At 40.5% G+C, this 114,877-nt stretch overlaps 6 protein-coding genes and 1 long non-coding RNA gene across 10 annotated transcripts; 2 read left to right on the top strand and 5 right to left on the bottom strand.

The window, feature by feature from the left end:
- Positions 1-7,496: 7,496 nt before the first annotated feature.
- Positions 7,497-14,363, top strand: LOC101166133 (eukaryotic translation initiation factor 3 subunit D). 2 transcript variants are annotated; one of them, XM_011477778.2, is made up of 17 exons: positions 7,497-7,632; positions 8,045-8,161; positions 8,753-8,878; positions 8,952-8,997; positions 9,275-9,411; positions 9,488-9,573; positions 9,645-9,717; positions 10,158-10,279; positions 10,352-10,484; positions 10,562-10,709; positions 11,236-11,366; positions 11,444-11,529; positions 11,609-11,738; positions 12,499-12,641; positions 12,857-13,049; positions 13,126-13,225; positions 14,094-14,363. In XM_011477778.2, the coding sequence occupies exons 1-17, from the start codon at positions 7,624-7,626 to the stop codon at positions 14,105-14,107; spliced, it is 1,794 nt and encodes a 597-aa protein (XP_011476080.2). In that variant the 5' UTR covers positions 7,497-7,623; the 3' UTR covers positions 14,108-14,363. The 2 variants fall into 2 exon arrangements, with proteins under 2 accessions (XP_011476080.2, XP_023813087.1); XM_023957319.1 differs by having other exon boundaries at positions 10,167-10,279.
- Positions 14,364-14,762: 399 nt separating this feature from the next.
- LOC101166384 (eukaryotic translation initiation factor 3 subunit D) lies at positions 14,763-23,521 on the top strand. 2 transcript variants are annotated; one of them, XM_004071157.3, is made up of 16 exons: positions 14,763-14,890; positions 15,959-16,084; positions 16,159-16,204; positions 16,651-16,787; positions 16,864-16,949; positions 17,021-17,093; positions 17,761-17,882; positions 17,955-18,087; positions 18,165-18,312; positions 19,876-20,006; positions 20,084-20,169; positions 20,235-20,364; positions 21,843-21,985; positions 22,155-22,347; positions 22,424-22,517; positions 23,417-23,521. In XM_004071157.3, the coding sequence occupies exons 2-16, from the start codon at positions 15,962-15,964 to the stop codon at positions 23,428-23,430; spliced, it is 1,659 nt and encodes a 552-aa protein (XP_004071205.1). In that variant the 5' UTR covers positions 14,763-14,890; positions 15,959-15,961; the 3' UTR covers positions 23,431-23,521. The 2 variants fall into 2 exon arrangements, with proteins under 2 accessions (XP_004071205.1, XP_011476082.1); XM_011477780.2 differs by having other exon boundaries at positions 17,770-17,882.
- A 26,778-nt stretch (positions 23,522-50,299) lies between these two features.
- Positions 50,300-72,002, bottom strand: LOC105354507. 2 transcript variants are annotated; one of them, XR_002290641.2, is made up of 9 exons: positions 71,865-72,000; positions 70,669-70,736; positions 69,686-69,700; positions 53,377-53,421; positions 52,809-52,855; positions 52,526-52,572; positions 52,374-52,432; positions 50,921-51,031; positions 50,300-50,756 (listed from the first exon to the last, which is right to left on the bottom strand). It is a non-coding gene; the product is annotated as an uncharacterized LOC105354507 (long non-coding RNA). The 2 variants fall into 2 exon arrangements; XR_002290639.2 differs by having other exon boundaries at positions 52,809-53,421; positions 71,865-72,002.
- Positions 72,003-72,260: 258 nt separating this feature from the next.
- LOC101161404 lies at positions 72,261-79,246 on the bottom strand. The gene is made up of 4 exons (XM_023957320.1): positions 79,175-79,246; positions 75,067-75,642; positions 74,867-74,983; positions 72,261-74,719 (listed from the first exon to the last, which is right to left on the bottom strand). The coding sequence occupies exons 1-4, from the start codon at positions 79,186-79,188 to the stop codon at positions 73,765-73,767; spliced, it is 1,662 nt and encodes a 553-aa protein (XP_023813088.1). The 5' UTR covers positions 79,189-79,246; the 3' UTR covers positions 72,261-73,764.
- Positions 79,247-83,131: 3,885 nt separating this feature from the next.
- LOC111947731 lies at positions 83,132-87,099 on the bottom strand. The gene is made up of 4 exons (XM_023957323.1): positions 86,980-87,099; positions 84,698-85,204; positions 84,499-84,615; positions 83,132-84,380 (listed from the first exon to the last, which is right to left on the bottom strand). Exons 1-4 carry the CDS (start codon positions 86,991-86,993, stop codon positions 83,354-83,356), a joined length of 1,665 nt encoding a protein of 554 aa, XP_023813091.1. The 5' UTR covers positions 86,994-87,099; the 3' UTR covers positions 83,132-83,353.
- A 1,565-nt stretch (positions 87,100-88,664) lies between these two features.
- LOC111947732 lies at positions 88,665-97,573 on the bottom strand. The gene is made up of 5 exons (XM_023957324.1): positions 97,205-97,573; positions 94,840-95,346; positions 94,649-94,765; positions 92,755-93,172; positions 88,665-90,284 (listed from the first exon to the last, which is right to left on the bottom strand). The coding sequence occupies exons 1-5, from the start codon at positions 97,216-97,218 to the stop codon at positions 89,715-89,717; spliced, it is 1,626 nt and encodes a 541-aa protein (XP_023813092.1). The 5' UTR covers positions 97,219-97,573; the 3' UTR covers positions 88,665-89,714.
- A 9,133-nt stretch (positions 97,574-106,706) lies between these two features.
- On the bottom strand, positions 106,707-110,976 carry LOC101161888. Its single transcript, XM_023957321.1, has 4 exons — positions 110,898-110,976; positions 109,301-109,876; positions 109,110-109,226; positions 106,707-108,981 (listed from the first exon to the last, which is right to left on the bottom strand). Exons 1-4 carry the CDS (start codon positions 110,909-110,911, stop codon positions 107,913-107,915), a joined length of 1,776 nt encoding a protein of 591 aa, XP_023813089.1. The 5' UTR covers positions 110,912-110,976; the 3' UTR covers positions 106,707-107,912.
- Between the last annotated feature and the right edge of the window lie 3,901 nt (positions 110,977-114,877).

Consider the following 114,877-nt stretch of genomic DNA (forward strand, 5'->3'; position numbering starts at 1 on the left):
AAATCCCTTAAAACGTCCACTTCTTTCACCATTGGCAGCAATTTTGAATGCTTTCCACTTTGGGATCACCTCTCCCACGTGGAAGCATGAACTCTGAGCAGTTCAGAAACTACTGTGTAGTTTTTCCAGACTCCAAGGACTGTGGCATCTTTGTTTTGACTCTGACACAAACCCACAGGCCCTACAGAAGGAAAATCTGCACAGTCAGTTCTTAACAACAGATAATTAGCAGCAGCTTCCCGTCATACATCCAGTAGAATATGGAAGGAGTTACTTGCCCGTATATTTTTCTCCTTTTAGTTTTTGCTAAAAAGTTTTTCTTTAAATGAACAAATGTATATTTTGTTGTATTTTTGTTGTGAAAATTAACAATTCACACTTTCACACAAAGAGGAAAAACTAGATTCTCATGTCTTAATGAACTTCCTGCCTTTAATGGACCTTTTTTCAGGTTAACACGACCTCTGAAGTGGATTTCATGAATGTTTATAACGTAAATACTGCATGGCTGAATGTACAAACTCCTGCCTTTATTTATTCAGGCATAATGTGACGGTCGTCTGCTCAGAGCTCTGTACAGATCCAGATGTTGGTTCTTTCACACACTTTTTGTAAATGATGTTTCTTTGGATTAAAGGTGTTTGTGAAACCTGTTCAGTTTTTGATCTGTAGTCATGTATTTAAACGATGGAATAAATAAATGTTTTTATTCAACTGCAAACACAGGGGAAGCAAACTTTCATTCTTGAACTGATCTTTACAACACTTCTTTTTCACGTGGATCATTTTTCTGCATCTTGATTCTGTTTCCTGAGCCCCTCTGCAGTCATCCTTTGATCTGGAATAAGAACGGGAATAAATTAGGAAAATAATTAAATTATTTGAAATATATGTATATAGTGTTTGTTATTTCTTCCTCTTATAAGTTGTGTTACCGGAACACTTCATGCATCTGCTCCCCGTCCGACCCGTCAAATTTCAGAACCCTTTGTGGCCCACAAGTCAAAAAGTTAATTATACTGTTTTTAGGCACTTTTTTTTTTAAAGTGTCCTTTTCTACGACATAGTTCCTGCAGAGTGGCAGGAATTCATTAGAAATTCTCCATTACTGAGAGTTTTCTGTTTACACGTTCTCCGACTAGCCCGTCACATATGCGATGCAACAAAAATGACAATATCGGAGTTATACAGCCGTACAGAAAATGACGACGTACGTGGATCTATACGTCTTTAAGTGGATGCATCAAAAGGGGGCGGAGCAGGGAGGATTTTCCGACTGTGTTTTTTCGTCTGCTCCTGATTCACACTGATTTGAATAAAGACATTTTCAGAAATTCAATGTTAAGCTTAATTTTCTTTCAGAAAATCATAAAATGCTCCAAGAACACGTTAAAAATACAATTTTCATCAGAGTGAGTCTGTACAGACGAACATCCAGGTGATTTACAAAAAAAACATCCATTCTGCAGGTTAGAAATTCAAATTCTGACACGTTTACTGTATAAAACTGAAGGAAAACATGTGAGTGAAACTCCAGATAGTCCCTCTTTAATTCGGTGTGATCTTCCTGCTGTGAAGACATTTCCTCTCATTGTTGTGAGTGAAAGCAGCCGCTCTTCTTCACGGTCTCCCGTGGTTTCCTCGGCACAGCAAACGCCCCAGACGCTGTATTTTTATCCATCTGTAAATAAACATGGCTCGTGTTTGGTGTGATTGCGTTGCGAGTCTCCAGCCCACTCCACCCCCGGCCCTGATCAACGGAGGAGCATGGGGGGGGGGTCATTAAAGGCCCATTAGGACGGGATTTGCCTTCCCTCCTGCTGTATTTTTGGCCCCTGGAGGCTGCGGCTGGTTGGATGGGGAGCAGAGGTTTGTTCAGCAGCTGTCTGACAGTGAAAACTGTTGCTGGGAGGCAAAAGGTGATGATGGTCAGATGGCAGCTTTGCTGTGACTCACCGACTGTGCCTGCAGGCGCTCACCCGCCCACAGGAAGGACCCAGACTCGGGCTGCCGCTAACAGCCTATTATTCACTGTTTGGCTGCAGAGAAACTCTGAAGAAGAGGTGCAAACATTGTTAGCAGGTCCTCACATGACCCTGATGAACAGTCAAATCAGCTGATCGCTGCACGCAGGAGGCTCTCGATGAGTGGAGGCTTTAAAAAACTGCGTGGGAGGATTTATGGCCTCTTGTTTGCTAAAAACTAATCTTCACTTCAGCTGAAGTGCAGCAGCAGATTCCCAGGGCGACCCAAACGCATCACGGGGAAAGAGGAGCCGCTTCTGTCCACAAACTCACTGTGCTTTCACTCTTCACTTGTTTTCCTTCAGTGGATGATATCGTTAAGATTATTTTCTGTTTTTCAGCAGCTTCCAGGGGTCTCAACCCTTCCAATGTCAAATGAATCTGTTTCCTTTAAATCATGTTTTTTCCCATATTCAGCAGTTTTACGCACATTAAAAAGAAAAATATAAATCCATGAAAAAGCAGGTTCTCTTTGAGAACTTAAATATTAAATCCTCTGAAAATATATAATGAAGACCACTCCGATGAAAATGTTGTTTTTAACATGTTCTTGTGGCATTTTTTCTGACGATGGAGGACGTACATTAAGAAAATTATGGATCATGGAGGATTTCTCTATTTAAATCTTTGTGGATCAGGGGCAGATGGGTAAATGCCGTTGGAAAAAGAACTTACTTATGCCATAGAAAATACGCTGGGTGGCATAATCATATTTTAAAAACCCTTGGAACGCTTTTACAATACATCAAAAGAGGATCGGACTGGGGCTTTAAACTGCGAAGACTTTAAACTTTTAAAAATATGTTTTGCTTTCTTTCTTTCAAATGGACCTTTTTAGGCCTTTTTTTCTGTAAATTTTTCTTGGGATGAAAAGCCCCAAACATTTAGTTTTAGTTTGTTTTTCTGCCTGCTTCTGCACTCTCTTCTTGGTTTTTTTGGCTTTTTGAATGTTTACCTGAAGAATTTGGCATGTCTGGGACACCGTAGTTTGGCTGTTTTTTCCAGCTAAAAGCTCAATCAGGCGGCCTGAAACCAAAATGAAACTCATGTTTTAGCTCCTCTTAATCCAGTCCCTCCCTTATGGCTCTGACTGTGTTTTCCAGTCAATATATATTTTCTAAATCTTTTATCTTTAAAAGCTGCTAAATCAGATCAACAGTTCTTGTTTAATCATGAATACTTGCTCTCGTTTCCCTGCATTTTCCCAAAGTGTTTCTTGCTTTTCTGCCCATTTGGCCTTTCCTGCAGCTTATTATTCATGGCCGTGTTTTCATGTAATATCTCATTATGGAAGTGTCTTCCGCCGCAGCCCTTTGATTAACCCTCCTAGAAGAAATGCTGACGCTCGCTGGGGTCCTTGAAGGGAGCGGCGGCGCCTGCTCAGTATTCCCCCCATGCAGCAGCAGCTGCCGCCGCCTGTGAGCAAAAGACTCAAGTGTCAGAGAGGCTCGTGATTGGCTGCTGCAGAAATGTGCTGCATGTTTGTGGCGCTCGTGATTAGCTGTGATTATGACAACAGAACCTGAACACTGCAGCTTTGCAGCCTCAGAAATGAAGCTCAGCTCATTTTGTGAGTCTGTTATCAAACTCTAATACCAATAATCACATGGTTGATGCTAAAACTGATTTTATGTTTTGCTCATAAAGTGCATTTAAGGTCATTTAAATGTTTTTGTTTTTAGTGCTTTTGATGCTGTGACCTTCATTCACCAAAGTCAATGAAGTAGAAAAAGCAGCACTTAAGGAATAAAAGAACATTTCACCTTCAGCACTATAAAAAAAATCTAATAGTCTGTCTTCTTTTAAAATGAAATCATGTGGAGACGGCTTTGATGAGCTAGTGGGTTTGAGAAAGTTTAAAATCCTCCTCTGGCAGGCTTTGAAGTGTCTTCACTCCAGACAGAAAAAAGAGACTTTGCTGCTCATCTGCATCCTGGCCCTGTCTGTTTTTAAGAACTGCAGTAAAGAACGGTGGAGGAGGCACTATGGTCAGGGCTGTCCTCCTGTAGATGCTCAGCACAATGGGAGGCTTTGGACGACACCATGTTCCAGCCCACAGGAGACATTTGGTTTCCTGACAGATGGAAGACGTTTCTACGTCTGAAATTTCAGAGTTTTTGTTCAGTTTTCCTTCACGAATGATGTTCATCTCTCTCTCCCATAAGATGAGCCGTTTTTCTTCCCATCAAAGAACACGTGCATCAAGCACAACATAATTCCAGCTTTCAGCCGCACTCACATCCACGTGAAGAGAGCGGATGACGAAGAAACCATCTGCTCTCCGAGCTGCTCCACAAATGATGACTGATGTAAGAGAGCAGCAGCCTGTCACTGATGCAACAGAAACATGCAAGGACCACAGTCAGCCTCTGTGCTTTCTGCAACCCTGAAAGCACAGCTGTTATAAGAGACAGACCTTCAGCATCCTTCTTTACCTGACTTTTACTCTGAAAGTACACATGCATCAATTCATCTGAGCTGATTTAGTCGGATTTCTGCAGCTTCTCTGAACACAAGGTGGAAAATGAAGGTGATGGAGCAGACTAAATACACTCAAGCACATAGGGGTAATGCTGCTCCAACAGACCAGAATGAGATAAATGAGTCTAAGGTTTGAAACTTTATGTAAATTCAGTGATGACACGATATTTCCAAAGCCTTTGACATTTCCTTTTAAATTAAAAACTGCACTCATCATGAAAGCTGATTCCTGCAGCTGCTGCAGAGATGTGAGCGCCTTAACAGGTGAGACAGCTGAGCACCTGCACACACGCTCAGACTGAATGACTGTCAGTGACTCAGGTGTGAGAACATCCTCGAGTGGTTTCCAGAGCTCCTCTCACGTCTGAATTCTGTTTCACTTGCTGGGAAAGAAACATCAGTGCAAGATCCTCCCAGGTTAGGTCACATTTTATAAAAATAAAAACATAAAACTACCAAAGTTCTGAAAAAAATGCAAGCCACTTTTCTTTGCAGTTGAATTTAATTGAGATGGGAGGTTTTTGTAGAAGATATTGCTCGGCTTCGCACTTAAGTTTTATACTAAAAAATGTTAAATGTAAAATTGCTCTATAGTAAAAAAAATAAAAATAAAACAAAAAATAATGATATTATGTAAAACAGTAACAGTATTTGTGTTTTGTTTACTTTAATGCACGGAAGTGTGAACATGGTTGCTTACTGCCCTCCAGTGGCCATTTATGAGAACTACACCATTACTTTATAAATGGATGCGATAGGAGGGCTGAAATATGTGGAAGCGATTATGTAGCATAAATAAAAAGCAAAGTCAAAATCAGAAATGCTTTTTCATTTTCAAAATGAAGCTGCATTTTTTGACTCAAAAATATAATGAAAAAGCAATCCACCAAAATGCTTTTTCATTTCCTTCCTCAACATCGCTTATTCTGTCACTTAATTAAAATGAAAATGAAAATGGTATTTGACATTTCATTTTCAAGACGTTCTCTGGTAAATGTGTAGCATAATTCATGTAGAAATGTCTAATTTGACATTCAAAATGGATTAATAGAAATGCTTTTTAATTTTCAAAATGAAGCTGCATTTTTTGACTCAAAATTAAAAAGAAAAAGCAATACTTCAAAATGCTTTATCATTTTATACTTCAACACAGCTTTTTCTGTCACTTAATTAAATTGATAAATAAAATAGTATTTGACATTTCATTTTCAAAAAGGTCCCTGGTAAATGTGTACCATAATTCATTTAGAAATGTCTAATTTGACAATTAAAATGGATTAACAGAAATGCTTTTTAATTTTCAAAATGTAGCTGAATCTTTTGACTCAAAATTAAAAAGAAAAAGCAATATTTCAAAATGCTTTTTCATTTTATACTTAAAACCGCTTATTCTGTGTCATTATTAAAACGAAAATGCAAAGAGGGGATTGCATTTGCATTTTAACATCCACCCCGCGCACCTTGTCGCAATATTCATTTCTTAAATGCTATAGCAGAGGGGAGGGGGGGCGATGACATCACTGCTCTCTCTGTGTGTCCGGCTGCTGACTGACGCACACACATGCACCAGGAGCAGACTGTGTTAGCGGCAGAGAAGACGGCTTTGTGATGGTTGTGAACTTCTGATGAGTTTCCACAGCTTCTCAGGACTAAGTAGCTGCATGTCCGCCTTCTGCGGTCCTCCTCCTGACGCACACCGGACAGGCTTTTGTTCTTCGGACCGCCAGCTGCCTTCGCACAGCGGAGCGCGAAGCTCCCGACGATCGCTGAAGGCGGAAATGCTGCTGCGATCTGAGAAACCATCATATGAATTTGTGTTTCCAGTGGTGACACACAGAGAAAGCAGTGACGTCATCGCCCCGCCTCCCCTCTGCTATTGCATTTAAGAAATGAATATTGTGACAAGGTGCGCGGGGTGGATGTTAAAATGCAAATGCAATCCCCTCTTTGCATTTTCGTTTTAATTATGACACAGAATAAGCGGTTTTAAGTATAAATTGAAAAAGCATTTTGAAGTATTGCTTTTTCTTTTTAATTTTGAGTCAAAAAATGCAGCTTCATTTTGAAAATTAAAAAGCATTTCTATTAATCCATTTTAATTGTCAAATTAGACATTTCTACATGAATTATGCTACACATTTACCAGAGAACGTCTTGAAAATAAAATGTCAAATACCATTTTCGTTTTAATTTTAATTAAGTGACAGAAAAAACTGTGTTGAGGAAGGAAATGAAAAAGCATTTTGGTGGATTGCTTTTTCATTATATTTTTGAGTCAAAAAATGCAGCTTCATTTTGAAAATGAAAAAGCATTTCTGGTTTTGACTTTGCTTTTTATTTATGCTACAGAATTGCTTCCATAGAAATACGGAGGATTGGGGACATAGAGATAAAAGAAAGAGTGATGAAATATTCTGATTGTAATGTCAGGAGTCTGAATTCTGAGGAAAAATATAGAATTCTGTGAAAAAGTCAGAATTTGTTATTGCCCGTTTTTCCTCTCCATGGCCCAATTCCCCTTCTACACTCAATAAAGTGAGTAGCATTTGGTTATTTATTTCTTTATTTGTACTTTACAATCTTTCACTATACAATTTGATATTTTTCCTAAGCAATCAATGTTTTTTTCTGCCTAAAAACAAAAGACCAGCTGTATTTGTGTGGACACCAGCAGGTAAGACAGCAGTTTGACCTTTTTCAGATGTGAAAACATCACTGCAACCAAAAAGGAGAGTTTTTTTCACCTTTTAAACTACACCTTTACCCCACAAAGTAAATGTGAAAAAATACAGAAAACATGCAAATGCATAAAAACAAGTTTTATTTCGCTTTTTTGTATTACAATAACTTTTGCAATACCAATTACTTAGATTTTACAAAATTTCTCTACCAGAACCGTGCTGTTTCTCTGCCTTCTAGTGGTGAAAAATAAGAACAGCAACTGAAGATCAATTGTGATAAATGCTGAAAATCGAACAATCGAACGAAATTAAAATTAAAATAAAAAACAATGTATCTAGTTTTACATGATCAGCTAAGAATACTGACAACACAGTAACAAAAATAGTCACACGTTTTTGCAAAAAGTTAGTGCTTCACTTGAATTTTACAACACATCATGCTTACAGTAAGTAAAAATGTAAAGTGTTTTTTTTAACTAGTAATCATTCCTTTTGTTTTGAACTACCTTAAATTTGACAATAAAATATATATAAGCATTAAAAAGTGTAACTTTTTTCTCTGTAAAAATGGATTTTTAAACTACATGTGACAGTCAACCATACAATCCAACAAATATTAACTTTAATGTTCACAATTTTATTTTATTTGTTTGTTTATTTCTATTTTAGTCTTTTATTTTTGATGTAACAGTAAAGACAGCTACTTCCGGTTGTCTTTAAAAATTAAACAAAAGATGAATTCTGATAAGAGAAATTTTTCAAAAAACGAAAATTTTAGGGGGAAAACAACTGAGGAGTGAACGGTATGAAATAAAAACGTATTTTTATATTTATTTTCTTGGGATTTTACGACAACAGCTCGCATTATCCGGCAGGAAGAGGTGGAGTTTTTCGGCCCCGTCGAAGCCGGTTGGAACTGAATTTCATCTGGGGAAAAACAGTAAAAACACACACAAAGGAGCATCGGTACACAAGGTGCGCTTTGAAAACAATGTTTGCAGTCGTTTCATAAGCCTGTGATTTTACATTTAACGATTGGTTTTGTAGAAAAACGCTTGAAGCTAGGAACGTGTTTAGCATGGTGGTTAGCTTAGCATTGCTAGCTTAAGGCTACCTGCCACGATGGAGCGTGTTAGCATCCTAGCAAACCCTAAATTTACTGGTGTAAAATGTAGTGGAGCAGACGATAACATAATTGACGCTAAATAATAATTTAACAAAAAAGTTTGAGAAAGGTTGCTTTTAGTATACATTATTTCTGAAATTTGACATTTTTCTTTGTAATTTATTCACATAAGCGTTTTAATATTGTTGAACCTAATAATTTAATAATTTTTTTCTGTAGAAAACAAAGTAGTGCATATATTCCGTTGTTTTGTTGTGGTGGTATCATAATTTAAACTGATTTAATCAGTCTGGGGGGTGAGGAGGTTCAGTCATGCAGGGTGGGGTTCTGCCTGTTATCAAAAACACTGAGATGTGCGAGGACAGGCCAGAAGAGCAACAGTTTGCAGCCTTTACTCAATATTAAGAGTTGGAAACACAATCCCTTTCATCTTTTTTCAGATTATGGCAAAGTTTCAGGCCCCTGTGATCCAGGACAACCCGACTGGATGGGGTCCATGTGCGATTCCAGAGAAGTTTAGAGACATGCCGTATCAGCCGTTCAGCAAAGGAGACCGTCTGGGAAAGGTTTGTCGGCCGGCGACCTCTGACCTCACTGCTCTTTTGGGCGTTTTGTTCCTTCATGTTTTGTGTCCAACAGGTTTCTGACTGGACCGGAGCGACTTACCAAGACAAGAGATACCCAAGTAAGTCAAGTTTTATAGACAAAATGTCTTTTTTTAATTGCCTGGATGGCAAAACTGAGTTAAAAAAATCTATTTTATGAAAGGGATTATCATGTTTAGTTATGTAGGAAGAATTACTTTGATAGATTTGTTTATATCCCTGAAAGAATGCAAAAAGACAGATATGAGGTTTTCCAAAGGTTCACACAAGGTCTGTAAGGAATCTGCAATAAAAATGTAGTTTTATGTGAAACTTTTGAATATTATTAAAGAGAAAAGTCCTCCTACTTGTTTTTAGATCGGTACACGTCCCAATTCGGAGGGGGCAGTGTTTACGCCTACTTCCATGAGGAAAATGAGACCACCTTCCAGCTGGTGGACACGGCGAAGACTCAGAAGACGGCCTACCAGAAGAACCGCATGAGGTTTGCTCAGGTACCGCAGGTTCGAACCCAGACAGCGCCGTTTGACCGTGAAAGCAGAGCAGCAACTCCATCTGCTGTTTCCACAGAGGAACCTCCGCAGGGACAAAGACCGCAGGAACCTGACGCAGTTCAACATGCAGACGCTCCCCAAGAGCGCCAAGCAGAAGGAGAGGTGAGGTCGTCCACAGCGCCTCCTGTCTGTCACTGCTGCTCACAACAGCAACATTCGTCTTTTCTGCTCAGGGATCGAATGCGGCTCCAGAAGAAATTCCAGAAGCAGTTTGGCGTCCGTCAGAAGTGGGACCAGAAATCCCAGGTAGTGAATGATTAATGCCGCGTTTTTATTGAAAATTAAATTTAGCAGTTTCCTGTATTGCATCACATGTTTGAAACTTGGACCTCTCTATTCATTTTTATTATTTAATCATTTATTACATTTTTTCTGATGGGACTTTATGCACACATTAATAATAAACCAAATATCTTTACTAAATTTGAGAACTGAAGCCCTATTTCATAAAATAATAATAATCAAAATCAATTTTTTAAAAGTAAACATTGAAACACGTCATCGTATGTTTTAGTGTTCATGTTTTAACATATAGGTGATGTGAACAGAAGTCATTCAACTGCATGTTACTCCTTGTGTTGCTTTAAAAAAATGAGTGTAAGTTTAAAATATTTACATTTTTTCTGTGGGCTGAAATGTCCTCCAAGTGTACTCGACAACAGTGATTCATAAAACTGGCCTTTCAGGCCCAGCAGAAGCCCAGAGACTCCTCTGTGGAGGTGAGGAGCGACTGGGAGGTGAAGGAGGAGATGGACTTCCCCAGACTGATGAAGATGAGATACATGGAGGTGTCCGACCCCGTTGACATGTAGGTGAACCCGAGCTGCAGCTCCCGCCCGCTCACAGAAAGGTGCTCAGAGGCTGACGTGTTGTTCTGCAGTGAGTGCTGTGGAGCTCTGGAGTACTACGATAAGGCTTTTGACCGCATCACCACCCGCAACGAGAAGCCTCTGAGGAGCATCAAGAGGATTTTCCACACCGTGACCACCACAGACGACCCCGTGATCCGCAAGGTGGCGCCTCCTCACCCACCCAGAAGCTGGCGTTTGTCCGAACCCGTCCTGAAGTCTCCTCCCTTCTGTCTCTGCAGCTGGCAAAGACTCAGGGGAACGTCTTTGCCACCGACGCCATCTTGGCCACTTTGATGTGCTGCACGCGCTCAGTCAACTCCTGGGACATCATTGTGCAGAGAGTGGGCAACAAGCTGTTCTTTGACAAGAGAGACAACTCTGACTTTGGTGAGTCTGCTAGATCTGAGCAGCTCTGCTCCGTTCCAGAACTTATTTGATGGTTCAGATGAGAAACAATAGTTTGCTGCTTCAAAAAAAAACGTGTATGATTTTGATCACGGGAGAAAAGTCACTTTAAACCAGCAGAGAATCATAAAAATCTCAGTGAAACTAACTGCTGCTCCTCCTCACTGACATTAGTGAGAGTTGGGGTCTGGAGGTGGAAATCTTCTTTGGGGGGTCGCGGCTGTTTGCAGCATCTCTGATTGCACAGAGGATGTTTGATTGGCGGTTCTGCATGTCAATCAAGTGACATACTTTACTGTGAGGTTGCTGATTGGCTGATAGAATTTTTTTTTCATGGTCTGCTGTGGATGTATTGAGTCTGTCAGTTTCCTAACAGAGGAAATCTTCTTGCAGAATTACGTTTTAGTCACGCTTGAGCCTCCAGAAAGGTTGAAATGTGAGCTATGAGATGAACTTTTATCTTTTTATTCAAATTTAAAATCCCGTTTTAATTTTTTTTCTTGGTCAGATCTGTTAACGGTGAGCGAGACGGCTAACGAGCCCCCCCAAGACGAGGGCAACTCCTTCAACTCTCCCCGTAATCTGGCCATGGAGGCGACCTACATCAACCACAACTTCAGCCAGCAGTGTTTACGCATGGTGAGAAGCCCCGCCCCCCGGTCAGCAGGCGAAGCGTTTCCCTCTCAGGTCGTCACCTTTGTGTTGGTGTCTCTCAGAGGGGCGAGCGTTACAAGTTTCCAAACCCCAACCCGTTCGTGGAGGAGGACATGGACAAGAGCGAGGTGGCGTCTGTGGCCTACAGGTATGACAGCTGCACGAGCGCGCACGTGGACGCGGTCACGTGGACGCGGTCACGCCAACAGCTGACGTCTGTCATTCAGGTATCGTCACTGGAAGCTGGGAGACGACATCGACCTGATCGTCCGCTGTGAACACGACGGAGTGATGACCGGCGCCAACGGAGAGGTGTCCTTCATCAACATCAAGACCCTGAACGAGTGGGACTCCAGGGTGAGCAGACGGCTTCTGACTCTTCTAGTGCTCCAAAGCGCTGCAGCAGAACCAGGACGGACCCCAGACCAACACCAGAACCGTTTCAGTTTTTTAACACCGGACATTTTGCAGAAGTCTGAGTAACACACAGTCTTCTACAAACTGTAACTCCTAATCTGTTAACGCGATCAACGAGAATCAGCTGCTTCTGATGTGTAGAAAAGTGGCTTTTATGAAAAGATGCTTTTCTGTGCATCAGAATCTGCTGGAAATGCCTAAACCGTTGAAGAGTTATGGATGCTGACAGAATGTCAACATGCAAAGCAGACGTATGTGACCTGCAGCTCAGGAGTCACATGTGGCTCTAAGACACACCTGAGTTCAACTGAGAGAAAGTCTCTTCCTTCATTTCTTCACGTTTGTCTGTGCTTCACATTCAGGAAGCTGAATCTGATGTTCAGAATCCGTCATGAAACGCTTTTTTTTTACTTTTGGAAACGTTCAGGTTGTTGATTTAAACTTTGATCCTTCTCTGTGGTCTTGGATCCTCTTTAGGGTCATTCCCTGTAGAGCGTTTGCTAAACAGAAGGATCAACCCAAATGAATGATCTTCCTTTCAAACAAAATCTACATATCGTCTTTTTTTGAGAAGGTCACCCAGACTAAACTGCTTCTATCTGCTTTTTGTTTTGGATTTGAACCCATTTTTCTGACCTCTGTTACCTCTCATGATGCTACTGCTGCACTCACAGTCCCTTCTGGCTTCTTGTCCCGTCAGTACTGTAACGGAGTGGACTGGCGTCAGAAGCTGGACTCTCAGAGAGGAGCCGTGCTGGCCACTGAGCTGAAGAACAACAGCTACAAACTGGCCCGCTGGACCTGCTGCGCCATGCTGGCCGGATCCGAGTATCTGAAACTGGGGTGAGTTCTGAGACAAAGCGGATGTTCTGAGGGTTCAGGATTTGATTCTGAATTGATGGGATTCAGTCAGAAACTCTAGATTTCAGCCGCTCTCTGCAGAAGAATCAGATTTAGAGGGAAGAAGATGATTTGAAGACTTCAATGTTCCTCAGTTTGTGACACAGAATGGATTATTTTAGCAAAGTTTGGGCCTCTGATCACCGTGTTCTCCTCAGGTACGTGTCCCGTTACCACCTGAAGGACTCGGCTCGTCACGTCATCCTGGGAACCCAGCACTTCAAACCCAACGAGTTCGCCAGCCAGATCAACCTGAGCATGGAGAACGCCTGGGGGATCCTGCGCTGCGTCGTCGACATCTGCCGCAAGCTGGACGAGGGCAAATACCTGATCCTCAAAGACCCCAACAAGGTGAGGCTGCGGGCTCAGACCAGGAGGGGCGGGGCTTCAGGCCGCTGGACTCACACGCTCTCCTTCCTGTGAACAGCAAGTGATCCGGGTCTACAGCCTACCTGATGGGACGTTCAGCTCCGATGAAGAGGAGGAGGAAGAAGAAGATGAAGAGGACGTGGAAGAAGAAGAAGAAGGTGGGGTTGAATTTTCTAGGTTTTGGTTCTTTTAGGTTTTTTTAATTCTTCTTCCAATTTTTTTGAGAAATATTGACTCTGATTGATGAGATCTAAACTATTAAAAGCATAAATGTTAAACTTATCTTTGAATTTTTGACAAAAAGACAGACGTTTTGAGTTTATTGCCTGAACATTTGCTGACGGATGTAAACAGACTATCCTTTACTTTTGCTGTCATTGAAAACCCCTAAATATCCTCTGTAGATTCCAAAAGGAGTGAATGCAGTTATATGCAGTGGTTGGGAGATATCCAGACTTAGAAATGGCCGCCAGTCAGGAGGATAAAAAGAACAGAAAACGACTTGTTTACCTCAAAGATGGGTTAAATACCCACTTCGATCATTTTTTGATCCATTTTCAAAGTGTTCCTGGTGGTCTTTTAGCTATGAATATGCCATTTTTAAGTAAAATAAAAAACCTGTGTCATTTTCTAGGACATTGTTTCTGCAGAGCAGCAGGAGTTCATTAGACATGTGCAGCTGAGTTGTGGGTGGCACTGTTGATGCAGAGCTACCCCTCACCGTTTTTCCCCTCCCTATTGTTAAGAGCTCTCTGTTTACACCCTCTGAATATGTCCATCATAAAAATGCTACAAGAACATGTTAAAAACACACTATTTTCATCAGTGATGCTAGTAGTTTCGTGTTTCAATGAGAACTTCTTTATGAAAAAATATTTTAAAATCTTTTTAAATCCAGTTTTGTGCGACCAAAGCTCTGTAGAGCTTTCAAAGTTAAAATGATCTAATGTTCAGGAATGCAATCCTAATTGAATTTGAGCTTTTTTCTATAACTTTGGACCTCTCACTTTATTCTTGTTGTTTTAGACGAGGAGAATTGACTTCAGCGACCAAAGCAGCCTTGAATCTGGGAACTCCTGCAGGCTTTCCATAAAGAAAACCGCTTTTGATGGGATCCAAACGCACCTCACAGCTTCCTCTGTTACTTTAACCCAGGTTTTTGTTTTTACCGTAATGTTTCTGGTTTAAACATTACGGTCTTCATGTTTCCATAGCGCTTTGTCATCTCTAGATAAGCTTTTGAACTTTCTCTGTATGAAAAAAGAACTTAACAAATAAAGCTGCTTCGTCTTTACAGCTTCTTGTATTCTTTTATTTTGATAAAGAAATATTCCTTGTTCAAAACAAAAGTTTAAAAAATATTTTATCTAAAGTCTTATTTGGGTTTGGAGAATAGATGTTTACTCTGGTTGGTTTTTTTTTTTTTTTTTTTTTTTTTTTGTGTAAATTATTAATTTAACAATCATAACATAAATGTGACCCAAAGACCCTAACCCCAATAGTTTTGTCGTCCTCTAGTGGAATCAGAGTGGAACTGTTATTTTCTACTGTCAAGTTGGACGGTGTAACTTCCGGTTAGTGTCAAAGCTAAAAAAAAAAAAAAAGTTTTGATAAAAATAAATATCAAGTGAATTATAGTGAGATGGAAGTCAGAAAAGAATCAATTTGATGTTAATGTTTGTTTTTTAAAGAATTGTACTACGTTCGATATTACGACAGTTCTCTTACGTAGTACGGCAGAAAGGTTGTTGCCGAACGGCACTTTTGCAGCTGGGACGAACTTCATTTATACAGTTCATCGCTCCAAAAGTGTTTCACGAACGGTGAGCGCTCAGTCATGTGTATATTTTTGTGTTAGACACAATTTCCTTTACTGGCATGACGTTTGGATCAGTAGAAAATAATTTGTAGGCGTTTAAAGGCTAGTAGTGTGTTTACCTTAGCTTTGCTAGCATGGCCTTAGCGTGTTAGCATTATCTGCACTTAAACGCGAAACTGCGACGACACGCCATCTCACAGTCAGTTGAACTTTCCTTAGTTTGTTATAAAATCACTGCACGATGTCGAAATGGAAGCTGGATTTCGTTTATATTGGCAATTCCTTCATGTTAGTTCGTTTTACTAAGCTAACATAGCTAACATTTGCCGGTGAGTTGTCTCAATGTCTGTCTCGTAAAAAAAATGTCCACATCGTTTCTCCACCACAGACTATAGAAAAAGTTCAATAAACTTTTAACGTTTCTCACCCCTTATGTTTAAGTTTCAAGTTCTCAAAGCGGTTTTAGTGATGCTTTATAAGAATGAAGTAAATTCGGCCTATTTGTTAGTAAACTTTATAAATTAAATCAGCCTTTATTTTGAAGGATGTTTACAGAAGCAGCCTTAAGAACCAAAAATAATGCCATTTAAAATCTGACATCCAGACATCTACACTTGAAATTTATTATCTATATATATTTACAGGCTTGTATTTAAAAGAAACGGAAAAAATGTCTAAGCAGGATCTGAAATGATAGCTGTCTGTTACTGTTTGTGTGATTCACTGAGACCGTAGTTTCTCTTTTGTGCAAATATTAGAATAATTTGCTTAAGCTTTAGTCTGTCTTAGCACGCCCAGTCTGTGGTAACGTTTTGTATTGCAGTCTCAAGTGTTTGTTGCAATTAAGGAATTCATGACAAAACCCAGAATTTCAAAATAAAAGGGTGGAGTTTCACCCATAAAGGGTCTGTGATGACGAGCCCACTGCGCAAGCTGATCAGTGCCTTTCAGAGCTCTGCTGGAGACATCTGTGCTGTCACGTCCTGAGACCCTGTGAACACGCAGCGGATAAAACTGGATTTGTATCGGCTGTACTATGAATGTTTGACCCTTTTCTTTGCTTTGAACTCAGGTCATGGCAAAGTTTCAGGCCCCTGTGATCCAGGACAACCCGTCCGGATGGGGACCGTGTGCCGTCCCCGAGAAGTTTAAAGACATGCCGTATCAGCCGTTTAGCAAAGGAGACCGTCTGGGAAAGGTTGCTTGTGTCACATGGGTGCAAGTTAAAGCTTCCGAATGGAGCCTCATGTTTGTGTGTGTCGTGTCTGACAGGTGGCTGACTGGACCGGAGCGACTTACCAAGACAAGAGATACACAAGTCAGTGGGGTTTATGTCGACCTCTGTTGATGGAACTGCTAAATAAGAATTTGTTGGGAACCCCATATTTAGGTTTCCTTCAAACGTAAAGTCTTAGAAAATTTAGTTACATTTAAAAGCTGATTATCCTCCTGGCCTTAGGGGCCACCCTCTCTGGCTGTGTGGCTCCTACACGACCTTCACTTTCCCTTTGGCCCTTGCCACCCTGGTCAAAGCCGCATGTTAGAAAAACGTTTTCATGAATTTCATGTTTAAATCGAGCAGCGAGATCGAGACTGGCCACTGTAGGAACATATTTAAACTTATTTGTTAGATTTAAAAATTCATATAATCCTGATATAAATGGGAGTTCATCAAATGAGAACAGATATTTCTTTTAAAAACTTTCAGAAAATATATTTTTCTCTTTTTGTTCTAAAATCTTTGTTCTGTTTTCGTTTCTCTAGATAAATACTCGTCTCAGTTCGGCGGCGGCAGTCACTACGCCTACTTTCACGAGGAGGACGAGACGAGCTTCCAGCTGGTGGACACTGCGAAGACTCAGAAGACGGCCTACCAGAAGAACCGCATGAGGTTTGCTCAGGTACCGCAGGTTTGAACCCAGACAGCGCCGTTTGACCGTGAAGGCAGAGCAGCAACTCCATCTGCTGTTTCCACAGAGGAACCTCCGCAGGGACAAAGACCGCAGGAACCTGACGCAGTTCAACATGCAGACGCTCCCCAAGAGCGCCAAGCAGAAGGAGAGGTGAGGTCGTCCACAGCGCCTCCTGTCTGTCACTGCTGCTCACAACAGCAACATTCGTCTTTTCTGCTCAGGGATCGAATGCGGCTCCAGAAGAAATTCCAGAAGCAGTTTGGCGTCCGTCAGAAGTGGGACCAGAAATCCCAGGTAGTTAATTCACCAAAAAAAGATGCAATTAAAGCTTTTTTATTCAAATGACAGTGAGAAAAATTTAGATTTGTTGATCCAAATTCTGCCTATAATCTGCTGGAAATGCAGATCTTTAGGTGACTGTTATTGATGAGCACAGCCACTAGATGATGTCACACAACCTCCACTCTGAGGTTTTCAGTCTAAAACCTGTGTTCCAAGGACATTTCAGTTTTCTGATGTTATTATTATTATTCTTTTAAAAATCGGTAGATTCTGCAAACATTTAAAATAAATAATTGACCGTTTATGAACATTTTCAGCACTCTTCATTTTTTTCCTGCAGATTTCCAAACTAGAAAAAGCACAAATTACGATGGTTTGTTTTTATTCTCTGCATTTTTGTGTCTAAAACACATTAAGTTAACCTCCAGCTGCAGAAATGCAGAAAACAAATTCCACAAATGTATTTAGTCTGAACTCCACGACCCCTTCTATCATTGAATAAGATGCATTTGTCATTACAAAAAACAGGATGCCCAATTAATAAGTGTTAAAATGGTTAAAACCAGAAAAAATCAGGAGTAAACATCCATCCTTGCTTCTTTCATATTTATTTTTATTCTTTTCTGGATCTGCATCTCTGGGGTTTCTGCTGACGTGTCTCTCTGTCTGTGGCGTTCAGGCCCAGCAGAAGCCCAGAGACTCCTCTGTGGAGGTGAGGAGCGACTGGGAGGTGAAGGAGGAGATGGACTTCCCCAGACTGATGAAGATGAGATACATGGAGGTGTCCGACCCCGTTGACATGTAGGTGAACCCGAGCTGCAGCTCCCGCCCGCTCACAGAAAGGTGCTCAGAGGCTGACGTGTTGTTCTGCAGCGAGTGCTGTGGAGCTCTGGAGTACTACGATAAGGCTTTTGACCGCATCACCACCCGCAACGAGAAGCCTCTGAGGAGCATCAAGAGGATTTTCCACACCGTGACCACCACAGACGACCCCGTGATCCGCAAGGTGGCGCCTCCTCACCCACCCAGAAGCTGGCGTTTGTCCGAACCCGTCCTGAAGTCTCCTCCCTTCTGTCTCTGCAGCTGGCAAAGACTCAGGGGAACGTCTTTGCCACCGACGCCATCTTGGCCACTTTGATGTGCTGCACGCGCTCAGTCAACTCCTGGGACATCATTGTGCAGAGAGTGGGCAACAAGCTGTTCTTTGACAAGAGAGACAACTCTGACTTTGGTGAGTCTGCCCTAAAAATATATATTCATGGAGCAGATTTCTATTTGAAAAACAAAAATCTATTCGTCCGTTTGACACCAAAGAACAGGAGGTGTGGTTGCTGTGGTTCTGTTGTCGGGCCGTTCTGCTGCCTGCAAAGATGTTCCTCAAACCAAGAAGAGTTTTCTTGGTGTCAAATGACAGGTTTCCTTTAATCAGGAAAAACAGACTAAAGTATAATTGATTTCGTGACAAATGTCTTCTTCACACAGCAACAAGGGAGTCTTACTGTTGGCTAAATTCTCTTGGATTAAGTCGAATTAAAATAAAACTCTTTGTATCGTAAACAAGCTGTGATTTGGAGGAGGCGTCCCATCCAGCTTCAGCACAGATGTGACAGGAGTTTTTTAGTGGAGGTGCAGCCGGGGAACGAGCCTCCATGATGTTTAGGGATGGGTACCGTTTGGATTTTATCCTGTCCTGAACTGGTTCTTTTGTTAACGGTTCTGGTGCCTAAACTGTGCTTCATAAATGAAAAACATGCCAGCATTGACCAAAACCGTTTAAGCATGACAAAGCAGTGTGACAGGGAGAGCTTGAATGTTCCTAAGATGTTTTATGTCCTTCCTTCTGACAGTCTGCTCTGCAGGGAAGTAAACAGGTATTTCACCTCTCATCGCCATGACGACCGTCTGTTTTCTGAGCTTTGTACGCCTGATTACTCTGATAAATCAGGTTTCTGAATTCGAATCTTTCGCTCTGAAGTGCAGACAAACTTTCGCTTTTGCTTTGTTATATTGACTGAAGCTCCGCCCACTCATAATCGCTGCAAAGGTTAAACAATTGGCTAGGATTGTACAGTAAAAATGAATAGAATAAAAATGATTGATGTCTGCAACGAAACACCAGAATCATCCCTTCAGGGTTCGCCACAGCGAATCAGCTTTCACAGATTCTCACAGGTGGTTTTGGCAGAGATTTTTACGCCACATGGCCATCCTGACACACCCCTGTATTTGATCGGGGGGCTCAGACATGCAGACATTACCCAAGGAGCCTCAATGGATGAAGCTCATGGCGGCCGTGGGAATCCAAGCCTGGTTTCCCACGTGCCAATCCTGCGCCTTACAAACAGAGCCATGCTTCCAGCACTAATTATGTTCAAATATAGCAGGCATGAATGAACTCAGGTCTGAAAATCAACAATTCAGTTTTCACCATGAAGCAGAAATTCCTCGGTTCTCTCAGCACCACAGCCTCACCGCTGCAGCAGCTCCGACCCGTTTGGTCTGAAGCTGGAATGAAGCTGCAAGTGAGGCATTCCCAAATCATGGAATGTCATAACAGTTTTAAATGTTTTCTTGATCAGATTTGTTAACCGTTGGCTTATGAGCCCCCCTCCTTTACTTCTGAGGTTTAAATCTTTTTTTTTTTTTAAGCTGTAGAGTCTGTCAGATTCCTGACAGAGGAAATCTTGTAGAATTACGTTTTAGTGATGCTTGAGCCTCCAAAAAGGTTGAAATGTGAGCTATAAGATGAACTTTTATCTTTTTATTCAAATTAAAATCCCGTTTTCTTGGTCAGATCTGTTAACGGTGAGCGAGACGGCTAACGAGCCCCCCCAGGACGAGGGCAACTCCTTCAACTCTCCCCGTAATCTGGCCATGGAGGCGACCTACATCAACCACAACTTCAGCCAGCAGTGTTTACGCATGGTGAGAAGCCCCGCCCCCCGGTCAGCAGGCGAAGCGTTTCCCTCTCAGGTCGTCACCTTTGTGTTGGTGTCTCTCAGAGGGGCGAGCGTTACAAGTTTCCAAACCCCAACCCGTTCGTGGAGGAGGACATGGACAAGAGCGAGGTGGCGTCTGTGGCCTACAGGTATGAAGGCTGCACGAGCGCGCACGTGGACGCGGTCACGCCAACAGCTGACGTCTGTCATTCAGGTATCGTCACTGGAAGCTGGGAGACGACATCGACCTGATCGTCCGCTGTGAACACGACGGAGTGATGACCGGCGCCAACGGAGAGGTGTCCTTCATCAACATCAAGACCCTGAACGAGTGGGACTCCAGGGTGAGCAGACGGCTTCTGACTCTTCTAGTGCTCCAAAGCGCTGCAGCAGAACCAGGACGGATCCCAGACCAACACCAGAACCGTTTCAATCCTTTAACGCCGGAGATGTCGCCATCAAAGTCAGGAAACTGGCTCTGAAGGGGAAGATGTGTGACTGCTGGTGTGTTCTAGTTTTATCTGCTTTTGGGTTAAATTAGGGCTGAGTTTACGCCCCGTACTGAATTAACGCCTTTGGGTCTAACTTTGTTTGTTTTTTGTTTTTAGGTAGAGAGAGAGCGAGACAGAGGGCTTTATTAATCCCCAAGGGCAAATGGGTTAAAACAGCTCTCCAGCAACAACAGATAAAAGACATGACAGTTAATAAACAGTGTGCCAAACAATAAATCAAATAATAAATTCATTAAAAGGTGACTATGAGACAGGTACCTCCCTAAGGTTGAGAGCATCCACTCTGATTTAAAAGCTTTATAGCATTGAGACGATAAAACCACGCCCAGATGTTTGCATTTAAAAACTGGAGGACAGGATGTTTGTGTGTAAAATAATGTATTTTGCTTTCTGAACCGCCTGCAGAGGAGTTCAAGCTCTTCTGTTGAATGCCAGTGACTTTAACGATGTTACTGAGCCTGTTTCTGTCTTTAACAGACAGGCCTCCAAAAGGAAAACGTCTAAAGGCTCTCACTAAAAGATGGAGAAAACATCCGGGGAGATTTAGTTACAAACCTTAAAAGAGGCCGGCCGTCTCAGCAGGTGTGATCTTTGTTGGCGTCGTTTCATTATGGATTCTGTATGTCAGATTTGAGGGCAGAGTCAAATACAGGGCCTAAATACTTGCAGGGTTCAACGTCTTTAACCTTCCGCCCGTGAATTGAGCTCAAACTATAGTTCCTCCTAAATCAAACCACTGATTTTTCATTTGAATCCTAACATTTATTATATTTCATTTTTTTCATCGTTGGCACCTTAATGCAGACCGGCTCTTTGCTTTGTCTCCATCTTCGATGTTCTTTGATTTACGGTGATTTACTCTGCGCTGTCGTAGAAAGGAAGGAACATATTTGATCTAAAGAAAGAAATATTCCATCCATCCATGTTTTGAACCCACTGAATCTCATCCCAACAAACCGCTTGTTGGGATGAGAAATAGTAGTAAAGATTTAAATGTGATCAAACTCTTTTCTTCTAATATTTAGTGTTTAAGAAAATTAGAAATTGATTTAACTGATGAGGTGTTCTCTCTCTCTTTGCGAATTTGTTACACTTTCTTTATGTGGCTCGTCCAGCTGGCAACAGAAATGCTGGAAAACACGCAGAACCTTCCATTAACCCTTTGACCAATCCTCTTTCTCCTTACTTCTGAAAAACATTCATTCATTTTGCAGTCAGGCATGCAATTATTACTACCGGTAATTCAAATTTCATTTGTTGCTTAGCGTTCATTGAACTATTTTTCCCCTTCTGGCTTCTTGTCCCGTCAGTACTGTAACGGAGTGGACTGGCGTCAGAAGCTGGACTCTCAGAGAGGAGCCGTTCTGGCCACCGAGCTGAAGAACAACAGCTACAAACTGGCCCGCTGGACCTGCTGCGCCATGCTGGCCGGATCCGAGTATCTGAAACTGGGGTGAGTTCTGAGACAAAGCGGATGTTCTGAGGGTTCAGGATTTGATTCTGAATTGATGGGATTCAGTCAGAAACTCTAGATTTCAGCCGCTCTCTGCAGAAGAATCAGATTTAGAGGGAAGTAGATGATTTGAAGACTTGATCCTCATTGATCACCGTGTTCTCTTCAGGTACGTGTCCCGTTACCATGCGAAGGACTCGGCTCGCCACGTCATCCTGGGAACCCAGCACTTCAAACCCAACGAGTTCGCCAGCCAGATCAACCTGAGCATGGAGAACGCCTGGGGGATCCTGCGCTGCGTCGTCGACATCTGCCGCAAGCTGGACGAGGGCAAATACCTGATCCTCAAAGACCCCAACAAGGTGAGGCTGCGGGCTCAGACCAGGAGGGGCGGGGCTTCAGGCCGCTGGACTCACACGCTCTCCTTCCTGTGAACAGCAAGTGATCCGGGTCTACAGCCTACCTGATGGGACGTTCAGCTCCGATGAAGAGGAGGAGGAAGAAGAAGATGAAGAGGACGAAGAAGAAGAAGGTAGATTTTAAGGACACTTCACAATAATAACTGTTACTTTACTGGCAGATTTAAACAAGTAAGCTAGTTAGGGATTTAAATAATTAATAGATTAAACACATTAATACTGACTAAACTATGAGCCCTTTTTATTTTTACTGTTAACTGTTTTCTTCAAAGTCCCACTCTGATCATCTTTTGCTGTATTTCCTAAGTGTTCCCAGTAGGCCTGCACTGTTGCTTCTCTTTCAGCTTTTCCCATCAAGGGTATCGTTATCACGATTTCAAGCTGTGTAATACACGTATCGCATAAGTCTGCGAAGATTGGTTACCTTAAATGTGCAAAAATAATCTTATGGCAGCTTGAAGTATTTAACCAATCAAATGAACCCCTTTGATGTTTGATGTCCGCCTCCTATTTCTTCATGTATTGGAAGTTGTATCGTCATCGTAAAGATTTTTAATTTTCCTCTCTGCAAGTCATAGATATCCATTCTACTCTGTTACTCTGTTAACATCAAGATTACACCCAAAAAGCACTAAGATTCTTTAAGCTTAACCCTTGTGCTATCCTATGGGGTCCAGATGACCCGCCCTTACATTGACATGTTCTCCCTACCACGACAAAGGTGGATAAAGGTGGAAAGATTTCATGTAATCCATGGACACCAGTGAAGATCACAAATAATTGAAGGATAAAGGTTCTAGTGGGTCTAGATGACCCAACTCCCAATGTTAAAGTGCCTAGGATAGCACAAGGGTTAATACTAGCTCCTGCTAGAGCATCTTTAAGTCTGGAAAATAATGTAGACATAACAGTCCAACAAGGAATGAAATATCACATAACCGGTACTTCTGAATTACAGACAGTTCAATTTGTCTGAAATTTTCGTTAAAAACATTTTCTGTTGTCATTTCAGATGAGGAAAACTGAAACACTTCAGCGGCCAAATGAGTCTTCAATGAATGAAAATGAAAGATGTCCTTTAAGCAATTAATAAAGGAAAATAATTTAAAAAAACCCATTTGATGCCTCATTGTGTTTCTGTAAATGGACGGTTCTGCTCCTTCAAAGATTACTACCTCAGCATCAAATCAGTAATAATGTCAGGAAGATAACGTCAAACAACCACTCTCTAAAGTGGAATGTGCCTATATGATCCAGCAATACCTTGTTCTTTAGTTTCTAGTGATTGATGTACTGTGGAGAAGTGGTTAGCACCCTTGCCTTACAGCAACAAGGCCCCTGGTTCAAGTCCCTTTCTGTGTGGAGTTTGCATGTTCTCCCTGGTCATGCGTAGGTTTTCTCTGTGGACTCCGGCTTCCTCCCACTGTCCAAAAACATACTTAATAGCTAAACTGGTTACTCTAAACTGTCCCTAGGAATAAATGGGTGTGTGATTTTTGTGACACACCATCCCTTAACCCTTGTGCTATCCCATGACCCCTACCTTACATTGAAGTGTTCTCCCTACCATGATAAAGGTGGAAAGATTTCATGTAATCCATGGACACCAGTGAAGATCACAAATCACTGAAGAAAAAAGGTTCAGAGCACTGTCTAGTGGGTCTAGATGACCCAACTCCCAATGTTAAAGTGCCTAGGATAGCACAAGGGATAAGACAATCAAGAATCAGCTAACTTATATTGATTGGGTAAACATTTCACAACCATAAATGGTTACATACTGGAGCGAAGCTGCTTTTCTGTGCTTCAAAACCAGCCGGCATAAGTTGAATTAACAGTTCAAGTGTTACGACAGTCTGAGTTAAGTTCCAGTGTTAAAGGGCTAAAAATAAACTTCAGTGTTTTATTTCAAATTATATTTGAAAAAGTGTTAGGAAAAAAGATTTTTAAACTTCTCATTTAACCCTTGTGCTATCCTATGGGGTCAAGATGACCATTGGCGTGTTAGCCCTACATCCCTACCATGACAAAGGTGGAGAGGATTTCATGGAGGATTTCCATGGACACCAGTGAAGATCACAAATCATTGTCTAGATCAGTGTTTTTCAACCTTTTCTGAGCCACGGCACACTTTAACCTTAAAAAAAATCCCGCGGCACACCAGCATCCAAAAATTAAAAAAAAAGGAGAAACTCATAATATGTATTGATCTACAGCCCCTCCACAATCTCACATGCATTTTTGAGATTACTCTTGCAGAAAAAGCTGGAAACTGCAGCTTTTTTTTTCCTAAAAGATTCAACAAAAGTTAAGTTAGAAGATTTAAAAATAGTTTGATGCGTGTTCGTTGGTTTCAAGACGTTTAACAACAGATCTCCGTATGTGCTGTCACTCTCACAACCCAATGCATCATGGGAGATGTAGTGCATAAAACGGCCGAAGATCGGTTTTCGGAGCTTTATTGTTTTGTTCACTTGTTACACGGTCTGATACCGGATTCTGTGGAAAGCAACAGCGCAAAAGACGAGCTTTAGCTGGTATTTCTGTTAGAACTGAGCGACTTTACAAGCTAAATCGGGACAAGGAAGTGCAGACTTTAAGCACTTCTGATTGGTCAGACTGATTACATGTGATTAAGCCTTCAAGAATGATTGGTGGAGACAGTCAAAGGAACGGGACTTTTCCCAAACACAGCCGGAGCTGCAGCTGAATCGTGGTACTGTCATTCTTATCAAAATGTCTGTAACCCTTGTGCTGTCCTAAGCACTTTAACATTGGGAGTTGGGTCATCTAGACCCACTAGACAGTGCGCTGAACCTTTTTTCTTCAATGATTTGTGATCTTCACTGGTGTCCATGGATTACATGAAATCTTTCCACCTTTATCCACCTTTGTCATGGTAGGGAGAACACATCAATGGAAGGGGGGGGTCATAGGATAGCACAAGGGTTAATAAAATAAAATAAACGCAAAGAAAAAGTATTTTACGATCTTTTATATTCTTAACTCCTCAGTGTTTTATCAGGGCCTGTTTGGATGAACAGAGAGCTGATATCCTGGAGATGGGAAATGTTTTTAGATCAGTTAATGAGGGCAATTTTCCACGGCACACTTGACCATCTCCCACGGCACACTAGTGTGCCGCGGCACACTGGTTGAAAAACACTGGTCTAGATGACCACACTCTCACTGTTAAAGTGCCTAGGTTAGCACAAGGGTTAATTAAACATAAATGTATTGCTTTTAAATAACCTAAAAGTGGCATGTGTGTCTATATTTCCATGCTGAAAATGTCACACAAATGTGTGTCAATTTTTAGATACCGAAAATGTCACATCAATGTGTCAATTTTTAAATGCTAAAAATGTCATACTGAAGCATGTCGATTTTACCATGCTGAAAATGTTATAAATAGATGTTTATGCAACAATGAAGCTCCTCTCATTGTTTTAGCTAAAAACAGAGGTGTTCAGTTTGAGTTTCTTTCAAAGTAACTCTTACTTTATCCCATAAAGCGTACCACTCAGGTCTGAAGGATTCATACATGCACCACAAAGCCCAGTCAAAGCTGTGAGCAGAAGGAGAATAGGTGACTTCGTCACAGACAGGTGAGAGGATCACCGTGCCGTCCTCTTTAATCCGAGCCAGCAGAGGCTCTGCCCTGAAAATGCAAAGACAAGGTCAGTAAAAAGCATTTGTCAACCCAGGCAATTCAAACCAAACTAATAGTTAGCCCTTTAAACCAACCATTGTACATGGACTTCTACATGAGCATCCAAGATGGCCACCACGTCTCCTGTAGCTGCTTTCCATCCTGACAGTCCGGCCTGAGTGAGGCCAAGCTGCTCGGAGTGCCTCACTTTCTTCACCAGGCCTGGACGCTCTTCATGACAGATGGTCCCCCCACTTGCTGAACAGAGGAGATTTGGGGTAAAGTTTCCTCACTGCCTTCCTCTCCTCCTTCCGTTCCGTCTCCATCACCGTTTTCTGCTTGTTGTTTTGCAGCAGACTGACTGTGAAAACATTTAGATTTTTGCTCTTGTCGCTTTGTTTCCAATTCAAACGTCCAAAAATAAGATTTCTCTGTGCTTAGTCTGTATTATAAATCTTAAAATTGTCATCGAAATGAACCTTAAGGCATAGAATGATCAACCCGAATTCTAAAAAAACAAAAACTTAAAACCATAATAGTATTTCTTACTTTAAAAAAATAGATGTCATATTTCTGCAGCTACATCTTAAATTTGCAGTTCAAATGACTGTTTGTTTTCTGAAATCTTATTAAAATTTCTCCATAAAAGCAACGCCTCCTTTGACTCACTCAGCATGTCGATGTCTGCTTCAATCTTGCTCATCCTCTGCAGGACCCCGTGACCCCGTGACCCCTGATGGAGTCAATGAGGTGGGCCCTCTGGAGTTTTCTGGAATAGTCATCAACGTCTCTTTTTAGGTAACCCAGGTAAAACAGGGCCCAACCTAAAATAAAAACAATCTAAGATTTTCAGACTGCCAGACCTCATCCTGTAAGTGAGGTTTAGCTTCACACTGAAAGAGGAGGAAGTTTACTTCAAATCCAGGTGTTGATTCTCTTCTGTTGGATTTATTGTAAAGCTCGAGCAATTTAGCATTGCCTTTGTTGTTTTTTTGGTATTGTACCCACTTTGTCAAAATGTGCGTTTACACCTGCAATTAAGTGATTCCGGTTAAGGAAGGAATATTTGAGGACAAATCAATTTTCTGTTTTGTCTACTTCTAATTTGAGTTTTAATTTTGGGACAAAGTGGGAGTTTTTGTCCATAGACTGAGGAGCAAAAATTGTCCAAATATTAGTCATCAGTTTCACTACAACAACACAGGAGAAGAACGTTTTCCAAAATTTAGGCAATCGCCCCCCCCCACACACACTGTCCTTTTCTCCAACTCCTTGATCCAAGCACACAGACACATCATTGCACCAGAACCGTGTTGCCTAAATTCCAGAAGATCCTATAATGTCTAAAGCAGGGGTGTCCAATTCCAGGCCTCAAGGTCCGGTGTCCTATATGTTTTTTCAATCAACCTGCCTTTGAGGCTCCTAGTTGGCTAAACAAACCTGGTGCAGGTAATCAACAGCAGACTGTAGGCTAAAGAACATATAGAGAAAAATAAAAGAGTTTGGTTTTATGGCACTGCACGGCTGACAAAATACCAATTTTTGCCTAAAGTTTTGACATTTTTGATAGTAGAACATTTAAATCTTTTGGCAGATTAATTTAAAACAAGTATTTGAACTGTTTTTGTATTGGGCTTTTATTTTTTTAAATTTTTTTTTTCACTTTCTTGACCATATTGTTTTTTTTGTGTGTGTTTTTTTATTAACTTTTTTAATAAATTTTTTTGAATGTCTGTTTTCACCTTACACTAAAAAAGAACTTGTATTATGCATTTTAGGGGTGGAGTCACTTTAAACCTCGTTTCTGACAAACGACAAAGTTTCATTGTCGATGTAACCAGAACTGCTTAGAATTTCTATCATTTGTTGTATTTTGTCGAAGGACCTGAAGAAAACGTCAGATCTAAAATGGATAAATAAACTTTTACTTTGGTTAAACAGAAACAGAGACAGAAAAACAGATTCATTCATTAAAAACTGGAAATGAGTAAATGATCTGGGGGGTTTTCCAGGAAGCATGTTTAAACTACCCTGACTTTAACCCTGAACTCTGGCTGAAATCCGCCTGAACTTGCTTACTCTGGGTATGTCGGTTCCAAAAGACCAGATATTAGTTGGCGTAATTACGCTCCACTTGGTAGCCCTGGGTTAATGCACGTGCACAGCAGGTACATAAAGACATTCTCAATAGATCGGCGAATTCCAGAGTCACCATGGTAACGCGTGGAGAAAAAAAAAGAGACGCCATACTTCAGTGAGACGGAGTCTGAGATTTTAATGACGGCGTATGAAGATTATACACCCATCAACAAAGTAACACGACTGCATCATCAGCAAAAGAAAGAGTTTCTGCTTGGAGAAAAAGAACAAAGTAAACACACGAGTTTCTATCACACGCTTCACCAAAGCCTCCATCCACCTGTGATCCACTTTCAGGATGTGAACCAACGCTCTTTTAAGGAAAAAACAAAACAAAACACTTCCGGTGAAGCAGCAGCAACTGGTGATGTGAGGTCGTCAACTGTCAATCAAACTTCAGCTTCAAGGTTCCACTGATGGAGATGAAAGGAGACAGTAGAGCAAGAAGGTGCTGGTTCAAATCCCAGAAAGCACCAGATGGAGGAAAAATGGTGATCGACAAAGTGCTGACTGATGTCCAGAATAGTGCGATGGAAGTGACTCGCTCTCCAAACAGAGAAGTGCTGGTTCAATTCCCCGTCTCCTTTTTTGTTGTTGTCGGTTTTTGCCGCTCCTTGACAGTCATCAGCTCAAAGGAACAAAGCAACACAGTTCTGCTGTAGACACAGTGGCACAGTGGGAGTGTTTCTGTCCTTGAAGCAGGATATCACAGGTTCAAGTCCCAGTCAGGGACATCGAGGTGTTCAGTCGCCTCACAATTCATAGCTGCGGCTAGGAGGAGTCCTGACAGAAAGGGGGCTTCAGCTTTGCCCCCCACCCTGAGGAAAGAGGACCAGGAGAAGAGGATCCCAGAAGAAGATGTCCATTTAGATAGATTCAGAATGCAGCTTGGATGTGTGGAGGGTCTGAGCACTGCAGATGCAATACACAGGTAGAGCATGGCAGGTGGGGGAGGGACAGTGTTGTAGGGTAAGTAAAACAACTTTTAGCAACATTTTCTAGTTATATTTTGACAAATAATTCATATTCCATAGTACGAGCATCAAGTTTTAGAGTTGTTAAGGACAAAGTATAAGAAAGTATAGTGCCATAATGTAGTGTTTGTATCATGATCTAGTTGCTTGTAGGTATTAGAAAAATTAAATTAGTAGGTGTTAGAATTATCTACCCCTGCCCGTTAATAGTTTTAGTTGGTTTAAATAGTTTAATAGTTTTAGTTGGTTTAGCCTCTTGTCAGGTTCTAGTCTTCTAGGTACCTGTCTCTACTACCAGTTAGCTATAGCTCTAATATGAACCTTCATCAACTATCTTACAGCACGGAAGTCGTTGATCTCCTTGATTGTCAACCAGACTAAAGATGAAGCCACCCCCTTTCTCAGCATCCCTGACCCTTCCTCACCCCAAGCATGAGTTGTGATGCAACTAGCCGGGACTTGAACCTGTGATCTCCCGCTTCAAGGACAGAGACACTCCCACTGTGCTAATCTGTCTACAGCAGAACTGTGCTGCTTTGTTCCTTTGAGCTGAACGCTCCACATGTTTCAAAAATCAACAATCAGGTCTAAAGACGGACTATGACATCTACTTCCTAAGGACCTTTGTTCTAACTGGGAATTGAACCAGCACGTTCTCACTGGAAGCACAGAGACACTGCCACCACACTACTCTATCTGCATCAGAGCAGGGAGGTTCTGGTCCATCAAGGATCTTCACGCAGAGTCAGCTTTTATAGCGACGGTTTGTTAACAAGTCGGGAATTGAACCAGTCACTCCCACTGCACTATTTAAAGCACCACACAGTTCCAAAAAATGTTCTTTTTCAGTTTTTAAACTAATTTGGATTTATTACTACATGACAGTTGTTTTACTTACCGGTACATCCTTTTATCCGTTTGTAACGTCACACTTAAACATAAAACAAAGTCAAAGGGATTTCATCATTACACAGAACATTCTTCTAATGTTTTATTTCTGCTTTAGCTATAAAAAATGCCCTTATAAACTTACTTTGTAAAAATTTACAAAGCTTTTATCAACTTAGTGTCTATCCATCTTCAGAACCAACTGAATCCTTTTCAGGGCCACATAGTTGCTGGAGCCTATCTCAGCTGCTTTTGGGCAAAGGCAGGATACGCCACGAAAAAAACCTCCCTTTTATGTTTTTGCTTTCATGTTGATGCTAAATGTGGGTAATTTTGGAGCCAAAGAATGCGCATTTATTTTTGATGCATATTTATAGGCATTAAGGGATGGATGCATTGTTTTTGTCTATTATTCAGGATATATATTTATTTATTTACCTTCTGTCATGGTATATTTGGGATGCACGAGCAGCATTCCAAGGAAACGGATATCTAATCTCTTTTGGAAACGTTCTGAGGTTATGCATGGATTTCAGTCTGACTTTCAGGCAGCAACACCAGCTTTACATGTCAACATTTAAATTTTTTTGCTATTCTACTCACAAATATCATAATGAAACACTTGGCTGCCTCCAAAACAGTTTTTGGAGGTTAACTGTATATATTCCATACTGAAAGCAGTGTAAAAAACTTGTTCTCAAATAAAACACTTCAATTTTACTTCAGTTCAAAGTTTGTTTTTTACTTATTGGTATTTGCATTAAATGACATTCCAAATAACTCTTTTTTTCCCCAATTTTATTTGAGATGTATGTACATAATATGCAAAGTTTGCCGAACAATAAGTAAAAAGAAAAACAGAAGAATTTATAAGGATATGAAAATTACAGGCAAAAACATTTGTATTAAAAGAGAAACAATTTTTAGTTTCCTCACAAGCCAACAACGGTTTTGTTTAATAGAGGATTAACTCCTGAGGACCAGACTGTGTGGACAACCTGCAGCTCCCTGAAGCTCTTAAATTTTAGTTCAAGTTGGAGGCTTGTGTCATAAATAACCGGAAGACAAAAACAATTTTTAGAATGTTCTCTAAAAATTGTGTTAAGAGAAAATGGCCACATGAGGCGCTGTCCCTTAATGGGTTAGTGACCTGCAACGCTGGGATGGAGCGGTTTGACTCGGACTAGGCGGGACAGTCCAAGTCGCAGCCCCTGGCTGGGTGACTTCACCGGTGGACTGTGAGACGATGAGGCGCTTTTACCACTCTGAGCTGGAATATAATATAAATATAAATATTCTGATTACAGCAGTTTAAATAACCGAAAGAGTAAGTGTATTGATTCTCACTGAATCTGTACCTGGTGGGTTCCACTTGGGTACTCTCCCCACTGCTGGGCTCAGGGAGGATGAAGGCTTTGTGGAAGGGGGTCTGGTGGGTATCGGTTTGAATGTTGGAAGACTTTTTACCGGTTTGGAAGCAGCTAAAATATTTTTTAAAGTCTTAGTAACAAAAATCAAGAGGATGGAAAACGTCAGCTGTTGAAACAAACCTGCTGCTTCAGGCTTCGTCTTTGATGGTTTCGACGGTTATTTGTCTTTTTCAGAAGGGGGAGCTGGTTTGATTCTGTCTTTGGTGGAGACTTTGTCCTTCTTTGTGGTCTCTGTGGGTTTCTTGACTGTGAATTCTTCATCCTCACTCTCAGATGGCTCACTGAAATCTTCATCACTTTGTGGATCTGGAAAAGCAAAGACCTGTTACACTTGTAAAAACCAAGAGAACCGTTTTTTATGGAGCTGTGGAAAAAAAGTGCTAACCGGGCGTAAGTTTGGGGGGATAGTCATCATCGTCATCTTTTTTTTTCACTTGAGCTGTTTTGGAAGAAGTCTTCTTTGAGGCGGATGATCTGATCTCTGACGAGATTGCGTCTAAGCCTCGGACCCACAAAGAACAATAAAAACACACAAATGGTGCTTTAGCATGTTGATTTTAATCTTCCAAAATTGTCATACTAAAGCATTTCGATTTTTATCTACCAAAAATGTCATACTTGTGAAGAATAGTTAGAAACTGCCTTTAACTTTTATTACACTAATGGTTTAAACTTAATTCACTGAGCATGTATTGTCATCTCAAAATTATATTACATTTGAAGAAAGCACAGCCAAACTATTGTTCTAGCAGTTTCTTCCCATACTCCCTCTTTTCTGTGCATGTTTTCTGCTGAGCAGGCCTCAGACTTATCTTCACTTTAGCCTTGGAGCTTCTCTCCACCAGTAACCTGTGGGCGTGATTTTCACACGAGGTCCATCGGACGATCTTCTGAATATGCAAATGCAGGGTTTTTATACCAAGCCCATCCCTGAGCTCGTTGGTTCGGACTTTGAATGCACCATGTTCATCTGTCTGTCCCCTTCGTGTTTGTGCGAAGTAAAACCTCCACAAAAGATAAGTAACTGTCTCTGAGTCGTTATTCATTATTTCTGTGTGTAAGAAACTGACGGGGTTACGAACTAAAATTTAATACAGTCCTTTCTAGAAAATCCAGTTTCTTCACAATACTAAAGCATGTTGATTTTTCCATGGCGAAAATGTCATGCTAAAGAATATCGATTTTAATCTTCCAAAATTGTCATACTAAAGCATGTCGATTTTTCCATGCCGAAAATGTCATACTAAATAAAGCATGTCGATTTTAATCTTCCAAAATTGTCATACTAAACCAGGAGTGTCAAACATATGGCCCACACATGAAGAGTCAAAATCATAAGGATGATTAAAAAAGAAAGCAAATTTCTAGTCCATTCCTGTGGCGAGTTATGATTTCTTTTAAAGAAATAACCGAAATGCGCAATTCCACCACTAGGGGGAGCAAAGGAAAGGCAGCTCTGTGTCTGGATAAGATGCACTTTGGTTCCCTATGAGCCTTACCGCTGTTATCTTGCTATAATGATGATCACTAGTGACACCCTAATGACCAAAATGTTGTCAAAAAGTGAAGTGAAGAGATATCAAGGAAAATGGACTGTTTTTTTCTTTCACGAAGCTGAATGCAAAACCCCCATGCTTGGTATGTCATCAACAGGTTGCAGTATTCAAAGAATAAAACATTCAGCACCACTAGAGACTTACCATAAAGAAAAGTTTCTGGATTGCTTCAGTGTCAGATGTAAAATATTCAGTCTGTATAAAATTAAATAGACAAACTTTTTTTTTAATTGAAATTAATTTTATTCGAGATCCATTGGCCCCAAGCGATTAGGCTACTATGTTGGTTGAGGCATTTTTTTCAAATTGAGTAAAAAGGCTGCTATTTTGCTTTTATGTTATGGTCCGGCCCACTTGAGATCAGACGGGCTGAATGTGGCCCCCAAAATGAGTTTGACACCCCTGTACTAAACCATGTCGATTTTTCCATGCCGAAAATGTCTTACTAAAGCATGTCGATTTTTCTCTTCCAAAATTGGCAAACTAATGTAAGTCGATTTTTCCATGCCGAAATGTCATACTAAACCATGCTGATTATCATCTACCGTAATTGTCATGCTTAAGCATGTCGATTTTTCCATGCTGAAATGTCAAACTAAAGCATGTCAATTATTATCCACTAATATTGTCATACTAAAGCATGTAAAATTTTCAATGCTGAAATGTCATACTAAAGAATGTCAATTTTTCCATGCCGAAAATGTCTCACTAATGTATGTCCATTTTCTTATGCTGAAAAAGTTATACTAAACCGCATGTCAATTTACCTTTAGCTAAATTGTCATATTTAAGCATGTCTATTTTTCCATGCTGAAATGTCATGTCAAAATTGTTCATGGCATTTTGATTATTATATACCAAAAGACGTCATACAGCATAACAATTTTTCAATGCCGAAAATATGTCACTAATGTATGTCGATTTTTCCATGCGGAAAAATTCACTCTAAAGCATGTCGATTTTTATCTAACAAAATGGGCATTATAATGTATGTCGATGTTTCTATGCTGAAATTGTAATACAAAAGCATGCAGATTTATTCATACTGAAAATGTCTTACTTAACCATGCTGATTATTATCTACCGTAATTGTCATGCTTAAGCATGTCAATTTTTCCATGCTGAAATGTCATGCTAAAGCATGTCAATTATTATCAACCAATATTGTCATACTAAAGCATGTCGATTTTTATCTACCTAAAATGCGATATAGAAGCATGTCAATTTTTTCATTATGAAAATGTCATACTAAAGCATGTCAATTTCTCTCATCCAAAATTGTCACACCAAATTTGTCTTACTAAAACATGTCGATTTTTCCATGTTGAATATGTCTTACAAAGAATGTCAATTTTTCCATGCTGAAAATTTCACAGCAAAGCATGTCAATTTTTCTCTACCAAAATCGGCATTCTATTGTATGTCGATTTTTCTATGCTGAAAATGTGATACTAAAGCATGTCGATTTTTCCATGCCGAAAATGTCATACTAAAGCATGTTGATAATTATCTACCAAAAACGTCATTCTGTAGCATGTCGATTGTACCATGCCGAAAATGTTTCATTAATGTATGTCGATTTTCCATCGGACAATTACATACTGAAGCATGTCGATTATTATCTACCAAAAATGTTACACTAAAGCATGTTGATTTTTCATGTGGAAAATGTCATATTAAAGCATGTCGATTATCATCTACCGAGAACGTCAACCAAATATGTCTTACTAAAGAATGTCAATTTTTCCATGCTGAAAATGTCTCACTAATGTATGTCCATTTTCTTATGCTGAAAAAGTGATACTAAAGCATGTCGATTTTTCCATGCTGAAAATGTCATATCGAAGCATGTAGATTATTATCTACCAAAATTGTCACACTAAAGCAGGGGTCGGGAACCTTTTTGGCCAAGAGAGCCATAAACGCCACATATTTTTAAATGTAATTTCAAAAGAGCCATACAATAATGTAGTGTCCCTTTCCCACACTGAGACACGGAGACTTAACCTCTTTGAAGGTTCTTTATTCTGGTTAGTGCAGACCGCAACAAACGGCGTACTATTAATTCAGCAATTAATGAATCTCTGCCGCTGAGACGAGAGCGCTTCTCCCAAATTTATATTCCCTTCTCCCGCTCCAGTCCTCCCATTTCCCTTATTCGGCCCATAGCTGAAACGCATTGGTCCAAACTCCCTAAAAACAGGCTAAACGACAGAAGTGAGAGCCAATCAGATCTCTGCTTGATGCGTTCAATGAACACCCACCCAGTCCAAGTCAGTAAGCAACGATGTTTAAAACTAAATATACAAATGAATGTGTGCATTTGATGTTATTTCAACACTTTTAAAATACAATAAGTCTGTGGATTCTTTTTAATAACATTTTTATGCTGTTGCTAATAAATGATGAGTATTTCTCATAGTTGTTTTGCTGATGGTCTAGTCTGGTTGATACTTGGTGAGTTTCAGCTTCATGCAGGCGTTGAGACTTTAAACGTGATCGTAGGTCTGAATGTTCTTTAGATGTGACAAAGACTGCTCACATGCAGATACGAAGCCAAACTCACACGCTGCAGTATGTGACGGGCAGCGGGTTTTAAGTTTTGACAATCCCTGCGCGATTCACCTGCTGCCTGTCCCCACAACCCCCCACCCCCACCCTCTGCTTTCTTCCTCACACATCCCGTCCCCGCAACGAGAAAGAGTGTGCAGTTTTAGGCACATCAATTCACAGGTTTCCGGCTGGTACAAACTCTGTGAAATAATAGATAATAGTAAACTGATAGTGCTGGCGCAAATTTTTTTCTCCAAGCACCGCTACTACTGCGCGCCTGTGGGATGGCATTGCGCCCGAGAAGGACTGGTCTAATGAAAAAAAGGTATAATTAAAGATTTGCCACAGGTAACCATCAAAAGAGCCATATATGACTCGCGAGCCATAGGTTCCCGACCCCTGTACTAAAGCATGTTGATTTTTCCACGCCGCACATATACTAAAGTATGTCGATTTCTATCTTCCAAAATTGTCATACTAAAGCATGTCGATTTTTATCTTTCAAAATTTTCATACTAAAGCATGTTGATTTTGCAATGCCGAAAATTTCATACTAATGCATGTCGATTTTTCTATGCTTATAATTTCATACTAAAGCATGTTGATTTTTCCATGTAGAAAATGTCTCACTAATGTATGTCGATTTTTATTTACCCAAACTGTCATACTAAAGCATGTCAATTTATGTCTGCCAAAATAATCATGTTAAAACATGTTGATTTATCCATTCCTAAAATGTCACACTAATGTAAGTAAATTTTCTTATTCTGAAAATGTAATACTAAAGCATGTCAATTTTTCCATGCTGAATATGTCTCTCTAATGTATGTTGATTTTTCCATGCCGAAACTGTCTCACTAATGTTTGTCGACTTTTCCATGCCGAAAATGTCTCACTAATGTATGACGAGTTTTCCATGCGAAACATTTCACACTAAAGCATGTCGATTTTTCTGTACCAAAATCAACATACTATGTTGATTTTTCTATGCTGAAATTGCTACACTAAAGCATGTCGATTTTTCCATGCTGAAAATGTGATACTAAAGCATGTAAATTCTTCCATGCTGAAATTTCATACATACATAGCATGTCGATTATCTACCAAGAACGTCATCCTAAAGCCTGTCAATTTTTCCATGCCGAAAATGTCTCACTAAAGCATGTTGATTTTTATCTAACAAAACTGTCATACTAAAGCATTTCAGTTTTTCCATGCTGAAAATGAAAATGTCCCCTGACCCCCTCAATAAAACAAATCTGAAGATTTCAGAGTGGCCTTTTCTTGTGGCCAGTCTAAGGCACACCTGTCCCCTACCCCTTCCCAGGTGGGGGGTGCGGGCCCCTTGGCGATGGCGGCCGTGTCCCTTGGGTGCCGGCTCCCTGGGCCCGGCGGTGCTCTCTCCGCACGGTGGGGGGGTTCATATTACACCTGAGCCGGGGGTGTTCGTGTCCCTGGGGGGTGGGTCCTGGTCCTTGCCCCTGGGCGCTGGGCCCCGCCAAACTTCCAACATGGCCGAGCCTGGTCGGGCCATATTTATAACATCCCTTGTGGGCCGCCCTTTTTTTCCCCGGGGTTCCCCCCTCCTGGGCGGGGGCGGCGGGCCCCTGCCTTGCTCCTACCTGGACCAACCGTGGGCCGGGTGGGTGGCTGCCTGGAGTGCGGAGCGGGTCTCCCTTGGGGGGTCCTGGCTCGTACCTGGGGTCGGGGCGGGGGGATGCCCGGAACTCCTGGGTGGTGGTGGGGTGCTCGTCTGGGGCTGTGGGCGTCTCTCCGGTGGGGCCCTGCGTTGGGCTCTTCCGGCGCGGCGGGGGGCTGCTTTCCTGGCTGGGCTGGGGCGGCGCTCTCTTTCCCTCTGCGCCTCCCTGCTCTCTGGCTCTGGGGGCCTCGCGGCGGTCCTGCTGGCCCTGGCCTGGGTGGCGGTCTTGGTCGCCCGGGGGGCGGTTGTTCCCTGCCTGTTCCCGTGTGGCGTTGGGGGAATTCCGTCTGCCGCTACTGCTGCGGCGGGGGTATGGGTGTGGGGGTGGCTGGGCGCTCCTCCTCCTTCTTTTCACATTCCACCATGCATTTTAGAAGAACATAAACACTCACCTGAGCACAGGTGTTAGCTCACCTTTGCACCAATAGTTTGCATGATTGAATGAATGAAAGATTTCACACTAGTTGGTTTAAAGGCATAGGTATGCGTTCGTGAACACTATCTGTTTTGTGTGCATGTTGACATGTGGACATTTTTGCGGCTAGCAGGTGTGTTGATAATATTTGAGTGTGTGTGAACAGGCCCCGCCCTTTTTGTACTACATTTGAACCGTACCGTAACGATAAACAACCAGTAAACCTGTCTGCTCTATGCTGCTTCATGGTCTTACCCCCCTTCCCCTCCTATTATCACCCTCCTACCCCCCCTCTCTCTAACGTCCCTCTCTCTTCTTCCCCTCTTTCCTTTTCCGTCCGGTCCAACACCAAAGATTTTCAAACATGATTGAAATTAATAAAGTTTGGCGTCAATTACAAAAGGGGTTTATTCAGACATACCTTTGGTTTGTCTGAAGATGAATAACCCCTCTTGTTAAAATAAAATATGTCCAACACAAGAGGCCCTCAGCTCTCATCTGTTTGCCTAGCTGTTGGACAGGACAAGTTAAAAAAAAAAATAAATAAAAAAAAAATAAGGCACACCTGTGCAATAATCATGCTGTCTAACCAGCATCTTGATACGGCACACCTGTGAGGTGGGATGGATTGTCTTGGCAAAAGAGAAGTGCTCACTATCACAGATTTAGACAGATTTGTGAACAATATTTCAGAGAACTGGTTATTTTGTGTATGTGGAAAATGTTTCACATCTTTGAGTTCATACCATAAAAAATGGGAGCAATAACAAAAGTGTTGCGTTTACATTTTTGGTCAGTGTACGTTTTTGCTGAAGAGACTGGCAAGTCACTATTATGAGCTTTTGGAAGCAGTAAAATTGTTCATGGCAGAAAAGAACAAAATGTGTCCCGCGGAAAATTAAAAACTCTTCCAGGTCTGACAAAAATTGTCTCCTTTCTTAACAAGTTGAAGCTTTTCAAAGTGCACAGACACCTGACTGAGCATGCCTGTGTGAATAGTGTGGTGACCGGGGGGTTTGCCCCGCCTTCAGCCCCTAAGACTCATGGGAAGTGGAGAATCTTGGGTTTAACACCGTGAGTGAGGTGGCAGAAATGAGGTTCATTATGTTTGGGTACTGATGGCTGAGTTCAAGTAAATGTACTTTAATTCTGGTAGCTGGCAAGTCAAAACTTGTTTCATAGTCGTTTCAATTTTCATAAACATGTCATCAATTAATTGTTTTTCATGACAAAGATCCATTATAAAACTTTAAATAAAAAAAATATTTAAGAATTCTTTTTTTTAACTGAATGTTACAATAATGCTACACTCAACTAAAATATAACTTGAAATAAACACAAGTACAATAATTGCTGTTTGTGTTGTAGGGAGAGGAGTGTTTATGGAAAATTATATGGCTTTAATTGCGTGTTTGTGTGTGTACGTATTGGCAGGTCAGTGTGTGGTGTGGCTCTTTGCGCCAAAAAAATTCGGCTCTTGGTGTAAAACTTGTTCGCCACCCCTGTACTAAAGCATGTCGATTTTTCCATGCCTACAATGTAAACTAATACCAAAAATGTCACACTGTTTCGATTTTGATATGCTAAAATGTCATACTAATGTATGTCGATCTTTTTCATGACGAAAATATACTTATGCATGTTTATTTTTCCATGCCAAAAAAGGGTCATACTAAAGCATGTCGATTTTTATATACCAAAAATGTCCCACTAATTGTCAATTTTTTTCATGACGAAAATGTCATACTTAAGCATGTCGAGTTTTTACATGCCACAAATATCTTACTAATTCATGTTGATTTTATATGCATAAAATATTTTACTAATGTATGTTGATTTCTACATAATTAGGTGTCAGGAGTCTTCCCATATATTCGTTGTGAGCAACGAGCCTTCAAGCCTCTTCTGCATTCACAGTGCTGCGCTGGTCTGCTATGCACTTCTCTTCTCTTCTCCCAAAATCGAACCATCTGTTGCTTTGCCAACTGTTTTAACCCACTGTTTTACTGTTTTGCTTGTTGCCCAGTATCAGTTTTGTTTTGGGCTGCTTTGCCTCACACTACTTACCATGCCAGACTGCAGCGCTGCCCTTGCTCCAGTAGTAGCCTTGGGTTTGGTTTTTATGACCATTATATTTCACTTGTTTTAAGACCGGTTTCTCTCTGTAGAATAGGTGGCTCTGGGTGGGTGGTGGACTGTAGTTCTGGTGGTGGGTTCCTGTGTGCATTGTGGCTCACTCATGTGGCGTTTTACATCCCAGGGTGTCTTTATTTGTTTCTTTCAGTTCCATCCACCCTGGTAAATTATCCCCGTCTGAATTTTTTCCAAGTGTCTACTTTCACAAAAATAAATCTTAAGACCATACTACTCAGTCTCTGTCTTGTAAAGAGAAACTTGTGTGCCTTTCTGTTAAATTTCTGGGGTGCAGTCCACCCAGGTTTTTAATATATGTACATTTGCAAATCATTAATTTCAATGCTTTAACCATGTATTGTTCTGCAAGTTTTCAAAAGGATGTGACACACTGTTGCTGTCATTTTGGCCAATTACTCAATGCAGATCTTCTCTAGAGCTGCAATGGTTTTGGGCCCCATGGACATTCAAAAGACTTCCGGTTCCGGGTTAAGGCAAGACGCGTGGTAGTGGCTCTCTGCGGATACTATCTTCAAATTACTTAAGAAGTTGATTTTCTCCAAAAAGGAGGCTGACCATGCCCCCGAAGAAACCCCAGGAATATGAAGAGCTCAAAAGATCTCTTGACATTATTCAAGAAACGCTGAAAGATGAGAGATGATGGAAGAGTTCCGAAGATTTCGGGCTCAAAACGAGCAGCGAGAAAACCGGGTCGAGATTCTGGAGAAAAGACTGGACGATGTGGAACAGCAAGTAAGGATGAATAATGTCATTCTCACTGGAGTACCAATCAAGCCTCGAGCGAAGATGAATGCAGCTGGAGCTAGCAGTGCTAATACAGAGCTCGGTGCAGAGTCTCTGGAGCAGCAAATACATTCATTTCTCACATCTAAAGGGATTTCCCTGGATCTCAATACCATCGAGACCTGCCACCTGCTCCCCAGGAGAAAGGAGACGGATAAACCAGCGATCCTCATCAGGTTTGTGAATCACAAACACAAGTTAGCTTTGATGACCCAAAGGAAACACCTGAAAGGTTCGGCTGCTTATCTGAACGACCATCTGACCAGAAGGAATGCTGAAATCTCAAAACATGCTCGGCTTCTCAGGAAGCGTAAGCAGATTGAGAACACTTGGGTTAAAGGCTGCAGGATTTACGTCAAACCACTCGGTCCACTGGACCGGGCCAAGGTTCTGGTCGTGAACACCATGAAGGACTTTGAGAAGTGCTTGATTACGGTTGTCTGAAACAACGTGGAGTAATAAATCAAAGAGCCAAATAATTTCAAGAAATATGACACCTGGATTCATCACTTTCTCTGTATGTCTGACGTCACCTGAATAACAGCAGAGTTCTGACCTGCAGACAACTTGACCTCAACTTTCACCGCAGCTGATATCAGCTGAAGAAGGATATGGACCTGAACCTAATGTCTGCAGACATAACATCGAGGAGAACTATAAACTCTGTTTTGAACCCAGGAGATCAGCTGTTATCAGTAAAAGAAGAAATGCTAACCTTGGACAATCGACAGATTATGGACCCTTTTTATTTTCCCTTACAGCATTACCTTATTATAAAAAAAAAAAATAAATAAAAAAAAAGAAAATACAAAAAAATATTTAAAAAAGTAAAACAAATGATTAATCACTTTTGAAAATTGTTAAATTGATTGACTTTTGATGATATTACTTCACTAGCTCCTAAAATTGATAAAATGATTCAAAAATCTTTCCTAATGTAGCATAACTTTGCACATGTCTTTAACTTTTGATACTTGATGAAATTTTGCTATGAAAATTCCTGAAACATTGTTGTGTCTATTTTACTGATATAGTATTATGTTTTAAAGCATATGAATGACTTTTAAAAGTAACATAATTTGCATATATTTCAGATGCTGCATTGCCATGTTGATTTCTAAAATAGTTATTTGTGACGTAGTACTTAAGTAATTCATCTTTGGCATGTGCTTTATTGATACCTTATGATTCTTAATTCTGTCTGATAAAACCTAGGAACCGGATATTGATAAATCATGAAATAAAATGGTTATAGTATAACGGGGTGGGATTATATAAGTTCGCTTCTTTCCACTCCCTTTCAAGCAATTTTTATTAATTATGTCTAATTATCCTAAGTTTGATTAGTTACTGTATGAATGTATAACTGATGATTATATTGCTTTTGTGTACTACTTCTATTTGATTGCTTGAAATAAACCATTTCAAATCAAAAAAAAATTCAAAAAAACTTTGACCCAAGATTTTATATAGGAGTGGGATCTGGAGACTGGCTGGAAGAGTCAAGGACCCCTTAATACTGGCCCCGTAGCCTTGGATCAACGAACGCACTTGTGCGCTCAGACGGTCCTGCCGTAAATAGCGACTCGTCGCATTTCGGGCAGACACTCGGCAGAATTGCAGGTTACTCCCCTAGGGCGGGTCAGTTAATTAACCCACCTGCTTAGCGTCCTATTTAAGTCAGGTGTACAATTGTTCATTCTCTCTTACCTTCAGCGCTCATTCTTTGCATGTCTCTGATGTTGGCGACTTTTGTCCTGGTGTTTCTTGGCGTCGTGATGTCTGCCCCGCCTTTCTGCTCGGATAGTGACTATCCTCCGTGTTCTGATGGGGAGCTCTCTGTTATTCCTGCGACTGCTCCCCCAGTTTCCATCTCCCCCGGTGGCGCCGCCACAGCTCCGCATCCTCGGCGCCGCAGCTCCCGTATTTCGGCCAAGCGCCTGCAGGATTGGCCCGTCCACCGTATTTTGGAGGCTTTGTATAAAAAGGGCGTTCCGGTGCCCGCGGGTCTATCTCACGAGGACCTGTTTGAATATTTTATTGCTCAGCCTGAGGTTCCCAGCGATCGTGATACCAGTGTTGCTCGCCGGAAAGGAAAAGGAAAAGCTCCCTCCCGGAAGCGTGCTGCCTCGTCGGTGGATCCTGACGTCGTCGTATTTCCCGGGCCCTCTCGTGACTGTGTCTCCACGCCTTCGGCTGAAGCTTCCATCGTGACCTCTCTCGTGGATATCAAGCGTTCTCTGGATGTAATGAATTCCCGGATCACTTTTGTGGAGCGTGCAGTGATGCCCTCTTCGCCAGGTTTTACGGTGCCGGCCTCTTCCTCGCTCATGCCTGCGGCGCTTCCTGATCACGCGCTGCTCGACCCCGCTGGTGTCGGTGCCGCGCCCCCGCGAACCTTGGAGACCGCCATCCCCGCTCCTCCGCTGGGCTCCAGGTTCATTCCGCCGGCTGCGGCTATCCCCGCCAATCTGAGAGCGAACATTCTTAAAGGTAATGACGTCAACCTGGTTAAGATCCTGCTGTGTGGCTCATCCTCCTCTGATCTTCGTGTTGTGGATTGCGGGGATGTTTCCGTGGTTCTGAAGGACAGCGATCCCCGCCTGGACAAGGGCCTGACTCTAGCTGAATTCGTTGTCGCGTTCGGGGTTTTCCGTGATGTGATTTGCGAGGTTTACCCTCATCGACGCGAGGAGCTGGATGTTTATCTTGCAATTATTTCTGATCTGGCTTTGTCGTATGGCGGTTCTTTGTTCTACGACTATCATAAATCCTTTTCGGCTAAGGCGGCAATGTACGTTCAGAAGTTTAATCAACGTCTGGATTGGTCCGTCGTGGATTTGGTGCTTATGAGCAGACATTTTACCGGGCATCGGACCCTTACCTGCAGCGTTTGTGGATCGTTTTCGCACTCCACCTCGCTTTGTCCGAAGACTGCAATGCGTGCCCTCTCGACTACTCCTGCTCAACCGTCTGGTTCTGCCCCTCCTTTCCTCCCGCGGGGACAGCGTGTGTGCGGACAGCCACCCTCGCTCTGTGTGCCCCCGGAGAGTCCGCTCCAAGCCTTCCGGGAATTAAACTTCGGGCATCCTTCTACTCCAGTGGATGTGTCTGCTCTCTCTGCTGCCCTGGCTTCTCACCCTGACAGTTGTTTTGTGAACTACCTTATCACTGGTTTAGTTCAGGGTTTTTTCGCTGGTTTGAGTTTTTTTCCTCATGTGTCTTATGTCTGCGGGAATTTGTTGTCCGCTCGTAGAGAACCTGCAGTGGTGGATGCTCTCCTGGCAAGGGAAGTTTCTCAAGGTTTTATGATTGGGCCTTTTTCTAGGGCTCCGTTTCCTTTGTTTCGGGTCAGTCCTTTAGGGGTAGCAACTCGGAAATATTCGGGAAAGAAGCGCCTTATTATAGACCTCTCCGCCCCGCATAACTCCTCTGTTCCAAGCATAAACAGCTTGATCCCTCGTGAGCCTTTTTCGCTCTTCTACGCTTCTGTTGATAATGCCGTGTCTATGATTAAAACCGCCGGACAGGGTGCGTGGTTGGGGAAAGCTGACATTTCGGATGCGTTCAAAATTATGCCGTTGCATCCCTCACAGTGGCATATCTTTGGTGTTAGATGGCGCTCTAGGTATTATTTTTCCGTTCGTTTACCTTTCGGCTGTCGAAGTAGTCCTCGCATATTTGATTCTCTGTCTGAGGCATTGTGCTGGATTTTGTATAATTCTTTTAGGCTTCCTTATGTTTTGCATCTTTTGGATGGTTTTTTGGTGATTGACTTTCCATCCTCGCCCCCACATCGTTGCATTTCTGCAGTCAAGTTGCTTTTTTCTCATCTGGGTGTTCCTCTCTCCCCTGAGAAAACATGTGGTCCGTCCACTCGTTTAGAATTTTTGGGAATCGTTCTCGATAGTTCTTCGATGCAGGCTTCCCTGCCGTCCGATAAGCTCATTCGTATTCGGGAGGCCATTTCGTCTTTTCTGTCCTTTGGACGCGTGACGAAAACGGAATTGCTTTCCCTATTGGGCCATCTGAATTTCGCTATGCGAATTATACCCCATGGCCGTACTTTCATTTCCCGTCTTCTCGAAATTGCCAGTTCGGTTCCGGACCTCCACGATCTTGTTGTTCTGGACGGTGGCTCCCTGTCCGACTTGCGTTTTTGGTCGCTCCTTTTGGGGGCTTGGAATGGTGTTTCCTTTTTCTATAATGATCATTTTGAATCTTCGGACTCCCTTCATATATTTACGGATGCCGCTCCGTCCGTTGGTTTCGGGGGAATTTTCTATGACGAATGGTTCGCAGACGTTTGGCCAGCAGAAATTCTCGAAGCCGTACCTAAATCTACAGCTTTGTTTGAATTATATCCTATCGTGGTAGCATGCGCGCTATGGGGAGAGAAGTGGTCAAGGAAACGAATAATGGTGTTTTGCGACAACGCAGCCGTAGTGGATATAATTAATAAAGGGCGTTCTAAATGTGTATTGATTAACTGTCTAATGAGGCGATTGACCTGGTTTAGTGTCTTGAATAATTTTATACTTAAAGCCACCTTTATTCCTGGTCATGTGAACATGGTAGCTGACGCCCTCTCTCGCTTTAAATTTCAGGAATTCAAAAATCTATGTCCGAATGCCAATCCTCACAGCCTCCCCTGCCCTGCATTCCAGCAGATGATTCTAAATTAAATATTTCTCCACTGAATGAATTACTAATATCTGCTGCTGGATATATGAGGTTTGGTCTGGCTCAATCTACCATTAAATCATATGATTCATTCTGGACATCTTACCGCTCTTTCTGTACTAGTATCCAAGCTTCCCCTTTGCCAATTAAGATACCATTAGTCTGTGCATTTGTTGTACACTTATTTGAGAATCGCCGGTACCAAGTTCAGAGCATCAAATCCTGTCTGGCCGCCATCCAGTTCCACACGAGATGTTGTTCCTTGTCAGCGACGAATCTTCTTGGACACCCTACCCTACGTCTGCTCCTCAACGGCCTTTTGAAGGTTCGCCCTTCCGGAAATGACAAAAGGTTACCACTTACTTTACCTATGATTCATAAACTTGTGTTAAGATTACGTGCTGGATTCATTTCTCTCTATGTAGACTATCTATTAGAAGCTGTTATTATGATGGCGTTCTATGGTTTCTTAAGATGTGGTGAATACACTACTAGAACTTTGTCTTTCGACCCACAGATGGATCTCACTTTCTCTGATTTAACATTCACTGAGCACTTTTATTCCATCAATCTTAAGCATTCTAAGACTGACAAATTTTGTAAAGGTGTTCAAATAGTCATAGCAAAAACTAATACTGCTTTCTGTCCTTTCTCTTCAATGCAACGCTTCCTGAGTCTCCGACCTAGTACTCCCTGGTCAGCACCTCTTTTCCTCGTGGGTGGCTGTAAACCCTTGACTAGAAGTTGGATGGCTTCCAAGTTTCATAGTCTCTGCTCATCCTGCGGTCTTCCGGCAGACATTTACACCTTGCATTCCCTGAGAATTGGCGCCGCAACGACTGCTGCTCTTCACGTTCCATCATCTACGCTAAAAGCTATGGGAAGGTGGTCCTCATCTGCGTTTCAGAGATATGTTAGATTAAATTCTGATGAAATATTAGCAGCTCAAAGAAAAATAAGTCTGGTTTGAATGAAGAACATATTAAGTCAGGTGGAAGCCGCGAATGATGTGAATTAAATGATTGGGGTTTAAATTGAATCAAGTTGTGTAATCTTGTTGGCTCCCCTCCAGTCTTCTTTCTCTCTCTCTCTCTCTTCAGATAGTATGCTCCCCTGGTGAACGGGAGCGGTCCAACGGTCAATGGTGCCGGGTAAATACATAGCAGATACACTAGATAGAATGTTCCCTTCGTAGAGTGGTTCTCGACGGGAGCAGCCAAACGGTCAATGGTGCCGTGTAAACACATAGCAGATACACTAGATAGAATGTTCCCTTCGTAGAGTGGTTCTCGAAGGGAGCGGTCCAACGGTCAATGGTGCCGGGTAAACACATAGCAGATACACTAGATAGAATGTTCCCTTCGTAGAGTGGTTCTCGACGGGAGCAGCCAAACGGTCAATGGTGCCGTGTAAACACATAGCAGATACACTAGATAGAATGTTCCCTTCGTAGAGTGGTTCTCGAAGGGAGCGGCCAAACGGTCAATGGTGCCGGGTAAACACATAGCAGATACACTAGATAGAATGTTCCCTTCGTAGAGTGGTTCTCGAAGGGAGCGGCCAAACGGTCAATGGTGCCGGGTAAACACATAGCAGATACACTATATAGAATGTTCCCTTCGTAGAGTGGTTCTCGAAGGGAGCGGCCAAACGGTCAATGGTGCCGGGTAAACACATAGCAGTCATACTGGAAAATGAAATGAAATGAAGTGAAAATGGAATGACGCCGAAAACACACCTCATCTTATTTACACACTGATTATACATTCACATTTACATTTTCTTCTTCTGGATGATCTTTGTGTTGGGGGTTGTTACCCGAAAGTGTATGGGAAAAAAATAAGTGTCTCAAGGAATTGAACGGAGCCTTATGCCAAAACGAAGTTGTGAATCAAATTGTGAATGTCAACCCAAAGATGTTGTGAAATAAATATTCTTCTGCAAGAGTTGTCTGACTGAAATGGAAAAAAGACGCGCTTCATGTTTCTTCATTACAGATTTTCAAAAACTCCTTGACTGAGTATCAGGCTGCTGTGAAAAGTTCCAAGACCCAGTTAATGTCGAATGTTGTGTCTGAGAACATCAGCAAGCCTAAGGTCCTTTTTAATTCTTTAAAGTCTCTTTTAAGTCCTGGGGATTCATCCTGCCTGACTCCTTCTGTTTTGCTCTGTGAACAGTTTTTAACATTTTTTGCTGACAAGGTCAGTGCCGTCAGGTTTTCATCCTCTCCTTGTACCCCTGACCCCTCTGTTTTAACGTCACCACCTGCTGTTTTAGATCACTTTGAGCCTGTCCCGTCCTCTGAGATTTCTGAGATAGTTCAGCACATGAGGCCTTCCTCCTGCCCAGGTGACTGTGTTCCCCCCAGACCCCTGAAGGAGGTCTTGGATGCCATAGGCCCCTGGATAGTTGGTCTCATCAACTCTTCCCTTGTTTCGGGATGTGTGCCAGCTGCAACATGCTGTTGTGCAGCCCCTTTTGAAAAAGCATAACTTGGACCCTAATGTTCTTTCAAACTTTAGGCTGATTTCAAAGTTATCTTTTCTTTCAAAAATTCTATAGAAGGTGGTTTATTTTCAATTACAGGACCATCTAACAAAACATGATATCTCTGAGAAGTTTCAGTCTGGTTTTAAATCCTGTCATAGCACTGAAACCGCTCTGCTCAGGGTGTGTAATGACCTTTTAGCTGTGGATTCTGGGGCCTCCACTGTTTTAATACTTTTAGATCTTACTGCTGCTTTTGACACAGTGGATCACAGTGTTTTATTATCCCGACTGGAGCACTCTGTTGGTGTGAAGGGCACAGCACTCAGTTGGTTCAAGTCGTATTTATGTGGCAGGAGTTTTTCTGTCCAAGTTGGACAGTACTCTTCTCCAGAAGCTTCACTCAAGCATGGTGTACCCCAGGGCTCAGTTTTAGGCCCTCCTTTATTCTCGCTCTATCTGCTGCCACTGGGGTCCATTTTTAGGAAATATGCTTCCTTCCACTGCTACGCCGACGACATCCAGATCTATGTCCCCTTAAAGTCTGGAGGAGCTGAGGGTCTTGGCAATTTACAGAAGTGCTTGGCGGAAATCAAATCCTGGATGGAGCTGAACTTCCTCTGTCTGAACAAAAACAAGACAGATGTGTTCGTTTTTGGAAAAACTGACTTGCTGACAGACTGCTGTAGTGCTGTTGGCCCCCTGAACCCCTCAGATGCTCATTTTATTAGGAATCTTGGGGTAAACCTCGACAGGCATTTTAAATTTGACAGGCAGGTCAGTGCAGTAGTCTGCAGTCCAGTCTAGTTTTTATCACGTGAGGCTAATAAGTAAAGTCAAGCTATATCTACCTCCTCATTCTGTGGAACAAGTGATTCATGCCTTGATCTTCTCCAGACTGGACTACTGTAACTCTTTACAGTGGTATCGACCAGTCTCTGCTCCGCCGTCTCCAGCTGGTTCAGAATTTGGCGGCCTGCCTGTTAACGGGGACCAGACGGTGTGAGCATATCACTCCACTTTTACACTCTCTTCACTGGCTGCCTCTGTCTTTCAGGATCACTTTTAAGATTTTACTTTTGGTTTTTAAATGTTTGGTCTGGCACCGCTGTATCTTTCTGAGCTGTTACATGTGTATCATCCATGTCGAGTCCTAAGATCTGATGATCAAATGCTTTTAATGGTTCCCAGGACTCGGCTTGTGACTCGGGGAGACAGAGCCTTTTCAGTTGCAGGTCCTAAACTCTGGAATGCTCTCCCCTTCTCTGTGAAGTCTGCCAGAACAGTCAGTGATTTTAAGTCACTTTTAAAAGCTCATCTTTTTAGCCAGGCTTTTAACTCCAGTGAGCGGATTTAGTGGGTCAGCTTGTTAATTTTATTCTTTTACTGTTTTATTGCTTTTATTGATTATTGTATCACATTGTCTCTGATTTTATGTTAAGCACTTTGGTTGCTTCTGCTTAAAAGGTGCTATACAAATAATAAATTGATTTTATAAAGCACTGGCCAGGGTGCATTTTGGGGTCGATCACGTTTAAAGACCTAGCCATGTGTTGTCTTCAATACCCTAGCTAATGGAAGTTTTTCGGTCAAAACCTTGAAAAACCCAGCCATAATAAGCTATTGCATACCAAACATTGAAAATATGCTGTATTCTGTATACCTTTAATAAAAAAAAAAAATAAAAAAATAAAAAAAAACACACACACACACACCGGACAGTATTCTTTTCGTTTTTCATGTGCCAAGATTATTGCATTTTAAATACCAACAAACAGAGCTTTATATTTAAAAATGTGTATTTCTACATACCAAAAACACACAGATCCATGTTTTATTTTGGCTTGGTTTGTACACTTTCCAGTTCATCTTTTACATGTGTTCATTACATGCGAGAAAACAGTTTTTTTTTATTCAAAATACATGTCAATTAAATTCAAACAAGTAAAAACAAACATTTAAAAAAAAGGCTGAGTTCAATATAAAGGCTTAAAACTAGACTGAAAGGGACAACAAGGAATATAAATGCACAAAACAGTTAAAATAAAAACAGCTGTTATTGGAGAGCAACACCAAATTTTTTAGGACAAAAACCACAAGATAAAATGTGTCTACATATTTGTTTTGGACCTGTTGCATGCTACACAAGATGTGTACGGTGATTTAAAATGCTAATCATTAGATTTGTAACTGCATGACTTAAAACTCTAACAACATGTTTTGTAAAAAAAAATTAAAATAAAATTAAAATTAAAAAAGGGGTAATTAAAGGCAATATTCAGTCATTTAGGAGAGTGCAAACACTGAACAGATGAGCTCAAACAAGTTGATAGAAAATTGGGAGAGGTTTTTAAATTTATATCAAGTTAAATAGTCACAATTCCTTGTCCTTGACTGTAAAGTGATAAAGTAGCAGCAGCTCGGAAGTAAAAATTCAAGCTTGACCTATGTCAGTCAAAATAAATAAATAAAACAAAAAAGGTTTAAAACAATTCCTTTATAATCAACTTTCAGACAGCATTCAAAGTAAAAATTGGCAGATTCACATCATCTGGCCCGATGCAGGGGTTGGAAAGATAGATATTTCCAACAGCAGCCACATTGGACAGCAGCGTCAATGAGGGAAATGCCGGAGAAAAATAATCCAGCAAATGCCGAGGAAGACGTCGATTGGGTCTAGTAGGGTTGGATTTTTATTAAATAAAAAAATAAATAATAAAGGCACAATAAGGCCTGGTCATTTATTGACCAGGCCTTATACTAAAATTGTACTTGACTAATCCACTGCTCATTCAACCCATTGGTGCAAGCAAATTTGTATGTAATTGAAGGTTTTGCAGGTCCTGTGGCCATCTTCATTCAAGGTATTAATTCCCAAGACTACTCTGGAGTTGAAGAATTCATCTGTGGCCGGAAATGGTTGGAGTTTTTCTTTGAGTCTAAATAAGTAAAAACACAAAAATAGATACAATAAAATAGTGCTTTACAGACTTGGTCCAGGACAATCAATATTTCAGTCTTAGTATATTTTCTAATGATAGTACTGCCACCCATAATTGTAAAATATTTTCCTACAATGGTGAAAAGAATCACATTTGCACACCTCCAGCAAACGCAGATGTCCCTTTTCCACAGACTCCAGCTTCACTGGCTCTTGATGGTTGCGCTCCAGTTGCCGCAGTTGAAAATATTTCCCAGATCCAGTGAACATTTCCTAGAAACCCAAACAGACTGTTTTAAAAACGGTGTGAGCAAACTACTTACAATGGCTTTTTTCTTTTTAACACGTTTTAGTAATACTTTTTCATGCTAGGTTAGTGATTACGATTGAGTATTAGGGCCACCAAAAAAAAAAAAAAAAAAAGTAAAATTACGAGTTTTTATCTCGTAAATTTATGAGAAAAAAACTCATAAATTTACAAGATTTTAAGTCGTAAATTTATGAGAAAAAAACTTGTAAATTTACGATATTAAGTGGAAGTGAGCATGCAGGGCAGCAGGTGAACGCCGCACAGCAACAGAGCAGACCGACTAAACTCAGTTGAACAGATGAGCTGAATGAGCTTGAACGTTCCAAATATCTGGAAGTTCATTTGTTTGATTTACAATTTATTAAAGATTTATTTATTGATGGTTGGTTTGCAGGATCCCTGCAGCCCGATGAAGCCATCGGTGTCCCTGCAGCTTTCCACTTCAATCCTTTCTTCTTCCACCAAAAACAAGATCTCTACGTTTGTGTGACGTTTCCGTCTGAGGAGGAGGATCACTTTTTTGGAATTTTCAACGTTCTAATGCTAATATAATAGACTATTTTCATTCATCGTTGTTGTTTAATGATATAACGGGACGTTTACTTCCGCATTGGTGTTCGGATCTGATGACAGGTTCATGACGTAAGGTGACAGATGAACTTAAGGTTTTGTGAATGAAAAGGAAAATAAAGGCTGCAGCGGTCCTCTACACCCAAACGTGTCTCTGAGCTCCTTATTTTACAGATGAAACTCCGCTTTACTGACTCTGAACCCCGGAAAGACGGCTCCACTGACAATAATCTGATTTTGAGTCGCCAAAGGTTCAGAATGTCTTTGTTTTAAACCTATAATAATCCGGAAATAAAGCTTAACAAAAGCCTCCTCATCTTTCATCTTCAAGCGATGCTCCGATAAACGGACAACTTCGGTGTTTTCTCCTTGTTAATCTATGACTTTTTTCTCGTAAATTTACGAGAAAAAAGTCGTAATTTTCCTTTTTTTTTGGTGGCCCTAAAACTCCGTCGTAAGTGATAACTGAAAACAGCCAATATTTACTTGCTAATCAGACTGATCTTGCACACAAAGAAATAGCCCGTCACTTACTCTTGTTTTTTCCATCATTACCCTCCCCTTATTAAAAGACAAAAAAAAAACTGGAATAAGATAAGATTTCTCAGCTTCAAAGCATGCCAATTATCCATGTTTTATCACACCTAAATTGCCGGTAAAGCTGGAGCCAGAGGACTGGCCTTTCTCCAAACAGTCAATTCATATAATATAACATAATAAAAACATAAAAGTTACCTTGTTATTTGACGTTCTTCGCATCTTGCATCTATGGTGCTTCCAGCTACTTTCCAGATCTGTGTAGAAAAGTCAACATTTATTGTATGAAACAACAAATGTAAATTAAAGAAAGTTACCTTACCTTAAAGTTACCTTAAAGTTAAACTTACCTTCAATCTTTGATGGTCTGCCACCTTTTTCCACTATATGGATGTAACTGTAAAACACAAACCAAAACATTACTTCTGAATTACAGTAGCTTTTATCAGTAAAAAGTACATTTTCTAGATATATTTTAAAACCAAGTTTTTGGAACATTTGCAAAGCAGTGGAATTTGAAATCATTCAATATCTACCAACCCATTTTCCTAGTTAAACTTTCCTTCTGACTTATTTTCAGTTACCGGATTAAAGTTTGGTCAGTCAGCATGCACAGCAAGTTTCATAACTTACCCTTCCTACATCCATTTCTCTGGAAGGATGGAATCTGTAGATGTATCCTGGGATCCAAAAATCAGACTTAATACCTGCATTAAAAGAATCCCTTCAGCAAATACATGAATATCCTTTAAATTATGCAATGGCCTTCAGCTTTAAGGAAAACAAGACCATCTCAGTACATTTTTACATTTCTTTAGTATTTACAGGCAATTTGGTTTCTCCAATTTGGCAACTCTTTAGGTTGAAGACAGTCAGTGCAATCCAGTTTGAGAGATCTCATTTCATCAAAAGCCTTGGTCTTTCAGTCTTAGGTGTTTTTCCTCTCTTGAAATACTCTATGGAAGTGGTTATTTTTGAATCCAGACATAGGTTCTCAGAGTCCGTGTCCAACACTTGCCATTTAAATTCTTGCCTTTTCAATAGATTCCATTTGGCAAAGAATAGGATGCACTTCCCTTCCGAATATGGGAATCCACTCTTTGATACGAAAGATGAGATCTGTTCATGCTTGTCCGATATGTTTAGAAATTCCATTTTGTTAGTACAAGGAGTTGTTGACTAAGCAACTTTTAAGACTTACCGATCTTTTTTTTTCCCTCGCTCTCCTAGGGTTAGGACCCTACTCCTAAAAAAAGACCATTCAAATCACCTTTAGTTTTAAAGTTGCATCAAAAGGAACATTTTTGGCAGTCCTTAACTGACACATACAAAAGAGAAATTAAATTAGAAACCAAAAAAAAAAAGCAAAGAAAAAAGAAAAATAAATAAAAAGCTTTAAGAATGGTCCATCCCACAATGGCCAACATAAAGGTGCAAGATGTACAGATGCATCTTGCAGATGTACCTACGATTGTGAAATTTAAAAGAAATGTTTTCCAGCGTTTTCCCAATGTATTACCAAACCTTGAGGAAACTATCCTGAAAAGAAGATTCTTATTCAAGTTGTACCTTACCATGCAAGTCCCCATGAAATTTGGTGTGGTTTCTCTTAAACATTGCTTGAAAGGCAATGGGAAGACGCACACTTACAATTCCATCAACTTACTCCAGATGCAAGTTCCAGTTGTGCTTCACATAAGGGTGGGATGTTGAAAAAGGGTTCAACTTCACCCCCACAAGTCAAACCCAAGACAAGCAGTAAATTATTGAAGGAAATTTCCATAGGATCAGAAAATGGATGAGGCAACTGTATCCAGGTAGTCTTTATAAGCCACTTACCAAATTTTTCAGACAAGTCAAGATGACTATAAAGGAGGTGATGGCGAAAGAATCCCAAACCTGTGAACTCTGAAAACTCCAACTGTGATACAGATTTGAATCCTGAATTGCCACGTTGTCTTACCAGAACGAATGACGAGGTGTTGCATCACAAACATGCCATACTGTAATTGATGCAGTTGTTTATGGATACAATAAAGGACAGAATAAACAACACAAAAAAGCTATGAATATTAAAAATCTAAGCCTATACAAAGCTTGACAAAATAAAGTTAACAGTGGTTGTTTTGTCAAAAATAAATCTTTAAATATATCCTTTACATAGCAGTGCTGTGATACTACAGAAATCTAACGAACCAGTAAGTTCACTTGTTGAATTCAGTGCAAATAAATAATCTTGTGAACAGCCAGCTCAAACTTGAGTAACAGTTAGACCAGTAAAGGGCAGTTAGAACCGTCTTGTGGGAGTGGTGGCAAATGGATGAACTTGGCAACAGGCCTTTGATATACATCCTATCCTCGACTTAGATCACGATACTTGGAATTCTTTCACCAGCTCCAGGAAAAACCCATCTGATTTTGCAACATGTCACAGGGCACTTGCTATTCATCAATAAGGATGATGACATAATACATGCATCCTCTTCTTCAATACATTCAATGGCTTCCAACATCCACTTTCTTTCCTTAGGCTAAGAAATCTAGAGATTCCTGTTCGTTTTTTGGATACACAGATCTCCACTTCTGTAGATATCAGGTTTCCACAAGCTTTTCATTTCAATAGGGTGTCAAGTGTTCCATTGGGTATCAGTTTTCAGATACATCATCCATGCATGCCATCTCATCCCATTCAATGGCTTCCAACATCCAGTTTACTTCCTTGGGTTCAGAGATCCAAATGTTCCTCTTGCTTTTCGGATACACAATTTACCGCTTTGCTGCACATACCAGCTTTCCACAAGCTTTCCGTTTTAAATATTTTTCAAGTGTTCCATAGGGCATCCGTTTTCACTTACAGCTTGCATGCATCCCATCTTCGTTCAGTTCAAAAGCTTGCGACAACCAGTTTCCTTCTTTGGGTTTAGAAATCAAAAGATCCCTTTTGGTTTTTGGAAATGCAGATCTCCACTTCTGTAGGTGTCACGCATCTACAAGCTTTCCATTTCAATGGGGTGTGCAGTGTTCCATAGGGCATTAGTTTCCAATTAAATTATAGTTTATCCCATCCTTGTTCCATTCAATGGCTTTCAACATCCAGTTTCCTTCCTCGGGTTAAGAAGTCCAGATATTCCTGTAGCTTTTTGGATGCAAAGATCACCACTTGTGTAGGTATTAGGCTTCCCCAAGCTTTACATTTCAATGTGGTGTCAAGTGCTCTATTGGATATCAGTTTTCAAATTCCGCTTGCATGTATCAAATATGCATGCCATTCAATGGCTTCCAACATCCAGTTTCCTTCCTTGGGTTAGGAAGTCCAGATATTCCTGTTGCTTTTTGGATGCACAAATTTCCACTTTTTACTGCAAATACCAGGTTTCCAAGAGCTTTCCGTTTTGTTCTTGTGTCAAGAGTTTCATTGTGTTTCATCAGTTTAAGTACATAAATGAATCCCATCTTCATTTCATTCAATGGCTTCCAATATTATGTTTTCTTCATTGGGTTTAGAGATCCAGAAATTCCTCTTGCTTTTCGGATACACGGTTTTCCGCTATGCTGCACATACCAGCATTCAAAAAGCTTTCCCTTTTTTTCTGGTTTCAAGGGTTTCATTATTCCATAGGGTCTCAGTTTTTAATTACATCATCCTTTCATCCCATCTTCTGTCCTTTCAATGGGTTCCAGCATCCAGTTTCCTTCCTTGGCTTTAGAAAACCAGACGTTCCGGTTGCCTTTTGGGTGCAAAGATTTCCAATTTTATCTGTAGGTACCCAGCTTTCCATTTCAATGTGGCGTCAAGTGTTCCATAGGGCATCAGTTTTCATACTCAGCTTGCATCCATCAATCTTCATTCCATTCAATGGTTTCCAACATCCACTTTCCTTCCCTGGGTTCAGAAATCCAAATGTTCCTTTTGGATTAAAATATTTACACTTTTTGTCATAACTGCCAGCTGTCCACAAACTTTCCATATTGATGTGGTTTCAAGTGTTCCATAGGGCATCCGTTTTCAGATTCAGTATGCGTGCATCAAATCTTCACTCCATTTAATGGCTTTCAACATCCAGTTTCCTTCCTTGGGTTAAGAAGTCCAGATGTTCCTGTAGCTTTTTGGATGCAAAGATCACCACTCGTGTAGGTATTAGGCTTCTCCAAGCTTTCCATTTCAATGTGGTGTAAAGTGCTCTATTGGGTATCCGTTTTCAAATTCAGCTTGCATGCGTCAAATATGCATTCCATTCAATGGATTCCAACATCCACGATCCTTCCTTGGGTTTAGAAATCCAGATATTCCTGTTGCTTTTCGGATACACAGCATTCCGCATTGTTGCATAGACCAGTGTTCTAAAAGCTTTCCGTTTTGTTCTTGTATGAAGTGTTTCATTGTGTTTCATCAGTTTTCAAGTACATAAATGAATCCCATCTTCATTTCATTCAATGGCTTCCAATATTCTGTTTTCTTCGTTGGGTTTAGAGATCCAGAAATTCCTCTTGCTTGCGGATACACAGCATTCCGCTTTGTTGCATATACCAGTGTTCCAAGAGCTTTCCTTTTTGTTTTAGTGTCCAACGTTTCTTTATTCACTAGGGCATCAGTTTTCAAGTACATCATGCGATCCATCTTCATTCCATTCAGTGGCTTCCAACATCCACTTTTCTTTCTTGGGTTAAGAAATCCAGAGATACCTGCACATTTGTTTGTGGGTATCAGCTTTCGACAAGCTCTTCATTTAAATGTGTTGTCAAGTGTTCCATATTGTATCAGTTTTCATACTCAGCTTGCATCCATCAATCTTCATTCCATTCAATGGCTTCCAACATCCACTTTCCTTCCCTGGGATCAGAAATCCAAATGTTCCTTTTGCCTTTTGGATTCAAATATTTCCACTTTTTGCCATAACTGCCAGCTGTCCACCAGCTTTCCATATTGATGTGGTTTCAAGTGTTCCATAGGGCATCCGTTTTCATTTTCAGCATAAGTGCATCAAATCTTCATTCCATTCAATGGTTTCCAACATCCACTTTCCATTCCTGGGTTTAGAAATCCAAATGTTCCTTTTGGATTCAAATATTTCCACTTTTTGCCATGACTGCCAGCTGTCCACAAACTTTCCATATTGATGTGGTTTCAAGTGTTCCATAGGGCATCCGTTTTCAGATTCAGTATGCGTGCATCAAATCTTCATTCCATACAATGGCTTCCAACATCCAGTTTTCTTCCTCGGGTTAGGAAGTCCAGATATTCCTGTTGCTTTTTGGATGTACAGATCGCCACTTCTGTAGATGTCAGGTTTCCACAAGCTTTCCATTTCAATGGGGTGTCTAGTGTTCCATGGGGCATCTGCTTTCAGTTATATCATGCACGCATCCCATCTATATTCCACCAAATAGCTTTCAACGTTCCGTTTCCTGTCTTGGTTGTAGAAATCCAGGCATTCTTGTGGCTTTTTTTGGATGAAAAGATTTCCACATTTTTTTGTGGGTATCAGTTATACTCAGCTTGCATGCATCAAATCTTCATACCATTCAATGGCTTCCAACATCCACTTTCCTTCCCTGGGTACAGAAATCCAAATGTTCCTTTTGGATTAAAATATTTACACTTTTTGCCATAACTGCCAGCTGTCCACAAACTTTCCATATTGATGTGGTTTCAAGTGTTCCATAGGGCATCCGTTTTCAGATTCAGTATGCGTGCATCAAATCTTCATTCCATTCAATGGCTTCCAACATCCACTTTCCTTCCCTGGGTACAGAAATCCAAATGTTCCTGTTGCCTTTGGATTCAAATATTTCCACTTTTTGCCATGACTGCCAGCTGTCCACAAACTTTCCATATTGATGTGGTTTCAAGTGTTCCATAGGGCATCCGTTTTCAGATTCAGCATGCATGCACCAAATCTTCATTCAATTTAATGGCTTCCAACATCCAGTTTCCTTCCTTGGGTTAGGAAGTCCAGATATTCCTGTTGCTTTTTGGATGCACAAATTTCCACTTTTTGCTGCAAATACCAGGTTTCCAAGAGCTTTCCGTTTTGTTCTTGTGTCAAGTGTTTCATTGTGTTTCATCAGTTTTCAAGTTCATAAATGAATCCCATCTTCATTTCATTCAATGGCTTCCAATATTCTGTTTTCTTCGTTGGGTTTAGAGATCCAGAAATTCCTCTTGCTTGCGGATACACAGCATTCCGCTTTGTTGCATATACCAGTGTTCCAAGAGCTTTCCTTTTTGTTTTAGTGTCCAACGTTTCTTTATTCACTAGGGCATCAGTTTTCAAGTACATCATGCGATCCATCTTCATTCCATTCAGTGGCTTCCAACATCCACTTTTCTTTCGTGGGTTAAGAAATCCAGAGATACCTGCACATTTGTTTGTGGGTATCAGTTTTCAACAAGCTCTTCATTTAAATGTGTTGTCAAGTGTTCCATATTGTATCAGTTTTCAAACTCAGCTTGCATCCATCAATCTCCATTCCATTCAATGGTTTCCAACATCCACTTTCCTTCCCTGGGATCAGAAATCCAAATGTTCCTGTTGCCTTTTGGATTCAAATATTTCCACTTTTTGCCATAACTGCCAGCTGTCCACCAGCTTTCCATATTGATGTGGTTTCAAGTGTTCCATAGGGCATCCGTTTTCATATTCAGCATAAGTGCATCAAATCTTCATTCCATTCAATGGTTTCCAACATCCACTTTCCATTCCTGGGTTCAGAAATCCAAATGTTCCTTTTGGATTCAAATATTTCCACTTTTTGCCATAACTGCCAGCTGTCCACAAACTTTCCATATTGATGTGGTTTCAAGTGTTCCATAGGGCATCCGTTTTCAGATTCAGTATGCGTGCATCAAATCTTCATTCCATACAATGGCTTCCAACATCCAGTTTTCTTCCTTGGGTTAGGAAGTCCAGATATTCCTGTTGCTTTTTGGATGTACAGATCGCCACTTCTGTAGATGTCAGGTTTCCACAAGCTTTCCATTTCAATGGGGTGTCTAGTGTTCCATGGGGCATCTGCTTTCAGTTATATCATGCACGCATCCCATCTATATTCCACCAAATAGCTTTCAACGTTCCGTTTCCTGTCTTGGTTGTAGAAATTCAGGCATTCTTGTGGCTTTTTTTGGATGAAAAGATTTCCACATTTTTTTGTGGGTATCAGTTATACTCAGCTTGCATGCATCAAATCTTCATACCATTCAATGGCTTCCAACATCCACTTTCCTTCCCTGGGTACAGAAATCCAAATGTTCCTTTTGGATTAAAATATTTACACTTTTTGCCATAACTGCCAGCTGTCCACAAACTTTCCATATTGATGTGGTTTCAAGTGTTCCATAGGGCATCCGTTTTCAGATTCAGTATGCGTGCATCAAATCTTCATTCCATTCAATGGCTTCCAACATCCACTTTCCTTCCCTGGGTACAGAAATCCAAATGTTCCTGTTGCCTTTGGATTCAAATATTTCCACTTTTTGCCATGACTGCCAGCTGTCCACAAACTTTCCATATTGATGTGGTTTCAAGTGTTCCATAGGGCATCCGTTTTCAGATTCAGCATGCGTGCATCAAATCTTCATTCAATTTAATGGCTTCCAACATCCAGTTTCCTTCCTTGGGTTAGGAAGTCCAAAATATTCCTGTTGCTTTTTGGATGCACAAATTTCCACTTTTTGCTGCAAATACCAGGTTTCCAAGAGCTTTCCGTTTTGTTCTTGTGTCAAGTGTTTCATTGTGTTTCATCAGTTTTCAAGTTCATAAATGAATCCCATCTTCATTTCATTCAATGGCTTCCAATATTCTGTTTTCTTCGTTGGGTTTAGAGATCCAGAAATTCCTCTTGCTTGCGGATACACAGCATTCCGCTTTGTTGCATATACCAGTGTTCCAAGAGCTTTCCTTTTTGTTTTAGTGTCCAACGTTTCTTTATTCACTAGGGCATCAGTTTTCAAGTACATCATGCGATCCATCTTCATTCCATTCAGTGGCTTCCAACATCCACTTTTCTTTCTTGGGTTAAGAAATCCAGAGATACCTGCACATTTGTTTGTAGGTATCAGTTTTCAACAAGCTCTTCATTTAAATGTGTTGTCAAGTGTTCCATATTGTATCAGTTTTCAAACTCAGCTTGCATCCATCAATCTCCATTCCATTCAATGGTTTCCAACATCCACTTTCCTTCCCTGGGATCAGAAATCCAAATGTTCCTTTTGGATTCAAATATTTCCACTTTTTGCCATGACTGCCAGCTGTCCACAAACTTTCCATATTGATGTGGTTTCAAGTGTTCCATAGGGCATCCGTTTTCAGATTCAGTATGCGTGCATCAAATCTTCATTCCATACAATGGCTTCCAACATCCAGTTTTCTTCCTTGGGTTAGGAAGTCCAGATATTCCTGTTGCTTTTTGGATGTACAGATCGCCACTTCTGTAGATGTCAGGTTTCCACAAGCTTTCCATTTCAATGGGGTGTCTAGTGTTCCATGGGGCATCTGCTTTCAGTTATATCATGCACGCATCCCATCTATATTCCACCAAATAGCTTTCAACGTTCCGTTTCCTGTCTTGGTTGTAGAAATTCAGGCATTCTTGTGGCTTTTTTTGGATGAAAAGATTTCCACATTTTTTTGTGGGTATCAGTTATACTCAGCTTGCATGCATCAAATCTTCATACCATTCAATGGCTTCCAACATCCACTTTCCTTCCCTGGGTACAGAAATCCAAATGTTCCTTTTGGATTAAAATATTTACACTTTTTGCCATAACTGCCAGCTGTCCACAAACTTTCCATGTTGATGTGGTTTCAAGTGTTCCATAGGGCATCCGTTTTCAGATTCAGCATGCATGCATCAAATCTTCATTCCATTCAATGGCTTCCAACATCCAGTTTCCTTCCTTGGGTTAGGAAGTCCAGATATTCCTGTTGCTTTTTGGATGCACAAATTTCCACTTTTTGCTGCAAATACCAGGTTTCCAAGAGCTTTCTGTTTTGTTCTTGTGTCAAGTGTTTCATTGTATTTCATCAGTTTTCAAGTACATAAATGAATCCCATCTTCATTTCATTCAATGGCTTCCAATATTCTGTTTTCTTCGTTGGGTTTAGAGATCCAGAAATTCCTCTTGCTTGCGGATACACAGCATTCCGCTTTGTTGCATATACCAGTGTTCCAAGAGCTTTCCCTTTTGTTTTAGTGTCCAACGTTTCTTTATTCACTAGGGCATCAGTTTTCAAGTACATCATGCAATCCATCTTCATTCCATTCAGTGGCTTCCAACATCCACTTTTCTTTCTTGGGTTAAGAAATCCAGAGATACCTGCACATTTGTTTGTGGGTATCAGCTTTCAATAAGCTCTTCATTTAAATGTGTTGTCAAGTGTTCCATATTGTATCAGTTTTCACACTCAGCTTGCATCCATCAATCTTCACTCCATTCAATGGTTTCCAACATCCACTTTCCTTCCCTGGGATCAGAAATCCAAATGTTCCTGTTGCCTTTTGGATTCAAATATTTCCACTTTTTGCCATAACTGCCAGCTGTCCACCAGCTTTCCATATTGATGTGGTTTCAAGTGTTCCATAGGGCATCCATTTTCATATTCAGCATAAGTGCATCAAATCTTCATTCCATTCAATGGTTTCCAACATCCACTTTCCATTCCTGGGTTCAGAAATCCAAATGTTCCTTTTGGATTAAAATATTTACACTTTTTGCCATAACTGCCAGCTGTCCACAAACTTTCCATATTGATGTGGTTTCAAGTTTTCCATAGGGAATCCGTTTTCAGATTCAGTATGCGTGCATCAAATCCTCATTCCATTCAATGGCTTCCAACATCCACTTTCCTTCCCTGGGTTCAGAAATCCAAATGTTCCTGTTGCCTTTTGGATTCAAATATTTCCACTTTTTGCCATAACTGCCAGCTGTCCACCAGCTTTCCATATTGATGTGGTTTCAAGTGTTCCATAGGGCATCCGTTTTCATATTCAGCATAAGTGCATCAAATCTTCATTCCATTCAATGGTTTCCAACATCCACTTTCCATTCCTGGGTTCAGAAATCCAAATGTTCCTTTTGGATTCAAATATTTCCACTTTTTGCCATGACTGCCAGCTGTCCACCAGCTTTCCATATTGATGTGGTTTCAAGTTTTCCATAGGGCATCCGTTTTCAGATTCAGTATGCGTGCATCAAATCTTCATTCCATTCAATGGCTTCCAACATCCACTTTCCTTCCCTGGGTTCAGAAATCCAAATGTTTCTGTTGCCTTTTGGATTCAAATATTTCCACTTTTTGCCATGACTGCCAGCTGTCCACCAGCTTTCCATATTGATGTGGTTTCAAGTTTTCCATAGGGCATCCGTTTTCAGATTCAGTATGCGTGCATCAAATCTTCATTCCATACAATGGCTTCCAACATCCAGTTTTCTTCCTTGGGTTAGGAAGTCCAGATATTGCTGTTGCTTTTTGGATGTACAGATCGCCACTTCTGTAGATGTCAGGTTTCCACAAGCTTTCCATTTCAATGGGGTGTCTAGTGTTCCATGGGGCATCTGCTTTCAGTTATATCATGCACGCATCCCATCTATATTCCACCAAATAGCTTTCAACGTTCCGTTTCCTGTCTTGGTTGTAGAAATTCAGGCATTCTTGTGGCTTTTTTTGGATGAAAAGATTTCCACATTTTTTTGTGGGTATCAGTTATACTCAGCTTGCATGCATCAAATCTTCATACCATTCAATGGCTTCCAACATCCACTTTCCTTCCCTGGGTACAGAAATCCAAATGTTCCTTTTGGATTAAAATATTTACACTTTTTGCCATAACTGCCAGCTGTCCACAAACTTTCCATATTGATGTGGTTTCAAGTGTTCCATAGGGCATCCGTTTTCAGATTCAGTATGCGTGCATCAAATCTTCATTCCATTCAATGGCTTCCAACATCCACTTTCCTTCCCTGGGTACAGAAATCCAAATGTTCCTGTTGCCTTTGGATTCAAATATTTCCACTTTTTGCCATGACTGCCAGCTGTCCACAAACTTTCCATATTGATGTGGTTTCAAGTGTTCCATAGGGCATCCGTTTTCAGATTCAGTATGCGTGCATCAAATCTTCATTCAATTTAATGGCTTCCAACATCCAGTTTCCTTCCTTGGGTTAGGAAGTCCAGATATTCCTGTTGCTTTTTGGATGCACAAATTTCCACTTTTTGCTGCAAATACCAGGTTTCCAAGAGCTTTCCGTTTTGTTCTTGTGTCAAGTGTTTCATTGTGTTTCATCAGTTTTCAAGTACATAAATGAATCCCATCTTCATTTCATTCAATGGCTTCCAATATTCTGTTTTCTTCGTTGGGTTTAGAGATCCAGAAATTCCTCTTGCTTGCGGATACACAGCATTCCGCTTTGTTGCATATACCAGTGTTCCAAGAGCTTTCCTTTTTGTTTTAGTGTCCAACGTTTCTTTATTCACTAGGGCATCAGTTTTCAAGTACATCATGCAATCCATCTTCATTCCATTCAGTGGCTTCCAACATCCACTTTTCTTTCTTGGGTTAAGAAATCCAGAGATACCTGCACATTTGTTTGTGGGTATCAGCTTTCAACAAGCTCTTCATTTAAATGTGTTGTCAAGTGTTCCATATTGTATCAGTTTTCATACTCAGCTTGCATCCATCAATCTTCATTCCATTCAATGGTTTCCAACATCCACTTTCCTTCCCTGGGATCAGAAATCCAAATGTTCCTTTTGGATTCAAATATTTCCACTTTTTGCCATAACTGCCAGCTGTCCACAAACTTTCCATATTGATGTGGTTTCAAGTTTTCCATAGGGCATCCGTTTTCAGATTCAGTATGCGTGCATCAAATCTTCATTCCATTCAATGGCTTCCAACATCCACTTTCCTTCCCTGGGTTCAGAAATCCAAATGTTCCTGTTGCCTTTTGGATTCAAATATTTCCACTTTTTGCCATGACTGCCAGCTGTCCACCAGCTTTCCATATTGATGTGGTTTCAAGTTTTCCATAGGGCATCCGTTTTCAGATTCAGTATGCGTGCATCAAATCTTCATTCCATTCAATGGCTTCCAACATCCAGTTTTCTTCCTTGGGTTAGTAAGTCCAGATATTCCTGTTGCTTTTTGGATGCACAATTTTCCACTTTTTGCTGCACTTACCAGGTTTCCAAGAGCTCTCCGTTTTGTTCTTGTTTCAAGTGTTTCATCAGTTTTCAAGTACATAAATGAATCCCATCTTCATTTCATTCAATGGCTTCCAATATTCTGTTTTCTTCACTGGATTTAGAGATCCAGAAATTCTTCTTGCTTTTCGGATACACGGCTTTCCGCTATGCTGCACATACCAGCATTCAAAAAGCTTTCCCTTTTGTTCTGGTGTCAAGGGTTTCATTATTCCATAGGGTCTCAGTTTTTAATTACATCATCCTTTCATCCCATCTTCTGTCCTTTCAATGGGTTCCAGCATCCAGTTTCCTTCCTTGGCTTTAGGAAACCAGACGTTCCGGTTGCCTTTTGGATGCAAAGATTTCCAATTTTATCTGTAGGTACCCAGCTTTCCATTTCAATGTGGCGTCAAGTGTTCCAAAGGGCATCAGTTTTGAGTTACAGCATGCATGCATCCCATCTTCATTCCATTCAATGGCTTTCAACATCCAGTTTCCTTCCTTGGGTTAAGAAGTCCAGATATTCCTGTAGCTTTTTGGATGCAAAGATCACCACTTGTGTAGGTATTAGGCTTCCCCAAGCTTTCCATTTGAAGGAGGTTTAAAGTGCTCTATTGGTTATTAGTTTTAAAATTCAGCTTGCATGCGTCAAATATGCATTCCATTCAATTGGATTACAACATCCACAATCCTTCCTTGGGTTTAGAAATGCAATCATTCCTGTTGCTTTTCGGATACACAGCAATCCGCTTTGTAGCATATACCAGTTCCAAGAGTTTTCCTTTTTGTTCTGGTGTCCAATGTTTTATTCCATAAGGCATCAGTTCTCAATTACATCATGCAATCCATCTTCATTCCATTCAATGGTTTCCAACAGTTTCCTTCCTTGGGCTTAGAAAACATGCGGTTCCTGTGTCACTTTGGATGCAAGTATTTCAATTTTCTGCCTGTGGGTCTTTCCACAAGTTGTACATAGTGATGTGGTTTCAAGTGTTCAAAAAGGCAGGTTTTTTTTTAGTACACCATGCAGGCATTCCATCTTTATTTCATACAGTAGCTTTCAACAACCCCTTTTGCTGCCATTTGGATGCAAATATTTCCACATTTTGCTGCACATACCAGCTTTTCATATATGTGGTTTCCAGAGTTCCATAAGGCATCAGTTTTTTAATTACAGCTTGCATGCAACCCATCTTGATTCCAGTCAATAACTTCCAATATTCACTTTCCTTCCTTGGGTTAATGCAGAGGTACCTGTTGCTTTTTAAAACCCAGTGACCTTCCTTGGGTTAAGAAATCCATGTTTCTTTTTCGGATACACCGTTCTCAAATTTTTTTCTTCACGTACAAGCTTCCCAAAAGCTTATTTTTTCTCTTTGTTCATGTGTTTCATACGGCATCAGATTACAATTACATGATTAATTCATCCCATCACCACTCAAATCAATAGCTTCCAACATCCACTTTCTTTCCTTGGGTTTTGAAAACCAATGTTCCCGTTGCCTTTTAGGTGCAATGATTTCCACTTTTTTCCGTGGATACCCAGCTTTCCACAAGCTTTCTGTTTCAATGTGGTGTCACGTGTTTTAAAGAGCATCAGTTACTATATTAAGCATGCATTCATGCATGCATCAAATCTTCATTCCATTCAATGGGTTTCAACATCCAGTTTCCTTCCTTGGGTTTAGAAATCCTGGGGTTCCTGTTCCACTTTGGATGCAAGCATTTCCATTTTTTCCCCCCGTGGGCCTTTCCACAAGCTTTACATGTTGATGTGGTTTCAAGTGTTCCAATAGAGGAGTTGGTTTTTCAGAACATCATGCATGCATTCTATCTTTATTTCATACGGTATCTTTCAACATCCAGTTTCCTTCATGAGTTTAGAAATCCAGACCATTTTGCCGCCATTTGGATGCAAATATTTCCTCATTTTGCTGCACATACCAACTTTCATAGAGCTTGGTTTTATTCTTGTGTTAAGAGCTCCATAGGGCATGGGTTTTCAAATTTAGCATGCTGTATCAGATCATTACATTCAATGGCTTCCAACATTCAGTTTCCCTTCTTGGGTTTAGAAATGCAGAGGTTCCTGTTGCATTACAGATACAGATTTCCATTTTTTTCATGGATACCCAGCTTTCCATTTGTATGTGGTTTCAAGTGTTCCATAGGGCACCAGTCTTCAATTTCAGCACACACGCAGAACTTTCAGTTTTTTTAGGTTTAGACCGATGTTTTCATGTTTTTTTTTAATTTGTGGTTACCTTACAGGTTTACTGGGTTTTATACAAGCAGATCCCATAAGGAGCATTGAGTTTTTTTGGTTTTTAATTAAAAAAAAAGACAACTCCAAGAGGACTCCCAACAGAGAAAGTTTTGTTAGGACAGTGTACCAGATGTTTGTGTGTTTCCAGTGTCGGACACAATTGCTCAATGAATCCCTTTTGGTTTGATTGCAGCAATTGCTTTTGATGCAGCTTCCAAAAGATGGTTTGACATCTCCACTTTTTTGGTTTGAAAGCTCCAGTAAGGTATACAGTAGTGTATCCTTCAATATCAGTATTCCAAAACAAACAGTCAATTTGAGTCTTTATTGATACTCTGCAATTGGGATTAGTTTTGCAGTAGTGATGAGGTGGTTCCTCTTCATGACAAGCTGGTGAAGTTCATTTTTAAATGCAGTTTAACAAAATCTGGAAAAAAAAATTATTCAATAAAAAGTTAATTTTCATGCAATTTTGAGAAAATCCTTAATGAAAAATGACTTTCAGCAAAATTATACCAGATAGACATGAGAAGTTAGTAATGACAAGGTTTAGGGGGGAAAAACTGGAAGATCAAAAAGGACAAATAAATTAGTAACCAACTGCAATTAGATGAATGACTGGAACACCTGCAATAAAAACAAAAAATTGTAGTCAACTGGAACACCTGTTGGAGATTAAAGTTGAGTATAGACGCTAGAGGGGAAAAATAATTCAGCGCATCACCTAGTTACAAGTTGGATCAGACAGACAGCAGGACGGGGGGCAGGAACCTGTGGAGAGCAATTTCAACCAAATCAGGTTGCAAAGATTTTTAGATAACAAATCCAGACAGGATAAGGAAATCCAGAAGACAAGGAGCTGAAGGCAAAGAAGCCAAAAGAGTATGGTGGAACAGGACAACTTAAAGGCCACCAGACAAAACAGAACACTAAAAAGTATAAAAAATAAAAGGAAAAAAAAAAAACTAGATCAGTATTATAAAGATTCAAACAGAACAGAATCCAGCAAAAGCTTAGTAAAGATTCAGTCAGGATGATATGAGAGAAAAGCCCAGAAGAAAAGGTTTACTTTTTAAAGATCTTAAAATCAAATCTAAGGAGGTCGTTCAGAAAGACTGGAGTCTAAAGGACAGAAAACCCAAGCCTCACACAGAAAACAGCTAACAGAAACCTGACAATCCAGAAAGTAATGAGTAAGATTTAACAAGTGACCCTCTTAGAAAGAAAAACAAGAGACCCAACCAAAATAAATAGGATCACCAGCATGAGAGTTCAAAGCATTCCACCAATGTGTGTTGTAGTAACTGAAAAATCACCTGCAGAGAGTGGTTGTGGCAAAAGATGCATGCAATCCTCCCTCACTAAACTTCCTGGCTGTGGGCTGGGCTTTTCAAAGCATTCAACAAAGATTCCAAAGCTACATCAATTTCAAACTAAGGCTGTTTGAAACTCATCGCAACAAAAAGTACACGGAAATTACTTCACAAACCTAAATATTGTAGGACCACACCAATGTAACTGCTCCACCAACAAGAACACAAACTGAGTATGGCAGAAAAAAAAAATAAAACAGTACAAAAACCCAAACTTTGCAAGTATGTAGAAAAACAAAAATAGTTCTTACCTTTCGTAGATTTGCCTGAAAAAGAAGGGCAGTGTGCCAAATGTAGCCAAGCAGAAATGACCATGAAAAGGCTGAAGATCCTTCAACCATACAAATGTTCACTTACCAATAATTCCTTTTCTGATTCAGCTCCAGCCCACAGTTGACTAATAAGTGTTATAGATATTAGTGACCAATTTTATGCCTCCCTCTCCATTTACATTTTTGGCAGCTGGCCTACTCAATATCTGACCTAATTCCTAGACACACATCTAACAAAAGAAAAAAAGGGATAGGAATAGTAGAAGAACAGCCACTGACACAAAATGCAATTGAAGGTGCCTTTGAAAGATGAAGGATTATTTTACAATAACCGGAAAATGCTAAGAAAAATAATGAGTCAATCGGAACACTCATACAGTGATGTAAGAACAGAGTTAAACAAATGGTGACAGGTGCAAGCGAGTGGCACAGCGGCCAGGACGGGGCAAGGAGGGGATGGAGTGGCACGGCGGCCAGGACGGGACGGGGGGAGCCAGTGGCACGGCGGCCAGGGACGGGGGGAGCCAGTGGCACGGCGGCCAGGGGGGGGAAGCGAGTGGCACGGCGGCCAGGGGGGGGAAGCGAGTGGCACGGCGGCCAGGGGGGGGAAGCGAGTGGCACGGCGGCCAGGGGGGGAAGCGAGTGGCACGGCAGCCAGGGGGGGGGGGGCGAGTGGCACGGCGGCCAGGGGGGGGGGGAGCGAGTGGCACGGCGGCCGGGGGGGGGGAGCGAGTGGCACGGCGGCCGAGACAGGGATGCAACTTAGTAGCAAAATACATGGGTTTCCATACAGTATTTACAATTCCTTTGTACGTGTGTGCGCGTGTTTGTGCGTGCGTGTACACCTCACATACCTTTTGAAGATCTGGATGAAAATGAAATTCTTCAAAATGATGAAAATTCGCAAAGTTGAGCGCAACGATTGAGCGAGGCGCGAGTACGGGCAAATGACAGAAGTAGGAGACCCCTGTTGTCTATGAAGAGTCATTTATCCATGTTGGTTGACTCCATCATTGTAGGTTTAAGGCTTGTCATATGGACTTTGTTTTTAAAATTAGAAGACGTTACCTCTTATTCAAAAGGCTTTGATAGAATTGACAAAGCCTTTTGGATAAGAGGTCTTCAACTTTAAAAACCAAGTCCAGATGACAGCCCTTAAACCTACTATGATAGACCCCTGTTGTTGACTAATAGTAATCAACCATTTTGATATAATATTAAAGTTTGAAAATAGACATAAATGTTTATACATTTATACTGCAAATGTGAGGTTACTATAAACATTCTTAAAGTGGGATGAAGGCACCTTCAATGCTCAGCAAGCTTTAAGCAAAAAGTAAGTCATGACAGAGAAGCCAAAAGAAGAGAAACGGCATGGCGGCCAAGCAGAAGCCAATCAAATAAAGGCACTTACAGTTTGAAGATCTTCCTGGGGAGAGAACAAGAAAAAAATGACTAGATCTCAATAGGATTATCTTGGTTAGAAAAAAAGAAAAAAAAGTGAAAATCAAAGTGCATCGTTCAAGTTTTATTCTGTTGGACAGCATTTAGAGTGTCTGGGCTGGCCACTATATGGATTTACAACAAGTATTCAGTATTTCATATTTGTCCTAAGAATGGCTATAGGTAAAAAAAAAAACGAGCGTTTTAGGCTTCATTTCTATATTTTATTTGCCTCATGTCTTCACTTTTAGACTAATTTTCTAAATTTAGGCGCATTATTCCTAAGGCACCAAATAACAGTTATGAGGTTTCAGGAATATTTACCATTTAATTCAGTTTTTTTTTTTTACTTCCTGTTCTTAAAATGGCATCAAACAACATTTTGAAGGATTTTCCTTTTTATTCATGTTTTTCATTCATTTTTAAGGTTAAGGTAGAACATACAACTCAATGCTGAAAATGGAGGAAAGCAGAAACTGATTAGTCGTAGTTAAACCTATAAATTAGGTATGAATCAATATAAGTTTGTAAGAAATTAGTTAATTTAAAAGACTGCTTTCCAAATTTCTGCTTTAGAGGGAAAAACATGCATATGCTGCTTAAATAACAGCCAATACTTTTTTTACATCACCATTTACAAAATACATTTTAATCTTTGTGCAGATTTTTAACAAACAAGTTTCAAATTATGCATTACCTAGACCTCATTAAAATGTATTTTATTTGTTTTTGTATTTGAAATTTAACTTTGTTCTACAACTTACTGCCAGATCTTGTGAATTTTAAATTATTTCTTGGTTAAAAAGGCTCCATATATAATAGAAAAAGCCTCTTCTCTTTAAAAAGGAGATTTTTGTTACCGTCAGGAACATTGGCTCATTTAAAGCGTAATTTATGGTGAGTACTCTGTGCAGCTTTACATTTAAAAACTCTTGAACATAACTGAACACTTACATCTGTTTTTGTTCCATCCTGCTTCGTCTCCTTTTCCTGCACAGGAGGAGTTCATGAGGCCAAGAAGCCTGTGGGCAACATTGAAGAAATCAAGTCCCACTCCATATATAAATCTATGGAAATCGTTCTCAGTGGTCTTTTAATTATAATTATGCTGTTTTTAGCCAAAAAATCTTACAGCTTGTCATTTTTTTAAGACGTTTTCTGCAGAACAGCAGGAGTTTATTAGAAATTGGCATCAGTTGTAGGCAGGACTGTAACCCTCCACTAATATCCCATAATCCCTTTGTTTACACGTTCTCCCACAAGCTTACAGCCCCTAACAACAAGCCAACAATACTGGTGCAACAAAGATGGTGAGCAATATCGGAGCAATCCAGCCGCACAGTTTTAAGCCAGATGCCAGCTCAGACAGTAAGACGTTAAAGGATGCGTCTGCAAACGGAGGCATCTGAATGTACAGCAGCTGGGAGACTTTGGCACATTAGCCGCGTCACATATACTAGCTCTTTAAAAGCATGTTTTCATCTGTTACTGATCCATCAAGATTAGAATAAAGAAATACTCAAACAAAGTTTATTCCTAAATCTTTTTATATACGTCCACCATTAAGAGAAGAATGCTACAAAAATACCAAAAGCAGGATTTTTTATTGGAGTGGGTCTTTAAACCACAGATCCAGACAATAATGTCAATTTACTTGAAACTTATTCTGTATGAAGCTTTATTCAAATTGATCAACCTTTTCCCCATTTTTAGCATGACTATACATGTAATCATTGTTAAAAACTAGAGCTAATAGAACTTTGTATTTGTCTCAGTGACTGTTGTTTCTTTGATAAGAAAAAAAAAGAGGCCATATGGTAAACAGTTATGTTTAGTAACGTTTAAAAATTACTAATCTGTTTGGAAATAGTTAAATAAACCCGTGGGGTCTTTGACTAAAAGGAAAATAGAAATCAAAAATACTCAAGAATCCCCAGATAATTCACTGTTCAATTATGTATTTTCGTTTGTGGAGTTTCCTGCATAAATCACGTTTTACTGCCAACTTGATAAAATGACGTCATCTGGGAGCGGTTTCAAGTTTCAACAAGAAAACGAGCGGAAATGCTTCAAGAGAAATCCATGACGAAAATATTAAAATAGATGACCAAGCCTATGAAATAAGTAAACTGCGTTTTAGTTTCCCTCACCTGAACAACAGCCGTGCACATGGCCTGAAGCCGAACACAGTGTCTCAAACAGCCTCACCTGGACTTCAATTATCCCAAATTAGTTCTCGGTGGCAGGTGGGAGGAGCACGTGACCTGCTGCTTTTCCGGGAAAAGGACCAATCACAGCGCTAGACTACCACTGACCGTGAAAAAAAAGAAAAGTCACAATATTTATTAATTTAATTACAAAATAAAAAAAAAAGAAATGTAAGCGCACATTTTTTTAGCTTTGTTGATTTTTCTTTTGCTCTTTGAGGGCAGAAGTTAGCTCACACTAATAAATTCTAATGAAAAGCTGCAAAACACTAAAGTTCTCTTTTTTATTTAATCATTGTTTTTATTTAAAACATAAAACACAAATGAGTAAGATACAAGTAACTTTTACAGCATTAGTGGGGAGTTTTATTGGGCAAAATAATAAAAAAAATCCTTCAATACTGGATGCAAGTATCTTAATGAACAGCATGTGTCCTTTAAAAAAAAGGAGCATTAAAATCTTAGGTAATTTTATGTTTGTATCATCAGATTAAAAACAAATGAAAAGTGAGTGTGCCCCTCTGGTTTTGGAACAATCTTAAATGTAAAAAAATAGGTCACTGTTAAAATGTCAGGATATTTATATATATATTCTTTCTTTTTTTTTCTTTTGTATGTCAGTGTCGTCAAACTTGAAAACTTCAACATTTATTGTAATAGGTGATTATTCCAGCAGATGGCACCAAATCCATCTGAGGAGGATTTGTGTCCTCTTTGTTTCTCATCCATGTGTTTAAGATAATCAGGATTATCTTAAACACACTTAAACACATGGCTGCAGACTCATTAAAGAGACAATCAAAATAAATCAAACTTTATTCATAAAGCCTTTTAGTACATTAAAAGGCATAACAGAAAATGTATTTAAACCTTTAAAACCAAAACCACAACAAAAACTTTCATGCTAAAATAGAAAGTTAATAAAACACAAAACTCAACCTAACTTTCCCGCCCATAAAAAACTTAATGAAACATAAAATGACCTAAGAATAGGAATCACAATCTGGGTTGATGAACACATAAAGAAAGTAATTTAGTTTCAAATAAATATGTTTTCAAATTCCAGCTCAAAGTCAGGACAAGGAGTTGAGGCTTGAGGTTTCCTCCGTCTCAAGACCCTCTGTTTAATTGACATTGTCTCCATTGCGTCATCGATCTGAGCCCCACACCCTCCCCCGGCTCCCGATAGATTAATTTGTCCTGCTATCCCCGTGTCATCAACATGAACTTTTGCAAACAGGACCCACGTCCTCTCCTTCCTCACTGAGTCCTTGTAAAATGAATGTTTTGTGTCATGAATGCTATGTTTTGGACTTTCAAAACTAAACTTTTGTTGTCCATGGTGATAATGGACACGGTGTTATCTGCTGTGTTAGCATGCGTAATTGTGTGGGCATGCTACCATAAAAAGAACATAACATTTTATTTTGAAGGTACAACAGAAGTTTTTATTTTGAAGCAGGCTCCTGTGTCCTGTTTCTCCGGCTTTGACCATGACCATGAAATAGACGAGTGGCAATAGAACTCCTGTGTAAAGCCTGTGTTGTGTTGCAGAGGGCCGAACTTCAGACACAGACGAGATGGAGGCGATGTAAACGTTCATATTGATTAATGTATGTTTCTTTTTTTATCTCAACACAATGGACCAGTAAAAATCAGCCTACATGCTGAAGGATCGGATTTAAAATCTTCTTCACAGAAACTTTTACAGATGATCTTTTTCACCATTTGCAGTGCAGTGATCCCAGATCTACAAACAAAAGATTTTTTATCTAACTTTTTTCTCTCCTAATCAAGCATCAAGAAATGCAATGTGAACCAAATTGAAACCAATTAATTTGATTTACACATCAGTGTTGAGGTAAAATGGCGTCTCCAGAAGAGCTTCCTTCTTCCCTGATGTCTGCTGGCCGTCACACAGCGAGTCGTGGATTTTCTTCCAGGAGTCCATCTCTGAGCTCCACAGAGCAGCTCTGGCTCTGACAAATTGTGACACCTCCGTCTTGCTGCCTTTGGCCAGGCTGATGCTGTCTTTACAGATAAAGAAGACGTCCAGGCCAAGGAAGAGGGCGTTGACCGCGATTAAGCCGGCTCTGGCCGACTGGGATAAAACAAGAGAGCTTTTAACAGCTGCCTGACCGATGTCAGGGACGTCTGAAGCCACTCTGGAAACGCTACGGAGAGCTGCTGCTTCCTGAGCCACCGCTTTACTTGCACTTGAAACCAACTCCTCACTTTTTAACAGCTTCGCTATAGAAGCTAAATCAACAATTCCATCAATGCTTTTACAGACACCTCCAGCTTTGAAAGCCAGTTTTCCGACTCCCACAGCTAATTCTATGCTACCAGCTTCAAGTTGGGAGATGGCTTGTTTGCTCACCTCCTCCAGACAGTCCTGTACTTTGGTCACATCCTCCATGAAGCTCTGGAAGACTTCACTGGCTTTCTTCTGGTGCGTTCGGTTGACCCCCAACTCAGTGGCCGTGGTGACGATACTGTTGACTCCACTGGTGACGCCCATCCCTACGCCTGCCATGGTGAGTGCTAAGGACACTCCTGCTGTCACAGGTATCAACGCCAAACCAACAATGGACAGCACACCTCCAACTGCCCCCACCGAGCTGCCAGCAACACTGGAGATCTTTGCACCTTTGTTCATCCTGTCCAGCTGAACAGCATTTTCCTCCAACTCCTTAAGAAACTGCAGCATCCTGGGCTGACGCTCACTAAACTCCTTCATGAAGCTGGAACCAGATTCTTCCTGGAACAAGAACACCATCCGGAAGTCCAGGTCCATCCTGACGGGACAAAACAGGAAAGTGTTGGATTCTTGTTTTCTGAAATGTTCCTCAAAAGAGTCTGGATTATTAGAAGGGAAATAAAGCCCAAAATATAATGCAGATCAAAGATTTTATTATCACAATGAAAACAAATCAAAACCCTACCGTATGTCTTTAAGCTGGTTGATGTGGTCCAGCATCCTCTGCATGTTAAATTCAGACAAATCCACATCCAGCTTCACCACAACTTCTGTCTCCGTCAGGCAGCCATCATTCAGACAGCTGTGGAAAACACTGTCAGTCACATTTACTGGACATTTTCAAATTTTTTTACACACAGCTGTGTCTATTTGCTGTAGTTTCACCTTTTCTCCATCTTCTCACACATCTTCTTTGTGGTCTGGATGTATCTGTCCAGCTGATATGCCAGCACCTCAGCGTTTTGCATTTTGGGAAGGAAGAAAACGCTCGCATCTCTTTTAAACTCCAGCAGGAGAGGGCAGATGAGTTTTGCAGTGTTGATGACGACCTGAACGTAATCAAAGCCGATGCTTTCAGGAAGCTGGATCACCTGGTTCTCCATGAACACGTGCACAGAGCTGACCGCCAGCTTCTCTATGGCGTCCAGGAAGCACTGGAGTGTCTCCAAACCTCCAAGAGTGTCCATCAGCACCTCCTCCAGCTCCTTCTGCAGCTCTGAATACAGTTTGCCTGTCTTGGTGAACATGTTCTTCACATACTTCTTAAAGGCTTGACCTTTCCCCTCTGATTTAGCACAATTGCTGACATCATCAGCCCTCTTTTTGATGTCCCTTATCCTTTCCAGTTCAGTTTCCCTCCACAGCATCCATTTGGAAAACTTCTCACAGAAATCTCTGACTGTCTGGATGTCGGTAAGAATGTCTGTGACGTAGCACCTCAAGGCGTCCTCCAGTTCCTTTCTGTAAAACAAAATATTGCCCTGTGTTAAGAAATAAAGTGTAAAAATTCCATCTTTCATTGAAAAGGTTTCAGAATTTTTCTTTATCAAATGTGTGCAGGAGATGCAGCGGATGAATGTAAAGAGAAATAATTATAAAACTTAATAACAATAATAGATACTTTATTGATCCCACAATGGGGATATTCTTCTCTGCATTTGACCCATCCCCTGGGGGAGCTGTGAGCTGCAGCCTAACCGCGCTCGGGAGGCAGTAGCGTTATGAAGTCTTACCTGAGGACCTCACTGGGTGATTGTTAATTGCTCACCATTGATATAGTAATTTACCCAGTACCATTGTTTATCCTCCTCCGAGAATCGATCCCTGGATTCCTGCATGGTAGCCTCTCACCTTTACCAACTTACCTACCCAGCTACTTAATTTAGATAAAAATGTCAACCTAGATAAAAAAAAGCAGTTATGAGCAGTTCTTTAGCTGTCATTATCAAGGTTTTACCAAATATCAGCTAGATACGTTTTATTGTTATTGTTATTGACCATTTGTGAAAACACTATTGTACAAAAAAGATGCTTTAAAACGATGATAGTGAAAAACATTTTTACTGCAAATAAAGAAACATGACAAAAAATCGAATCAGATGTACCGTGAATAAATTAAAATTTTTTTACATTCCTTTCCACAAAGTTTTATTTTTAAAACAAATACTAAAATATTGAGATGGAAATTGGCCCTGTCTTTTGTATTTTGAAAGTAAACACAGCAACGGATCTGTATTTTGAAAGTAAATACAGCAACGGATCTGTATTTTGAAAGTAAATACAGCAACGGATCTGTATTTTGAAAGTAAATACAGGAACAGATCTAACCAGCCCCAGTATTTACTTTCAAAAACTTTTTTTTATGGTTTGAAAATAATTGTTTTTTATGTGCTACACTAATGTTTTCACATTTTGCTTTTTCTCTATTTTTGATATTGTGTACAGTTTCATTTTAGTGAGACATATCTGCCAATAAACATTCTGCTGATTGTTCTAGATTCTAACTAATCAAATCGCCATATTTCTCTAACCTGGGACCTGTTTCAGAAAGGAGGTTCAACCAACTCTGAGGTTAAACTTGAACTCTGAGTTGGTCAATCGAGAGATTAACAACTCTGAGTTTTCTGTTTCAGAGAAGCTGATCGGAGTTAGGTCAATCAACTCTGAGTGGACTGATTCGGAGGTGAGCGTGCGCACCGCGTCTATAAGAAGCCATTATCAATGGAGCGCAGATATCACGAGTCACCATGGCAACCGTGAAAAAAAGAGGTCTGCGTATTTTTCGCCAGCTGAACTTGACGTGCTGCTGCAGAGTTACAGTGAATATGAGGACATATTCCAGAAGAAAAGCAACACCTCTGCATCTGCAAAACAGAGAAAGTTAGCGTGGAAAACATAGCTGCTCAAGTTAATGCCTAAGTTTGCATTTAAATCATTGTTATAAAATATTGACTGTAATAACTTTTTACATAGCGTAAGGTGTGAAATAAATAATGGCGATATTTAGGTGTACTTTTGAAGTGTTATTCCTGGTGTAAATGCATGAAATGCTGCATAGTGTACAGAACCAATCTGGGGGAAAATGCATTTAACGTTGATAATGTTTAGAGGACTTTTTTGTTAACGTTGGTCAGTTTAATATTAATACATGCAATTGTGTTTTTAAAAGTTAACTTTTGTCTACCCTTGTATTGATCAAGTGGTATAGGTTTATATGGGATAAAGAAAGTAAGCAGTACTAGCAAATTGTGTTTCCAAAAAGTAATTGTTACATTAATCTAATTCAATGTCCCTGATTTCATTTTCATGTAGATGCAATCCTGCAGGAATTAAAAGAACATTGCAGCAGCTAAAATGAAGTATAAAAACATAATTCAATCAGGTCAAATTTGAGCATGTCATGGATGTAGGCTTTGTTGACAATATTTGACATATGAAACATCAACATAGCAATATCTAATGTTGTTTTCATTGTATATATGTAATTGACTGCAACGAAAAACGGTAACGCTCAAACAAAAACGTATGGAGAAATGACAAAAAATCGAGTCTAGGTCTCAAAATCCTCGTACGAGGTAAATATAATTCTCTATGAATGAATGCAGCCTCCTCGTCTATTGGGTCCTCCAGAAAAGGACAAGCCATTCTTGTCACATAGACGGTCTCTGTGTGACGGAAATGTGGGCAATGAAGGTTAAAGCGACAAATACCGCTTCGTCTTTAAAAAGGGGAGGAGACCGGCAGAAACTTTGAGTTTGGAGAATAAAACCTGCTCCCGACCAGGTTAGGTTCACAGCATAAGTAACCATGGACACTGACTCCGAGTATAAGTTACCTCTCTTTCAGAAACGGGTTTGACTTACTCTGCTTTCTCTGGTTTAACAAACCTCCCATTCTGAAATGGAAAACCCAGGGTTTCCCTGATTTCAGGGTTAACGCACTCAGAGTTTACACTTAACCTCCTTTCTAAAACAGGCCCCTGGTGTCTGCTACCAAGGCTCAGGAGCTCTTTTTATCCTCAATTTTTGTCTCTTATGCTGAAGAACAATTAATCTTTAATCACTTTTAAAATAATTCATACTTTTTTTCTTTCTTTTTTATATTTAAGCATTGATTTATTTTTCTTTAGTCAGATTAGTGAATTTATGGCTGAGGATCTCCTGAAACTGTAGAACAAACTGTACAGTTCATCTGCTGACATTACCCTAAATTAACAGGCTTCTGTGTGATCTGTGAAGCCCCCCGAGCAAAATATTGGTAAGAAAAAAAGTGATTTTCTTTAAGATATTTGTTTGTTAAAAAAAAAAAACATAAAAAAAAGATTAAAACACATATTATTTTATGCTGCACAAGTGTTTTGGAATAGATTAACAGCAGTAATAAGTAAAAGAATGATGGCTCACTTTAATAGAATGTATTTAGCAGAAGCATTTTTAACTATTAAAGGACCTTTTCTCTCAGAGTAAAACCCAAATGAGACACAACGCATCTGAAACCATTTGGGTTGCAAACGCAGAAATATATTTTGAAAGCAAAAACGTTTTTCAAAGCAAAAGTTTAACATGAACCCTGAGCGAGTTTTGAGCTGCAGACACATTTAGCTGTGTCATCTAATTAACCCCCCAATTAACCCCTTACTGCTGAGTAGCAGACTTGGCCTGGATTTGAACTCTCAACCTTCAGGTCTCAGGGTGGACACTCTACCAAAAGATCAATCAGCTGGTCAAAACAAAATCATTGATGTTGCAGTCAAAATTATAATCATTATTGTATTTACTTAAAAATTGATCTGAGTTGCTGCACTTTATCCAGACCTCAATCCGTTTTTTATTTGCGTTAAAGCAGATAAGTGACAACAAGCACAGATGTGACTGTTTTAAGTTATAGTTTTTGATGGAAACTGCAAAAGAAAAACAGATAAAAACGTGAAGTAAAAATAAAAAAAAGTCCTGAAACTTTGAAAGAGGTTTTCTGAGTCAAACAGAAAGCTTACCTGGTTACAGACATGGTTCTTCCACCAGATTCACCTGTACCTGCAGAAACCAGAGCTCTGCTGCAGAGATAGTTTAGCTTCTTATTTTGCATTTAATTCTGTTTCCTTATATCTACAGATTTTACCACACCCATGTTTACAGAGCGTTACTGGCAGTTGTTAGGTCAAACACTAAAAACCGTTGTTGCCAGGGCGGGTCACCTGTTCTGCCAGAACCAACCCACCGAACGATCACCAAAGTGAGTCAACAGACCAGAAATTCTCTGCCAACATCAGAACAGTTTATGTCAAAGCTGTTGACTCATAAAAGTCTCTCTGTCTGCAGCTTCTTCAGGTTGTTCAAAGTAACTTTGACAACACACATGTATTCAGCAATTGAGAAATTCCATGTTTGATTCTGCTCAGAAGAATCTCCTTTGACAGAAACAGGAACCGTTGATTTTTGAATCCAAACCAGAAAACACAGATTTCCACAAAGTAACAGAGTGATGCTCTCATTCTGAGCAGGTCAACCAACCAGTCTTCAGACAAAAACAGGACAACTCTTTTTGTAACTGTGTTTCATACAATCATTCAGATGTGAAACAGTGTGGGCATGCAGGGGATGTTGCTAAATTGTTGGGAACCCAAGAAACATTTTTTAAAGTGTGCTTTTCATTTCAGACTTATCAATAGATAGCTTTGCATCCATCCATTACCTAAACTCTAGAAATCCCTTTCAGGGTCACCTAGTTACTGGAGCCTATCCCAGCCACTTCAGGGTGACCCTGGATACTTTGCCAGTCTGTCACAGGGCCACACAGAGACACTTAACCACATATTCACGCCTAAGGGACAATAGAGTCACCAATCAACCTATGAAGGAATTTTTGGGACTGTGGGAGGAAGCCAGAGAAAAAGATAAAAAGGAAACATTGGGGAGAACAGAGATTCCAACAAGGGTCTTCTCCCTATGAGGTGAGACTGCTAACCACTACACCATCTTTGAATCCAAATGGATTTCAATTTTTTCTTAATCAATTGTGTTTCTGGTTGGAAACAGTTTCTATGTTTGTTCTGGTTTAATTCAAATAAAGCTCCATGGTAATGTTGTGGTAGTTTTAGGAGAACACATCTTCCTCTTACTTAACACATTTGTGTTTGATTAGACCAGTTCTTCCTCATTTCACTTCGGCGCAAACTAAATATAACATCAGATGGCTGAAAACAAACACAGGAAGAAGCTGGAGGAGCGGCTGGAGCAAAACAAAACTAAAGATGCGTAGAGAGGCCTGAAGATCATCACTGGTCACAGAAAGAGAGGCAGCACCACTGAAGGAGACCAGGGCTGGGTCAATGTGGTTAACCTGTTCTTCAATGGGTTTGACTCCAACCCTGCTCCCCCATCTCATTTACCATCACCATACAGCCCCAGTCCAGCATTCCCTCAGGATTTAGCCTTTTTATTATTGTTATGCTGTTCATTTTAATTTATGGCTCTCAGCAGTCACTGACTGCAAGAACCATATTGTTTTCGAAGTTGGAAACATTTCTATAAGCGAATATGCACAAAAAGCCACCAAAAATTACACACACCTAGTACTTAGTGAAAGTAAATTTTTGGCCATAAACAACGACACCCCCCCACCCCCACCCCCCAAGACAATAACATCATGGCGAGTGAAACTGTAAAAACAAACAAATGGGTCAAAAATCGTTTAAGGAGCCAAAAAAAAAATAATTAATTTCCAAATCCTCAAAGAAACCAAAACACACAAGTTGGGCATATCCACAGGACGTTTTGAAATTATTATGGGATGGCCACAAGAATCACACCTTGGTGGCCATTTTGTGGCAAAGTTTGGGATTTGGTGATTTTCACTTTTCCTGCAATATGTAAGAAGGCAACCTTAGTTTGAAAGACAAAAATGTTAAAATTATCGGTGTGGTAAACAAAAAAATTCACAAAACAGTTCTGGTGATTCAGTAAAAAAAAAAAAAACATTTATCCATCTTCTTCCACTCATCCAGGACCGGGTCGTGGGGGCAGCAGTCTGAGCAGAGACGCCCAGACTTCCCTTACCCAGGCCACCGTCTCCAGCTCCTCTGGAGGGTCCCAATGCGTTCCCAGGCCAGCTGAGAGAAGTAGTCTCTCCAGCGTGTCCTGGGTCTTCCTCAGGGCCTCCGCCCAGTGGGACATGCCTGGAGCACCTCCCCATGAAGGCGTCCAGGAGGCATCAGATCCAGATCCCCGAGCCACCTTATGTGGGTCCTCTGGATGTGGGCGAGCTGCAGCTTTACTCCGAGCTCTCCCCAAGTGATCTGCAGATATTACCTACAAGAACTCTGAGTATTTAGAGTTCTGCTGTTGGAGGGGAATAAACTGGAGTACAGGTCAGCCATGGTGGACTTTGTGGACTGGTGCTAAGAGAATAAAAATCAGGACACCATCTTCTGCAGACCTTAATTTAAAGAGCAATGCAGTTAATGCAGCAAGACAACGATCCAAACACCACAAAACTAAAGCATTGACTTTTGAAAACATTCTCAATCTTTAATTCAGTTATAATTTACATTCATTCATTTACAGCTCAGCCTAGACGGCAAAAGGAGGGTGCAAAAAGGCAATCTCAGCATACAATTCTTACACAATTATTGTTATCAGTCATCAACCCACTGTTTTATTGAGAACAAACCAAACAGAATCAGCTTAATGATTGATGTTTCCAGATTCCTTGCAAGATAATGTACTAAATATTTGTACAAACAAACAATTAAACAAGAATTATTGGTAAATCCATTCACATTTTAGTTTTCTAGTTCCGCCCACTCTTGTTGTTTTTCCACATCCTCCAAATAAAACAAAGTGAACATAATTAGAACATTCTAGCACACTCTATGGTCACATGACTTTACTAAATTGAAAGTGTTTCCACACATTGGACTGGAATGATGGTTGATCATTATTTGCTGTCATCAAGTGTGTGTTGTCTGCTGTGATGCACTTGACCTTTCTTTATGTTATAGTTAAATAAACCCACTATAGCTCAAACTAAATGGCATTTTCATTTATCAAAAGTTCCTTTTCTGGTCCTTTTTTTAAAAACTTATTTGATAGATTGATGATCTTGTATTTGTTCCTCCTCTTAGTCAGAACCTCTTCTGGGGCCTCATTTATAAAACTTTGCGTAGGATTTGCGTCAGAAGTGGCGTACGGATGAAACATAGGACGTGCGTACGCACAGAAATATTCGGATTTATAAAACCGTGCGCACGCACATCCTACGCATCTTTCCCTTAATAAATCACAACCGATTCTAAATGCTGCGCAGCTTTTGCGGCGTCATGACACGCCCATAGTTGCCCATAAATAGTCCGTGAAATGCCCACAAATTAATTTTCATGGCTTGCTAAATCATGGCAAACACAGAGAGGAAATCAAACAAACGTAACTTCACTCAATGTGAAGTAGAAGTTATCGTTGGCGAGGTGGAAAAGAGGAGAAAAGTGTTGTTTGGGGCACAGTGTGGGCATTACTAATGCCAAAAAGGCACGTGAGCGGCAGACGGTGGCAGACGCCGTAAATGCTGTAGCCTCACAACCTCGGACCGTGGCCGAAATAAAAAAGAAATGAAATAAATGATCGGACATCAAAGTCGAGGCAAAAAAACGTCTAGCTCTGCATCAGCACAGTGTGTCCGCCAAAACGCTGGCGCACAGCAGCAGGATTTGGCTCAAATGCGTGGGGATAGGGTTCAGGGTCGGGGTCAACACAGCAATCGGCGCCACCAGGGGGTAGAGGCACGTTTTTAAGCTGTGCCACATTGTGTGGCACAGCACATGCCAGCACGATTTGGCACACACTGTCACTTTTACGTGTTTCTTCCATCTGCTGACGGTGTCGCCGTTTCTCATTTCACCCGTTTTTGTGCGTACGCCTGGGTCAGAGCTTGCGTGGAGGACCCCACATTTTCCCGTCAAGTTTGCTTTTTATAAATCTCAACTATTGCGTAGAGAGTGGCGTACGCCTTCTTTTGTGCGTACGCAACGTTTATAAATGAGGCCCCAGAATACCAATTAATCAAGATGTGCTGGAGCTAGAACCTAAAAATAAGCAATACTCCGACACAGAAAGCAGAAACAGAACCACTTCAATACAGCTCAAACAAATTAACCTAAAGTGTAGGCAGCTGTATGCCACTACATGGACAGCCACAGCCAACCCGCACAGAAAAACACAAGAATGAGGAAGAAAAAATAGAACTGATATCGTGTCACATAAGTGTTGAAGTAAAATGGTGTCTCCAGAAGAGCTTCCTTCTTCCCTGATGTCTGCTGGCCGTCACACAGCGAGTCGTGGATTTTCTTCCAGGAGTCCATCTCTGAGCTCCACAGAGCAGCTCTGGCTCTGATAAATTGTGACACCTCCGTCTCGCTGCCTTTGGCCAGGCTGATGCTGTCTTTACAGATGAAGAAGAGGTCCATGCCGAGGAAGAGGGCGTTGACTGCAATTAAGCCGGCTCTGGCCGACTTGGACAAAGCCAGAGAGCTTTTCACAGCTGCCTGACCGATGTCAGGGACGTCTGAAGCCACTCTGGAAACGCTACGGAGAGCTGCTGCTTCCTGAGCCACCGCTTTACTTGCACTTGAAACCAACTCCTCACTTTTTAACAGCTTAGCTGTAGAAGCTAAATCAACAATTTTGTCAATGCTTTTACAGACACCTCCAGCTTTGAAAGCCAGTTTTCCGACTCCCACAGCTAATTCTATGCTACTAGGTTCCGGTTTGGAGATTTCTCTGTTGCTCGCCTCCTCCAGACAGTCCTGTAGTTTGGTCACATCCTCCATGAAGCTCTGGAAGACTTCACTGGCTTTCTTCTGGTGCGTCCAGTTGACCCCCAACTCAGTGGCCGTAGTGACGATACTGTTGACACCACTGGTGACGCCCATCCCTATGCCTGTCATGGTGAGTGCTAAGGACACTCCTGCTGTCACAGGTATCAACGCCAAACCAACAATGGACAGCACACCTCCAACCGCCCCCACCGAGCTGCCAACAACACTTGAGATCTTTGCACCTTTGTTCATCCTGTCCAGCTGAACAGCATTTTCCTCCAACTCCTTAAGAAACTGCAGCATCCTGGGCTGACGCTCACTAAACTCCTTCATGAAGCTGGAACCAGATTCTTCCTGGAACAAGAACACCATCCGGAAGTCCAGGTCCATCCTGACGGGACAAAACAGGAAAGTGTTGGACTCTGGTTTTCTGAAAAGTTACTCAAAAAAGTCTAAAGCAGAAAAATAATATAATTTGTTATTACAGTGAGTACAAACCAAAACCCTACCGTATGTCTTTAAGCTGGTTGATGTGGTCCAGCATCCTCTGCATGTTAAATTCAGACAAATCCACATCCAGCTCCACCACAACTTCTGTCTCCGTCAGGCAGCCATCATTCAGACAGCTGTGGAAAACACTGTCAGTCACATTCATTGGACATTTTCACATTTTCTGCACACAGCTGTGCCTATTTGCTGTAGTTTCACCTTTTCTCCATCTTCTCACACATCTTCTTTGTGGTCTGGATGTATCTGTCCAGCTGATATGCCAGCACCTCAGCATTTTGCATTTTGGGAAGGAAGAAAACGCTCGCATCTCTTTTAAACTCCAGCAGGAGAGGGCAGATGAGTTTTGCAGTGTTGATGATGACCTGAACGTAATCAAAGCCGATGTTTTCAGGAAGCTGGATCACCTGGTTCTCCATGAACACGTGCACAGAGCTGACCGCCAGCTTCTCTATGGCGTCCAGGAAGCACTGGAGTGTCTCCAAACCTCCAAGAGTGTCCATCAGCACCTCCTCCAGCTCCTTCTCCAGCTCTGTGGACTGTTTTACCTTGACTTTGTCCGCCCTCTTTTTGATGTCCCTTATCCTTTCCAGCTCAGTTTCCCTCCACAGCATCCATTTGGAGAACTTCTCACAGAAATCTCTGACCGTCTGGATGTCGGTGAGAATGTCTGTGACGTAGCACCTCAAGGCGTCCTCCAGTTTCTTTCTGTAAAACAAAACATTGCCCTGTGTTAAGAAATAAAGTGTAAAAATTCCATCTTTCATTAAAGGTTTTCTGCATTTTTCTTAATCAAATGTGTGCAGGAGATGCAGCAGATGAATGTAAATAGAAATAACTGTAAACTCAATTTGATAAAAATCTCAACTTAGATTTTAAAAAAGCAGTTATGAGCAGTTCTTTAGCTGGCAATATTAATCAAGGTTTCCAAATGTCAGCTAAATACATTTTTATCCCGACCACAATCAAAATGTGTTTGATAAGATGATAGAGACAAACAAATACTAATTCACTGCAAAAAAAAGAAAGATGACAAAAATCTATTGAGTTAAAGTTAATGAGAAACATTTTTCCCTTCATCTCCAAAGTTTTGCTTTCAAAATCATTACTAAAATATTGAGATGAAAATTGGTCATAAACACATTTGAGAAGTTTGAAAACTGCAGTAAGTCACATACAGTTAACACATCTTACCAGCAGGTGGCGCCAAACTGCTCTAAATTATGCCGGATCTATGTAAACAAAAAATTCGAAGAAGCAAGCATGAAAATTAAATATTTGCTTTCAAAAACTTTTTTTTTTTTTGCTTTCAAAAAATAAATATTTTTGCCTTTGCAAAACAAACGTTTTCACATGCGTTGTGTCTCATCCCGCTTTTTCCCTATCTTTGATTTTGCGTTGATAAGTTTCATTTTAGGGTGACATATCTGCCATCAAAATTGTCAAAAGGGACAAGAATATTAGTGAATATCCTCCTGACTTCAGGAAAATATATTTATTAAAAAAAGGAAAAAAGATTCACCGAATTTTGTGTTCTTTAAAAACTGAAGTCAGACTTTATTCATCTTCATTGAAATGTATTCAGTACACAAATCTTTTTATTGATGACATTTGTATATCTGCTACAGAATGTTTACTAATCTAGGGTCCAGATTGTTATTTGCCTGGAAATTTAATTTATGCTGAAATATTTCTATATTTTAATATAATAATAATAATAATAATAATAATAATAATAATAATAATAATAATAATAATAATAATAATAATTGGTACTTTATTTATACCAGAATGGGGTAATTCTTCTCCGCATTTAACCCATCCCCTGGGGGAACGGTGAGCTGCAGCCTAACCACGCTTGGGAGGCAGTAGCGTTAAAGGGTCTTGCCTAAGGACCCTCACTGGGTGATGTTAATTGCTCGCCATTGATATGGTAATTGACCCAGTACCATTGTTTAATATATATATTCATTTGTTTTGTTTTGTTTTTTGTGGAGAACTATGCCTTGCATCATTGTGCTGTTTTGTCTTCGAGAGTTTGTAATAATTATATTTCAATAAAAGAAAATAAAAAAATATATCTGCCATCAAACAGCCTGCTAATTGGTCTAGATTCTATCCAATCAATAGTCTCTGTCTAGTATTGATGGAGTTTGGAGGCAGAGAAGGACTTTGTATCAGTTCTGTCTGAATTAGATTCCCCAGTCTTCCACCATTCTGTCCCGTTTCTCTCCGAATAAAACCCAGAAGGAGCAGCAAAGCTACAAAAATAGATTATAACAGGGTTTTGTATTTATTTAAGTTAGTGTGGCAATGTGTGACTCTTTTAAGTTATAGTTCATGATAGAAACAGAGAGGCCATGTTGTCAAATTTCAGTCTGCATAAGAAAACAGATCAAAATGTGGAGTAAAAATCAAAAATGTCAATCAAATCAAGTCCTGACACTTTCAAAGAGGTTTTCTGACTCAAACAGAAAGCTTACCTGATTCCAGACATGGTTCTGCCGCCAGATTCACCAGACCTGCAGAAACCAGAGCTCTGCTGCAGGGATAGTTTAGATTCTTATTTTGCTTTCACTTTTGTTTCCTCAAATCAGCAGATTCTGCCACACCCATGTTTACAGAGCGTCACAGGCAGTTGTTAGGTCAAACACTGAAAAGCGAACCCGAACCCACCCACCAAAGGATCATGGTGCACTGCCAGAGGCCCAAACAGCAGGATAGAGCTTCCAGTAAGAAGGACAATCTGGCAGTCAGTTGCTGGAGGGAAGCAGAGCTTAAATAGCATGAGTCTTGATGAGGGAAATGGTTGAAAGGTTAGACTGGAGAACAAAAAAACATCTGCACAGCTCCTGCAGAGGCAGAGGAGAAAGACTGCTAACCACTACACCATCTTTGAATCCAAATGGATTTTTATTTTTTCTTAATCAAGTGTGTTTCTGGTTGGAAACATTTTCCATGTTTGTTCTGGTTTAATTCAAATGAAGCTCCATGGTAATGTTATGGTAGTTTTAGGAGAACACATCTTCCTCTTACTTAACACATTTGTGTTTGATTAGACCAGTTCTTCCACATTTCTCTTCAGGACAAACTAAATATAACATCAGACGGCTGAAAACAAACACAGGAGGAAGCTGGAGGAGCGGCTGGAGCAAAACAAAACTCGAGATGCGTGGAGAGGCCTGAAGACAATCACCGGCTATGGACATAGAGCCGCTGAGACAACTGGGCCAATGTGGTTAACCTGTTCATCAATAGGTTTGATTCCAACGCTGCTCCCCCATCTCCATACAGCCCCAGTCCAGCAAACCCTCAGGATTGAGCCTTTTTTATTATTGTTATGCTGTTCATTTTAATGTATGGCTCTCACCAGCTCTCACCAGACAAAAAATAAATAAATACATTTAAGAATCCCCAAAGAAACCAAAACACACGAGTTGGAGGAATCCAAAGGAAGTTTGGAAATTATCATGGGATGGCCATGCGGCCATTTTGTGGCAAAGTTTGAGATTTGACGATTTTCACTTTTTCCCACAATATGTAAGTAGGCAACCTTAGTTCGGGCATTAAAAATGTTAAAATTGTGAAAAAATGTCACAAAAAAAATTCTGCTGATTCTGCTAAAAAAAGAAATCACATACATTACATCCATCTTCTTCCGCTCATCCAGTACCGGGTCGCGGGGGCAGCAGTTTAAGCAAAGATGCCCAGACTTCCCTCTCCCCGACCACTTCCTCCAGCTCCTCTGGAGGGATCCCGAGGCGTTCCCAGGCCAGCCGAGGGATGTAGTCTCTCCAGCGTGTCCTGGGTCTTCCTCGGGGCCTCCGCCCAGTGGGACATGCCCGGAATAACTCATCAAGCAGGCGTCCAGGAGGCATCAGAACCAGATCCCCAATCCACCTTATCTGGGTCCTCTAGATGTGGGCGAGCTGCAGTTCTACTCTGAGCTCTCCCCAAGTGACCTGCAGATATTACCTACAAGAACTCTGATGACTCAGAGTTCTGCTGTTGGAGGGGAACAAACTGGAGTACAGGTCAGCCATGATGGACTTTGTGGACTGGTGCTAAGAGAATAAAAATCAGGACATCATCTTCTGCAGACCTTAATTTAAAGAGCAATGCAGTTGATGCAGCAAGACAACGATCCAAACACCACAAAACTAAAGCATTGACTTTTGAAAATATGCTCAATCTTTAATTAAGTTATAATTTACATTCATTCATTTACAGCTCAGCCTAGACGGCAAAAGGAGGGTGCAAAAAGGCAATCTCAGCATACAATAATTTGGCATAACACAATTGTTATCGGTCATCAACACACTGTTCTATTGAGAACAAACCAAACAGAATCAGCTTAATGATTGGAAATTCAATGAAAAGTAAAGGTTAAAACAACAGGAAACTGGGATGAATCAGTCAAATTTAGGGGTGCAATGATTCATACCATTACTTGACAATCTGATTCATAGATGATATTGGTTTATTTGATCCGATTCACTGACCTACAATGGACATCTTTACCCAAAACTTAAACCATTGTGACTCAGAGATAAATCCCTGGAGCTGAACAGACCAGGGGAAGGTTTCCAGATTCCTTGCAAGATAATCAATTAAATATGTGCACAAACAAACAAGTAAACAAGAATTATTGGCAAATTCATTCACATTTTAGTTTCCTTAAGTCCAGCCCACTCTTGTTTTTCCACATCCAAATAAAACAAAGTGAACATAATAAGAACATTCTAGCACACTCTATGGTCACATGACTTTTCTAAATTAAAAGTGTTTCCACACATTGGACTGGAATGATGGTTGATCATTATTTGCTGTCATCATGTGTGTGTTGTCCGCTGTGATGCACTTGACCTTTCTTTATGTTATAGTTAAATAAATCTGCCATAGCTCAATCTAAATTACATTTACCAAGATAGATAAAAACTATTTTTTTAAAGGTTCAGGTTGATATTAAAATGAGGATTAAAATGAAACTTTTACAGAAGATCTTTTTCACCATTTGCAGTGCAGTGATCCCAGATCTACAACCAAAGAAAATATTTTTATCTTACTTTTTCCTCATCTAATCAAGAATCCAAAAATACAATGTGAGCCAATTTAGAACCAATTAAATTTATTTATCAAATGTTTCATTTTCTGGACTTTTTTTTTTAAAACTTATTTGATTGATTGATGACACACGATCTTTTATTTAGTCCTCCTCTTAGTTAGGCAGAACCTGAGTGTTGAGGTAAAATGGCGTCTCCAGAAGAGCTTCCTTCTTCCCTGATGTCTGCTGGCCGTCACACAGCGAGTCGTGGATTTTCTTCCAGGAGTCCATCTCTGAGCTCCACAGAGCAGCTCTGGCTCTGATAAATTGTGACACCTCCGTCTCGCTGCCTTCGGCCAGGCTGATGCTGTCTTTACAGATGAAGAAGAGGTCCATGCCGAGGAAGAGGGCGTTGACCGCGATTAAGCCGGCTCTGGCCGACTTGGACAAAGCCAGAGAGCTTTTCACAGCTGCCTGACCGATGTCAGGGATGTCTGAAGCCACTTTGGGAACACTACGGAGAGCTGCTGCTGCCGTACCCCCTGCCGCTCCTGCTCCCGCTGCTGCTGCCGCTCCAACTCCCGCTGCCGCTCCCACTTCCGCTGCCGATCCCGCTGCCACTACCGCTCCCGCTGCAGCTCCCACTTCCGCTGCCGATCCCGCTGCCACTACCGCTCCCGCTGCAGATCCTGCTGCCACTACTGCTCCCGCTGCAGATCCTGCTGCCACTGCCACTGCACCTACCTGAAACACAACTTTACTTACACTTGAAACCAGCTCCTCAATTTTTAATAGCTTAGCTGCAGTAGCTAAATCAACAATTCCATCAATGCTTTTAATAGTGGGGCAGATTCATTGGTGATACAAGCACCAAAATTGGCACTAATGACGTTCAGGACACATGTTTAAAGAAAAGTATGCTTTCCAGCTACATATCTAAGATGACTGCCATTTTTCAAGATGGCCGACCTATCAATCATGGTAAATTTCAAATCAAAGCTAAAAACTCATCTTTTCCAAATGGCCTATTCACTCCAACAGTAACCTTTTCATGTTTTTACATACATTTTATTTAATTGTGTATGTATTTAAATTGTTGTTGTTTTAACTGTTTATTGTATTTCTTACACTGTATTCATGTTGTGCAGCGACCTTGAGTGCCCAGAAAGGCACCTTATAAATAAAATGTAGTATTATTATTATTAATATTAAATGCTTTTATTGACATAGAACTTTTTGCCTACACAGTTCTATAAGCTATCTCTACCTTAGTATGAATGTATTCTTTTATAGCACACCCAGTGGTATATCCTTAATTTCAAAATGGTGTTTGCTACGTTGCTGAAAATTGTCGTTTTTCAATAAAACTTGTGTATTTTGGACCTTTGGTCACTGTTCTAACAGTTTCTACTTTTGCCTGCTGTATTCATGTATGTAGTTGTTTTATTTCTTCAATAGAGTGAATTTAAGGGTGATGGTGGTGCAATTGGAGTCACTGAGGAAAGGTGAAGTTGCCTTCAAAGACTTTTTCAATGTGATTGGCGACGCGGCATCCTTCTACAAACCCATCAAAAAGAAAAAGACAGACTTCTTTCTTCCTCTTTGAGGAATATGCTGTCCATGATGTGGTGCCAAAGATACAGAACTGCTCATCAAAATATGAACGGACAGGCACTGTTTTTGATGTCTACAGGACTTCAAGCTTAAAAGCTGAAGCAAGGTCAAAGCGAGGTCAGGGAAGTAAGCGTAGAGTGGCCGACAAAACCAAACTACCACCTATCTGGTCAACCTTCCCGAGAGATTGTGACAACAAGACTGAGCTCTTTAAATACCTAGCAGATTGTAGCCATGTGTCCCGACTATGTCGTAGTTGTGACCAAAGCAGAGCAGGCACTAGCAAATAAAGCCATCAGCCATGCAACTACGAGGAAGCAGACTCAAGGAGATTCACACATGCTCCCCATCTAGCCAAGCAGCAGGCAACATCTCTGTTGATAAGAGCATGTGACACAGATAATCTGGTCATTGCAGTCAACACCTTTGCGACTCTCCATTCAGGTTTGGAAGTGATGTGGGTAGAACTTGGCCAGGGTCAGTTCATCAGATGGTTCCCCATTTATGAACTGGTAGAGAATCTTGGTCCAGAGAAATCTTGTGGCATGCTGTCGTTTTATGCATTCACCGGTTGTGATGTTGTCTCATCCTTTCACGGTAAAGGCAAGGTAACTGCATGGCAAACATGGGGTATGTGCCCTGAGGTTAGCCCAGTCCTCAGGAAGCTCAGGCAGTACCCAATAACATTTCAGATGCTGACCTACACATCCTTGAGAAGTTTTTTGTGACAATGTATGACAAACACAGCAATACAAGTAAGGTCGATAAGGCAAGACTGCACTTGTTTGCTCGGAAGCATAGGTCTTATGATTCAATTCAACCAACCAGTGCATCTCTAGCTCAGCTTGTAAAACGATGTGCCTTCCAGGCTGCATGCATATGGGGCTAGACAACAGAGTGCAACACGCAACCTAAATGCTCAGCCAGCAGGCAAAACAATGGTCAAGTCTGGGAAGTTCTTTGGTTAACCCTGCCACCCATTGCTCAGTCATGCCAGCAGTTGATAAAGTACCGCTGCACCGGTGAATATAGGGGACCATGCAATTGCTACTGCAACACCTTGAGATGCACACAATTCTACAGCTGCAAATGCATGGAGTAAAAGAAGCAATCAGCAGGCACACAAGAGAGCTAGATTCTATTCTACATCACTATATGGTGTGATCTTATGACAACACGTGGATTGGCAACTTTGCCGTGATAGTGTTTTTTTTTGCATAAAATTTTCATGATACTACCATAGCATTTTATTATGTACAATTTTTGAATGCTGTATTCAATTCCTTGTATTACAAAAAATACGTTTTGATAGGTATCTCATCAGAATAGCATTACTATATGAAAATTTAGACCAATTGCTGAGGACATAGGTATGCAAGAGGCCACCTTTAAAATGGGCCCTTATTTTGTTTTTGAAGTTGAATAATGTACTTTTTTGCAAATATGTGCCAAAACTAGTACTTGTATGACCAAGTGAAAGATTGTTTCAGCAATCTGCCCCACTGTACAACCAACCCCCAGCTTTGAAAGCCAGTTTTCCGACTCTTATAGCAAACTCTACATTACTAGCTTCCAGTTTGGAGATTGCTCTGTTGTTCACCTTCTCCAGACAGTCCTGTAGTTTGGTCACATCCTCCATGAAGCTCTGGAAGACTTCGCTGGCTTTCTTCTGGTGCGTCCGGTTGACCCCCAACTCAGTGGCTGTGGTGACGATGCTGTTGACTCCACTGGTGACGCCCATCCCTACCCCTGTCATGGTGAGTGCTAAGGAGATTCCTGCTGTAAAAGGCATCAACGCCAAACCAACGATGGACAGCACACCTCCAACCGCCCCCACCGAGCTGCCAACAACACTGGAGATCTTTGCGCCTTTGTTCATACTGTCCAGCTGAACAGCATTTTCTTCCAACTCGTTAAGAAACTGCAGCATCCTGGGCTGACGCTCACTAAACTCCTTCATGAAGCTGGAACCAGATTCTTCCTGGAACAAGAACACCATCCGGAAGTCCAGGTCCATCCTGACAGGACAAAACAGGAAAGTGTTGGACTCTGGTTTTCTGAAATGTTCCTCAAAAGAGTCTGGATTATTAGAAGGAAAATAAAGCAGAAAATAAAATGCAGATTAGAGCCCTGCGCTGGAATGTTTTCTTCATCCCGCTACCACCGAATTTCTGACCATTACCGTCCGCTCCCGCAACGTATGCGTTACACTCCCGCCCACCAAACTCTGAAAATGTATTCCCGCACAATAATAGAGATGCATTGATTTTATGTCTTCTCCCGTCCCGCAGGAAAAAACCAAACACGTTTATTATATGTGGCGGACACACGCTCCAGCAACGCTGCAATTAAGGCAGAGACACGTGATAAGACGTACTCTGCACTTTTATTTTGAGACGCTAAACATTGTACAGCGCACAGGTGTCATCATCCTCTCCCCTTCCCACAATCATGGTGTTAAAAAGAAGTAAACTCAACAGGAAGAAATAACCAAGGGTGAAACAACATAACTGCCAGATGAAAGGACACGTAGGCAAAAAGAAGCACCCGTGCTCAACCCTGTTTGAGCTGAGTTACTCAGCCTGTGGAAATCCGAGTCCGACAGCAGACCACACGTGCACATGACCGACACAACAATACAACAAAATAATATGATATGACCTGCATGAAAACTGTGGTATTTTGTAAACATAACAATAAACAGGAATATGACATGGGCAACGTCCTTTCTGCACGCAACACTGTGGTCGCTAATCACTATGATAACGTTTGAACATGCCTTCAAAATAAGTGCATGGAAATCCGACTCACCACAATGCTTAATGGTTTGAGGGAATCTCCCGTTTGGATAAATCCGTAATTTAAGTAGGACTCCTGATACTGTCTATTAAATGTAGCTTTCTTATTTTGGAAGTGGAAGGCTCTTCTTCTGTCTCCTGGCTGGGCGTTTTCCCCTTGGCAAAGAAACTTTCCAACGACTTTTGTGTTTTACTCATTTTGCTAGTTCCTGGGCTTTATTTTAGCGGTATCCTATCACATGACCGAGATGAGCGAATTGGCCTGCGTCAAGAGTTACATAGACGGATGGAACAGAGAAATGGGCAATTTTTCAAAATAAAACATCTTTCAGATTTCGAAAGAAATAAAACGGAAGTAATGCAAGTTATTTCATTTTTTTTCTGTGTGGCCCGGTACCAAATGACCCACGGACCGGTACCAATCCGCGGCCCAGGGGTTGGACCGCTGCCGTAAATACCTCGTTTGAGGTTCTTTTCTACATCATCTATTGACATCTTCTCCATCATGTCGCAAGCCAACCTCCATAATCCCGCGGTGTTTGTTTTTAGCCGCCCGCTCCCGCCCGCAGCAAAATTCAAACCGCCCGCGAGATTTGGGTTGGGTCCCGTGGGACCCGATGGGACCCAATCCCAATGCAGCCCTCTAATGCAGATCAAAGATTTTGTTATTACAGTAAGTAAAACCCAAAACCCTACCGTATGTCTTTAAGCTGGTTGATGTGGTCCAGCATCCTCTGCATGTTAAATTCAGACAAATCCACATCCAGCTTCACCACAACTTCTGTCTCCGTCAGGCAGCCATCATTCAGACAGCTGTGGAAAACACTGTCAGTCACATTCATTGGATATTTTCTGCACACAGCTGTGCCTATTTGCTGTAGTTTCACCTTTTCTCCATCTTCTCACACATCTTCTTTGTGGTCTGGATGTATCTGTCCAGCTGATATGCCAGCACCTCAGCATTTTGCATTTTGGGAAGGAAGAAAACGCTCGCATCTCTTTTAAACTCCAGCAGGAGAGGGCAGATGAGTTTTGCAGTGTTGATGACGACCTGAACGTAATCAAAGCCGATGTTTTCAGGAAGCTGGATCAGCTGGTTCTCCATGAACACGTGCACAGAGCTGACCGCCAGCTTCTCTATGGCGTCCAGGAAGCACTGGAGTGTCTCCAAACCTCCAAGAGTGTCCATCAGCACCTCCTCCAGCTCCTTCTCCAGCTCTGCAGACTGTTTTACCTTGACTTTGTCAGCCCTGTCTTTGATGTCTCTTATCATTTCCAGCTCAGTTTCCCTCCACAGCATCCATTTGGAGAACTTCTCACAGAAATATTTGACTATCTGGATGTCGGTGAGAATGTCTGTGACGTAGCACCTCAAGGCGTCCTCCAGCTCCTTTCTGTAAAATAAAACATTGCCTTGTTGTAAAAAAAAAAGAAAAAAGAGAGCAAATATATTCTTCATGTCCCAGTAAAACGTTTTTTCGTTTTTCTTTATTACATTTCTGCAGATGTTTCAACAGATGAATCAAAAATTTGATTTAGATAAAAATGTTCAGGAGCAGTTCTTTAGCTTTTATCAGGATTTCTACTAAATATTATCTAAATGGGTTTTATTGTGACCAAGTGTGGAAACACTGATGCACAGAAAAGATGTTTTGATAAGATGATAGAGAAAAAATAACAGTAATCTACTACCAAAAAATAAAGATGAGAAAAAAATCTAGATAGATGTAAAAGAATGACAATATTGTTGTTGTTATATTTCTATTAATCAGATTTAAATATTAAATACATTTATTTTAAACAAATAAATAACAGAAAATTGATTTTTTTTTTTACTTCTCTTCAAAGCTTTGCTTGCAAAACAAATATTAAAACTGTGGTACACAACTTGGTCATAAACATATTTAACCCCCAGTCCCTTTAACGATCATATTAGCTGATCTTGTTGATTATTAAAATTTTATTGCAAATGTTTCAAAAAGATTTTAGCTTTAAAGTTTTTGGAGTTATGCGTTAGTGTATATATATTTTGCATAAACATCAAGAGGAAATAGCTTTTTTTTTTCTTTTTTTAAAGGAAACAGTTTATACCTTTTGATATAGGTTCACGCGAATTCTCTTCAAAATAAAAAAACCTTGTGTCACATAAGATCGCGTCAATACACCAAATGTAGTAAATGTAAATGCAAATGTGGTAGTAGGAAGTGTGATGTCAACAGTTATTCAAAAAAACTGTTTATTTCACTGTTTGTGGTGCATCTTAGCTACAAATACATAAATCTAACAAACTAAAATAAGCTCAGAGATAATTCAGTGACCCCTACTGTACATTCGAACTATAAAGCACACTTAAATGCCTTGTATTTGTTCAAAAATAGAAAATCTGCATTATAATCTGCCAGACTTTTTAATTGCGAGACTGCTTGGAACTTTGTCTATAGCTGAATGGAGTTTCATGTTTTTTAAACATTTCTCACTTGACTTTGTCTTTGCTTTTTTTGGGGGTTATGCCTTTTATTTTGTTTCTATGCATTTTACATTTTGCTATGAAGCACAATACCAGTTTGATCTCAATTTATGTTTTGTTATTTGCAACAAAAAGTGACAACATTTACAACCGTGAATGGAGTTTTTTTGGACACTTTCTGGTTCGTTGTGGAATTATTTTGAACAATATAATTCCATAATTGCATATACTTTCATATAATATAATCAAAAATGTATCTGGAAAAATATAATTTTACTAAAAAGTTGCCACAAAAGCATTTTTAAAGATAAATGAAAACAAACCGTAAAGTAGTAACAGAAAGGCCCCAAAACGTTCCGGACTACAAAGGGTTAAGAAAATAAAAGACGGTTACAACATTTTACCAGCAGATGGCGCCAAACTGCTCCAGCTTGTCAAGTGATTTGGGAAGTTTGTAGACAAAACATCAAAGTTTGCGCCTAAAACTTCGATGCTGTGGTCAAATTTATTATTAATTTATCTATTTCATAACTGAGCTTATTTTCTGCACTTTATCCAGAGATTTAAATCGCTTTAAAGCAGAAAGGTGACAACAGGGAATATATGCGCAGAGCGTTTTAAGTTAAGGTCTTTGTAGAAGCAGAAAGATTATTTTGTTTGACTTCAGTTTGTATTTTTAAAGATTTTAAAATGGGAACAAATTGACAGTATGGAGGGGAAATGTTTAAACCAAACTTGATTAAAAAACGACCAAAAACATTGAAAGAGACTAACAGAAAGTTTACCTGACTGCAGACATGGTTCTCCCGCGTCGTCGTCCGCAGACCCAGATTCACCTGTACCTGCAATAATGAGAGCTCGGTTCCGCTGCACAGAAAGTTTAACACCTTATTTAGGTTTCGCTTTCGCTTCTCCAGATCAGCAAGTTCAGCCGCGCCCACATCCACGGGGCGACACAATCAGTTGTTTGTTTTAACACTGAGGAACGATTGTTGCCATGTCGGGTCAGCTGTTCTGCCCGAACGGTCCCGGAACCGAATCAACAGACCGGAACTTTTCATCCAACAACAGCACAGTTCATGTTAGAGCTGCTGTTTATGCCAATCAAGGCTTTCTGTCTGCAGCGTCTGTTCAGGTTTAAAAGGAACCGTCATGGGGCTGCGCATGCTCAGTTGCAGCGCAGAGCGTCACACCTGTCCACCGCCACAAAGCTGAGAGTTTGGTTTTGTTTCTGTAGCAGGGAGAGTTTGTCATCTTCCCAATGTGCACTGTCCCTGTTCAAATAAATAAATAAATTTATTTTCCTTAAAACAAAGTGTTAGGAGACAAAAAAGAAGTAAGAATGTCTCTAATTGAAGATCAAAGCAAAACAAACTCAATAGAGATCATATTTCACATTCATGGCACAGAGGTGGTCATGGCCAGTTTGGCACTATAGACGAAAGGAACCTTTTTTCAATTTTTAATATATATACAATCAAAAAAATATATAATAAAATGTATGTTACTTTATTAACTATTTAAGAAGAACATAAACAAGAACATAAAACAATAACAAATATTGTTTGTCGGACAATGTAACCTGCAAAAATCCTTCATAACTACAAATAAACAAAACAAAAAATTATAGTTATTTAATTTATTTAACTTATTTTATCAATTATTATTATTATTTATTATGTAATGAATTATATTAATAGAAATTGTATAATGATAATGTGTTCTAATTGATCTTATACATAAACATTTTTAATATGATATCAATAGTTATCACTTCATACTAGTGATTGGTGAGTCCTCTTTCCCTCTTTTAGTCTTTACTCTCATGCTATGTCCACACTGGTCATGTGATGCGTGTTCTAGAACATGCTAAACGCTTGTTCTTCAACGCTCGTTCAGCCTATAGCCTTCACACTGGACCTTTGCAACCCCATGAGAATGGAAGAAACATTGTGCTAAGTGTCATAGTGGCTGAGAACAAGCCACAATTATGATGAACTTTGGCAGCAGCAGATTTCAGATGATTGGGACACCCATGTCATGGTCATGGTCATGTGTTACCAAATCTGAGTCTGGGAACGGTTGTAGAAACTTGGGTAGTGATGCATATTCACTCAATTTATGGAAACATAAATGTGTTTATATGCATCAGATTAGGTTTCACCCACTGTTCATCCTGCATTTTCTTACTTACATACAATAATACAAATATTATCAACAGAACAGGAATTTGACATGAAACATGTTTCAATAATTTCACGTGGAAATCAGTGGTTTTAGTGTAGATAACCAGTCATTTAAAAAAAGCTGGAGACATTATTTTTGCCCCCCCCCCCCCCCCCCCCATATGAGGCCGTGGGAGATCACCAGCATTCCCTTTACTTAAAACCGCCTCTGTCATGGCATCAGAACTTTTTCTCTTTTCTTCTTGAAATATTTCCACAAGAGAAGACCAAGTCCTGACATCACAATTTAACTTCAAGATAAACTTTACGAGACTTCATCACAGGAAAAGCAACACTAGAAGAAACAAAACAACGCTGATCTGGATCCACAAAGTCCCACCAAAGGGCTTCATCCTGTCGAGAAGAAGAAGAAGAAAAAGCTGTCATTCTTTCATTCAAGAGTCTGCAGAGTGTTGTGTGTGGATGTGTTGGGATTCAGTTTGTCTGTAATCTGCTCAGATTATTTTCAGATTCAACAGTTTTGCCACGTCATCGTCACACAACTCAGTGTTTACTTTCTTCTTCTCATGCTTCCTGCCACACCTCCCATTGTAGTCAGCTGAACGTTATTGCTCAGAGAGAAGTTTTGAAAAAAATTTGGGTCTGACTGAACCTGACTTTTCTTTTCTTTTCTTTTCTTTTTTTTACCAAGAAGTCACTGAAAAACAGAATTAACAATGACGTTTTCACATTTCAGTTATTTTACTTCTTTGCAGAGACAGAAATTAAAATAAAAACCAACCCCACCCCACCAGGAATCTATTCAGATCCAGCTCAGCCACATGATCTCCTATTATTCTCTGTAAAATCACTAAGGACTCTTAACAAATACTCCGATCATCTTTTGATCTATTTTCAAAGCGTTCCCACTGGTCTGTTAATCATGATGATATCTGTTTTTAGGCAAAAGGCCAAAACCTGTGTCATTTTCTAGAACATAGTTTCTGCAGAGCGGCAGGAGTTCATTGGAACTTTACCTCTGAAAAGACAAATTTCTTCAAACTGCATTTTTTCATCTGCTCCTGATTCCAATTTGAAAAAGAGAATATTTAACTTTCTTTATACTGGTCCTCCATTGGCAGAAAAATACCACAAGAAGATGTTTAAAAGCACAATTTTAATAGAAGCTAGTCTTTTACAGCACTGGCATGCCGTACTGACAAGACGAAATCCGTCCAGACTCCAACCCCAGGCAGCAAAAACATCCATCTTGAACACAAATCTTAAAAAAATTTTAAAAAATGTTGTCGCAATATTGTTTTAAGTCATGTGAAATCAAAACAAGAAAAGCTTGTAACCAATGATTGAGGGCATTCACGATTCATTCACAATTATTCCTGCTTTCTGTTTTAATGTTTATATAAAAGGAAATTTAGCAAATTGAACCTATTATTTTGAAGGACAAAAAATAATATTTCCGTCTTAAAATTACTTTCTTTTTCTTGTCAGATTCAAAGTTTTTCCAGAATTCTGAGGTTTCATTGAGTCAAAATTAAATCAATGATGTTTTCCATTTATTTCTTATTTTACTTGACTGCAAATTCTTCATGATTATGAATGCAATTATAATATCTCATTATTATACTTCATTCATTCCTTTTTTGGGGTCACGGCTGCTGGAGCCTATCCTGGCCACTTGTGGGACATCCTGGACAGGTCGCCAGTCTGTCGCAGGGCTGCACAAGTCACACACATGCACACTCACACCTAGGGAGGATTTAAAGCAACCAATTGATGAAGTCTGTTTTTGGACGGTGGGAGGAAGTCGGAGTCCCCGTAGAAGACCCACGCATGCAGGGGGGGAACATGCATTTTTATACTACTTATAATATTTTTTAGCCACATATGTCCGTTTTTGAACATCTATAATCGCATTTTGGATATTCTGAATCAAACTTCAGTTTGAGAAGTCCAAAAGTAAAAAAATTTGTACACTCAATATTGCTCTGTAGACATTTATAGTTGCTTACTTCATAAAATTTGAATTTCTGACAGGCCAGTCCTGTTTTTACAGGTTAAAGTGATTAAATCTGAAGGAGACAGTCTGCTTCTCTCATCCTTTAGAACATTTTCAACTAAAACCATCGAATAGATCTACTGTCCCAGACCTCCATTCTGTTTGTGTTTTACTTTCACAAATCTTCAATAACCCTTTTTACTGTGCCGTTGTCTACCGTCCACCTGGATCAAATGGTGTGTTTTTACAGGAGTTCAGCGACTTTCTTTCTTCCACTATGAAGCTGTCTAACCTGATCATAGTTGGTGATTTTAACATGCACATTAATGATGACTCTGATCTATTTGCCAGTGGTTTTATCAGCCTAATGGACTCTTTTAACTTTACTCAGCATGTGTCTGGGTCCACACATGTTAAAGGTTGCACACTCGATCTTGTTTTTACCTTGGGTGTGCATATTGATTTTATCTTTTCTGAGGACATTTTTATTTCTGACCATCATTGCATTTTTTTAACTTATCTTTTTCTGTGTCGCTCTTGCCTGTACGCAGAGAAGTCAGCTCTCGCATCCTTAAACCCTCCACAGCTGAGGTCTTTTCTAATGCTTTTAACCTGGTCCTTTCTCCGTGTACCGATGTTAATACTTTATTATGTAACTTTAACCGTTTTTGTCTTTCCATCTTGGATAAAGTTTGTCCTGTTAAAACTAGACTGGCTCCTGTGACTAAGGTTTCCCTTTGGATTAACGACAGTATTCGCCGTCTGAAACAATTATGTAGAAAAGTTGAACGTTTATGGAAAAGAACTCACCTAGATGTTCATCTCCTTCATCTTAAGGATCTTTTAGTTTCTTTTAACAATGCTGTTAGAGATGCGAGGGCTGCATACTTCACTAATCTCATTTCCAAAAGCAGAGGTAATCCTAAAGTGCTGTTCAACACTATTAGTGATATTGTTATGCCCAGTCCACCTGCCGTTCCCATCCATTCAAATAATTATTGTGAAAAGTTTTTATCATTTTTTATTGAAAAGGTCAGATCTGTGAGAAGCTCTCTGTGTCACACAGCTGGTCCTGGCTCTGGTTCTATTCCTGGTCCGCCTCGTCCTGTGATTTTAGACACATTCTCGCCTGTTTCCCTCCCTGAGCTGGTCAGATTAGTTGGCACAATGAAGTCATCCTCTTGCTCCCTCGACACGCTGCCAACTTCTCTGCTCAAAGATGTCTTCCAGTCCATTGGTCCCTGTGTCCTGTCAATAATGAACTCGTCTCTGCTGTCTGGTCAAGTCCCTGAGCACTTTAAGGAAGCTGTTGTACTTCCTCTCCTTAAAAACCTGGGCTTGACCCCTCCCTCTTGAGCAGTTTTAGACCTATTTCTAACCTTCCTTTCATGTCTAAAATTTTAGAAAAGGTTGTTGCCAAACAACTTACAGCTGCTCTCGACAGTCATGGGACATTCGATCAATTTCAGTCAGGTTTTCGCAGAGCTCACTCCACTGAAACAGCCCTTCTCAGAGTCACTAATGACATCCTGATGCAGAGTGATGCAGGAAAATGCTCTGTGTTACTGTTATTAGACCTGACCGCAGCCTTTGACACTGTGGACCATTACATCCTCTTGGACAGGCTGAAAAACTGGGTTGGGGTCTCCGGATCAGCCTTAAACTGGTTCTCCTCATATTTGACTGGCAGATCTTTCTCTGTTGTTTTCTCCAAGTTTAAGTCCTCCTCTGCTTCCCTCACTTCTGGTGTGCCCCAAGGCTCAGTTTTGGGACCTTTATTGTTTATTTTATATCTGCTGCCTTTACAGCATATTTTAAGTTCTTATAATGACATTTCTTATCACTTTTATTCTGACGATATTCAGCTTTATGTGTCTTTTAAACCCCAGGATGTTTTTAAAATACAGACTTTACAAAAGTGTCTGGATTCTGGATGAATAACAACTTTCTCCAACTCAATGAAGCCAAAACTGAGGTCCTAGTTTGTGCTCCTGACAGTTGTCTCCCCCAGATAATCCATGAGCTCGGTCCACTTGCTTCTTTTATCAAGCCCTCTGTCAGGAACCTAGGTGTAACTTTAGACCCGGTGTTGGGTCACTTGTTCGCTCTTGATTTTATCATCTTAAAAACATTGCAAAACTGAGTCCATTTGTGTCCCGTTCTGAGATGGAGATGCTCATTCACAGTTTTATATCCCCCCGTCTCGATTATTGCAACTCCATCTTCACATGTTTAAGTAAAAAATCTCTTGAACGGCTCCAGATTGTCCAGAACGCTGCTGCTAGGCTTTTAACCAAGTCATCCAAGTTTTCACACATCACCCCGTTGTTAATGCAGCTGCACTGGCTCCCCATCCACTACAGAGTGCATTTCAAAATCCTGATCTTAACATACAGAGCTCTTAATGACCAAGCACCAGTCTACAGAAAAGACCTGGTGCAGCCATACACTCCCAGCAGGGGCCTGTTTCAGAAAGGAGGTTAAGTGTAAACTCTGAGTGCGTTAACCCTGAAATCAGGGAAACCCTGGGTTTTCTGTTTCAGAATGGGAGGTTTGTTAAACCAGAGAAAGCAGAGTAAGTCAAACCCGTTTCTGAAAGAGAGGTAACTTCTACTCGGAGTCAGTGTCCATGGTTACTTATGCTGTGAACCTAACCTGGTCGGGAGCAGGTTTTATTCTCCAAACTCAAAGTTTCTGCCGGTCTCCTCCCCTTTTTAAAGACGAAGTGGTATTTTTCGCTTTAACCTTCATTGCCCAAATGTCCGTCACACAGAGACGGTCTAAGTGACAAGAATGGCTTGTCCTTTTTTGGAGGACCCAATAGATGAAGAGGCTGCATTAATTCGTAGAGAATTATATTTACCTTGTACGAGGATTTTGAGACCTAGACTCGATTTTTTGTCATTTCCCCATACGTTTTTGTTTGAGCATTACCGTTTTTCGTTGCAGTCAATCACATATACAAAATGAAAACAACATTAGATATGTATTGCTATGTAGATGTTTCATATGTCAAATATTGTCAACAAAGCCTACATCCATGACATGCTCACATTTGACCTGATTGAATTATGTTTTTATACTTCATTTTTAGCTGCTGCCATGTTCTTTTAATTCCTGCAGGATTGCATCTACATGAAAATGAAACCAGGGACATTGAATTAGATTAATGTAACAATTACTTTTTGGAAACACAATTTGCTAGTACTGCTTACTTTCTTATTCCCATATAAACCTATACCACTTGATCAATACAAGGGTAGTGTTGCAGCGTGTGTGCTGAGCGGGGTGCGATCCACGAGAGACAAGGGGAGGGGCGATTGCAGGTGCAGATGGGGGGGGGGTGAGCACGGAGCGGAGGTGTGTGCGTGGTATATATTGTGTGTTCGGAGGACGGAGCACTTAGTTAAATAAAGAGAAGGTGTCATTCCCGCTCTGGAGGTTGAGGGTTTCGAACGGGAAGTGAACCCCGAAGGAGATTTTCCTTCGGCCCTGAAGGAAATCTCCCCTGCGCTTCTGACCACGGTCGGTCGGAAAGACGAGAGAAAAGAAAGGAGAAGTCTTCGCGCAGCGAAAGGTTCAACAGTAGACAAAAGTTCACTTTTAAAAACACAATTGCATGTATTAATATTAAACTGACCAAAGTTTGCAAGAGGGGAAGGTTAACAAAAAAGTCCTCTAAACATTACCGACGTTAAATGCATTTTCCCCCAGATTGGTTCTGTACACTATGCAGCATTTCATGCATTTACACCAGGAATAACACTTCAAAAGTACACCGAAATATCGCCATTTTTATTTCACTCCTTACGCTATTTAAAAAGTTATTACAGTCAATATTTTATAACAATGATTTAAATGCAAACTTAGGCATTAACTTGAGCAGCTATGTTTCCCACGCTAACTGTCTCTGTTTTGCAGATGCAGAGGTGTTGCTTTTCTTCTGGAATATGTGCTCATATTCACTGTAACTCTGCAGCAGCACGTCAAGTTCAGCCTGCGAAAAATACGCAGACCTCTTTTTTCACGGTTGCCATGGTGACTCGTGATATCTGCGCTCCATTGATAATGGCTTCTTATAGTCGCGGTGCGCACGCTCACCTCCGAATCAGTCCACTCAGAGTTGATTGATCTAACTCGGATCAGCTTCTCTGAAACAGAAAACTCAGAGTTGTTAATCTCCCGATTGACAAACTCAGAGTTCAAGTTCAACCTCAGAGTTGGTTGAACCTCCTTTCTGAAACAGGCCCCAGGTCACTGAGGTCATGTGACCAGCGTCTGCTGGCTGTTAAGAGAACCCGGTTAAAGACTAAAGAGACAGAGCCTTTGCCACAGTGGCCCCATCCCTCTGGAACTCTCTTCCTCTCAGCCTCAGATCTGTGGACTCAGTGTTTTCTTTTAAAAAGCAGCTAAAAAAATATCTTTTAAAAGTAGCTTTTTCTTAATTTCTTTTTAACATGTGTTTTTACTGTGTTTTACTGTTGTTTTATCGTGTTGTACTGAGAAGCACTTTGTGATTTTTTATCTGGAAAGAGGCTATACAAATAAAGTTTATTATTATTATTATTATTATTATTATTATTATTATTATTATTATTATTATTATTATTATATGAAAAGCTATAAAACACAAAAATTCTCTTTTTTAAATCATTGTTTTAATTTAAAAACAAAACACAAATGAGTAAGATACAAGTAAGTTTAACAGCATTAGTTAAACATATATATATATATATATATATATATATATATATATATATATATATATATATATATATACATACATATATATATATAGTTTCTTTAGGTATTTTGATTTTATGTTTGTCATATAAAATCATATCAAATTTAAAAACCTCAAAACTTGTTGTAAGGTGACTTCCAGTTGATGGCACCAAATCCAGCTGTGCAGGATTTGAACCTGGTATAAAAATGGTCTTCCACTCTTCTGCTGCAACACGACTGTCCTCTTTCTGTTTCCCATTTATGTGTTTAGGATCATCAGGAACATACAATCATACAATCATTCAGATGTGAGACAGTATAGGAAGACGTACATCAGCTTTCCATCCTGGGGGAGGATCCCTCCTTTATGTTTACATCCCTCAGGGTTTCATCTTTTTTTTCCTGCATCCATTTTTTTTTAGGAGTTTTTCCTTACAAATAAGGAGGGTCTAAGGGAAGGAATGCCAAGTTTAGCCTTGTCTGTTTAGTTGAGTTTTGACATTACATATTGAATTCTACAATTTCATGCTCTTAAGGATTTCATGTTTATTATACAATTACCGGTAAGAAGCCCTTTGAGACGACTATTGTTGTAATATTGGGCCATATAAATAAAATGTAATTGAATTTAGGGGGTGGGTTTTGGGGACCTAATTTTTCTTGAACCACGAAGCTGTGAAATCGATCCAAAGTCATAAGAAGGTTGCTGTTGGCTCACAAATGTCAGCTAAATTCACTTTGTTCTGAATCAAAAACAAAGCTATCCCAGCACCGCAACACACATATTGACACTGTAAATTTTCCGATGCAGTAAGCAAGTTCTTCAAAGGCAAAGCGAACATCCATGACATCCTTTGCGGGACCTACGATCTCACCAGAAGGAAGGATTAAAGTGCTTAAAATGCCAAGACTCTCAAGCTTCAAATTCAAAACGCTTGGATGAAAAGCTGCAGAATCTTCATTTAACCACTCGGTCCGCTGGACCGGTTCAAGGTTCTGGTTGTCAACAACATGAAAGACTTTGAGAAGAGCTTGATCAGAGCTTGATCTGAGCAAACAAATGCAGTAATAAATAGAAGAGTCAAATATGATTTCTACAAAATCAAAGCGCCTGGGATCTGTGTTATCTTAAAAGTCAATTTTGACCCTGATTTTTGTCAGAGTTCTGACCTGCAGACGAACCTGACACCCAAAAATATTGAGCTGCACTGATATCAGCTGCAGAAGGACAATGACCCTGACAAACACTGCCTGTAGATCTTACAGTGGAGAGAACTTTGAAAACTCTTTTAAACCAGGACACCCTTTGCAGATCTTAAGTTAAAGACCTACGGACTTATTGCAACAAAGCAATGATCTAAATACGACAAACTCACAAGATTAACAACATATTCAGTCTTTTATTGCAGCTCTAATGTTCTTTTGCAACTGGAGAAATTAGTTCTATGTAATTTTTACATTCATTTACAACCCAGCCCAGGTGGAAAATTATGAAGGGGAAAAGCAAAAGCAATCACGGCATACAATTATTTTGCTCCACACACAATCATCAACATACTGCTTTATTATTAAAAACAAAACAGAAACATTAATTATGAAAAATACCCACAGATTCATGAAACTCATGACAGAAATGATAAAATGCATAGATGAAAAAATACAAAAACAAAGATACACTCAAGTCGCATTACCAAATTAAATATACTGATCATTAACTTAAGTAAAGTACAGCTTGATTTATTGCTTGAGAAGGAGTGGGAAAAAGGGCATTTATAAAATCCCACCCCAGCTGAGTTTATTCATTTTAGAGTTTTGCATAGTTTTCGTAATCCAGTTCTGATCGGATAGATTCTTTTCAAGTAACATAATCAAGTGCTTATTGATGATTGTTATCTTCAGAAAAAAATTCATTCTTGATTTCAGTAAACTGTAATGTGAATCACACACCCTCTAATGATATGTAATACTCATTGATTCTAATCAGAATACAATTTCATTAAATTTCGAAGTCGTTGCTTCACATTGCAGATCAAATTATCAAGTAACATCATTAAGTGCTTATTGATTATCCTCAGAAAGAATTCTGACATCTTTTCAGTAAACATTGATGATTCACACTTAAAGTAGCTGATATGTAATACTCATCGATTATCATTAGAACAATTAAACAGGCTAACAATTGGCAATTCAATAAAAAGTAATGATTAAAACAACTGAAAACTGTGATCATCAGGTAAAAACTGATAAAGGAGTCATATTTACATTAATCTTTAACAACACGGAGAAATAGAAAAGACATGGAACAGCAGGAACTCACAATAGAGATGCACAAGAGTGAGACCAGTGTTTCTGTGAAGATACGGCTGAAAGATCTGAATTGAAATAATCACCATTTGGACCGCAGTGATCCATGATCTACAACCCAAGAAAATTTGGTATCTTACTTTTTTCTCAAGCATTGAAAAATGCAACGTGGACCAATCAAATGAAAGATTTTGCAAGCAAATTTCGGTTGATTTATCAAAGGTTCCCTTTTCTGGACCTTTTTTTTAACTCACTCTATGATTACACATAGCAATTGATCTTTTATTTGTTCATCCTCTTAGTCAGGCAGGACATCCTCTTAGTTAGGCAGGACATCCTCTTAGTTAGGCAGGACATCCTCTTAGTCAGGCAGGACCTCTTCTTAGTCAGGCAGGACCTCCTCTTGTTGTTGAGGTAAAACTGCGTCTCCAGAAGAGCTTCCTTCTTCCCTGATGTCTGCTGGCCGTCACACAGCGAGTCGTGGATTTTCTTCCAGGAGTCCATCTCTGAGCTCCACAGAGCAGCTCTGGCTCTGATAAATTGTGACACCTCCGTCTCGCTGCCTTTGGCCAGGCTGATGCTGTCTATACAGATGAAGAAGACGTCCAGGCCGAGGAAGAGGGCGTTGGCCGCGATTAAGCCGGCTCTGGCCGACTTGGACATACCCAGAGAGCTTTTAACAGCTGCCTGACCGATGTCAGGGATGTCTGAAGCCACTCTGGAAACGCTACGGAGAGCTGCTGCTTCCTGAGCCACCGCTTTACTTGCACTTGAAACCAGTTCCTCACTTTTTAACAGCTTCGCTGTAGAAGCTAAATCAACAATTCCATCAATGCTTTTACAGACACCTCCAGCTTTGAAAGCCACTTTTCCGACTCCCACAGCTAATTCTATGCTACTAGGTTCCGGTTTGGAGATTTCTCTGTTGCTCACCTCCTCCAGACAGTCCTGTAGTTTGGTCACATCCTCCATGAAGCTCTGGAAGACTTCGCTAGCTTTCTTTTGGTGCGTCCGGTTGACCCCCAACTCAGTGGCCGTGGTGACGATACTGTTGACTCCACTGGTGACGCCCATCCCTATGCCTGTCATGGTGAGTGCTAAGGAGATTCCTGCTGTAAAAGGCATCAACGCCAAACCAACGATGGACAGCACACCTCCAACTGCCCCCACCGAGCTGCCAGCAACACTGGAGATCTTTGCACCTTTCTTCATCCTGTCCAGCTGAACAGCATTTTCCTCCAGCTCCTTAAGAAACTGCAGCATCCTGGGCTGACGCTCACTAAACTCCTTCATGAAGATGGAACCAGATTCTTCCTGGAACAAGAACACCATCCGGAAGTCCAGGTCCATCCTGACGGGACAAAACAGGAAAGTGTTGGACTCCTGTTTTCTGAAATGTTACTCAAAAGAGACAAAAGCAAAAAATAAAATGCAGATCAAAGCTTTTGTTATTAAAGTGAGTACAAACCAAAACCCTACCGTATGTCTTTAAGCTGGTTGATGTGGTCCAGCATCCTCTGCATGTTAAATTCAGACAAATCCACATCCAGCTTCACCACAACTTCTGTCTCCGTCAGGCAGCCATCATTCAGACAGCTGTGGAAAACACTGTCAGTCACATTTACTGGACATTTTCTGCACACAGCTGTGCCTATTTGCTGTAGTTTCACCTTTTCTCCATCTTCTCACACATCTTCTTTGTGGTCTGGATGTATCTGTCCAGCTGATATGCCAGCACCTCAGCGTTTTGCATTTTGGGAAGGAAGAAAACGCTCGCATCTCTTTTAAACTCCAGCAGGAGAGGGCAGATGAGTTTTGCAGTGTTGATGACGACCTGAACGTAATCAAAGCCGATGTTTTCAGGAAGCTGGATCAGCTGGTTCTCCATGAACACGTACACAGAGCTGACCGCCAGCTTCTCTATGGCGTCCAGGAAGCACTGGAGTGTCTCCAAACCTCCAAGAGTGTCCATCAGCACCTCCTCCAGCTCCTTCTGCAGCTCTGAATACAGTTTGCCTGTCTTGGTGAACATGTTCTTCACATACTTCTTAAAGGCTTGACCTTTCCCCTCTGATGTGGCACAGTTGCTGACTTTGTCTGCCCTGTCTTTGATGTCCCTTATCATTGCCAGCTCAGTTTCCCTCCACAGCATCCATTTGGAGAACTTCTCACAGAAATCTCTGACCGTCTGGATGTCGGTGAGAATGTCTGTGACGTAGCACCTCAAGGCGTCCTCCAGTTCCTTTCTGTAAAACAAAACGTTGCCCCGTTCTTTTATTAAAAAGGTTTCTGCATTTTTCTTTCTCAATTGTGTGCTGGAGATGCAGCAGATGAATATAAAAAGAGAAATTGATCTAAAACTTAAAATAAATAAAATGTCAACTTACATAAAAAAGCAGTTGTGAGCAGGTCTTTAGCTGACAACAGTAATCAAGGTTTCACAAAACATCAGCTAAACACATTTTAATGTGACTAATTGTGAAAACACTGTTGAGATGATAGAGAAAAAATAAAACCAATTAATTGGAAAAAAAAAGAAAGATGACAAAGAAATATGTAAATGAATGACAAACATATTTTCACGTTCCTCTCCCCAAAGTTCTGCTTTCATAACCAATACCTAAATATTGAGATGAAAATTGGTCATAAACATATCTGAGAAGTTTGAAAACTGCACTAGACACTTACAGTTAATACATCTTATCAGCAGCAACGGTAGCATAAACTGCTCTAAATTATGTCAACACATTGGTTTCAAAAAATATTTTTGCGTTTTCAACACGTTGATGCGTTGTGTTTCATCCTGCTTTCTCCTTATCTCTGATTTTGCATTCATAGGTTTCAATTTAGCGTGACATAGCTGCCATCGACCAGTCTGCTGATTGCCCTAGATTCTAACCAATCAGGTGTCTCTTTCTCGTATCGAAAGATCTTGGAGGCAGAGACAGACTTTGGACTTTGTACCAGTTCTGTTTGACGGGATCCTACAGTTTTCCACCAATCTGGCTTGTTTCTGTCTGAGTAAAACCCAGAAGGAGCAGCAAAGCTACAGAAATAAAATAAAACTGGGTTCTTTATTTATTTAAGTTAGTGTGGCAATGTGTGACTGTTTTAAGTAATACGTATTTTAGAAACAGAGAGGCCATGTTGTCAAATTACAGTTTGCATAAGAAAACAGATCAAAACGTGCAGTAAAAATCAAAAATGTCAATCAAATCAAGTCCTGAAACTTCTAAAGCAGTTTTCTGACTCAAACAGAAAGCTTACCTGGTTCCAGACATGGTTCTCCCACCAGATTCACCTGTACCTGCAGAAACCAGAGCTCTCCTGCAGAGATAGTTTAGGTTCTTACTTTGCTTTCACTTTGGTTTCTTCAAATCAGCAGATTCTGTCACACCCATGTTCACCCATAGAGCTGCTGTTGATGCCATAAAAGGCTTTCCAGCTTCGGTTCAGGTTGTTCAAGGTAACCTTCACACGACACACATGTATCAGCAATGGAGAGTTTCTGTGTTCGATCCCGATCAGAAAACTATTCAAATTTAAACAAATCTTCTCCGACTGAGACAGGAACAGCTGATTTCTGAATCCAAACCAGAAAACACAGATTTCCACAAAGTAACAGAGCGATGCTCTCATTCTGAGGAGGTCAACCAACCAGTCTTCAGACAAAAACAGGACATTCCTTTTGTAACTGTGTTTCATACAATCATTCAGGTGTGAGACAGTGTGGGCATAAAGGGGATGTTGGTAAATTGTTGGCCATCCAAGAAACATTTTTTCATGTGTGCTTTTCATTTCAACTTATCAATACATAGTTTTGGATCCATCCATTACCTAAACTCTAGTAATCCCTTTCAGGGTCACCTAGTTACTGGAGCCTATCCCAGCCACTTCAGGGTGACCCTGGATACTTTGCCAGTCTGTGACAGGGCTACACAGAGAGACTTAACCACATATTCACGCCTAAGGGACAATAGAGTCAACAATCAACCTATGAAGCATGTTTTTGGACTGTGGGAGGAAGCTGGAGAGAAAGGAAAAAAAAAGGAAACATTGGGGAGAACAGAGATTCCAACAAGGGTCTTCTCCCTGTGAGGTGAGACTGCTAACCACTACACCATCTTTGAATCCAAATGGATTTTCATTTTTTCTTAATCAAGTGTGTTTCTGGTTGGAAACAGTTTCCATGTTTGTTCTGGTTTTTATTCAAATGAAGGTCCATGGTGATCTTGTGGTAGTTTTAGGAGAACACATCTTCCTCTTACTTAACTCATTTGTGTTTGATTAGATCAGTTCATCCACATTTCTCTTAAGCGCATACTAAATATAACATCAGACGGGCTGAAAACAAACACAGGAAGAAGCTGGAGGAGCGGCTGGAGCAAAAAAACGCTTGAGATGCCTAGAGAGGCCTGAAGATCATCACTGGTCACGGACAGAGAGGCAGCACCACTGAGGGAGACCAGGGCTGGGCCAATGTGGTTAACCTGTTCTCCAGTAGGTTTGATTCCAACCCTGCTCCCCCATCCAGTGGCGCCACCAGGGGGTGGCCAGGGGTGGCCACCCCTCTCCAACACCTTGCCATCCCAGTGGCCACCCCAGTAGCCACTATAAGCTGTGGTAGCATCAGTTGTGCGTTTCATCCCAAATGCACAGCCAGCAAGCGGCAAGTCGCTCTGATCACCTAAACCGGCCCTCACCCCCTCCCCTCCCTGCTGCCTTTGAGTGCGCAGACATCTACAGAGGAGCCGCTGGACTCAGAATGAATAAGACGCGTGGTTCACTTCCGCGTTCGAACCCTCAGATCCTCCGGGCCGGTCAGACAAAAGAACCAGTCTCAGTCACTAAAGATGAACTTTCTTTATTACTTTTTCCTTAAGTCCAAAACGGCGACTGACCGCGCGTGTACGCGCTCCACACCAGTGGCGGTTCTACACTAACTTACTCCCTGGGCGAGTAACCCCACCAGCGCCCCCCCCCCCCCCCCCTACACACACACACACACACACACACACAAAATTTGACAACAGCCATTTTACACAAAAAATGCATGAGTTTTCTAGACTCGTATTACAGGGGGGTCAAACTCAGTCACACAGGGGCCTAAGTTAAAAACACGCTTAAGGTTTTGGGCCGAAGAAGATAAATGTTTACTGAACACACTAAAGCTAAACTTTTAAACCTTTTAAACTGAACTTTTTGAACATAAATATGAATAAAAACAGGAACACAAGTTAAACCTTAAATAAGTTGTAATATTTTGTTCTCCATATAAATATATTCTGTCAAAATTATACAAATATGAACATGCTGCAGGACAAAAAGCAAAGAAAGCCTGGAAATATTAATACGAAATTATATCAAATAATTCCATTTTTTTTGCTCTTTCATCATCATAGAGCTGGACTCCTGCTTCATTTTTATTAATAATTTCTTAATGTGTGACGTCCTGTGTGTGTCTTTGTGAAACATATCAGAGGGATTAGATCTAAAAAATAAAACTTATTGTGATTAATATGTTTAGGTCTTATAAAACATTAAAGACTAAATCTTAGAACTCATCAGTGGGATTACTCCAAAAATATTTGGCATTTCCCTAAATTTGTGCAACACCAACAGTAGAAATCCTCCAAAAAACCTCAAGCCTAAAAAAATGGTCTGATCTCATCCCCCCTCCCCCTCCCCATCCCCTTCCCTCTGACACACGCGGCTCCGTCTCTATGACGGGAGGCGCAGCTGCGGCTCAGAGTTGATTGTCAGACAGAAAAAGACTCCCAATCACCTGTTAGTGTGATTCAGCCAGCCACCGGCGAGTTGCGCTCCCCTCTCGAGTTTTTTGACTTATGTTCCAAAGACTACCGCAAAGAGGTGTGGCCGCAAGCGTCTTGCAGCAGAGGGCAGTGGTCACGTGCGCATCGGGTCTGCTGTGTCGGAGCAAAGAATTGTGGGAAATAAGCTCTATTGCCTGCTTTTTTCGAAATTGGGTTGAGCACGGGTGTTTGTTCTGCCTAATTCCTTTTCATGTGCCTGTTTTACGTTGTTTCACTCTGAGCTATTCTTTTTTTTTTTGTTTTTTTTTTTTTTTTGCACCATAAGTGTGAAGAGCAAATAGGAGGAAGACATTCTTAAGAGTCTGATGTGTCAATTAAAAGCATTAAGTGTCGGCTGCTGAAGCAATTTCAATTTAAAAGCTCCAAGCTTCCTCTTTGAATATAGTATGTAGCACATTAGGTGTAACGCAAATGCCGCCCCGTATGAAGTGCCGCCCTGGGCGACCGCCCACATCGCCCATATCAAAAACCGCCACTGCTCCACACACTCACACGCGCTCTCCCCCCTCTCTTCCTGCATCGCGCGAGCACCGGTTTCAGCACGCACACACACGCGTGCGCGCGAGAACGCACGCATGCACACACAATCACACATCCCAAAATGCTACGTTTCTTTTCCTGTTAAATATTTTCCGTGGGTCTTTAACAATCTGTTTACTGTACTTTAGATCTGTATAGATAGATAGATAGATAGATAGATAGATAGATAGATAGATAGATAGATAGATAGATAGATAGATAGATAGATAGATAGATAGATAGATAGATAGATAGATAGATAGATAGATAGATAGATAGATAGATAGATAGATAGATAGATAGATAGATAGATATATGACTTTATTAATCCCACAATGGGGAAATTTCATTTATCTATGGCAGCAACACGACATTCAGAAATAATCTATATAATATAACATCAATAAAGGACATCACAAATGACATTTATATTAAATAATTAAAAATATCACTAAAATTATTATGAAAAATTATTATCAAAAATTAGATTCTTATTAAATAAAGAAATAAATATTAAATATTAAATAAATACAGCTGCAAAGGTGTAAAAAACATGCGGTCTGCAAAACATGTAAACCCAGTGTGCAAATACTTGGTGCAAATACGCCACATCATCAGCGGCGGTGGATGTGTCATTACTTTTTATTAATAAGTAAAAAAAGGATGTCCCTGTCACAAGCCACTCATTTTCATGGCACTATTTAAGCACTGGTTGTTGTGTTACCGCAACATTTTGATGTGTTTTTGTTTGCACAGAGTTACCTATAGTCATTAGTTGATGCTTGTGTCTGTCCATTTTCAGAGAATGAAGAGAAATTCAACATGTATTCTTATTTTAAGAAGAAAAGTGCAGCAGAAGGAGTGAAAGAGATGGTAGGAGAGCAACAGAGGAGT

Source organism: Oryzias latipes, chromosome 8 (assembly GCF_002234675.1).
Source record: "Oryzias latipes chromosome 8, ASM223467v1".
NCBI classification, from domain to species: domain Eukaryota; kingdom Metazoa; phylum Chordata; class Actinopteri; order Beloniformes; family Adrianichthyidae; genus Oryzias; species Oryzias latipes.

What these genes read in the sequence shown, in the direction of transcription:
- LOC101166133 (XM_011477778.2), top strand. An exon ending in ACGACCCCGTGATCCGCAAG is followed by an intron (nt 10,485 to 10,561) that starts GTGGCGCCTCCT and finishes CTGTCTCTGCAG; the next exon opens with CTGGCAAAGACTCAGGGGAA. An exon ending in GAGAGACAACTCTGACTTTG is followed by an intron (nt 10,710 to 11,235) that starts GTGAGTCTGCTA and finishes TTTCTTGGTCAG; the next exon opens with ATCTGTTAACGGTGAGCGAG.
- LOC101166384 (XM_004071157.3), top strand. Translation starts at nt 15,962, where the DNA reads ATGGCAAAGTTTCAGGCCCCTGTGATCCAGGACAACCCGTCCGGATGG. An exon ending in AGCGCCAAGCAGAAGGAGAG is followed by an intron (nt 16,950 to 17,020) that starts GTGAGGTCGTCC and finishes TTTTCTGCTCAG; the next exon opens with GGATCGAATGCGGCTCCAGA. An exon ending in TCCTCAAAGACCCCAACAAG is followed by an intron (nt 22,348 to 22,423) that starts GTGAGGCTGCGG and finishes TCCTGTGAACAG; the next exon opens with CAAGTGATCCGGGTCTACAG.
- LOC101161404 (XM_023957320.1), bottom strand. An exon ending in TGTGAGAAGATGGAGAAAAG is followed by an intron (nt 74,984 to 75,066) that starts GTGAAACTACAG and finishes TGTTTTCCACAG; the next exon opens with CTGTCTGAATGATGGCTGCC. An exon ending in AACCAGCTTAAAGACATACG is followed by an intron (nt 74,720 to 74,866) that starts GTAGGGTTTTGA and finishes TTGTCCCGTCAG; the next exon opens with GATGGACCTGGACTTCCGGA.
- LOC111947731 (XM_023957323.1), bottom strand. An exon ending in TGTGAGAAGATGGAGAAAAG is followed by an intron (nt 84,616 to 84,697) that starts GTGAAACTACAG and finishes TGTTTTCCACAG; the next exon opens with CTGTCTGAATGATGGCTGCC. An exon ending in AACCAGCTTAAAGACATACG is followed by an intron (nt 84,381 to 84,498) that starts GTAGGGTTTTGG and finishes TTGTCCCGTCAG; the next exon opens with GATGGACCTGGACTTCCGGA.
- LOC111947732 (XM_023957324.1), bottom strand. An exon ending in TGTGAGAAGATGGAGAAAAG is followed by an intron (nt 94,766 to 94,839) that starts GTGAAACTACAG and finishes TGTTTTCCACAG; the next exon opens with CTGTCTGAATGATGGCTGCC. An exon ending in TACAGGACTGTCTGGAGAAG is followed by an intron (nt 90,285 to 92,754) that starts GTGAACAACAGA and finishes GTTGTGTTTCAG; the next exon opens with GTAGGTGCAGTGGCAGTGGC.
- LOC101161888 (XM_023957321.1), bottom strand. An exon ending in TGTGAGAAGATGGAGAAAAG is followed by an intron (nt 109,227 to 109,300) that starts GTGAAACTACAG and finishes TGTTTTCCACAG; the next exon opens with CTGTCTGAATGATGGCTGCC. An exon ending in AACCAGCTTAAAGACATACG is followed by an intron (nt 108,982 to 109,109) that starts GTAGGGTTTTGG and finishes TTGTCCCGTCAG; the next exon opens with GATGGACCTGGACTTCCGGA.